The 125,018-nt window shown below is 32.7% G+C and overlaps 6 protein-coding genes across 6 annotated transcripts; 5 read left to right on the forward strand and 1 right to left on the reverse strand.

Annotated features, from left to right (window-relative positions):
• Positions 1 to 12,495: 12,495 nt before the first annotated feature.
• LOC127727212 (nicotinamide phosphoribosyltransferase-like) lies at positions 12,496 to 34,796 on the reverse strand. The gene is made up of 9 exons (XM_052234684.1): positions 34,689 to 34,796; positions 30,175 to 30,405; positions 29,536 to 29,664; positions 26,561 to 26,719; positions 24,627 to 24,757; positions 21,936 to 22,161; positions 19,639 to 19,899; positions 17,845 to 17,967; positions 12,496 to 15,877 (listed from the first exon to the last, which is right to left on the reverse strand). Exons 1-9 carry the CDS (start codon positions 34,743 to 34,745, stop codon positions 15,764 to 15,766), a joined length of 1,431 nt encoding a protein of 476 aa, XP_052090644.1. The 5' UTR covers positions 34,746 to 34,796; the 3' UTR covers positions 12,496 to 15,763.
• Positions 34,797 to 45,055: 10,259 nt separating this feature from the next.
• LOC127726999 (melatonin receptor type 1B-A-like) lies at positions 45,056 to 56,656 on the forward strand. The gene is made up of 2 exons (XM_052234370.1): positions 45,056 to 45,326; positions 55,884 to 56,656. The coding sequence occupies exons 1-2, from the start codon at positions 45,056 to 45,058 to the stop codon at positions 56,654 to 56,656; spliced, it is 1,044 nt and encodes a 347-aa protein (XP_052090330.1).
• Positions 56,657 to 64,808: 8,152 nt separating this feature from the next.
• LOC127727000 (melatonin receptor type 1B-A-like) lies at positions 64,809 to 74,292 on the forward strand. The gene is made up of 2 exons (XM_052234371.1): positions 64,809 to 65,076; positions 73,156 to 74,292. Exons 1-2 carry the CDS (start codon positions 64,809 to 64,811, stop codon positions 73,926 to 73,928), a joined length of 1,041 nt encoding a protein of 346 aa, XP_052090331.1. The 3' UTR covers positions 73,929 to 74,292.
• A 6,638-nt stretch (positions 74,293 to 80,930) lies between these two features.
• Positions 80,931 to 89,699, forward strand: LOC127727001 (melatonin receptor type 1B-like). Its single transcript, XM_052234372.1, has 3 exons — positions 80,931 to 81,050; positions 82,920 to 83,777; positions 89,646 to 89,699. Exons 1-3 carry the CDS (start codon positions 80,931 to 80,933, stop codon positions 89,697 to 89,699), a joined length of 1,032 nt encoding a protein of 343 aa, XP_052090332.1.
• Positions 89,700 to 99,846: 10,147 nt separating this feature from the next.
• On the forward strand, positions 99,847 to 109,101 carry LOC127727221 (transforming growth factor-beta-induced protein ig-h3-like). Its single transcript, XM_052234695.1, has 5 exons — positions 99,847 to 100,120; positions 104,208 to 104,431; positions 105,320 to 105,509; positions 107,942 to 108,151; positions 108,640 to 109,101. The coding sequence occupies exons 1-5, from the start codon at positions 99,973 to 99,975 to the stop codon at positions 108,753 to 108,755; spliced, it is 888 nt and encodes a 295-aa protein (XP_052090655.1). The 5' UTR covers positions 99,847 to 99,972; the 3' UTR covers positions 108,756 to 109,101.
• A 9,097-nt stretch (positions 109,102 to 118,198) lies between these two features.
• LOC127727217 (melatonin receptor type 1A-like) lies at positions 118,199 to 122,867 on the forward strand. Its single transcript, XM_052234691.1, has 2 exons — positions 118,199 to 118,572; positions 121,924 to 122,867. Exons 1-2 carry the CDS (start codon positions 118,311 to 118,313, stop codon positions 122,790 to 122,792), a joined length of 1,131 nt encoding a protein of 376 aa, XP_052090651.1. The 5' UTR covers positions 118,199 to 118,310; the 3' UTR covers positions 122,793 to 122,867.
• Positions 122,868 to 125,018: the final 2,151 nt, after the last annotated feature.

Below are 125,018 nucleotides of genomic sequence, written 5' to 3' on the forward strand. Positions count from 1 at the left end.
TTGACAGAAAATCAACTGCACTTCTTAATTCAATTTTCATACTCAATGTTTACTATTGTCATACAATTTTCTGAGTTATCCGTTTCTTGTTTACAACAGCTGTCGTTTTCTTACACCAATATTTTCTGTTACAGTATTAAAATTTCTTTGATTTGACTCAGTATTTCGATTTATTGTTCTTAAAAGATTCCAGTTTCACAATTTTCTTAACCAATTTTAAGTCACTTTTCACTACAGCTCTGCTAATAGATGTTCCACCCTTCTTTGTTCACTTTCTCAGCTGTAATGGCTACGCTTGTTGTGTAGAATCGACTCTAAAAACCCCTACGTCAACAATCAGCAGATAATTATGCATACGTTGAACCAATGGAACGAAAGAACGTCATAATCGTCGGTTCCATATTTGGCATATCTAAAAATAACTTATAATGCGTCACAACCAGTTGTAACCTATTTCATTCTATCACAACAACAAAAATAAACATGTCATTATAATTACTCTAATCGGGGTAAAATTGGGTTATTATTCTAATTGGGGTAAAATTGGGTTATTATTCTAATAGGGGTAAAACTGGGTTATTTCATATACCATTAAGTAATAAAAATAAACGAATAAAAAGAGTCCCGGAAAACGTCCTAGTGTGCAGTGAAAAAAAAACCCAAATAAAACTGATCAGTTGGCTAAAACTGAGACTACTAATTAGCACATAGTAGTCTCAGGCTAAATTAAAAATGACAGGGTGTTCAACTGGAAAAAGGCATGACAGGACATTCGTGTCTCTGAAAAGTAATAAAAACATTTCCTGGATTTTAAGATTCACTTTTTTCAGTCAGTCAATAAACAGATTAACCCAAAATTCCGAGAGAAGAACGTTTTTGCAAATTCTGCACGGAAGTAAAGATAGAAGAACATTTTTTGATATCTTGTCATAAATATAAAGATATAAGGCAAACTTTTCACATTTACATAATAATTATTTTTCAGTTACAAAACTTTCAAATCAACAAAATATTATTGAATTTAATTATTTATATTACAAATTTATTAGAGATGCATTAGAAATAAGAAACAATTCTTAAAATTATGTGTACAAATTTATTATTATATGTTACAGAAGAAGAAGAAGAAGAAGATGCTTTTATATTACATGTAAAACTTTGAAATGTTGTTTTGTATATTACTAATGTAATACTAGTTATCTTTCTGAATAAAGAATCTGAATAAAGAAAGATAACTCTATTTTGACATTTGTGTAAAATCTGTATTATTTTAAAACTTGTGAAAAAATAATGAACATATCTAGAAAAAAAAATCAGAATACACCGGCTCATGATAAAGCTCCCAGATATGTTTCCAAGAGTTTCGGTTTTTATTAACTTTACCAAACTTATCCAATTATATCTGGAGAAACAGAAGCTGTTAATGCAAAATATTGATTAAGTGATAATCATCAATTCTCGCTATATATATATATAATGTTTTTGTCACAACGTAAAATAAATTGCTTCGCTGAGCGCAGCTGGATACGGCCGCAGATGTCCAACCCTGAAAACTTGGGGCCAAAATGGACAGGTTTGAATTTGGATTGTTATTAAATATTTGACACATAATAGGTTTCTGCCACAGAATAACTGTTGTCAAAGAACTTATTTACCCCCCCCCCCCCCCCGTTTTTTTCACCTCCCCCTTTCCCTTATTCCAAAAAAAAAATCATTCCCTCAAAATGTAGTCATAATCTCAATTCAAATTTTAATAACATTTGCAACCATAATTACCCTTTTAAATACATCACGCAAGTCTTAAAATATAAAATGACATACATAGTCATGGCTAAAATTAATATTAATTAATAGTAACTTTTAAAAATAAATTGACAGCTAATCACCTCAAGACAATCATCATTTCTTAATACATAATTTACAAGCAGTGTAAGGGAGGTAATCAAACATTGTTGTTTTAAATTGCGATTGGATTACCTCCCTTAGACTGCTTTAAATTGTCTTAATTGTCCTTTAACCAGAAAAAAAACTTGTTTCCCCTCCCCTTTTTGCCTGTAATTCCTAAATGGTTTGAGCCATAACACCCCATAGTCAATCCTAACCATCCCTTTGTTGTATGGAAACTTGTGGTATAATTTCAGAGAGATTCATACACTTTAACACAAGTTATTGTCTGAAAACTACAAAAATGCTTATTTGGGCCCCTTTTTTGGCCCCTCATTCTTAAACAGTTGGGACCATAACCCCCAAATCAATCCCAACCTTCCTTTAGTGGTTATAAACCTAGTGTTAAAATTTTATTGATTTCTATTTACTTATACTAAAGTTATTATCCGGAAACCATCTGTCTTCGGACGAGGCTGACGACGACGACGACAACGTGATACCAATATACGACCAAAAAATTTTTGCGGTCGTATAAAAATAAAACTGATGGTATCATAATCAATATTTTAGAGGGTTTTCATACAATCAGGTCCTTAATGCTGATGAAAAATTAATTCAAGTCAATATGAGTTAGATCAGAGACATATAATACAATTGTATTATATGTCTCTGGTTTGATGTATTTATTTCTCATATAAATATATTATATACTATAAAACAAGTGATTTTTTTTAGTCTTCTTGTATTGTAATTGTGTATTTATAAATTCTATGTATCTATGCTAATCAATGTTCTTTTTTCTTATACATGTATTCTCTATATGCCCCTTGTGGGCCCTAAATTGGTAATAAAATATATCTTATCTTATCTTATTGTAGGTTTTCTAGACGGTCAAAATTAAGCTGTTTGGAGTCTGGCTTATTCTTTTTGCTCCGTTTGGCATATCGCTTGTTTACTTAAAAGAAGCACAGTTGACGGGATCTTTAGGGGTTTAGTTGACAAAATATTTAAAATGAATCTTTAGCGGGATTGTCACAGCTGAAGCCGGGATAAGGTTTGATGTTAAATATGTGCATATTTGCATTAAAAGAAGTACAGTGATACCTATCAATCGTGTGTGAATGATATTTAACTTTCTATGACTACAAATGAATTAGGAGAGGGGATGTGTTGAGTTAGCTTTCGTTTTCGCTTGAATATATTTATATTTCGAAGTTTAGGTGATTCCATTCTCCATAAGTTCATACAGTGAGGGATTATTGGTCATGTCCAATCTATAATTGAAGTGAAACCATTCTACATAAATAGAAAGGAAAAGGGATATTTTGGTAATTGTCTACTCTATATTGGGGTACGGTACCCTTTTACCTCTTATTACCGTAGAATGTGGTACCGTACCACATAATGATAACGGTTTGCAAACTGTTATAATTAGAAAACGTGTCAAACGACGAGCAGGGATATTAAATCACAAATTACAGTCCCAATATGTAGGAAATAGAAAATAATAAGTTTTTTATATGTTTTTTCTGTCTGATACCAATTGCCAGTGTTTTGAAATAAATAGCTTCGCTGCTATCATACATGGAAAACCTGGTTATTCCCAGAAGTCCGCGGTTAGAGTGATAGGACTTCCTGCAAGTATTATTTCGTAACTTGTACGTTAAAAATCGGACTCGGCATGTCGGTCGAGTACAAAGCAGAGGAGGGTTGGCGCCTTTAGACACATTTAAACCCGCCACATTATGTATGTGCCTATCTCAAGTCAGGGGCTTGTAGTTCAGTGGTTATTGTTGGTTCATGTCTGTCATGCCGTTTTTTCGTAAATTGTTTTGTTATAAATTGGGCCGTTAGTTTCTCAATTGAATTGTTTCATATTTTTCATATCGGAACCTTACAGAGTCGACTATACGGTATGGGTTTTTCTCATTGTTGAAGGCCGCACGGTTGTCTATAATTGCTTACATTCACTTTATTTAAATTTGGTGGATAGTTGTCTCGAGATGATAGGCAATCATACCACATTTCCTTATTTACACGCATGCATTCCATGATTGGTCCAATAAATGTCCGATTGAAAAATCGAGAGCAAGATAGTTTCTATTCAACAAATAAATTAATAAATTTTATGCAGATGAAGTCTTGTATTGACACAATTGAATATGCTTTCTATGTGTGCAAAGAATTGCCATCAATATTAAAAGATTTTCCAAAATGATTATCACGAATTATGAAGACCATGATCTTAAGGGGAATCTGGATATACCTAAAAATAAGGTTACCAGTGAAAACTCTCCACCAGAGACCAAATGACGTAGAAGTTACCAACTATGGGCCATCACAAGGCCTTCAACAATGAGACAAACCCATATCACATAGTAAGCTATAAGATAATAATGCCCCTGAGACTAAAATATAATCAGCAACACTTCAACCAGACAAAAAGGTTCCCCAAAGATCATGATCTGAACAGTGCAATAACCCTGCTGTAAGATTTTTACAGCATGAAATATAGACCTCTCCTGACCGCTAGAACTGGGACCTCCTGGTAGATAGTAAATAGATTTATCCAATACACAGAGGATTGAATTATGTACTGGTTATCACCCTTATAAGAAGGTGACTCACCTGAAGTATAGTGACGTCAACAGGTAAATAACAGGTAAATATTTTTATAAATGTATCAATACACTATTATCTTAAAGATGACCTTGAATTACGTGTTTTTAAACTATTTTGAAAACATACAATTCAAGTTATTTCCTAATTGAACTGTTAACCTACGTATACCTTCATCATTGATGTAAGAGGTAAGATAGATAATTGTGAGAAGGAGAATTTTTGCTTTTGCGTAAATGTCATATGTGTTATAGAATTGGTTATGTTTCAAATTTTATTCTTTTTTTGTCTACATGGTAAGGATAAGGGCTTGGTTTGGATTTCTTATATGTCTCCTTTCGTTTTTTTAAAGCATGTCTTATTTACTGAAATGAGTTCAAACCTGGGACCTTTAAGTTAAACAGTCATTTCAACATTACATCATTACTGTTAATAAAACTAATCGTTTGTTTTGTGATAGGAAATGTCGAGTCAAGATAATTCAAACCCTGCAACTATAACCCACGAAGAAGTCCATGTAAATATAGACAAGTCATCAAATGGATCAGCTGTGATTACAACCCAGCCAACAGTTGGCTATACCACTGGTTCATCTGATGTGATTGTTACTCAAGGAAAACCTGATGGAAAACGAAAACCAAAGGACTTTGTGGTCACCTCATGTTTTGTTATCATGCTATGCAATTTCATATTTGGATTTCTGGGATATCATTTTGGAGGTAATTCAATAAATCAAATGATTATAAGAAAGCTGTTATCATGATTGTGATTATAATAAAGCTGTTATCATGATTGTGATTATAATAAAGCTGTTATCATGATTGTGATTATAATAAAGCTGTTATGATTGTGATTATAATAAAGCTGTTATCATGATTGAAAGAGGTACAACACTTTTGTAAGCAACTGTCTTCAGTTTAAATATAATACATCCAATTCGAAAACGTGTCTTAACAGAAAATTAACCAAAAATGTCCATAAAATGTGTAAGGGTAGGTAGGGAAGCAGAAAACTGCTCGGAAAACTATATATTTTTTGGGGGTTCTCTAATGTTTTTTTCATTTGTAAAATACATGCCTAGAAGTATTGCATTATTGGTAAGTCATAAATTTGGTTAATTTCACTTATTTTTGTTCTTGTAGACATTGCATAGAATATTAATTCCAGCATTAATCTATTTCAGTCAAAGCAAACCATGCGTGGCAGCTTGGAGATGAAGTTGCATCAAAACATCATGCAAAGAAAGCCATGATTTTTGTGATAGTTGGAATACTTGCTGGGCTAGCCACCTATGCTTTGGCTTTTAGTTTATATTTTACACTGAAAGGTGATACACATGAAGTACACAACTCAGGAATGGCAGGATGAACAAAAACATCTAAGTTCATTACAGTCTTTCATCACTGATACACAATACTCAGATTCAATTCAAGAACATTCTGAGATAACACAGAATAAATCAAAATTGAAATGATCAAAACCTTTCAAAAACATCACTGATGTAGAAAGAGTAAAATGCAGCAAATTGTTCACAAATTAGCTATTATGCACACCTTAAAGAGAGTTATTATTGGTCTTATTAATATAAACTTTTTATTTCATAAATATAATTGATGTTTTTTTTTGTTTGAATTTCAATATAAAAAATTACACTTCCCTCTTGCTTTCAAGAGGATTAAAGGTCGATTATGTTTCAGTTCCATCATCTACAATTAGCCTTTTTTTTTATTCTTTTATCAAGTTGTTTGACCATGATGTTGTCTGTCTTTGACTTCTGATTTTTAATGGACCCTTTTGTCTTCTTATTTTTTTGTAATATTGGAAACATTATTTCATCAAAAAGCAGTAAAAAATTACATGCATAAAGAATAATAGAATAGAAAAACAAAGGATAGAAGTTTATTATGAATTTAGATAAAACTCTTTTTCCTTGTTAAAATAAATTTAACACTAAATCCTAAACTATATGGATAATGAATCTCATTTGTTGTTTCTGTCCCACACATATTTTACAATGTTATTGTTTTTATTATTATTTGATAAGTTTTATGTAAATTATTCCAAGTCATCTTATGTTTTATTCATTGAATGTTATTTATATATAATCAGAGACATCTATACACATATATTTCTCTGATATAATTTAATCAGATAATACACAATGACTTAGATTCACAGATAAGTTATTGGCATTACACAGGCTTATCAATTGTGACTTGCAAATAACCAGTGAATCATATACATTGTTATATCGTTTATTGAATGTCTTGTCAAATATTCCATGTGCCAAGTTGTTTTCATATATAGGTGCAATTATATGTCATTGTAAATGTTTATGAATACCATAGTATACAACAAAAAATTATTTATTTTTAAAATAAATAATAAAATTTGATGGTGATGTCAAAGTTACTTATTGTAAATAAATAAAGGAAGGAAAAAGAATTTCAGAGAATTCTTAAAATTCTTTTTTATTTTTATAACTATTTTTTTTTTAACTAATTAATGCTTCTACCAATTGTTTGATATTATTAATATAATTCATACTTTGTAAAGTTACATTTTAAATAAATAAAATAAATTTGTTTCTTTAAACAAAATATTCAACTTTCACACTTCAAAACTTAATTAAAAGGACAAAATTGCAATTACTTTTATTTTGAATACATGTATTTGCTTAAAAAAACTGACAGTAACCAACAACACAAGTTTAACATTTGAATGAAGGACATTTTCCTCCTCCTTAGTGGTCTTGTGCTTGCATGGAGTGCTGCAAGTATTAGGTTCAAACCCTGACGGGGTCAGACTTGAAAATTGGTATTTGCTGCTTCTTCTCTAAGCATGCAGCATTCAGTAGTAAGTGCAAAGACTTGTCCAGTCAGATTAATGTGTCCAGGGAGGGAACATGTCTTTCTGCAGACTTTTACCTTGTGAACTAGCATGTTAAAAATCTGCTTCAGCATGGCAGTCTAGTACAAAGCAGGATTTATATTTATATCACATTATCATGTTTTCATATTCTCATCCTGAATATGCATTTACTACCACTGGACATCAAGCATCCATCCATTCATCTTGCTAACCAAATTGATCAAATTTTAACCGTTTGACACCATGACACATGTCAGCTATAAAACCAGCAAATTTTTACAAGCCTGGTGTTGGTCTACCTTAATAACTGAAAAGGTTGATATTTGGTCTATTATCACTGTAAGTAAAGTATATATATATATTATGTGTATATGAACTTGTGTTGTCAGCCACATGCAATTGAACTCCAGGAGTAATCAGTTCTCACAATACCAAGTGGTCAATTTATATATTCCAATTGTATTGTCTATTCTACAATCTGGTTGAGAAAATATGGTACAATGTATTTGTATATGACAATTCCAATAGTTAACTTGCAGTAAATAATACTTTGTAATTGTATTCATGTAATAGAGGACAAATATAAATACATCTTCAATCTGTAACATATTTACTTTCTACACAACTATAAATAATTTATTATATAGTATAAAAAGATTGGAACAGAATGTGGAATTGTTACAAGGTATTGTCTTGTATGATAGATTTTAAGAATCTAGCTATTATATATTCAAGTTTGAGATATACTGTGCTTGACTTAGATCAATTATACTGGCTGTGCTATTTGTTTATGAAAAATACTTGATTTACTCTCTATGACCTCAGATATAAAATTTATTTGAAAACATACTCTTGTTACAAATACTTTAAATACTGCAAATCTTGACATTTTGGCCCTTTTCACAAAAAACAGTAGTGATCAAATTGCACTTTTCAAAATATTTCAATTAGTTTTAATTAAGCATAAAGTAATATCTGGTTTTACACCTGAAATAGATCAAAGTTCAATATCATCAGAAACCACACTTTTTTTTTTATATATATATAAAAAAAAAAATATCATCAGAGACCATACCATTATGATATTAATTAGAAAGAATTGATCTAAAAATGAGCAGATTTTACTTGCAATAATTAGACATTTGAACTGAGGCTAGACTAATTAAAGTATCATTTTATAAATTTAATTGGATTTACGCTTATAATCAGTTTAATCTGGTAAAAGGGCCAATTAGCTTGAAATATTTGTTGATTGACCCTACTAGGCTTATAAATAGGATAATTGTTTTTTCTCATAACATTTAGTGAAATTTGAGTTAATTTGATTGTTTGATCTTTATCATTGCTCACAATGTTTGACTCATCATTTGTAAAAATCCTGCATTGATTATTTTTTTGCTAAATGTTTTATTAGTGTTTGTTCGATTTTGGAACTTTGATCTTGGGCTCCAAATAAATCTAAATATGACTACAGCAAAAAATATCCCATTAACCTAATTAGGAAAACACTTCTGAGGTTATTACAACTTCCTGTCTTCTAGATATATACAGAGACATGTCTCTAATATATATCACTGTATGTAAAATCATTTATAAATGGCTTCTATATGTTATTAATCTTAGAATATAAACATATCTCCCACTATAATGTATGTACCCTTCTAGTAATATACTGGATATATTATATTTCTGTCAGTACCTTTCTTCTTTTTATAGATTTGGGTTTGGGAATCAATAGTACACAAACTGTATATACACATACTGAACACACAGTCTTTCTAGACACATACTGAACACACAGTCCTTCTAGACACATACTGAACACACAGTCCTTCTAGACACATACTGAACACACAGTCCTGTTAGACACATATTTTTTAGAGAAATGTATTCTAGTTCTGTAAATTAAATGAAGAATGATGTAAAGCATTACTGTCACCTTATTGGCCAGGACAAAATCTTTTATACAATAATTTGACATCATACAAGTATGATTATAGAGATTAATCAATCAATCCTATTTTGGGTCCTCATTTTCTGAGATTTTTGGGTCCTGTTATCTTACTACAGGACCATTTGGAAAGAGCTCAGACATTTGCATGAATTACTTGTTGGGGACCATTCAGACATTTTCATGAATTACTTGTTTGTGGACCATTTCAGACATTTGCATGAATTACTTGTTTGTGGACCATTTCAGTCATTTGCACGAATTACTTGTTTGTGGACCATTTCAGTAATTTGCATGAATTACTTGTTTGTGGGCCATTTCAGACATTTGCATGAACTACTTGTTTGTGGACCATTTCAGACATTTGCATGAATTACTTGTTTGTGGACCATTTCTGTCATTTGCATGAATTACTTGTTTGTGGAACATTTTATGTCTGCTTTTATTTTTCTTAATATCCAGTCTTAATTCAAGAAAAGGACTATGTGAAACAAAAATTTCTTTGTTTAACAATTTTGAACTTTTGGCTGATGTATAATGAGTTGCCATTTTGTCAACTCCTAACTTCTAAAATGGTTTAGGATCATTATTTAATAGTCCGACATAACAAGGATTTGTATAGCGTCTCACTATACAAATCCGTGGACATATATATACATATAATTTACATAATTCAGCATCAGAACCTTTATAAAATTCAATTATGATACTTATTTACCGATTAATGAATTTTTGAATGAATTCTTACTCTAATTCTGAAATTGGAGGTAACAGAAACTCATAATTAAATAAATGAAGAATGTGTCCATGGGACAGTCGATGCCCTGCTTGCATATCAGGTTATAAAGGGACATAACTCAAGAAAGGTAAAAGTGACACTACCCAAATTCCTACTTGATCTGAGTTTTGTGGTAATAAGCATTGTTTATAAGTTTCATAACATTTGGTTGAGGCAAACTTAAGTTAAAGAACGAAAAAAACTAAAAATTCAGCAATTTTTCCATTTTTAAAGGGGTATAACTTTAGAACAATAAAAGTGATGCCACCAAAATTCAAATTTGATCTGTGTATTGTGGTAATAAGCATTGTGTATAAGATTCCTAACATTTGGTTGAGGCAAACTTAAGTTAGAGAATGGAAACAAAAAAATCAGCAGTTTTTCCATTTTTAAAGGGGCATAACTCTTGTTAGGTAAAAGAGACACCACTTAAATTCAAACTTGATCTGAGTTTTGTGGGAATAAGCATTGTGTATAAGATTCATAACATTTGGAAAAGGGAAACTTAAGTTAGAGAATGGAAACGAAAAATTCAGCATATCCCCTGTTATTTCTAAGGGGCAGAACTCTTTTAAAAATAATTGATCAGCACTGATTTTCGAACTCATCTGAGAGATCACTGATATAAACCTACAATATAAGTTTCATAAAAATCTGGCAAGAACTGTACACGTGATAGAGCGCTAACAATGCAATTTTCCATATTATTAATATTTCTAAGGGCCATAACTCTTATAAAAATTATTGATCGGCACTGATTTTTGAATTTGTTTGAGTCATTGCTGAGGCCGTTCATGGTGTCCAAGTGATCACATAATCACAAATTTTTTGCCAATATAATCACATAATCATTAATTATTTTTTTAAACAAGATAATCAAATAATCAAAAATACAGTCCTAGATTATCAAATAATCAAATAATCATGAAATATTTGGTCTGGTAATCAAATAATCACTGTAAAAATGCCCAAGTAATCACATAATCAATAAAATGCTCCGCGGGGCGTAGCTTGATACGACCGCAGAGGTCGAACCCTGAACAGTTGGGGCAAGTATGGACACAACATTCAAGCTTGATACAGCACAGAATGAATGTGGTCTAAGAACTTAAATTTTTTTAATTTACCTATTCAAACCATATCATTATTATTTGCTTTTATATATAAATCAGAAATAACCAATTTAAAATGGAAAATTTTAAAGAAAAAAAAAGGAAAAAAAATCCCCCCCTAAATTTTTTGAACCCCCTTATGATTCATCACCCCCAAACTCAATGCCAGCCTTCCCTTTGTGGTATGGTACCTTGCAGTACAATTTCATAGAGATCCATACACTTGAACACAAGTTATTGTCTGGAAACTAAAAAAATGCTTGTTTTTTGGCCCCTTTTTGGCCCCATATTCCTAAACATTTTGGGCAATTACCCCCAAACTCAATTCCAGCTTTCACTTTGTGATATGGAACCTTGTAGTACAATTTCAGAAAGATCCATAGACTTACACACAAGTTATTGTCATGAAGCTAGAAAAATGCTTGTTTTTTGCCTTTTTTTAGCCCCTAATTCCTAAAATTTTGAGATAAATTACCCCCAAAATCAATCCAAGCATTCCCTTTGTGATATGGAACCTTGTGGTACAATGTCAGAGAGATCCATACACTAACACACAAGTTATGTCTGGAAGTTACAAAAATGCTTATTTTTGGCCCCTTTTTGGCCCCTAATTCCTTAACAGTTGGTACCATAACCCCCACCTTCCTTTTGTGGTATTGAACCTTATGGTAAAATTTCATAGAGATCCATTCACTTAAACTAAAGTTAGAGTGCGAAAACCAATGTGTCTTCGGACGACGACAACGCCAACGTCATACCAATATACGACCACAAAATTTTTTTGCGGTCGTATAAAAACCCCATGAGGAGGCTCATTGCTGATATAAACCTATAATATAAATTGTATAAAAATCTGGCAAGAATTTTACACATGAAAGCGCTTATGATGCAATTTTCCATATAATTAATGTTTCCAAGTGGCATAACTCTTTTAAAAATAGTTCATCTCCACTGATTTTCGAAATCGTCGGAGACATTGCTGATATAAACCTATGATAAAAGTTTTATAAGAATCAGGCAAGAATTGTACATGAAGTAGTGCTAACAAGCCTGGACGGACGGACGCCCACCTGGTATTTTTATGTACCCCTCAACGCGTGGGGACAATAAGAACGATAAATCCAGCAACTTTCAATAGCTTCTCATTAAATGAGAAAGGCTAACTACTGAGTATTAAAAACCTGATTTGCATGATGGAGTAATATGTCAGTTTAACATATACATAAAACAACAAACCAATACCATAATACAGTCAAATCTACACAGACATAACACTATTATAATACAACTTTTATTGCTATAAATTGGTTGAATGTAACAATAAATCACTTACAAAACATTGGCTTTGCATAAAAAGTGAAACTGGATTCATTAATATCCAATAGGACTTATCATTACTGTAAGAGAAAGAGATGAGACATGTTAAATGAATATTCATGACTGAATGAGTTCTTTCATTAAATGAAGATCTATAAAATGAAAATATGATATATCTAATGAATAGTAATCACTGACCTCTCATTACAAACAAATAAATATGTAATTTCTAACTTTTGCAAATTGTAAAAGATATTACATTTGAAAAATATATAGGCTGTTTCGGAAGTGTGCAGAAGGCTATATTATACAGTTAATTAAACACTTGGCAAGATTGGTTTTAAATTTTGACATGTGTATTAAAATATGATGTTTAAATAACAAATGAAAATAAACTGCTTCGCCTAGTGCAGCTGGATACGACCTCAAAGATCCAACCCTGAACAGTTGGGGCAAAAATTGACACAATAATCAAGCTTGATACAGGTCTGAATTGGATTGTAATTAAATATTTGACACATTATAGGTTTCTGACACAGAATAAATGTAGTCAAAGAACTTGAAATTGGTTATATGATTTGAATTTATATTCAATTGAAGATTTCTTGCTTTTGTGCAATACACTGTGCTGTTGCGCAATACTTTGTAAATCTGTTTTCAGACTATATACAAAGAAAAAGCAAAATAAATTGTGACCCCCAATTTTTCTTTGGAAAATTGACAATTTCTTAAATCTTGAGGAAAAAAAATTGACCCCCCATAAAATTTTTTTTGGAAAAGTAAAAACATTGGTCATCTTTTTTCATGAACAAGTTATTTTATACACTGCTGTTGTATTAAATGGGAAATTTTAGTTCACCTTAGTACAACTTGCTTTTTTAACAAAATACTTTCTGAAATTTTATAACAATATGTTAAACTATTTACACTGTAATACCAAGAAATGTATTATATTAAGGAAGGGCTAGAAAAGTAAAACTGGAATTGCTGATATATGTATAAACATGGGTGATCTGTAGGACTTACCAAGATAAGTAAAAATGGAATTGGTAATATATATATATATATACATCAGTGATCCTTAGGACTTACCAAGATAAGTGCTGAAGTGTCAACTTTTAGTTGGGACTCATCAAAGTTTCCTTACAATTCATGTCGGGACCTTTTATAGCTGACTATACGGTATGGGTTTCTCTCATTGTTGAATGCCATACGGTTGCCTATAGCTGCTTACTTCCACTTTATTTGAACTTTGGTGGATAGTTGTCTCATTGGCAATCATACCTCATCTCCTTATTTTTATGACAACGGTTTGACTAAGTAAAATTTAAAGAAATTTCCCAGGGATTCACAAAAATTAAATTCTTCAAGTATCCCTGTATAAAGATCTGTTAATGCATAACAATATTAGCACTCAATCATATAAACATATACATTTTTTCAAAAATGTTACAACTGTACATATAATCTATAAAAATTCAGTAAAAATGTTCAAAAGAAAACAAAAAAGGTGCTCAGTACAAAATTATAAACTTAAATTGTAAAATTAACAAACAATTAAATATAGTTCAATAAAAAATATCATACATATACTTTTATTGACATTAGCTAGTGGAAAGCTGTGGTCATTTTCATATAAATCTACATCAGTTAAGTGTTACACATTATAGACAAGACAGTCACATTTTTGTGAACAGGAGTGTGTTGTAGAAGAAAACAAAAATAAATCAGTTAACTCAGACTTATTTAAGATGAATTGAGGAATGCTAATTTTAAATAAATATTATGAAATGACTGAAACTGTGCAACATGTACAATGAAATGACCAACCTAAATAACAAATCTAAAAATTGGTTCTATATGCCAATTTGTTTATGTAAGGATAATTTTTTTATGGTCTTCCTTTGTAAAATAAATGCAGTTGACACCTTTTTATAATTAATTGACATTTGATGATAAGCTAAGCATGTATATTTCCCTGAGCCATTAACTTAATTCTCCAATTGTACCAAAATTGTGATTCAAATGTTGCAGGCAATAGTCAATTTGAGTTTTAAGAGTTTTGATTTAGAAATCAACAGCAGATACAAAATAATGTAGTTGGAAAAATATTAGAAATTTGTAAAACAAAAGACCTTAAATTTTGTAATAATCTAATGAAAATTTAAGCAGATGATACCCTGGTACATGCTATTAACTATAATGATATAATTTCTCATTTTTATTATCCAATTACCAGTTCATGAAAAAAATGGAGACATAACATTATTTTTGGTATTTATTTTCTAATGATTTATCAATTGAATAAACTTCATTAAAATTGTTAAACAATATTGAGGCCCCTCCCCTTTCCCCTCCGATTTTTTTTTATCTACTCATCTATTTGATATATGTAGAAGTCCAATTATTAAGGAATATATTTATAAAAAGATTTTTTTAAAGATTAGAATTTAAAATTTCTGGAGATTGTCTTTCTTTGACTAGCATAAAGTCAATCTTAATTGTTCACATTAATTGTGCTCTATATCATTAAACATATTAGCAACAATTTTACCAAAGCATTGATTCAGGAATGTTGTTTAAAGGGTGCATAAAAGCAACAAAAAAAAGTGTTGTTTTTATGTGTAAATTGAAGAAAAATTATGTTTTTCATACTGATTGAGGGAAATTTTATGTTACATACATACAAATGGTTTGTTTTTAAGTATAAATCAAAGGAAAATTCTCTGTTTTTCATATACTTTTTTTTATTTAGCCCTCTATGCCCGTTGATTAACTATTAATTACAAGACATCTCCAAATTATCAATTTAACAGCATCTGTGAAAACTAAGTCTTGCCTCTGCAACTTTCATTGCAGGTGAGACATAAAGTGTGTATACAAATTAATGGTGGACAATATACATTCACTAAAGTCAATAGTGAGATTTGTAAAAGGAGATTCAGCAGTAACTATTACTTTCAAGAGTTATGTACCCTTATACATTATAGTCACAAGAGTTATGTACCCTTATACATAACATTCAAACACACTAGACACTCAACTTTTGGACTTTGGACTTATACATGTACATATGACAAATGTTGACAAGTGAAAATGTATTTGTAAATGATAGCTTTTCATCCTATTATTAATGTGGCAGTAGAAGAAATCTCCTATGGTTGGTGAAGGAATTGCATTCTGTATAAATGGGAAAGTTATCTTGGTTAGTTAAAGACTTGGTTTCTTTTATGATGATGTTTTCCTTTCTTTCACCAATGGCAATTCAGCATTTTGTCGAACCTGATCAAATGTATAGTCCCTTAATAGTTTTCCGTTTTCAAACACTGTAATAAGTAAGTCCTGAAAAATAAAGAAAGTATGAAATTGCTTACATATGTATAAAAAGATATGCAAGGTATATCCCAAAGAGGCAGCAATCTAAATCCAAAACTAAAACTAATCTCCCCTTCATCTCTAAAAGTTACTCTAGTAAAAAACATGTACTACTACTAAAAAGGTATTGTCATGGCAAATGAAATTTTTTTTGGAGGGGAGGTAATGAAAGAAAATATTAACTGTTAAATATATGTAACAATTAACAACATGCAGGTGGTGGGGTATGGTGGGGTATGTCCCACATGGACAAAATCTATGGTTAAGTTGAAAGGTCTGATGAAGGCAGTCCAGATAGGTTAAGGGGTGGGAGTTTGACCATTTTTAGATATTTTAAGATTTATTATACAAGGGAGTGGGGCATAACCCCCAAGGGGCAAACTTTGAATTGTATTGAAAGAATGTATATGTTTAAGGGTGGATCTATAAAAATCAATTTTTTGACTTTACGTCAAAGGGTAGGTTCAGAGGTCATCTTCCAAGGTCTGTGACACATTGTTTTTAGGTGCTGCACAAGTGCCACATATGTCTATGTCTATGTTAAAGGATAAAAGATTTTTCCAGAGATGGAAATGTACAAAATTAATGAAGTATTTGAACTCAAAAGTCAAAGGTAAAGATCATATGAAAGTCATGATGATATGCAATACACATCTTATTGCTTTACATCTTCAGTCAAAAGATAAGGAAAGGAAAAGCAGTCCAATGTTGGACAGAGTGATTCATATTAACCCATACAAGAGTGCACACGCTGAAATGTCTCACCTTCTTTACTTATCATTGATATTATGTTGATAGTCCTAAATATGAAGCTTTATTACAACTGTCACATAAACTTAACATTAACCAAGTAAACTAAACATTGACTAATGAATCATGAAAATGAGGTCAAGGTCAGATGAACCATGCTAGGCAGTCATGTACAGCTAAAAATTCTTCCATACACCAAATATAGTAGACCTATTGCATACAGTATAAGAAAAACAGACCAAAACACAAAAACTTAACTATAACCACTGAACCATGAAAATGAGGTCAAGGTCAGATGACACCTGCCAGTTGGACATGTACACCTTACAGTCCTTCCATACACCGAATATACTAGACCTATTGCTTATAGTATCTGAGATATGGACTTGACCACCAAAACGTAACCTTGTTCACTGATCCATGAAATGAGGTCAAGGTCAAGTGAAAACTGTCTGACGGGCATGAGGACCTTGCAAGGTACGCACATACCAAATATAGTTATCATATTACTTATAATAAGAGAGAATTTAACATTACAAAAAATCAACTTTTTTTTCAAGTAGTCACTGAACCATGAAAATGAGGTCAAGGACATTGGACATGTAACTGATGGAAACTTCGTAACATGAGGCATCCATATACAAAGTATGAAGCACCCAGATCTTCCATCTTCTAAAATATAAAGATTTTTAAAAGAAGTTAGCTAACGCCGACACTGCCGCCGCTGCTGCCGGATCACTATCCCTATGTCGAGCTTTCTGCGACAAAAGTCGCAGGCTCGACAAAAACTGTGTTTGCTAGGGGTATAAAATACAGAAAAATAAAAAAAAAATATTTTCAAAATTTTGTTCTGGGTTTTTTATCATAAAAAAGCTTTTCTAAGTTTCATGCAATTCCATGAAGGTTTGACAAAGTTATTGATGCCTATAGAATTTTATTTAACTAGAGACTGTACTCTATGTTGACACAGTCTACAGTGTAAGATTGCTGTGTCTGGCTTCCAAGACAAAAAAACCAATTTCTGACAACAAAAAAAAAAGGCATTGAAAACATTAGAAATTGGTAAATGGAAAAATTTAATTGACCGAATTTAGGAGTTTCATTTTGGTCATTTGTATTACAAGTCATTCCTAATAGATATGGATGTTTCTGGACTTAACAGCTTGAATCATAAATGTTTTTACCTTCTTTGGATCTCCTTTTCCTTCCTCTACTGTTCTGTATTCACCATCTTCACATTCTAATGATAAACGACCTTTCTTGCTCTTTTTACCCAAATCTGTGATTGGCTGTTTGAAGACATTAACCTATAAAAGTTTAATTTTGTATTATTATCTCAATTACTGGAGATATTCTTTGCTGATAAAAATTACTGATTTGTCAGTATATGGGTCAGTTACTATATTTCTAACTGAACAAATTTGATCTTTTCATTAAAAAGAAGGACAAAATGAATTGTCTTAAAAATCAGTGCATTTCTTCTGTCTTTTTTTTCTGATAAGACAAGAGTGCACACGCTGTAATGTCTCGCCTACTTTACTGACCATTGATTTTATATTGAAATTCCTAAAAATAAAGTTTAAATACAAGTATCATATAAACTTAACATGGTCAAATGTCAGATAAACCAGGCAAGAAATACATGTACACCTGACAATCATTCCATGCACCAAATATAGTTGGCCGTTTGCTTATAGTTTACAAGAAACAGACCAAACCATGAAAACTTTATATTGACCAATGGACCATGAAAATGAGGTCAAGGTCAGATGAGAACTGCTAGACAGACATATACACCTTACAATCATTCCATACACCAAATATAGTTGACCTATTGCTTATAGTTGAAGAAAAACAGACCAAAACACAAAAAACTTAACATTGAGCAATGAACCGTAAAAATGAGGTCAAGGTCAAATACAACCTGCCAGACTGACATGTACATCGTAAAATATTTCCAAACACCAAATATAGTTGCCCTATTGCATACAGTTTCAGAAAAACAGACCTAAACACAAAACTTAACTTTATCCACTGAACCATGAAAATTAGGTCAAGGTCAGAAGACACCTGCCAGTTGGACATGTTCACCTTACAATCATTCCATACAACAAATTAAGTAGACCTATTGCTTATAGTATCTGAGATATGGACTTGACCACGAAAACGTAACCTTGTTCACTGATCCATGAAATGAGGTCGAGGTCAAGTGAAAACTGTCTGACAGGCATGAGGACCTTGCAAGGTATGCACATACCAAATATGGTTATCCTATTACTCATAATAAGAGAGAAATTAATATTACAAAAAAATCTTAACTTTTTTTTTCAAGTATTCACTGAACCATGAAAATGATGTCAAGGACAATGGACATATGACAGACGGAAACTTTATAACACAAGGCATCTATAAACAGAGTATGAAGCATCCAGGTCTTCTACCTTCTGAAATATAAAGCTTTTAAGTAGGTTGTTAACGCCGCCAGATCACAATCCCTATATCCAGAAGTCACAGGCTCGACAGAAATGGGTTAAAAACTCAATTGACTGAATAGCAATACTTATGGTATGTAATTCTTTAAGTTAGAGAATGGAAGCGAAAATTTTCCATTTGTAAAGGGCATAACTCTAGAAAATAAAAAAGTGACGCCACCAAAATTCAAACTCGATCTGTGTTTTGTGGTAATAAGCATTGTGTATAAGTTTCATAACATTTGGTTGAGGCAAACTTGTTAGAGAATGGAAACGAAAAATTCAGCAATTTTTCCATTTGTAAAGGGGAAGAACTCTACAAAAGGTAAAAGTGACGCCATCCAAATTCAAACTTGATCTGTGTTTTGTGGTAATAAGCATTGTGTATTAGTTTCATAAAATTTGGTTGAGGCAAACTAAAGTTAATGAATGGAAACCAATATCGGGACATACATACAAGGGTAAAACTTGATGCCCCGTACGCTACAGCGGGGGCATAAAAATTACCTCTTTTCCATTGATAACTGCATAACTACATTTAAAAGCACATTTCTGTGTATCTCTGTCTAATCTTTGTAACAAAGCACCACCACTTCCAAAAGCTAGATTGTCAGCACTCCATTTATGTTTCTTCATATTTTCTAAAATTGCACCTAATGTTTCATAACTTATACCGTCCCCTTGTATTACTCTAATATATGACGGTAACATTTTGTATCCTTTACTATTTGTTGAAGTTCCAAATTTATTTCCTAAAATATTCAACACCTGAAAAATATAAATAAATATGTAATCACAACAAGGAAAATATAAATAAATATGTAATCACAACAAGGAAAATATAAATAAATATGTAATCACAACAAGGAAAATATAAATAAATATGTAATCACAACAAGGAAAATGTAAATAAATATGTAATCACAACAAGGAAAATATAAATAAATATGTAATCACAACAAGGGAAATATAAATAAATATGTAATCACAACAAGGAAAATGTAAATAAATATGTAATCACAACAAGGAAAATATAAATAAATATGTAATCACAACAAGGAAAATATAAATAAATATGTAATCACAACAAGGAAAATATAAATAAATATGTAATCACAACAAGGAAAATGTAAATAAATATGTAATCACAACAAACGTACCCATTTTGATGATACTATCATGACTATCATGAATGAAATTATTAAAGTCAAATGAAAAATTCCCATATTTTTATAAGTAATACCATTCAGACCCAATTTTGTAATTATACACTAAAATTTAAATTTGCATTAGAAACCAAAACATGTAAATAAGTAAATATCTTAATACCTGCTTTCTATTGATGACTATCGATTCCTTCAATTTGTGTGTATATATTTCTAGAGAATATTTTTTTCAGGAAAAAAAAAGACCCAACTGTTTCTATTGATAATGTATTTCTTTCTATATAAATTAGATCATGTATATTGTCTATTGTTGTTTGTTTTCTGTCCAGTGGCAAATATTTCATGCATGTTCAGGACAAGAACAAACTAGACATCATTGAGATGGGAGCCATCTCTGTGGGCCCCGCTGTGAATAAGGTGTGGTAAAAAATTTGTATCTTTACCATAGGACATGGGGTTGTCATCTGAAACCAAAGTTTTTGATCTTGACCTTTGACCTAGGAAGTTGTAAATACATTATGACACACCCTCTGGTATTGGTTAATATACTTGTCAAGTATAAACTTTGAAATCATAACGGTTCTCAAGATATAGAGCGGACACAATCTTTACCATAGGACATGGGGTTGTCAACTGAAACCAAAGTTTTTGACCTTGACCTTTGACCTAGGAAGTTGTACAAACATTATAACACACTCTCTGGTGTTGGTTAATATACATGTCAAGTATGAAGTATGAAATCATAACGGTTCTCTAGATATAGAGCAGACACAATTTGTTACGGATGGACAGACAGACTGATCACAATAAGGCGACCATTCAGCTGGGCCCTAATCAACAATAAATACAATAGGTTAGGTCCAGTAATAGGGAGGTCTACACCTGGATAATGGGCAGGAAATTTAGAATGCCATTGGAAAATATACATATAAAAAATTGTACCCGTGAGAGCGCTAACGAGGCCATTTTCCATAAATTTGAATATTTTCAGGGGGCACAACTCTTTTAAAAAAAGTCGATTGTCCATCATTATAGAACTTGTTGGAGATATTGCTGATATTAACCTATAGTATAAGTTATATAAAAATCTGGCAAGAATTGTATCCGTGAGAGCGCTAGCGAGGCCATTTTCAATAAATTTAATATTTCCAAGGGGCATAACTCTTTTTAAAAAAGTCGATCTTCCACTATTATAAAACTTGTCCGAGATATTGTTGATATTTACCTATAGTATAAGTTTTATAAAAATCTGGCAAGAATTGTCGCTTGAGAGTGCTAACGAGGCCATTTTCCATAAATTTAATATTTCCAAGGGGCATAACTCTTTTTATAAAAAGTCCATCGCCCACCATTATAGAATTTGTCTGAGATATTGCTGATATTAACCTATAGTATAAGTTTTATAAAAATCTGGCAAGAATTGTACCTGTGAGAGCACTAACAAGACCAGAAGGATTGCCCGGTATTTCCATGTGCCCGCTACGCGTTGAGCGGGGTACAAAAATCATACTGGTATTTATATGTCCCCTGCAACGTGTTACACAGGGGACAAAACTCATGTCTATAGGAATTTTTTTTTTTATCCATATGAGATTATGTTTGCTTGAGATTGTATAATAAATAAAGTAATGTGGTTACCTTAACGACAATCTCTGGAGGATCACCACTGTCTGGACGAACAACAAGAGTTCCTTTATCCCCTCGTGAAACAATTAAATCCTTCAGTTCTTCACCCCAAACTTTCTCACAGGCATTCCAGAGATCATAGCTGTCACTTACACATGCAACAAGTCCAGTAGGAAAATTTGTCAACATGTTTTTAAAAGCTTCATATTCACCATTTCTTCCCCAAGTAGTAATTGTGCTGAAAATATACATATAAATTACCTTGAACGTAAAAATATTGCTAATTTAGAATTAAGAGACATACAAATATTTATTTATTATAGATTTCCAAGTTTAATATACAATCTTGGACTTCATGAATAGTGAATATCCAAAATTATTAACTCCAGGAAAGATTTTCCTCGAGGTCCAAGATTTAATATTTTTGGATATTAACTTTTCATGAAGGCCTAACTGTATTATTACACTGAACTGAATACAGATATATTATTGTTTGGCCGTTATATTTACCAGAAATATCAACAAAAGATATAACGTCAGTAGCTAGTTATTATTTTGACGTGCAAATGTGCGCCAAATTTAAAAGTTATGTTCGCTTTGTATATATTCCTGAAGAGTTATTTTGTCTACATGCATATTCCCATACAGTTATTTTGCCTATAGGCATACTCCTAAACAGTTATTTTGCCGATGCGCAATCTGCCACGGGAAAAGGGGGTTATTCTCCTTGAAGGAATAAAACACACAGTAATTCTTTTATCATTTTATTGGTGGTTACTATAGTAAAGTATAATAATAGCCAAAATTGCCTTCAAATTCAACTTTAATCAAAATTCATTGCAAAAGCTGCAACAATGGTTCTTTCAATTGTTGGTAGACCTTTGAAATGACCAACTGAAGTCATATTACAACCAAAACCATATATGTGTTAACTTATTTAATAGCAAGTGTTCAATTCTAAAGAATTCAGAAATTCAGAAATTTTTGCATGCTGTGAATGATGAAAAATCTTCAAAATGCAAAACTTTGTGATATTAAAGGTTTTTTAAATTAACCCCTTAAATAATAAACTGCAACAGCAGAAACCATTCACCATGAATAGAAAATATTGTGGTATAATCCAGGCCGGAATTTACAGCAGTTAGTTAGTATTTAGTAATAATAAAGGTTACTTTTATATTTTTTATGAATTAACTTGGCTGACTCACTTTATACCAATGTCCGGCTATTCAAGTTCTTTCAATATTTTTTTTTATATCTTATTTCATAAATGATTATCATTAATGCATTTATTCTTGATCCTATATACTGACTGCACAGCCTAAAATTATAATAAACTGTTAACACAGAGATATGTCTCGCCTATTTGTTATTTTGATAATGCAAATGTTGAAATTAAAATTACAATACTTTAACATGTAAGTTATGCAAATATTCAAAGTCAATGAACCATGACTGAATGTACAGGGCTAAACTGTCTCATTGGAAATGAGATGTGCTAATGCTAATACAACTGCAAACCAAATACCATTGACTTTTCATAAGTCGTTCCCTTGAAACAAACCTAAACACAAACATTAACTTGTAAACTATGTAAAAGTTTGAAAGTTAATGAACCATAATTAGGGGGTAGGGTTATATAATCTCCATGGAAATGAAACTTGCAAATGCCAATACATTTGCATACTGAATATCATTGACTTAACATTAGTGGTTCATCTTAAACTGACCTAATCACAAACTAATACATGTAAACTAAGCAAAAGTTTCAAAGTCAATAGACCATGACTGAGAAGTAAGGACCAAATATTCTCCATGGAAATAAGATGTGTTAATGCTTCTACAACTGCATACCAATTATCATTGACCTACCACTAACGGTTCCCCTTAAACTGACCTAATCACAAACTAATACATGTAAACTAAGCAAAAGTTTTAAAGTCAATAGACCATGACTGAGGGGGCGGGGCCAAATAATCTCCATGGAAATGAGATATGCCAATGCTTATACAACTGCATACCAAATATCATTGACCTACCACTAGTGGTTCCCCATAAACTGACCTAATCACAAACTAATACATATAAACGAAGAAAAGTTTCAAAGTCAATAGACCTTGACTGAGGAGGTGGGGCCAAATAATCTCAATTGTAATGAGATGTGCCAATGCTAATACAACTGCATACCAAATATCATTGACCTACCACTAGTGGTTCCCCATAAACTGACCTAATCACAATCACAAACTAATACATGTAAACTAAGCAAAGTTTCAAAGTCAATAGACCTTGACTGAGGGGATGGGGCCAAATAATCTCCATGGTAATGAGATGTGCCAATGCTAATACAACTGCATACCAAATATCATTGACCTACCACTAGTGGTTCACCATGAACTAGACCTAATCACAAACTAATACATTGTTGACGCCGCCTTCGCCGCCGGAAACAGCATACCTATGTCTCGCTTTTTGACTCCGTCAAGGCGAGACAAAAACAGATCTTATCTTGAACACTTTTGGCAATTGCCATAGAGTCCAAACTGGGAATTTCATTTACATTTTTATGACAAAAAATTGTAAATTAATCATTTGTCTGGTGATAAAATTTGATAACTAAAATGAATGTGAAATGTGGCGACTTTGAGAGGCTTAGTGACGTGGTTCTGATAGGTACAATCATATGATTTGAGCTTAACAAACCTATGTTCTGCTGCTGGTATGGAAAAGCCTGCTATTTTACAACCATAATATGTTCTAGCTGTCATGATCCCTGCTATTGTATCTGTTCCTTGAAAGTTCACAAGATGGGAACATCCTCCAATACCAGCTGACTATAAAAAAAAAAAAAAAACAGTTGATTATTATTAGAATCATAATTTGAATCTTGAGGGTTATCAGTCTTATACTAAATGTTTTGACTTCATTAAACTAAAGGATGGATTTCTGGAAGGTTAGACCTGTCATAGCCACAGCCCAGGTATAAGAATTTAGTATACAAATGCCTATATCATGTATATTAATGTGTGCTGATAAAGTGTCTTAAAATACCCTCTTTACACTGCATCTCATGGAGGTACTCCTAATGAAAGGAGAACAACATACATAAATTATATGAACTCTAAGGGACTGGTCAAAGTTATACATTTACTGGATTCTAGATTTTTTTCCAGTGAGCCATTAACCCTCTATTCATGACACTTTATTTTGTGTTTTTTTTTGTGCTTATGAGTGTAAATACAATTTTATATGTTTAATTTTGCATCAGTTTCACAAGTTGATGGTTGAAAAATCATAATGAAAAAATAATACTGCATTCATTATTTTGTGGATTTACAATATCATTAAAATATGAACTATTCTTAAGTTTTGTAAGAAAGTAATGTAAACAGATTTTTCCACTGAATTACATTAAAATGGATACTTTCCCTAACCTTGGCGTTGCCAATATGTTTGAAGACACAAGCGACTTCATTTGAAGGGAGATAACTTGTGTACAAATCAAGAGGCTCAAGAAGGTTATTCATCAGTGGATAATAGGGTGATTCACTGCACATTGTAAATGTTAGGGGTCATTCATCATTCCTTGGATTTAAATAAAATTTACCTTAAATAGCTCATGTCACCTGATTAGGTATTATCCAATAGATTTATTACAAGTTTTAAATCTCCAAAAGTGTGTTACAGCATAAATAATAGTCTTAATCAAAGTGTTTAAGTAAGTTAAACCATAATGACGTGGGTTAATTAGGCCAATTAATTATTCATGAGAAATCATACATTGTAAATCACAGCCATAAACAATGAATACACTATTCAGTTGAAACTCTGATAAGTGATCCAGATTACACTTTCTTTAGTGATATTAATCAGGAACTAATCCTCTTATATTAATAGCTAAAATTATCTGAACACTTTGGCAGGTGCCAAAATGGAGGACATTGAATTTTGAGAACTGAAAACAAGTACCGGTACTAGTGTACTCAGTCATTTAATATATTCTAGTTTGATTTTTAAAGTCGTTTATTATATTCTAGTTTGATTTTTAAAGTAAGAGAAGTATTATTAAGAGAGACAGAAGACTGGTCGCTTTTTTGCTCTTTGCAATGAATAAAATAAATAATTTGGTCTTTATTTTTGTGATGGGATATCCATGTTTTAAGAATGTTTTCAATATATGTTATATTATTTTATTCCTTCAAACTGATTGATTTATTGTTGCTTGTTTAATGTTCAGTTACAAATCTTTCATTCCTATTTAGCATGAACACTAAATTAACATGTTCTACTGAGTGGGTACATAGTATATCTCAGTTGACTTTGAGCCTGTAATTCAGTGGTTGTCGTTTGTTTCTGTAAATTATATTTGTTTTCCTTTTGTTGTTTTGTACATAAATTCGACAGTTAGTTTTATCATTGAATTGTTTTACATTTGTTGTTTCAGGGTCTTTTATAGATTGCTATGCGATATGGGTTTTGCTCATTGTTAAAGGCCATATTGTGACCTAGTCATTATCTTTTACATCGTTTGGTCTTTATTGGAGAGTTGTGTCATTGGCAATCATACCACATACTCTTATTTACATACATCCATAAAAAAATGACTTTTAATTCTTTATATTCTAAAAAAAACTAACCTCTACAGATGTTGATCCCCTAAATCCAAAATCATGTAACTTAAACGGCAAGCCATCTAAATTATCAGCTGTTTCATCTAAATGTCTGGCAATTATTTCCTTCTGGTATCTTGAGTTCGTGGCCACTGTCATTGGATACCATACCTGAACTAATAAGGTCTGAAATATAAAGAATGACTTGCAAAAATGTCCTGTTAGTGTAGGTATTGTAAATGAAACAAGAATTTAGGCATTGTTGGCAACAAATCTCACCACTTGTAATTCAAAGTATGGGTAAACCAGTAATATCTTAAAAGCACCCACACGTTACACTGCTGATCAAATATAAAATTATTCTGTTTAGTAGTACAGGAAAAATGTGTGGCTAAAAATAAAGTTATTTCTTAATATTGAAAATTTTAAAGTACATGTGTATTGTCAAATAGGAAGTAGGTGTCTAACAGATTACAATAAACAGCTGCGCCATGAGCGCATGATACGCCCGTCGCTTTTTCAAAGAATAAGGTTCAATAACTTCTTAATGTCATATTAGAAATTCATGAAAAACTAAAGGGAGGTTATCTTGATATATATAAACCAGTCACCAAAGTTTCATGATAGCTGCTCAAAGCATTGTACGAAAACTGGAAAATTTTTGAAAATCCCCCCCTTTTTATGAATAAAATCACATAACTCCGAAATGTAAAATCTAAAATTTATAAAAATCGAAAGGGAGCTTAAGTCAATAGATATAAACAATTCACCAAAGTTTCATGAAAACTGCTAAAAGCATTTTTGAGCTATTGTCCGAAAACTGGAAAATCCCCCTTTTTTTAATGAATAAAACCCCATAACTCGGAAACGTAAAATCTAAAATTTATAAAAATCGAAAGGAGCTCATGACAATAGATATAAACAATTCACCAAAGTTTCTTGTAAATTGGTGAAAGTCTTTTTGAGTTATTGTCTGAAAACTGAAAAATCCCCCTTTTTTAATGAAAAAAACCCAAAAACTCGGTAACAAAAAATCTCAAATTTATTAAAAACGAAAAGGAGCTCACGTCAAGAGATATAAATATTTCACCAAAATTTCATGCAAATTGTTTAAAGCGTTTTTGAGTTATTGTCCGACATGTTGACGACAGACGGACGGAGGTATAACATAATATGTCCCGTAAGAGGGCATATAAAAAGTATAACTAACAAGCTGTTGACCAAATATGTAGTCATTCTGATAATAAAGAAGTACATGAAAAAAGTGTGATGAAAATATTTGTTGAAAAGAAGATGGAGGGATGGACTTGGAGAATGAGGGTTTAATAATATAGTTTGACAGTCTGTGGTTTCTTTTGTAAGAGAAATAAATCTGACAGCCAGTGGGCTCTATTGTACATAAAATATAATATCTGGCAGTCTATGGATCCAAGTCAAACTTTAAAAGAGATTTTTGATATCATAATTAACCTATAAAATCTCAGATTTATTTCAACAGTAATTTCCGAAACGGCTAAATTTCATGCAACAGATCTATCTGTAACTTTAAAACAAAGTAATTACTAAATAAATTGCTTCGCCGAGCGCAGCTGGATACGACCGCAGAGGTCCAGCCCTGAACAGTTGGGGCAAAAATGGACACAATATTCGCGCTTGATACAGGTCCGAATTTGGATTGTAATTAAATATTTGACACATAATAGGTTTCTGACTCAGAATAACTGTAGTCAAAGAACTTAGAATTGGTTATATAATTTGAATTTATATTCAATGTTTTGCTTTTGTGCAATACACTATGCTGAATTTTAATAGTTACTTTTAAAAATAAATTGACAGCTTATCACCTCAAGACAATACAACATTTCTTTATACATAATTTAAAAGCAGTGTAAGGGAAGTAATCCAAACACAAAACATTGCACTTAAAAGTAATTATCCATTAACAAGGAAACCCTTGTTTATCCCCTTTTTTTGCCCTTAATTCCTAAACGGTTTGAGCCATTACCCCCCAAAGCCAATCCTAACCATCCCTTTGTGGTATGGAAACTTGTGGTATAATTTTAGAGAGATCCATACACCCTTCCACAAGTTATTGTCTGGAAACTAGAAAAATGCTTATTTGGGCCCCTTTTTTGCCCTTAATTCCTAAACTGTTAGGACTATAACCCCCAAAATCAATCCCAACCTTCCTTTTGTGGTTATAAACCTTGTGTTTAAATTTCATAGATTTCTATTTACTTATACTAAAGTTATTGTCCGGAAACCAAATGTCTTCAAACGACGCTGACGATGACGTGATTCGAATTTGTGGTCGTATAAAAACAAATCAGTGCTAATATGTTCAATTTCAGGTGAAACAATATATAATAATATACAGCCCCCTCCCCCTAAAAAATGCACAACTTAGTTTTAGATCTTATTCAAATAAATGGGGAATGTGTCCATGGGACACAGATGATGCCCCCGCTTGCATATAACGTTATAAAGGGACAACTCAAGAACATTATTCAGCCATTTTTCCATTTGTAAAGGGGCATAACTCAAGAACGGTAAAAGTGACACCCCCAAAATTCAAACTTGATCTCTGTTTTGTGGTAATAAGGATTGTGTCTAAGATTCATAACATTTGGTTGAGGCAAACTTAAGTTAGAGAATAGAAACGAAAAATGCAGCAATTTTTCCATTTGTAAAGGGGCACAACTCTAGAAAGTAAAAATTCAAACTTGATATGTGTTTTGTGGTAATAAGCATTGTGTATAAGTTTCATAACATTTGATTGAGTCAAACTAAAGTTAGAGAACAGAAACCAATTTCGGGACGTACAGATGTAAGGACGTACAGATGTAAGGACGTACAGACGAACAAGGGTAAAACTTAATGCCACCTCCGCTACGGCGGGGGCATAAAAAACATAATTTCTTTTTATAAAAGAAGGCAGCAGGATAAAACCATTATTTTGGCCCATTGACACACTTTTAAATTCACTGTAGTTATATACTTACTTCAAAATAATTAGTTAACCAGTAACATTTAGGATCTGTGTTTTCTACAGTAAACAGAACATTCTTATATGGTACAACTGTTCCTTCTGGTACGGCTTTGATTCTTAGTGGTATGTGTCCTTCATGTTTCTGAATAAAATAAACCAAATCTGATATTTTCAAAATACAAAATTTTTCCCAAAGACTGCTTATTTATTAGTTGAAATTGGCTTTGAACTAGCTTTCAGTAAAAGTATGCACTCTTAGACTTAGATCAGAATTTTGTATTTTTATACTAAGTATCTATTAAATTCAATATACAATTATTTTATAACATAGGTAAAAAGGTTGTCTTGCTCAAAATTAGCTTGAAAAAACCCTGAATAATTATTTTCTTCTTTTTTGATGATTTTTACTTTCCCCAACCGGTTGATAATTTGTTTTATAATTAAAGTGTGGTTTGTTTGATCTCAGTTCTTCATTAGTCGTTCTCATTTATGGAGTCCTATCTTTATGGCCTTATACTTCTTTTAATTGAAAAATGCACACTATGTCAATCACTGTGATGGTGTCCCTAGTTTTTACACCATATCATCAAAATAAACATGTGATAACTCATTTAGAAGAGATTGGTACCCAGTGACAACGTCATGTACAAACCTCTGATATATAATTCCAGCCTTCTTCATTGAAGTAATCATGACCAAAATGATCTTTATATAATTCTTTGGCCTCCTGAATTTTTTCTTTGGTTACTACTGGTCCTGTTAAAAATCTCTTCAAGATATACTGGAGACCAAAGAACACAGTTGTTGGAAATTTTCCACCTCGACTCTCAAAATATGAAGAAACTACTGTGGTATTTGGTGGGTACTGGTAATGATGTGTAACCTAAAACAAAAGTATAATCTATAACATAAATGTTACTACATGTATTTCCAGTGGCTAATCAAGAATATTCAAAAAGTGTAAGTAAAGGTCATATGTAAAATTTTATGACATATATTTCAAGAAAGGTGAAAATAAAAGAAGCACAATGAGTGCATAAGCTGAGTAACAATCTATATGGATTTATAGTAGAAGCAACAAAATTTTGACCTATTGATCCCTCAATTAAAGGGGTCTTCCTCTTCAAATTCCTATGAGTTATTATCAAGCCAAATTTTGTAAAGATATTCCTAATGACTTGAAAGATTTTGTCCAGAAACGGAAATGTTGATGTCCATGTAATATTCATCATGATAAGCCGAGTTTGACTTCATAGCAACTCAATTCAAAATTTATTAATCTGACAGCGACGTATAAACAAACCCCAAATTACACTTAAAATTATACGGGGACACTCCACTTAGCTTGTTTAAAACACGATTAAAATACTTTTGAGTTTTTTCTTTTCTATATTGAAATTCATTATACAAAGTCACTTCAGACATGGCACAAGATTACAACTTCCCACAGTGTTCATCATGTTGCTGTATGAAATCTACTTGAAAGAAATCAGCCAATAGACTGCATGATTTACATATAAGTAATTTGAGCCTACTTTCAGTAACTGTCAGACAGTTTATAGATCACAAAATGCGGAGTTCTTGAAAAGATGTGGTCCTAAGGTTTTGACCACCTAATTTTGCAAAGGGCTAACACAATTTTGGTATTTTGCAATAGAAAAAATAGTGAGGACTAGCAGACTTTCTTCAAGGACCACCAGAGAAAAAAGATTTTGAGAACTCTGCCTACATTGTCCAACAGAAGAAGAAAAAAACACATGACGATGGATTAAAGAAATACAAATGTATTGGAATGCTATTGGACAAATTATAAATATTGGGACAAGTTGCAGAAATCTATTGCCAAATAATCATGTGTATAGTTTTGTTACGCTTTTTTCTTATCAAAGTTCTACATGTAACATATATGTGATATGATTTGCAAATATAATCATCAGGGGTCCAATACAAACAAGGACCATCAAACAATCACTTCCTTGTTGGTAACAACCTCAAGCAGATTATGGCTCAACAGTGCTGTGTCATTGTTAGTCAGCAATAATAAATAGGAATGAATGGACCTGACCTTTAATTTCTAAAGCCACTCTGGCAACATGCTCAAACTTCTCGAGAAATGTGAAAAATACTATACCTTTAAATTTTAAATCAAGTGTACATAATACATGTATATGTAAAAAAGTAAGTTTGTCAGCACAATAAATTGTACTACTGAAAAAATGTGAATGAAAATATGCACATTAAGCTTTCTATTTTAATTCCAAATTGAAGTCAACATAAAGATGAACATTGCAGATAAAAAATTGATACACATTTTATTTCAATGTTCTCTAATTTAAAACTTAAAAGTTTTGTTTGTTTGAGATTCGAACCTCTTTAAACATCATGAATATAAAGTAAGAAAAAACTGAATTGAGAAACAACAAAGTTGCAAGGAAAAGCCAAAAGTCATTAAATAATAATTAATTTATCTGATATTCTAAGCCCAAATTACCACCATAGACCAAATTTATAGCAAGAAAAAATAAACAGCTGCGCCATGAGCGCATGATACGCCGGTCGTCTTGTGTGTGACTTTTTATGCAATAATCATAAATAGTTTCTGACATACAGCGCGACATGCGAAAACCCCCCTTTTTTTAAAACAAAAAAACTCAATATCTCTAAAATAAAATTTTGAATCAAAACCAAAAAGTATACAGATCTTAAGATTAATATAACCAAGAAGTGTGTAAAATTTTAAGCAACAATCATAAAACGTTTTTGAGATACGGCGCGACATGTGAAAACCCCCCTTTTAAAAAAAAAAAAATCAATATCTCTAAAATAAATTTTGAATCAAAACCAAAAAGTATACAGATCTTTAGATTAATATAACTAAGAAGTGTGTAAAATTTTAAGCAATAATCATCAATCGCTTTGGAGATAAGGTGCGACATGTGAAAAACCCCTCCCCCTTTTTTTACAAAATACTCAATAACTCAAAAATAAAATTTTGAATCATCACTAAAAAGTATACAGATCTTAAGATTAATATAACTAAGAAGTGTGTAAAGTTTTTAGCAATAATCATAAATTGTTTGTGAGATAAGGCGTGACATGTAAAAAAAAAACACACACCTGTTTAAGTTACTAAGTCCCGTAACTCAAAAAGTTTTAATCTTATTTTCACCAAAAAGTATGCAGATCGTTTGACCATCATAAGAAACAACTATGTTAAGTTCCATGAAATTTGGATAAGTCGTTCTCAAGTTATGGTGCGACATGTTTACGCCGGACAGACAGACGACATTTGTATACCATAATACGTACCGTCAAAATTTTGATGGACGTATAATTATGGCGTGTAGAACTTTACCACCCTGAAAAAGTTGATTATTAAGATTTTATTTTTAATGCTCTAATTATTTTCTACTTTAACTAAAGCAATTTTTTTAACTGTTGTTAATGTGAATACAGACAATAGGAATATTATTAAGCAAGTGCAGTCTTCATGATAAACTTTTTAATCCACAAGCTCGAAGCTCAATTTTACAAGCCTCTGGTGGTCTTTTGGTTAAGCATGAAGACTGCAAGTGTACCATGTAAGTCAGTTATTGGTGACTATAAAATGTGTATCATGCTCAACAAGTACATGTAACATGTGTAATGCATAGACAAATGTTGAATGCTATGTTAAGACTTAATTATTTTCATTTTTTTAATTAAAAATGTATCAATATAAAAAAATTAACAAAGTAAAATGAGAAATATTTGTGTTTTTTTTCCAATTTACCTATTCAACCATGTCAACTAACAAAGAATAATATATGAGTGAAACAGCAAAATATGATATGGTTTTACACAAATATTTACCACCTATATTTTCTCTCACATTTTTACTAAACTCTTTAATATTACTTAAATACTTTTGTTGCAACGAGTTTTTTTCTTTAATAAGTTGAATTTTGATTTGGCCATTCTGAAACTGTAATCCATTCTTACTTCTCTTTACATTCAATATAAAATTTGAAAGAATGTAAGAACCTTTGTGAGCACGCTCACATACCCCACATTGTTACTAGGCAAAAAAAATATCCCCAGATTACTAAGTTCAAACACTCATAACACATACAAAATGTATAATTAGTATGCAAACATGAATGTCAAATTTCTGTCAATTCATTTTTCTTATCAAGAAAATAAAATTGCAGTAAGCAAATTTGATAAAACCAGAAGAGAAAGAATTTAAATTTGAAACTTGAGTCAGTCTTAATTTAAAATGGCGAATCAAGGACACATTTATCAAATTAAGGAATGTATTTTTCTCATGCATTTTTAGCTCGGATTCCTCATCTTGATTTCGTTTTACTTTTGGTCCTTTTTGGTTATTCAGTGAATTATTAAATTGTATGAAATTGAAATAGGACGCTTATTTAGCCTCTTACTCAGACCTGAAGTACAGGTCTGTTTATGTACTTCTAAAGTTCCAGGGACAATTATTAGTATTGATTTGACATCTCATGAGATGACTATCACTTTCTTTTGAACTTAAGACATATCAAGAGAAATAAACAATGTATGCAGAATTTAATGAAAAAAAGCAAAGGAGCCATGAAATAGTCAATTTTGTCCTAAACATTGTAGCTTTATCAAATTGTATTAGCAACTGATCCTGCATAATAAATGAGAAGACATGCAAGAAACCCATCATAACAAACATTAACCTGTATACCATGTAACAATTTTACTGCTTGCCATCATAAAATGTAATTAACTATCATGTATGTATAAACCAGTTAACAGTATTTTCTACTCGACCTTTTCACACATGAATGATTATGAATGATGACTCTATCGATTTCTTCTTCTCATGATCAGTTGATTACCTTTGAGGATTCAGTTTACGCAAGGTTGATTATATATTTTCTTAATTTGGAATATGCTTTCGAACTTTCGAAAAGGGGGACGGTGTGGATTTGTTCTTAAACGTTAAATAAATTGCACAATCAAATCAAGTTTATAAACCGCTGAATTAACAACTTTTACTTTCGTTATTGAAAAAAATGAAGGAAATACAGAGAAGCTGTTCCCATACGCACACGTTTATTTTCAGAATGTGTGCACAATCTCAATAAATGACACAACTTTTGAAGATTTTAGTATCTAGTAATCTAAGCTCTTAATTACCTTGTATGAGTCTGTAATCAGACAAATATTATCTGTGCCCCCTGCTTGATACGCCATTTTGTACGCTATCAACAGGTTCCCGTGACGTCATTAGCAACCTATAAATAAATCTGCTTTTCCTCGAAGCTCAATGATAAAATAAGGGAAGTCCGAACATAGAGTTAAATGATAAAAAAATAATTCTGACAAACCCGATCAAAATTGTGTAGACAAATTAAAATTATGACAGAAATCTGAGGGTCTGGAAAGGCTTTACAGAATAGAGAATAATGGACAAAAAATGAGAGAGAAAAAAAAAGAATAGAGAAAACTAGGCAAAAAAATTAACGAAGCATAGAGAATAATGTAGTTCTAAAATATCATAGTAAAGACAAGCCGAAAATAATGTGCAAAATAAATAAAGAAAAAAGCTGACAAGACATTAAAGAAAGAAAATACATATAGAAAAAAGATGACAAGACATAAAAGAAAGAATTCTACTATTTTCAAACCCAATAAGTTTTCGAGCACACCGGCCATCATAGAAACTACAAATATGACTATATTGCGTGAATATAACAATTTAAGGTTATGTCTGTTAAGATTGAGAAAAAAAAACAGCAGCGCCTGCACACGGAGTAAATATCTCCCAATTGATACGATATTCCAGGGCTTGTATTTCCTATCATAGCATGATTTTCTTGACAGAGGTTTGCTGCTCACGAGAAAGCTATCAAACCAAGAGTTCCAAGTGGTGAAGTTGAAACCATCCGTTCGTAAATTTTACGGACGCCAGTTTCACAGATGACGACGTTTTTTTTGTAATATTTTGTTTTTTCATTGCTCTTCAATATCGTTTTTGATTTGGCCGTCTTACTGGTTTGATTTTAGCGCCACTGATGTATCTTATGCAGACAAAACGCGCGTCTGGCGCTAAGATATTATGTCTGGTATCCTTAATGAGTTTTTTAGGCACAGCCACAACATGTAGAAGGGATAACCAGTTTTACGTGCACACGAACTTGTGCCTATAGACCATATGTCATAAAGTTCATTTTTAGATATACACTCGAATTAAGTAGGCATATTGTTTTTTCTGAACTGTTGTTTATCTTTTCGTAGGTTTTCGTTTTTTTGCCATGGCATTGTCAGTTTTTTTCTACTTATAAGTTTAAATATCCCTTTGGTATCTTTGGCCTCTCTTACACCGAAGAGCGTTGAATGCGCAACATTATAACAAATGTGTACACGATACTGTTTAAACACACCAGTTAACTCGCTACTCAATATTCAGAGTTATAGGTGTCAAAATATTAACCACCTTCAGTTTACACATTGTCTATGGAATATTTGTTATCCTCTGTACAAAAACCTTTGGGAATTCACCATATTGGTCCCTAACTGTTCCCTAAACTATTATCAAAACGAAATTCACTTTTTCAAGAGGCCAAAAACACTTTCGTTATTGAAATAAGAACAAACTGGTGGCAATAACTATTGCCATTGCTATTTACAAGCTATCAAACCCGTGACAACTACTTTGAAAGATGATGAAAACATACTTTTTTTTTAAAGTAGAACACGCTAATAAAGGTTCGGATGCTATCCATATTAGTAATATCCACCCCCACCCCCCAAAGATCTGTACAGAAAACAATACCCGATTACTTCAAAGATAAAACTACACATGTCATTTTACCTATTACACGAAACCAATTGCATCTAAGATTTTCAACAACAAGAGGGTGTTAGAGACCTTTAACCTAAAGGATGTAAAATAAACCTCCCGATTTCTCTTGTTCATCCTTGCCTTAAATATATAGCCCCACTGGTAAAATTATAATCGAAGACCATGACATTTTATAATAAACAATGAATATAGAGAGTTGTTAGCCAAATACCAAGACTAGCGAATTCCCAAGCCATTTTACTGGAAGAAAACGTAAGGTTACTGGTGGAAACAGTTGAGGAATATGACAGAAAATGGGTTAAGCGCTAGCCAGATGAACATAAACCGGACTCTGGATCATGCCAATAAAAATAAGGAGATGTGGTATTTTGAGAATGAGACAGCTATCCACCAGAGTTCCAATGACGAAGATACTAGCAATTATAGGTCACCAGACGGCATATTCGCCGACAGTTCGGCCATGCATTCAGAGGCACATTAGAAAACTTCGATGTACCATGAGTACACGGCTTTTAAAAACCCATTTAAGAGGCCGAGGTTTAACTGCTTTACCTTTCTTCAAGAAAAATATGTTGTTGTTACAGCAGACAAAGCATAAAACAGCATTGTTTTATATGAACGAATCTTTATTTGGAATGTCTAACAAAAGAACTTGGAATTCGCAGAAAATCTGGGAATTTCAGATATACCCCTACATCATTCACGAAAGAGGTGATTTTTAGAAAATCCCACATCCGTCTTTTATTCCTTTGGTGATATCATAACAACGATGAAAATCTCGCGACTGTATCCTGGATACCTTAAAATTAAAAAAATCCTCTAAAACGATATATAGCGGGGTCATCTAGATGTTCGACTAATCATCTTTCTAAATCTCTAACTACAATTGTTTCTATACTTCAAATGACGAAGATAAAAGCAATTATAGGTCACCGTAAGGTATAAAAAGGATATCCTTCAGGGATATTGTGTTGAAATATATTCAACCAGTGATGTCACTCACGTGTGATTTAAAAAAAAAATCTACAGATCTACTCAAAAATTTTCAATCACAATATTTACAATTTGCAGTAATATAATAGTTTTTTTTGTTTTTCAACGCTGTACAATACTATTCTCAATGCTCAATTGAAAGATCGACTACATCGTCTAATTAAACATCGAGAAAAATCTTACTTTTTGAAGATCCACGCTGATTCCAACAACAAATACACAGAAGATGATATCATACAAATGCTGGACATTTTGATTGACCAATAATTGCTGAGTTTGTTGGGTTGATATTTCAATGGGATCTTATTGTGTACCTCTATCGTCGACTTGTTTTTGTACTCGTATGAAACAAAATTAATTCAAAACCTTCTCAAAGACAAACGAAAAAACATCTTGCAAAGTTCTTAATTTCCCTTTCAGATATACTGATGATGTCCTGTCACTAAATAACCCACATTTCATTGAGTGCTTGCATCTCATATATCCTAGTGAACGTGGGATTAAGGATATTACCGAAACTAGAAGGTCTGCTTCACATCTTGATCTGTTTATCGATGTTGACACATATTGACGACTATAAACTAGTCTAAAACGTGACGATTTTAACTTTCTAATCATCAAAGTCCAATTTCTCAGCAGGAGCATACCTGAAATGGACACAGTGACTATATAAGTTTTACGGTCTCTATCACGATTTGATTGACAGATACGAGAATATGTTTGTTTCTCAACTCTCTAGTGAAATGTTTTGATAACAGAAACGACGTCTGATTTTTAAATTTCCCGATTTTGTCCTTTTCATGATTGTGGCATTATAAAATGTGTGGATTCACATGGTGATTTATGCATGCCTAGAACGATACACTTGTCGACGTACTCAGTCTTAGAATTCTTGCAATTCCCACAGTATTATTTTTTTTACCCTGATTTTCAAAAGGATTTTTGAGAATTGAACATCGGTAAAAACTCATCAAAGATACCATGCTAATGTAAACAACTGTTAGTGTTTCTTATTTATGATAAAACTAAACTCATGTATCGTGCACGCCCTTACCATTTTTATTTCTTGGTTCTAGTTTTTTAAATGTTTGAAGATTTATTTTCACTTTTGTACACAATTGTTTCCTGCATTTTGTGTTGTGGAATATTCTTTTTCTTTTATGTTGTAGAATATTCATTTTCATTCTGTTTTATGCAAGGTTATTCATTTTCATCTCTCACCTGGCCAGAATATTCATTTTCAAAATCCTCCTGCCCCCTCCCAAATCAAATGATCGTCTTCTTATCAGAACGATAACAAACAAAAAATGAATGACACAGATTTATAAATACCTTAATACTTAGAAAAGAGAGGCGAAATATACCAAAGGGACATTCAAACTCATAAGTCGATAATAAACTGACAACGCCATGGCTAAAAAAGAAAAAGACCAACAGACAAACAATAGTACACAAAACACAACATAGAAAACTAAAGACTGAGCAACACGAACCCCACCAAAAACTGGAGGTGATCTCAGGTGCTCCGGAAGGGTAAGCAGATCCTGCTTCACATTTGGCACCAGTCGTGTTGCTCATGTTAGTACAAACCCGGTAATAAGTCTAATTCGGTAAGTCACATTCGGGGAAAAGGGGACGGGATTGTAGTTACGACATTTGGAACATATCCGCTATCATCAGTGAAACGGATATTCCATAACGGCCAACCAACTCGTGATGGCGTCCGTAAAATTTACGAAGGGATGACTTCAACTTCGTCACTTGGAACTCTTGGTTTAATAGATTCCTTGTAAGCCGCAACCCTCTATCAAGCAAATCATGATAGGAAATAAAAGCCCTGGAATATCGCATCAACTGGGAAATATATACTCCGTATGCAGGCGCTGCTGGAATGTTGCTACATAGAAATGGAAAGTTCAGCTTAAAATCATCTCTTTTGTCGTAAAGTTTTGTTTTCAACCGATCCTCATTGTCAATTTCTAGATGTAAGTCAAGATATGAGGCAGACTTAACTATATCTGTTGTATCCTTTATCTCTAGTTCGATGGGATAGATGCGTTCAACATAGTCACCAAACTTTGAATAATTTGTGAAAGAACATCATTTATATAGCGGAAAGTAAAGTTAAAGGATACTGCTAACTTCTTTTCTTTCTTCCTAAGAAGTTCCTGTATGGAGTCACCCTCATATGAATAAAGGAACAAGTCGACAAGAAGAGGGGCATAGTTGGTTCCCGGAGGAATGCCGATTGTTTGTTGAAAAACACGTTCTCCAAACGTAACAAATATGTTGTCAATCAAAAAATCAAGCATCTTGATAATGTTTCAGAGAATTTTTTGTTTGAATCAGAATGTTGTTTAACAAAGTAGGATTTATCCCTCCCTAAGACAAGATACTTGTATCTACGTTGGCCATTCTTTTTTATGAAACAAAGCAGGACCATCTCTTTCAATTTGTCTTTTAGTTTGGAATGCGGAATACTTGTGTAAAGTGTAGAAAAGTCAAATGTTTTAATCTATTGAAAGATGAACGAGTCTTAGATTGTATGTACTCTCAAAGATCTTTGGAATTTTTTAGTATCCACATCTGATTCACGCCACCTCTAGATTATGAATCAAAAAAACAGCAATCAAAACTTCAAAAATTGTGCCAATTTATTAGAATTATACATGACAAACTGGATTCTCTCTGATGTTAACCTATCGGCTGTGCTGCTCCTGAACCGTTATAATGTAACTCATATTATGTTTCTTCAACAAATGTACAACGCAATTTAATGTAAAATAATGTTTTTCTGCATACCTTTGTTCAGCTTAGGCGAAACCAGAATAAAATGATATATAATAATAGGTAGTTTCACTATAACTTTGAAGCCCGGCTTTGATTGCTGATAAAATTGATGTTAATATTTTAGAAAGAGGTTTCGTGGAGCACTTGGAAGACCCAGCAATATAACGTTGTTTGTAAGGACACTTATGCAGTTTAGGTATCCAATACAGTGATGGAAGATCCAGTTCTTCATCTTTGGTTGAAATTCCAAAGGAACATAGAACAGACCTATTATTCTCCAGGATTTTCTCTTTAAAAAGTAATAACCATACTCATCACCATAAAATTCACACGGCATTACGACATCAAAACTGTGTTTACCCTTCCGGACAACTATATTTGCCCATTGTTTTATATAAAGATTGAACTAAAAAAGGGTTTGGCTAATTAATGACTTGTTAGATGAATGTAAAAATTTCATGACTTGAAAACTGTATTAAATTTCAAAGCTAATTTCCTTGCATATCAAGGCTTAATTTCTGCAATAAAAAATATTTAAAGCACAATAATATATGTTTCAATGATCTAGAGACAGAAAACGGTCCAGTTTTTCCTTCAATTATAAAAATATTCTTTCAATCCCAAAATATTCAAAAGATATATATGTTGTGTACAAGTTATCATTTTGTACAAATTATAATTTGTATAACAAAATTGTACAAATTATAATTTGTATTTTGACTTTGTACAAATTGTAATTTGTACAAAAAGTGCCTGTACAAATTACAATGTGTACAAAATTTGACAGAAATTCGCTTATAACTTGTACAATAATTTATGATATGGACTTTGGTGAAAAAAAGCATTGGTACACACTATATAATTGCTATTAAATGACCACACAGTACACCTTAGTTACAAAATACAAAAGTAGTTCCTTATTCTTCATTTGATCAGGTGAGTGAATAACGGAATCGGGAATTGCACAACATCTTTTGACTTTTACATTTGAATTGCTGTACCAACCTTTGCATTTACACGAAAAAAACCTTGACAACTAGTTTTAAAGGCATTTTAACTGCTTCGCGTAGCGAAAGTTGAAGCCCATGAACCATTGCTGTGAATTAACATGTGTCTTTCACAGCTTCAATTTGACTTTTAGACAAATACATATCCTGTTAAAATCCATACAGCTGTTACAATTTGGTACCCGAAATCTCCTGATTCAACTATTATGTCTCAGATATTTCGATGATCAGTTGGGGCACGAACAACAATTTCTGATAAGTAAGTTCTTCGTTTTGGATCTATTGGCCACACAACGCACGCTTCCTGGCAAGAATGATCTGTGTTTCAATGTCAGTGTCATATTTCAATTTAGCTAAAAGCCCATTATGCTTGTCCTTGGTGTAAACATTATCGTTCTTTGGAATATCATTCTCTGCTAGTTTGAAAACTTCTTGGACAAAATACTACTGATCAACAATGCCGTTCACGTTTACACTATTGCCACTTTTCAACTGAATAAAAGATTAAAAGAGTATACATAAAAACTGGGATATATGGCTATGGCAACTTATTAAAGCAATTAATCGACCCAAAGTAATTAGTCATTGCAAAGTGTTCAAGAAGAGTCAAATGTGAAAGTCAAAAGATGTTGTGCAATTCCCGATGCCATAATTCACTCACCTGCTCAAAAGAATGATAAACTATTTTTGTATTTTGTTAATAAGGTGTACTGTGCGGTCATTTAATAACAATTCTGTCGTATGTATTTTTTTTTCTCACCAAAATCCATAGTATAAATTATTGTGCAAGTTATAAGTGAATTTTCGACAAATTTTGTACAAATTGTAATTTGTACAGGCACTTCTTGTACAAATTGTAATTTGTACAAAGTCAAAATACAAATTATAAGTTGTACATTTTTTTTGTACAAATTATAATTTGTACAAAATGATAACTTGTACACAACATATATACTATTTTAAATAGTAAAAAGTCAATTTAGTATTCGATGTTTGCATACTTTCGTGTATGCGCCTTCATTTTGTGTGTGTGTGGTTTATTGCTTTTGATTTATTCATTCGTGTAATTTTCCTCATAGTTTCTATTTTAATTCTTATTTAACATAGTTGAGCCACAAGACTAGTGTAACTTGTGGAACAGGAACTGCTTACCAGTTAGGAACATTTGAGATCGCCATCCAGTGTTAAACGTGTTCGTATTGCTTAATATTAACGGTTAATATTGTTTGTCTTTTTCCATATCTATATGCCAAGGTATAATGTTTTCTTTTATGAGATGTTTATTAGACTTTATTCATTTTTAAGTCTCCCAAACGAAGTTTGGGAAGACTTATTGTTTTTGCTCAGTTCTTCTTATTATTATTATTATTCTTCTTCTTCTTCTTCTTTTTCTTCTTCTTCCGCCGCTTTTAAATTTGAACTTGTCCGCACCCGTTCTCCAAAACCGCTTGTCAGATTAACTTAGGGTTTCACAATATGTTAGACTAACATGTCTAGTGGTGCAATCAGGGTTTTGTTTGTGCAATGGGGTTTATAAAGGGGTACTTTGAGGGGCAAAAAGAAAAGAGGGTTTTACTATAGAACCCTATGGGAATTTATTTTTAAAATTTTCAAATGATTATAAATTGAAAACCGTTTGTGATAGACACAATCTTTTTAATTGAAAATGTTCTAAATGATAAAGCCCATTAAATGAAATACAGGGTTAGTCCCCAGGGGTCACCCCCACCCCCAGCCATTTAAGAAAGTTCTAATACCTTGTAAGTGGTAAAGATCCCCACCCCTAAACCATATATATTCTGGTTTGTCATGCTAAGATGGTTTGAATGATATACAGGGTTAGTCCCCAGGGGTCATCCCGACCCCCTGCCATTTGAAAAAGTTCTAATATCTTGTAAATGGTCGAGATCCCCACCCCTAAACCATATATATTCTGGTTTGTCATGATAAAGCACATCAAATGAAATACAGGGTTAGTCCCCAGGGGTCACCCCCAACCCCTGCTATTTAAGAAAGTTCTGATATCTTCTAAGTGGTCAAGATCCCCACCCCTAAACCATATATATTCTGGTTTGTCATGCGAAGATGGTTTGAATGATATACAGGGTTAGTCCCCAGGGGTCATCCCGACCCCCTGCCATTTGAGAAAGTTCTAATATCTTGTAAATGGTTGAGATCCCCACCCCTAAACCATATATATTCCTGTTTGTCATGTCTCGAACATTTGAATGACGTATACGGTCAGTCCCCAGGGGTTCCCCCACCTCCAATGTTCTAATATCTTGTAAATGGTTGAGATCCCCACCCCTAAACCATATATATTCCTGTTCATCATGTAATGAACATTTGAATGACGTATAGGGCCAGTCCCCAGGGGTTCCATCCCACCCCCAATGTTCTAGTATCTTGTAAATGGTCGAGATCCCCACCCCTAAACCATATATATTCTGGTTTGTCATGCCAAGATGATTTGAATGATAAACAAGGTTAGTCCCCAGGCATCACTAATGCATATAACTTTACTGGACCAAACCAATTTTCACTGGACGTTGCCCAATGTCAGGCGACCCTGGGAATTACGAATTATGGGAGCTTCGTTTGGGAGACTTCGTAACAGCATCCTGTTACAATCATTTCTTGTTTATCATTTATTTCTGATTGCATCCTTGGCATCTTATTATTTGACGTTTTTATTCAGAAGTTGACAACAAAGAGCTGGTTTTAGCCTCTGGGTAAGCTTGTGATTTCTATCTTTGTTTTTATACTGACGCACCCTCTTGGGATATTTGTTTCAGAAAATACATAGAAAACATATTGATTTAACCAAAACAAAAATGAAAATAATCTCTTGTGCATCGAATCTATCAGTATACACAGAATTTAGTTGCTTACATCAACGCTATTTGGACTCTGGTGGATAGTTGTGTCATTGGCAATCATAAAATGTCTCCTTATTTTTTTACGTAATAAATGAAATATTTCTGTATCTTATTTGAAATCATTGAAAGAAGAAAGAGAATATTTGGATGCACTCGTATTTAATCTGCAGTTTATTTATCTACCAGAGAATTGTTTTTCACTGTTGATACCGTTTTTTTGTATATTTAGCTATGTTGAAAGACGTGCATAATTGTTTAGTGTCTAAATAAACATTTTTAAGGATTTAGCGGGAGAATAATAATACAGTAAAGGTAATAACAAAATAAAACACAGTCTAATGAAATGAAAAGTGTAAAAACATGAACAATCGAAACACTATGTATAGGAAATGTTTTACTCAAGTGAATGACAGGTTTCTTCTATATAGATGCATCAAACATTCAACTTCCATGACAGTCCAATTGCAAACAATTTAGCAGATATCAGTCAGTTCGACTTGGAACAGTAACTGCAGGACCAAAACTTACAGAAAAGAAAGAAAGATTATTACTTCAATAATATACTTGTAAGTGCAAATTTCATGTTTACTTATACAAGTAGTTACAGCTTGACAACTGCAAACATTCAAAATATCTGCATATCAGATAAATTTTAAAATCTTGTATTGAAGATCTCCTTCATTTTAACATTTTCTTGAACAATTCTGCTGGTGGATGTAAGAGAAAATAGGATCGATTGAAAGACCTTCTAAATAATGATGTATTGCTGACATTATGTATTGGTGCCACTTATTGATGTTATTATATTTCTATATATCTTAAGAAAACCGTGATTTACAAATGACTGTCAGTATTCATATAACCTATTAATAATAATAATTAGGAAGTCTTATGTCGTCAATAGGTTCTTAACTTCATTAATTATTTATAAATCTAATGGAAGCATTGAAAGTATGATACACAGCTGATTGGCACTGTACGCTCTTTCCGAGACCGACACAGATTGCTAGGACAGGAATATATTTAACAATGAATGATAGCTTCTGTACAAAGAATGCTACTAGTAAAGACTGTCTATATTTCAGACGATTTGAATTTATTCAGGAGTCTCCAGGATTTGCCATTCTTAGTATTTTATTGTTAGTAATTGCATCACTTGTTGGAACATTTGGAAATTTTCTTATTTTGATAGTTGTGTCGAAAGCAAAAGAACTCAGACAAGTGCAATCTGTTTTCATGGTTAACTTGGCAATTTCAGATTTGTATGTTACGATGATAGCGGATCCTATGAGTATTGTTGGTAAGTAGTTCCTTAATGAATAATCACCAAAAACTGATAGATATATATTTGTTGTTTGACTACGGATGATAGTGTTTACCGGATGAATTCACATGGCTTGCCTTTTCAAGGCAGAAGCCTGTAATTCAGTAGTTGTAATTTGTTGCTGTATATCATTTGTTTTTCATTAATTGTTTTGTACCTAAATTATGCCGTTAGTTTTCTCGTTTGAATTGTTTTACATTTATCGGTGCCTTTATAGCTTGCTATGTAGTAAAGGTTTTGCTTATTGTTGAAGGCCGTACGGTGATCTTAAAGTTTCTTACTTCTACATCATTTGGTCTCTTCTGGAAATAACATTAACGGTACCATTTTTTTTGCACCAGATGCCCATTCTATAATTGAATATAAAAAGTTCGTTGTATTTTGTTGTTGTAATCTTGTTTGTTTAATAGGAAAAAATGTGTTTTTTGTTTCAGCTCACAATACCTCTTGCCATATCGTATGCATATGTTAGAAAAAAAACCAGTAAATCATTGAAACTATTATGGAAACTCTACACATGCCGGAATTCTAAACATAAGAGATTATTTTCAAAAATCTTCGATTTGACCTGATACTTTCCCGAAGTAGTTAAAATTGACTTATAAAAAGGAGGACTACCCAACTGATGTTGTGTATTAAATGTGGCTACTTGAAGGGAAGTTAAATATGATTTATTTGAATGGTTTGAATCTGGGAGAATTTTATTTGGAAGTAGCGTCAAAAATTTTACTTTGCTATAATTTACATTTTAATCCTTCGTAACAAGTTCAATATTTCAGTGTTTTTTTGTATCAGGAAGATAAAACCATAATCCATCTGGACCAATACTATTTCAGATAAAAGATACTAATTTGTACTTCTAGAAAAAGAAATAAATTGCTTAATTGCATTTTTCCGCTTTTCTTTTCTTTCTAATCGAAAAGAGATAATAATAACTCAAACGAAAGTAAAACGATAAGATAAATTGATAAGAAAATAAGATATAATATGCTCACAAAAGGCTCCAACTTCAAATTATTCGACTGAAATTAATGTGATATAGTTGATATATATTCCATTAACTATAATGACACTTCGAAATTTCAGATAAGAACCAATGAAAGATATCTATTAATAATGAGATTTGAAGAAGTAATAGCAAGCATAAGAAGTCTCTTTCCAAAGTTGATTTATCAAATAGTGAATATGTTGTTATTTGATTTACATCAGCTCAAATACTCTTCAATAACCAAGCATTATATATAACATGTACACCTGTTATAAGCTTGTTTTCTATTTGAATTGTGCGTTTGTGATTGTATGGAAAACGAGACAAAATCAAACTTTTTCCTTTTTATTTCACATCCACAAAATTACCTCTGCTGGTGCTTCTTCCACTCAAAGTAAGATCACGTGACTAGACGAAAGCGTACTATATAATTGTCAGATAATACTTAGTTTACCAAGCAATATCAATACAGTGTAGGAATTATAGGACCAAAGCGTCAATTTATTTCTATGTTATCATTTTCATAATCCTTGGCTAATAATCATCAACGACGCTGATTTGTACTTGCATTAAAGAAAGATGGTCATATGAGATATGTGCTCAATGCTATATATAATTGAAACGAATGATGAATATTTAGAAAAAAGAACTTAATATAATAAAAATACTTCCTGGTTATTTATCATGTAACTCGAAATAAGTCATGTTTAAAAAGATAACTTGACTTCTTACTTATGTTAGTCGATAAATGAATGGATACTTTATTCTTATAAACAAAGTAACAGAGAACAGTGCGTATCTCATAAACAGCACGCATGTTATATCAAAGCAGCTTTTCTTTCCAAAATAGATTTTACATCAGCACATCAATGTCAGTTAGTTTATATATACTGATATAATAAACTTTTTTTCTGTCTTTAAATAATATTGAAAAATTTAAATACAGGAAAATATGAAGCAGTATCGATGCAGAAAAAAGGAATGAAACAGTACAAATTTGAAGAAAAAATAATTGCAGGAAACATTTAAATTATTAAGATATTTGAGAACGTATTAATCCTTTTCATCGAAGGATTGAGCACAATTGACATCAGAGTCTTGATATTGTATTATTGTAGTATTATTAACTGATTCGAGGTAAGTTGTATAGGGCCCGTGACTCAAAAAGTCGAGGGCCAATACAACTATACAGAATCTATAACAGTCAGGGCCAATACAGAAACAGACAGTTCATAATTTATTAAATGATTCTAATTCTTCGATTAAACTAAGAAACTTGCAGTTATAAACATTGTAAATCACATTTGAACTTGCCTTTTCCCAGTCACGACGAATTGTTTGTCAATATTGATGATATTTCGGATTTCCAGTCCAGGTACTTAATCTATGCTGAGCCTAATTCAATTCATTTGATCAATTTAGACATTATACCATTCTTATTGGTAACGTCTGCGTTCTTCTGTTTTTGAACGACGAAAACGAATCAATGATGGTAAAATGAAAATTCTACTCGGAAAGGTTGTGGAATGTTTCTGCTTAAAATCGTAACAAATAACGAATCATAATTACATGTTCTTGTTCTTTAAATGTGTCATTTCTTTTAAATACGTCCAAAATTTTGTGAAACTTGAGACCGGAAGTGGAAAATTCTCTATTGCTTTTCGGCCCTGTCCAATAAGGCTTTTCCCCTTATTGGACCATGCCGACAAGCAATAATAACTCATGATTTATATCAAAAGAGCGACGTCATCAGTATTGCTGATTTATCCGTTTTAGGGATGATTTGCTTATATCATGTAATAATAAGAATTTTAAAGATGTCATCCTTGATTGGCGATGACAGGCTCCATGAAAACCACCTCTTGTTTTTCATATTGAATGAACATTTATAATATTCGGCTCTGATCATTCCTGATGAAAGTAGTTGCAGAAAAGAGCTAAATTCAGACGCATTGAATTTATAACGTGTTGTTTTCATTTTTTATAACCAACGTCAATACAAGGTTATTAATAATGCTCCTGTCTCAAACGATAACTATCGCTTAGATTTAAAAAAGTTGGGGAACAAATTGCTATAGACTACATTAAATCTGCTACAAACACCAAATTCTTTTAAAGCATATGGTTTCCACTCGCACAACGAGTGTTTTGGAACCATCGTCTGGTACGCGCGAGACTAAAATTTTGGAAATACAAAAATATAAAACATGTGAGAGCCCAAAACAACTACATTTGTAAAAGGGAACAACTAAAGCCGTTTACAGTTAACCTTTTCTGAAGGAGTTTTAGCACAATGAAATCTACTGGGTGTATAGTACATTTTGGGAATAGTACTTCACAAGCGGTTCATACCCAATAGTACTTAAACATTTAAAGCACGAAACAAATATATAACAAAATACAACCATTGGTTGCTGACATGGATTAGGCAGTTAAAATTTAACGGGGTGAATCTAGTATTTGAGTACTCAACCTCTCTTTTTATGTCGATCTTTGGAATAAGAAATGGCACATAAAAGCGTACATTAAAAATGAGTCCATAAAAGGATAAGGGTAAGAATTTCCTGCTCAACTAGTCGCTTCCAAAGTGTTTCTCTTGACAAATAAAAATCCAGTGACAAATAGCATTCGTTAACATCATAGGAAAGGCAAATAAGGCTACTTTAAATGGGACATATATGCAAACATCTTTATCAAAATATGACATAACTTTCAACCAAAGAATTATGGCGTTCGTAAAAGTTTTGAAGATTAGACTTCAACTTTTCTCATTTAAGCCACAACAACTACATTTGTAAAAGGGAACAACTAAAGCCGTTTACAGTTAACCTTTTCTGAAGGAGTTTTAGCACAATGAAATCTACTGGGTGTATAGTACATTTTGGGAATAGTACTTCACAAGCGGTTCATACCCAATAGTACTTAAACATTTAAAGCACGAAACAAATATATAACAAAATACAACCATTGGTTGCTGACATGGATTAGGCAGTTAAAATTTAACGGGGTGAATCTAGTATTTGAGTACTCAACCTCTCTTTTTATGTCGATCTTTGGAATAAAAAATGGCACATAAAAGCGTACATTAAAAATGAGTCCATAAAAGGATAAGGGTAAGAATTTCCTGCTCAACTAGTCGCTTCCAAAGTGTTTCTCATGACAAATAAAAATCCAGTGACAAATAGCATTCGTTAACATCATAGGAAAGGCAAATAAGGCTACTTTAAATGGGACATATATGCAAACATCTTTATCAAAATATGACATAACTTTCAACCAAAGAATTATGGCGTTCGTAAAAGTTTTGAAGATTAGACTTCAACTTTTCTCATTTAAGCCTTTGGTTATATATAGCTCTATAGCTCTTCAACTGTTTCGGTTCTTATTCATCCTTGGCTTTCAAATATTCGGCTTTGAGCGTTCATAATGAAGGTTAATCCAGAAAAGCGCTTCGGACTCATGAAATTTATAACGTGTTGTTTTCGTATTTAGGTTAATAAGCATCTTTGTAAGCAGACACCGACCTGACATTGTCAATTTCTAGGCATAAGTTACGGGGCGCCGAACAGGACTCTTGTGGTTTTGTACTCAAAATTCAATTTTGTACGGACAAAAGTGAGTTTTGTTCAACAAAAATGAGTTCAGTTTAACAAAATTTGTAGCATCCTACAAATTTAAATTTTGTCATTCAAAATTATCTTTCAGTGGACAAAAGTTACTTTTGTCATGACAAAATTCATTTTTGTATCACAGACTTTACTTTTGTTATTTAATTTGAAAATTGGGCGACAAAAGTCAATTTTGTATGCAAATTAGTTTAGTTTGGATTCTGTGAACTAATTTGCATACAAAACTGAGATTTTGTCACAAAAATTCAATTTTGTGTTTATTTTTGTTTAGACAAAATTGAATTTTGTTAAACAGAAGTGAACATTTAACAAAAATCAATTTTGTGTCACAAAAGTCATTTTTGTCACAAAAGTCAATTTTGTGTCACAAAAGACGTTTTGGTCACAAAAGTCAATTTTGTGTCACAAAAGTCAATTTTGTGTCACAAAAGTCAATTTTGTGTCACAAAAGTCAATTTTGTGTTAAATTTTCACTTCTGTCTAACAAAACTCAATTTTGTCTACACAAAAAATAATTTTAATTACAAAATCACAGGATGCTAATTTAATCAACATGTACAATTTCAATTTTGTCTCACAAAATTGACTTTTGTGTTTTAATTTAAATATCAGGTAACAAAAGTCAATTTTGTATGCAAATAAGTTTATATTTGCATACCTATTTGTCAAAAACAAAAATGAATTTTGCCTACAAAAATTAATTTTGTCTACAAAAAAGAATTTTGTCAAGTTCTCAGAAAACAAGTCTGTATCACATAGTTTTGTAAGACAAAAATGGTTTTGTTATGACAGAATTGAATTTTGTGTACACAAAATTGATTTTGATTACAAAAAGTTCAAGTCCCATTCGGCGCCCCGTATAAGTCTAAATATAAAACACAATCTATCCGTTTTATCCTCTTTTGTAAGTTCGATTGGTAGATTTGATCAGTAAAGCAACTAAACTTTGAATTAATCACAGAAAGAACAGCATCTTTATAGTGGAACGTGAAGTTAAAGGGTAATGCTTCATGACTCATATGCATAAAGGAACACGTCGGCGAGATTTGGAGTATATTTGGTTCTCATAGGATTGCCTATATTGAAAACAAAACGTTCACTAAACTTAAGAAATATCTTGTCATAAAAAAATGAAGCATTTTTTACAATGATGTCAATTTCAGGTAATATTTTGTTAAAATCAAAATTATTTATGCTGATTATATTTGCTCCTTCTTAAACCGGGAACATCTTGTTACAAAACTGTGTCAAAGTTTCGTCCTGTCAAATGTTATAACAATTCTGTTAAGTAACAACGACGACACTTAAACGACACCTTTATCACAAAATGCGATTTGTAATTCTAAGAAATTTTTTAAACACCCGTCAAAAAGCCCTAAACCTTTCTGTTATTGATCTCTGTTTAAGTAATGATGCTTTGAACTTAAAAAGCAAATTACAATGCAAAAGGTTACACTATTTCAATCATTGTCAGTTAGTTTTCGACTTATGAGTTTGATTATCCTTTTGGTATCTTTTGCCTCTCTTTTACAAATATATAAACCTTTGCTATTCATGCAAGGACTAAATTAATATAACTGATCTTTGTCATCCAGGAAGTTGGTACCACTCATTAATGTTAACTTCTATACAATGATTTTAAGAGTGATTTATCCTTCTCACATGTTATCATCCAGTTAAGTGGATTTTATTTGTCTTAAATTAGTTGTTAACTTAATAAATCAATATTTCGTTTGATGGAATTAGGTCAATATGATATATAACTTAAAGACATCTCTGTCCAAGATTCACGCATGTAGCTTGTATATCTTCAGTAATGGTTATCTGTTTACAGAATAACCCGTTTAAAAACGAAACTTCATGTATTGGACACATTTTTCTTTTGAACGTTTGGAAAAGTTGTAATTTTTATAGTTTATTTTTGAAACACATAAAAAGCTATAATAATGCAGTCTATTCCATGTCAATTTCCATATGATGAACCAGGGTTAAGTCAAAGAACGTATCGTCCTTTTTCTAAAAAATTTCATCGGAAGATACCAAGAACTTGTTGATAAATATTCCGTATCAACTTCACAAATAATACATAATGGTCTTGAAGTAAAGATTCTAGGTACTGACGTTGTTTATCATCTTAATTATGTGTTATAGTGTTCTTTTATTTGTATTTGTAAATTATTAACCTTTACTGTTTAGTCCATTTTTGGTAATATTCTATTGGCGTGGCTCGGTACTTATGCATCCTGACAATGTGTTGTTGTGCTGTGGTCAGTTTTTGTATTCTTGTCTTTCATTTTTGCTTATGTGCTTTGTCTATATGCCATTTTGTTTTTCTTTGTAGCAATTTTTCTTTGTTTTTATAGTGATTAAGATTACAACACAATATTGACTGCTGCACCCCTAATTTTGACATTTTTTCCTATTATGTCTGTTTGTTTTGTTGACACATTGTTGTCAATATAATCGAATTTTATGCGACTGTCATACAAGTGAGAGGTTTAGCTAGCTATAAAACTAGGTTAAATCCACCATTTTCTACATAAGGAAATGCCTGTACTAAGCCAGGAATATGACAGTTGTTTTCCATTCGTTTGATGTGCTTGAGCTTTTGATTTTGCCATTTGATAAGGGACTTTCCGATTTGAATTTTCCTTGGAGTTTGGTATTTTTGTTATTTTACTTATTTCTAGATTCGGACATTTTATCGACCTTGGTAGATATTACTTAGCCATACTACTCTATGAATTACATGAACTGATTTAAATCATTATTTCAATTTTCAATTAGAAAGTTCATATAAGTTTCCAAAATCTCCAAATTTTTTTTTCATATTATATCTCATACGCTTGTCATTTATTATATGGTTATGATTTTCACAATAAAAGAAGTAAGAGATGATATTTACTCAGCAGTTTTAAATAGTTCAATATGTACATGTGTGTTAGAGCCTTAAAACATCTTAATCATAAACTATAATTTCATAGAAAGGATAATGATACAACTTAACTGTCATCGATTTAAGACATCATACATATAACAGCGTTCCATTAATATATCCTCCAGAACTAGAAATTAAAGAAACAACAGACACGTTTTCCTTTGTTTTTTGTTGTTGAAATAGTTATTTGTTTTATAGTGATTAAGATAAAAACACAATGTTGACTGCTATACCCCAATTTTTGACAATTTCACCTATCCTGTTTGTTTTGTTCACACATTGTTGTCAATATAATGGAATTTTATACGACTGTCAAACAAGTGAGAGGATAAGCTAGCTATAAAACCAGGTTTAATCCACCATTTTATACATAAGGAAATACCTGTACCATGTCAGGAATATAACAGTTGTTTTCCATTCGTTTGATGTGTTTGAGCTTTTGATTTTGCCATTTGATAAAGGACTTTCCGTTTTGAATATCCTTGGAGTTCGGTATTTTTGCTATTTTACTTTCTAATTTGAGTGTGTTCATGTTTTTTATATGTAAGTAGTACAACTGTCTACCGCAAATTTTTCACAATTACTGCTATCTTCTACATCAAATCTTAATTAAGATTCACAATCTGTAATAACATTCAACGGGTCATCGTCGATAATAACAGCTTTAGTAAGAATGAAAGATAAACCCAACTGTTACTCACATTCTCTTTGGTCATATATTAGTCAATAGTGCATGATTTTATATTTGAAATCAAAACAATTTGACAACAGCAACGCTTAACATGAACTGGTTAAGCATATGTTTTGTTTTATCAATCTGAATAAAAATATAATAAATTAAAGTATGAAGACTGACCCAAAAGGTTATCGACAAGTTTGATAAAAGTTTAGTAATCTTGGCGTTCTTATGACATAATTTGTTTTTGAGTTCGTATGTAAATTATCATGCAGATTTGGTTGCCCATTATAACAATGTTTTCACCAAGACGAGACATGGTTCCCAACGTCCCCGCATCCATTTTAGATTATATATCATTGATTTTTAAATCATCTACATTAACATTTTTTTTTCGCAAATGAAAGGAACTTTCCGCTGAATGATTTAAATTTAATGTTACGAGTTTGTCTAAAAAGGGCTAGCATATAATATATATTTGTTTTTATCTTGCCGGCAAAATAAATGTTGAAATGTGGTATCAGTCAAACGGAAATTGCCGTCAGATGGAATACTAACCAACCATTTGGTTTATTTTGTATGCAGATTGAAGACGCTACCAAGGAGGAATCAGCATGTTTAAATGACAAAAACATATTCAGAATACAATGGTTAAAAATAACTAAAGAACTGAATGCACAGCTAAGTTATAAAAATATGCTACTTTTAGGCTGTTTCCGAATCTTTTAAAGTTTATCGGTCTTTGCATCCATACTTGGAGACTGAGATTCTTGAAAATCTGTATTCAAAGACGTTTAATTACCGATTTGCCCATGATTGAAAACATGACTAGATTTATGGTAAATTAAATTATAGAAATATACTTCATATCTGAAGGAAATAAAGTATCAACAATTTAAAGCTCTTGACTTGAGTTTTCTCATTTTGCATATAAACTATTCCAAGCGGCTTATAACGACATTAGAACAGCATTTTGCGGAATTGTAAAAAACAATAATATCTGCTTATATTAGTATTGGTTGCTTTAAAATGAAGTCGTCATTTGATTTCGGATATGACGACCATTAATTTCATCAATCATTTATAAGTGTTACAGACACTAAGTTACAAATCTAATATTTAAAATATAGACTGCAAACTACATGAAAGTAACTGATTCTTTTACAGTGAAAAACACAAGTATCTTCAATCAACTTTTTTGTTGGCGTCTTTATTAAATTGATTCACGCTTGTTTGAAGTTTTTAGTCAGTTGTGTTGTATAGCAGTAATGTATGTTTACACACTATTGGCTGCTGGATCCCAATTATTGTCACAGTCTGTTTGGATTGCTCCCCTTAATCGCCCAGTAGCACGAAAACAAATAAAGAGAAAACTGATAAGAAAATAGAAAGAAACACACCTTCAGCACATAGAATCTATAACTCCATAAAACCATATTGTATTACTTGAGAAGTAGACACTGGACATTTATATATTAGGTCTTGAAACTTTCTAAAAAATGTTTTGAGAAAAAGGACGAGACGTTCTTTGACAAAACTCTGACTCGTTTCATCTCGGCTTCTATGTTTCCTATAGATAACAAAGTTTTGAACCACATGCAAAGCTCTGATTTCTTGTCCAACTTTTGGCGATACTTGTTTGTTCTTTTTGATTTATAAAAAGCTCTTCATTATTTTGATAAGCTTTGGATTTTCAAATATTTCGGCCTCGAGCATAATTGAAAAGACATTTATTGACGAAATGCGCATCTGGTGCAAACAAATTGGTACCTTTCATGTTATTGATGAATAATTGGATTAAAAAAATATATTCTTAATAACAAAGTCACACGTTCCGTGTTTACACAGCTCAAAACTCATTGAGAATGACATACATGAATCTGTTTTGTGATGTAAGCACACTTATTAATAATGAAGAATTGTGATTCAATCCAAATTCGACAAACAGCAGCCTTTTATAAAAAACTCGAAAATAATCTGAATACAAGCTTAAAAATTCCAAATACAAAACCTATCATAATGTCACTACATTCTTTACATGACAAATTCATATTCATGACAAAAATACCAAAAGTAATTTTCTCCTTGCCGACCCGTTCTTATTTTCATAGGAATCGGAGTTTCTAACCGACGACAATTTATCAGAAAATACCTTCTCCAAATCAAAATGAAACAGTTGGGTTTGTCTGTTTTTATAGACTCCACCTTTATAAATGTACCTTGGCGTTTGGGATTTCTTTTATTACAGTTTTGGTTCCTTTATTATCAAATGATATAATGCAGATTAATTCTTTCTTTTCAGGTAAGGTTGAAGGACGGCAATTCTTCATGCAGTATCCAGTTATGTGCGAGATAATCGGAAAAGTGTGTACAGTTTCATGTATTGCGTCTTTGGGATCCATCACATTGCTCAGCTTCAACAGATACATATTAATCTGTCACAACTCACATTACGAGAGAATATTCACTCGTCGGTCGTGTATCATTATGTGCATATCACTGTATATCGTTGGCATGATCATGGTTCTGCTAAATTCAGCTGGAATTGGCGGGCATGGCTTTGATGACAAAAGTTTGGAATGTATTTGGGACAGAATGGCAACATACAGCTACACAGTGGTATTTTCAGTTTGCCTTGTTTGGATTCCCTTGATAGTTGTAGGAATTTCTTACTTAAAATTGTTTTTGTATGTCCGACATAAACGAAAGCAGGTCACAAGTAGAGAAAACGCACCAATCATTGACAATAAATCCCTGCGCCTTGCAAAAACAATATTTATTGTGTATGCAGTATTTTCGATCTGTTGGATACCTTTTGCAATGTTGCTTGTTGCGGATGTGAAAGATACGTTTTCCCACGAAGTGCATCTTTCCATCACAGTTTTTGCACATTTGCATCCGTCAATCAACTGGTTGATTTATTTTTATACAAATAGAAACTTCAAAACAGGATGTCATAAAATATTCAAAATTGGTGGACAAGAATTTTCATCACAGCCTATCGGGCCATTGCCTAAATCTGCACCTGTCATGAGCATTCATATGAAATCAGTTTCATCTGAAGATGGAATTTAAATTTACAACAAATGAACGCATCAAAATTACTTACTTACCAAATTACCATCTTACTTGATGAGCTATTACTTCAGCTGGAATTAACTCCCTTTGTTTAATTGACGACATCCAATTAAGACATTATCATTTTATTTCTATATAAATCAACCTATTATAATTTATTATAACAAATTAATTTCGTGATCTAGTATATGAATTCGTTTCTACAAATTACAGAGCATATTACCAAATACAATCAGTCCCTCGAGTTTCCAAATCCACAATAACGAATGTTATATTAACTTTTGATTTTAGAACACAAAGTCTAAGACCTTATTCGTACTAGTTCAATATACGGATGACAATGGCAATGGCAACTTAAAATTCTAAATCATGTATTTGAGATAACAAATTTATTACGTCAATAATTTAAACAATTTAGAAATAGAAAAAGGAGTTCTAAAATAAGATGGAACCAATTTTTTTTTACACCTAATTCAAATATTTAGATAGGTAATGAATGGGCTTACGATGGACAACATATGTACCTAGTTGTTGTATAGAAAAATATTTCTTTTATAATTTTCCATTTATATGTCGCAACATTCCAGCATGCGACTGCATAAGGAGTATATATCTCCCAGTTAATACGACATTCCAGAGCTTGCATTTTCTTTCACGATTTCTTTGATAGAGGGTTGCTGCTAACAAGGGAGATATTAAACCAGGAGTTCCAACTTGCGAAGTTGAAATCATACCTTCAATAATTTTACGGACGCCATCATGAGTAGGTTGACCGTTATGGAAAATCTATTTCACAGATGACGACGGATATGTTCCAATTGTCATAACCACAATCCCGTCTTCTTTTCCTCAAATGTGTCCTTCCGAATTATACCTATCATCGAGTTTATACTTACACGTGCAACACGAGAGTTGCCACATGTGGAGTCGGATCTGCTTACCCCCCAAGAGCACTTAAAATCACCTCCCAGTTCTTATTTAGGTTCGTGTGCTAACTCTTAAGATTTTTTATGCTGTGTTTAATTTTCTGTTGTTTGTCTTTTCGTCGTATTTCGTTTTCTTGCCATGACATTGTCAGTTGGTTTTCGATTTATGACTTTGAATATCCCTTTGGTATCTTTCGCCTTTCTTTTGTTGTATTTTTTTTTCCGCCTTTTTAATGTATCAAAAAGCTTCCTTTTAATGTTTTTATTTTCATTTGTATTAAGCGAAATTCGAAAATTAGTCAATGATTTACAAACGTTTTTTTTCTAATTACTCATTACTGTTTATTGAATGTTTAAATTTTTCGAAGCACTTTGGTTTTCTACCACAGGCGTAGATAGCCTTTTCTAGATTTTGCTAATTATTTTGAAACTTTTGGTTTTCAATGCATATGAAATTCTTTATTCATTTTGAATAAAAAAATTAATAGAATAAGAGTTGTTTGAATTTTGAAATAACATTAACGGTGCCAAATTTCACTGCATGCGCCAGATGCTCATTTTGACAATTAATACCACTTAATGATGCTCGAGGTCAAAATATTTGAAAATCAAATACTTAATACAAACGTTGAAGAGCTCATAAAATAAAAAAAGAAGAGTTATTAAATCAAATTATAAATGCTATTGGAATCTGATAAACCACTTTTTTAATAGACGAAATGACTAAAACTAGCCTGAGTGTAAAAGGTGTTCAAGAATTCCCCTTTCTCCGAATAAACAATTTCCTATTTACAGATTCCAAAAAATATAGTCACCAAACTTTAAATTATTTAGTGAGAGTACATATATATGTAGATTTAGTTTTGCGTCCTTTGAATATTACAACAAAAAGCCAAAATGCATGTTATTGAAAATCGCTATAGGATTTCCATGTGACTACTACATTATCAATTATCAGTGGTACTTTTAACGGATTTATTCATTTGCCAATAATATATGATTTAAGAGCGACTATGACATTATATGACGACATGGTTTCATTTTCATTTGAGAAAATAGTCAATCATTATTATTGCATGTATGTCTATTTTGTAACATGCGTTTAGTAAACATTGTACACTTACACTAAACAGAAATTACCGGTATTTGTATAAAATTTTGTAAGCCCCGTTTTGTAAACTACAGAGGGCACTGGTTCTTGTAATTGTCATAATGAGGGTAAACCAGCGATTGTAAGAACACCATCAAACTTCCTCCAGTATAACAATCTGAGTGTAAACTATTTCAATTGCAAAACCGATAATGCGCCACTGATGAGTCGAAACGCGCGTCTGGCATACCAAATTATAAGCCTGGTTATTCTTTCTTATCGGAAACTGGTAACGTTAAAACACGTTAATGATCTCATTTCATATTCTATTGTTAATTTTATATTCGAATGTTAAAAAGGCAGCGTTTTAAAAATCTTAAATTAATGGTGAGATAATTATTGCGAAATCCGCAATAATTTACGCAAGAAATATTTTAGAGCTGTCTAAAAAGAATGTTTGTTCCATTGTGTGTTTATATCAAACAAAAATATGTAAATTTTCATGCATTACAAGAAATTCATGAATATATATCCAGAAACTTGACATTTGAAATTCCTATGTTAATTCAAATTAATAGAACATGTTAGACTTATTCTTGTATCGGAATTAGCTTGAATATATACATGTATTTTGATAAGGTCAGTTCACAAGTTTTCAATGAACTAAACTTATTATTTGCGTATGTTAGGGAAATCATGTCTTTCTTAGCTCAATCACTAAAATGCATTGAATTAAGAATTGAATAAAATACTTTTAAATGACATCTTGTAAATGTTAATCTTTAGAATATACTTTCTGAAAGATTTATAGTCCATCAAAAACGGTATTAATAGTATTATATAATCGACAGAACCAACTTTGCAGCGTTTGAAATGTGTATCTGAACTTTCATTTTTTATCTTTATTGTAAAGGAAGTACTTTTTTAGGTAATTTTTTTGTACTTGTTTAGCAGAAAAGTCATTGCACTATTTTCAAAATAAATATCCATAAAGTACAATTTGACACAACAGTAGATTGCCGATGTCACTTATAATTTGTCTTCACAACTAGTACTTGTATTTGAAACTCGTAGTAAAGCTCCAGACCTGTAATGTTTTGTGTACTGTTGTTTGTCTTTTGGTCGTTTTTCGTAAAGGTCATATTGATACCCAAACGTCTTATTGCTCTAAATTCAAAGCGAAAGAAGCATTGTACATAATAAATAAAGGCAACAGTAGTATACCACTGTTCAATAGTCATTAATCGATTAAGCGAAAACAAATACGGGTCACTAACCAAAAGCGAGGATAAACACATCAACTATAAGAGGAAAACAACGGAACAACAGAAATATTGAACTGCAACACGCCAACATACATAGAAACGGACTATTTGATATCAACTGCCATATTCCTGACTTGGTATCGGACATTTTAAGAAAAAACTTGTGGGTTGAACCTTGTTTTATGGCTAGCCAAACCTCCCGCTTATAAAAATACTGCTAAAATGATAACATTACGTGACAGGAATACAGTACAAATAAACGCAAGAACACGCAGAACAGAGAAACACAAAACGGTTTTCTTTCATAAATTTTGACTTGGATGGAGAGTTGTCTCATTGGCACTCATACCACATCTTCTTATATCTAAACACATAAATAAATAATATAATAATACTCTACAACATGTAAACCACAGAATAACAACGGATACCTCCCATGAATCCACGACAGCACAACAGGACACCACGAACGAATTATAAACTGTACGTCATACGAATGTATCAACGCCACAAAAAGTGACGTATTTTTTGTGACGTTCATATTATCAAAATTTTTAAAAATAGAATAAATTTGGTTTATTGTAGACACGTACAAGAATATATTAAGATTGAATTTGTAATGGTGTTATTTTATGTATTTTCTAACCATGACAAGAATATTAAAATGGAACTGAGTTTGCAATGGTGTTATTATTTGTATTTTCTAACCATGTCGGTTTTTCTTCAAAATCAAAACTGTGTATAAACCAAAAAATCCTTTGCATATAGTTGCTTTAAACTAAAAATCATATAAACAAAATAGCGGATTAATTATCTTAACTTTTACATATATATAGAAAATAAAAATGAAATAACTGTAATACAAGACAAGATCACGTAAGACCACACGGTAAACACACTTGAAAACAAACAACATAAAACAAAAACACTGTAGACGAACAACGAGTAACTCGACTATACTGACAAATAAGACATATGTGAAATGTACCGAAAATACAGAATTCAAACCACAAACGATAAGCCATAACACAATATCAAACCAGACTTACAAAGGAAACATCATAACTAAATACATGAATGTTGGATGTATGAATACCGAGACACGTCGTATAGCAATGCGAATTCACACCATCAAATGCATTTGTGTTAAATGCATGCCTAACAGAAATATGGAGATGTGGTTGCCATTCTGACCACTATCGATAAAGAACGCTGGACCGAAAAGTAACAGAGCACTACGTTCAACAATGATGAGCAAAAATCATACCATGAGGCCAGCTATAAAAGCCTCCCCCATTTTCAGCGAATGGAGTAACATCCCAAAAAGAGGCAACTAACGACTCTATTGAAGTAAATAACATTACAAAAGCAATTATTGTAGACAGTTACTTACGATAACCACTGGAATACAGGTTCCTAGTTTGGGAAAGAAATATAACGAATACGGACGGGGTTAAACACTCAATTCTCTATCTTTTATCTTAAATTTACAAGAATTTTAATTTCAAATATACAAAATGAAGTTTCATAACTCCCTTTGTTCTAAGAACTAACTGGAATTATTGATTGATTGTTGCTTGATTATTCTATCAAGACAAAAAGTACATTAATACCAAAGACGAGGGAACGTAAAAAACCTGGATGATGGGCTACCACTGGAAAAAATAGTATGTTGGTAGAGATTGAAATTTGCCTATCAACATATCACCAATCCCTCAAAGAGTTGTTGTAAATATTCTTTATTGGACTGATACTTCTACACTTCATACAGGTGCTTCTCAAAAAAATGAAAAAAGAAACTAGCATTATCCTTTAACTTCACGTTCCTTTATATAGATGGTGTCCTCTCACTAAATAATTCTAAGTTTTGTTACTATGTTGAAGACATCTGTCCCATCGAACATGAAATAAATGATACCACAGATACAATTCTGCCACATATCTTGACTTACCTTTAAAAATTAAGGATCGGTAAGAAACAAAACTTTACGACAAAAGAGATAATTTTAGCTTCCCGAATTGTGACCTTTCCATTTTATGTAAACATTTCTTTAGTGCCTGCATTTGAAGTATGTATCTCCCAGATGATATCATATTCCAAAGTTTGCACATCCTACCATACGTTCCTTGTCTAAATGGTTAAGTTGAAGTAGTCCCTTTGAAAGTTTTACAGACACCATCACGAATTAGTTGACACATTATATATATTTACCAGGAGGCTTTAAGGTTCCTAATGTTAAAGTTGAATTCATCATTTTGAAAATGTTACGGTCATCATCATGACTTGGTTGAGTGTCACAGAATATCTATGTCACAAAAACATTCATGGTTGGATAGTTTTCCGACAGAGGACTGGTTTCCAATTTGAACTCATTGTAAATTTCGTGGTTGTAATTCAGTCGACGATGTAAGCGTCTTCTGCTATTCATGTATCATCGGCCGCTATGCAAATTCGAACTCAATGAAAAAGTCACAATCGGTAAAATCACTGAGCAGGCGACGTATATTATGATCTAAGACTGTGAGATAATGTCACTAGGGAGTTGAGACACAAACGTATTGTATCGGTCAACTAATTCCTAATTGAGTCCGAAAAACTTATGAAGTGTTAATTTCGATGTTACCTCTCAAAAATCTGTTGGAAAAGTTTTTGTGTAAGGATCCCACCTCTGCGTATGAAACAAATGTCACCAACGGATAACGACAAAAATAAATACAGACATTGATGACGTACTAATTCTAAATGATATTAAAGATATATTTCATCTCCTTTATATCCAAAATCCTCCAAACTACCTAGAAGTTCAAGAGAAAGCCGAAACAATAGATTATGCTTTATACCTGAACCTACACATGTCAATAGATACCAAAAGGACATTTCATTAATGTGAACGCGATAACTATAGTTTCTGTCTTTTTTTTAGGGTTAACACATTTACATCAACTGCGCATGGTGTATACATATCATAGTAAATAGTAAAATAACAAAAATACCGAATTCCAAGGAAAATTTAAAACGGTAAGTCCCTTATGAAATGGCTAACTCGAAAGCTCAAACACATCAAACGAATGGAAAACAATTTCCATATTCCTTACTTGGTACAGGCATTTCCTTACGTAGAAAATGGTGCATTAAACCTGGTTTTATAGCTAGCTAAACTTCTCACTTGCATGACAGTCACATAGAATTCCTTTCTCTAGAACTACTGTCCGCAATAATGTTCTTAAAAACGCACAATCATTGTTACATACATTGTTCAATAACGTGGGGTTTGCGTTACCTAGCCTTTTGTTTTCTATGTAGTGTTTTGTGGGATTTCGTTTTTCTTTTTTGTCATGGTGTTGTCAATTTCTCTTCAAATTATGAAATGATTGTCCCTTACGTATTAAATGTTATTTTTAGGTTTAACTGGTATCCTCTAGCAAACCTTAACATGTTTGATTAATACATCCTTTTTTCACCAGTTCAATGTTTTCGCAAACAGCAATATACAATATACAAGTTAAACTTGTGTTTAAAGCACCGAATCAAACGACTATACTGCAACAGATGATACACAGTAAGAATTAAAACAAAGGACCAGATTTACGAAATTACGCTTAGATACAGGTAGATTGCACTGATGCATACATTTTGACTGTCGTACGAAGTATTGCTAAACTAATCACTGCTGATGGTAAAGTGCATAAGACCAATCAATTACACGGCTTTTTGTCAACAGGTCTTTCAATTTGTGTAGAAAGTTAAAGATGAAACAACGAATGCTTCGGAGTATTTGAAATCTTGAGCAGCAACATTGAAACTGTCTAATAAGTATGCAAGAATTTTTAAGATTTGCTAGTTTTAAGGGTGTCGCGTTACGGTGGCAATATATGAAATGCAAACTATTTGTTTATTTGGTGATGAATTGAAAAGTAAAAGAATTTTTTTATTCTATTATAGTACGGAATGTAAAATACTGTGAACACCATGGGCATACTAAAAAAATGTGTTTAATTTTTGAGAATCTGATTTATCATTAAACGAAAGTTGTCTTCATTGAATGAAATTTCTTCATAATCGGCTTATCACTTTGCACCTCTGTACAAACATAAAGATATGTGGTATGTTTGTTAATGAGACAACTATCCACCAGAGTTGAAGTGGATGTAAGCAATTATAAGCCACCGTACAGCATTCAATAATCAGAAAAACCCATACAGTATAGACGGCTATAAAAGACCCCGACATGAAAAATGGGAAACATTTCAAAAGAGAAAATTAACTGCCCAATTTATTAAAAAAAAAACAATTTAAGAAAAACAAATATGACATACACAAACAAACGACAACCACTGAAATACAGGCTCATGAAGAGTACGGTGGGTTTGAGCATGTTTGTGAGCGCTCAACACTCCCTTTACATTGACAGTGGCGTAACAACACAACGTAAGAACAAACTGTAAAACTCAGTAGCAATTTGCTAAAAATCAAAAGATCGGTACGAGGCACAAACACAACTTACATAAAAACAATAGACAGAAAGCACCGAAATAAAGTTATGTAGTAATGCTTTTTTTTAAACACACGTTATGGATAAACACATGGTGTAGCTTGTACATTTTGCGTTTGTGGGTGTAATTTCAGTTTCATTTAGTCAACCTAGCAGAAAACACAGAGACCGTTGGACAAAAAACAATGTCGTTTCCCAAAGGTAACGAATGAAATAAAACAAGAGTTATTTGATTGGTTTGAATATCCAAGAGAAGCGTGAAAATGTTGCGCAAAGATTTTTGTTGTGTAAAATTCAATTTCCACCAGCGTATCTTTAAGTCTAGTTGAACCTTGCTTAGTTGTCAATGCTAAGCTGTAGATATTGTATTTGAAAATGAATAATAGCATTACAGTTAACAGTACCAGTACCGATTATCAATATTTCAGACGATTTGAATTTATTCAGGATTCCCCAGTAGTTGCCATACTTAGTATTATATTTTTAGCAATTGCATCAACTGTTGGAACATTTGGAAATGTTCTTATTTTAATAATTGTATCGAAAACAAAAGAACTAAAACAAGTGCAATCTGTTTTCATTGTCAATTTGGCTATTTCAGACATGTATGTTACTTTGATAGCGGATCCTATGAGTATTGTTGGTAAGTAGCTATTTTATTGAATATTTACAATTATTGACATGTGCGTTATTCTATTATTACTCTATGCTTTTTCAGTGGTTGTACAATGCACATTTTTACAGCTACAGATGATAGTTTTTGCTAAATGAATAAGCCTGTATTTATGTTTGAATGTATCACCACTCTTAGTGGACGACCGTTCAATATTTTAGGGGAAAGTTAAAAAGATAAAACAGTAATAACATTACCTGTACCAATTTTACTGCAGCAGATGCGCATTTCGATAACAAATATCTCGTCAGTTCAAAATATTTCAAAATGCAAAATTTAATAAAGATTGAAGATCTAATAAAACGAAAGAAAAAAAACCCACTAAAAAGTATAACAAAAATACCAAACTCACCGGAAAATTTAGAAAGGGGAAGTCCATAAAAACTGACAAAATTAATCTATAATAACCAACGGAACGAGTGAAAAAAATTGACTAGGTACAGACATTTTCCTAATAAGATGATTGGTTAAACTTGGTTTTATAGCAAGCTTAACCTCCTTCTTGTATGACAACTGTTTATAGTTCCGCTATATTGACAAAATTGGGTGAGGAACCCAAAAAAAGACACAACAGGTAAATGTAACAGTAATTTGGATCACAGACATACAACACAACTGATTAAAAAATTCGAACAAACATACAAATAAATCTAACAAAGACACCAACAAAAAAGTTTTTGTAGTTCATAGAAAATTTGACTAAGACGCCAACAAAAAAGTAGTGTAGTTGATAGTAAATTGAAAAAGAGGCAGATAAATATTTTGTTTGTAGTTGATAGTACATACCGTATATAGTATACACTTTCTCGATAAAGTACGAATTAAGTGAAATATAAATACAAGGGTAAACAAAATGGAAACAACTCTGTAAAAATCTCTTCCGTCCGAATTGCACCTCAGGACCCACCTGCACCATAACAGAAATCCAATAGCGGGATGCATAAATACCTAGTCACGTCAAAAGTCATACGACCAAAAGAAAAATAATAGCACGAAGACAAATAACGAAAAAACTGTTTAGAAAATAAAAAGAAACACAACTTCATCGCATATAATCTATAACTCAAGATCATCTTGTATTAATTGTGAATTAGACACTGAATATTTATCTATTAGATCTTGACTTTCAGATGAACTTTTTGAGAAAAAGGACGAGACGCTCATTTACAAAACCGTGGCTGATTAACTAATTGCTTATTCACCTAATGATATCTTTGATATTTCTGTACTATTCATTAGCTCATACCCTGTGTCGGATATTCTGACATCGAAACCAAATGGATTATTGAAACACGGTGCAGAGGGTACCAATCTTGAACGGATGACATTTTACATAGTCTGAGTAGCAGCTGCAAGCTCTTTAATATCGTAAAATTTATTACAAACAGGATAGCATATCTTAATTTTTATCGATCCTTTAAATAAACTTATTCAGAAAGGTTACCAATTTAACACTGTAATCAGATCTTTGAATATTGTGTTTATAGGTATAAATATTGAAATCAAAACCCAACTAAATATTATTGCTATACATTCACAATCCTACATTATGTCAATACCTATATTTTTGGCATTGCACAAGATCATGTTTTTCTCTGACTGTTAATGCCGTCTTTAAACTAAATCCATTGGATATTAGAGGTGTATTGATTAATATTTCAGTCTTAGATAACTGATATTTTCATTATAAAAATCAGGAGATGTGGTATGACTGAGACAACTATCCACCAAAGTTCAAATGAAGTGGATGTTAGCAATTATAGGCAACAATGAGAAAAACCCATACCGCATGGTCGGGTATAAAAGGCCCCTACATGAAAAATATGTAACAATTCAATTCAGAAATCTAACGACCTAATTTATAACAAAACAGTTTAAGAAAAACAAATATGACAGACATGAACCAACGACAACCACTGAACTACAGGCTCCTGTCTTTAGACAGGCACATAAAGAATGTGGCGGGGTTAAACATGTTTGTGAGCGCTCAACCCTCCTCTAACCTGGGACAGTGGTGTAACAGTACAACATAAGAACAAACTATACAAATCAGTTGAATAAGGCGTAACTCATCAGATGGATACAGATAGAAATACATCTAACAAAAACACAAAGTGGACGTGGACGTGGACGTTGACATTCCCAAAACAAAAAGACACTAAATACAGATCTGAGAGTACTCGCAGTTGCTGAGAGCTAGTTCAAAGCCAATAACAAGTTGTTATTTTCTATTCACTAGCTTCCAGTAAGTACGAACTCAGATTTGTACTTTAGTGTTTTTGTTAGTTAATTTTGTGTTTTGTATCGAACTGATGAGTTAAGCCCTTTTTAAATGATTTTTATAGTTTTTCTGATGTTTTACTGTTAGACCACATTCCAGGTTAGGGAGAAGGTTGAGCGCCCTCTAACATGTTTAATTCACATCACACACTGTATGTGCCTGTCTCAAGTCAGCAGACTTTAATTCAGAGGTAGTCGTTTGTCGCTGTATATCATATTTGTTTTATCTATATTTTTTTTTATTTAAATCAAGCCGTCAGTTTTCTAGTTTGAATTGTTTTACAGTTGTAAATTCAGGGCCTTTTAAAGTATCCAGATGGGTTTTTGCTCACGTGATTTTGTCTCTGGTGGACAGTTGTCTATTTTATCAACCATATCAAGTCTTCTTATCTTTATTATCTATTAAATTCTATGTTAATAAATTTACAAATTAAAATGAAACGTTCAATACCAATGTCGTTGGACTACAGTAAAAAGGCAAAAATCAAAACAAAACAAAAATCAATTTATTTTACTGTATTAAAGAACGCTACAATTTACTTGATACAGGCAACGTTAAAACCTAAAATGGCCTTTTCCCAGTATATCTATACTGGTGGCAATAAAGCTCTTTTCCTCAAGATATGGTTATTTCCCATTATAAAGAGAAAGATGTCTTACGTACAAGGAGACTATTACTTTTTTATTCAAGCATTGCAAACTATGAACGTCTATGTGAAGATGAAAAGGCTATTATTTCACTTTTCTATTGTTAGTAGCTATGTACACGATTAATCAATATAGAAACATCATACCATAATTTTATACAGTAAAGTGTGCGCTTGGAATAAACATACAATTTTATAGTTGTATTGTTTAAACAAACTTACAAGCATCAAGTGCAAACACGTGTCAAAAATCAAGTAAAATGAAGAATTACAGAATAAACACATGTTATATAACAAGCATAATGTAAAACTAGAGATCGTGGGAATCTTAGATGAAGACATAGCTCAGGTAAAATAATCCATTGATGCATGTACTTTCTAGTATAGACTGTTAACAGCTTTAACTGATAAAAACCATAAATTGGTAAACACTACGAATATCACCCAATCCAATGTTAGCCATTGCAAAGGGAATCGGACCTGATTTTAGTATAAGATCCTTTACACATCCTATTTAGGCTTTGAAAAATGAAATCAACTGTATATCTGCTTGAAGTATAATATTTTAACCAATTTATGGTTTTATCAGTTAAAGCTGTTAACAGTCTATACTAGAAAGTACATGAACCAATGGATTATTTTACCTGAGCTATGACTTCATCTAAGATTCCCACGATCTCTAGTTTTACATTATGCTTGTTATATAACATGTGTTTGTTCTGTAATTCTTCATTTTACTTGATTTCAGTGCATATAAATTACATACAAAGGACATATATATTTTTTATGGATTTCACTTAACACGCGACTCTATGAAACAGAGTACTCAAAAGAAAAGTATCTTTTACTTCCCGTCCAAATGTATGAAATAATTTTCGAAAAAATTAGTTCGAAGTTACAATTATGACAAGTGTTTATAGCCAACAATCGAGCTGGCTAAAATTGTAGAACGATTTTCTTAAAATATTGGTGAACCCTCGGGGTGCTTATTTTACCAGCTGATAAAACAGTCTACAGTGTTGTTGTTGTTAGAACTATACACTCCGCTATATGGTATGCACCACTCAATTTAATTTCAATATATTTTTTTCTAAAATAAAATTTTTTATAAAAGAAATACTATTCATAAAAACTGTAAACAATAGGTACCTTTGTGATACTGGTAAAATGTCAATCAATTGCATTTTAATTGTTCAAAATCAATTTTAAAAACCTGTCTTACGTGTTTTTCGCGTTACTGATTTTGACGAAACACAATCGATTTTACCACGTGGACGACTACGGGCTCTAAGACCAATAGGGCGCCCAGAGTAAGATTACAGTAGGCTGGGATCCACCGCCGTTGGTTTTTACGCAACTAGAAAAGTAGAAAAGAATTCAATGGTCTGATAAAAGTAATTTCTTGCTGAAGCCCGTCGACGACAGAACACGGGTTTGGAACAAAAGAAACATCCCATATAGGACATATAGGGACAATAACATTCTTGGTACAACAGCTTTAGGAGGCGCCGATGTAACAGTATTGGGATGTTTTTCCAATTACTGTAAGCTTGATATGCATGTTATTGACGGTATCTGAAATAACCAAGATACCGGGATGACATACTGAGCACAATAGTATCGCACAATAATCATGCGTTATCTGATAGACCAGTCTTTCAAAATGACAATGCGAGACCTCTTCGCGCACGAATTGGCAACGCACACCTGAAGTCGGAATCAAAGACATTTTACCTGGGCCGTCCATGGCAGCAGATATGAACATGTATGGGAGTTTATCGGCCGTCAACTTTAGCAGAGACAAACAAAATGTGCATCAATACCACAATTGAGGGTTGCTTTGGTATGTGAATGGCAGAAATGTCCACAGTATAAGCTACGACGACTGGTGTAATGAATGAGGAGACGTGTATTAAATCTCTACCGGAAGAGCGGAATCTATACACGATATTGACATAAGTAACATTAATTAACAGTTAATGTATACTTGATTTTTTTCCGAAAAGTTGAAAATTGTATCATTATTTGAAATTAGAGAAAATGATGAACATAATAAAACTTTTTACTGTGATGTTAACTTGTTGTTTTTAACGTAAAAAAAATTGAAAGTTCCCTTTACAAAGCAGAAACCATATAATAACCCTATTATTTCATTTTGTTTATATTGCACAAAATTTACATTTTATTCAAATAATGTCAAAACAATTGACTCTTATTAAAAAATATTTAATTTTTTGGATTTGAAAATTTCCAATTATCAAAAATATTGGTGGTGCTTAACTTATGGCAGAGTGTAAATATCGCGATTCTAAAAACATAAATTACAATTTCTATTACGTTCATTCCTACTACTTCTATAAAATAAAAAAAAATCTAGATTATAATGTTTTCAACAAAGATTAAAATGAAAACCTACTCTGCTCTCTTGTATTAATACATTTTCAAAAATCATTGTCATCGTCATGATACAGAACCTTCATACTGTCTTAATTTCCTTTAATAGTAACCGTTGGGTAAAGAAAAACTCTGCATAAAACTTAAGTCACTACTCCTTTTGAATTAGAATAAAGCAATAATTCATGCAAATCATACATTTATTGGAAATTTTCACATGGCCTGGGCCATTATATTCGAAATTTATTCCGAGCGTTAGCGAATATAACGGCCCAGGCCATGTAAAGTTGATAACACAGCTATGTACTGCATGAATCATTTCGATTTTAATAGTACCAATATGGTTATTCAAAAAACGGAAGCGAGGATAAGAGTGCCGTGTGTGTGGCTGTTCTATTGTACCCCCTGTAAGATAAAGATTAAATTACTCTAGAAAAATGTGTTTATACCTCATAATTCTCAGCCTAACATTTTTTTTCGTTGTTTACTATTTACTGTCAAATCCACTGATGACATGTCGTAACTATAATGAGTGAGCCGCCATGTTGACTTGCTGAAATCAATAAATGTGCAAATAATGCAATAGAATATAAAAAAAAACGGCTACCTCAAAACTCAATTCTAATGCGATATTATCCGAATTTGCAGCGTATATATAACAGAATAACCTTCAGCTTGAGACTTTTCATTTGTAAGACGTCACGTTTTGACATGGCGTCTATGCGCCAGATTATTAATGGAATTTTATCTAACATATACTCCAACAACACTTAGTAAAGAGGAACTCCTGACAATCATAATTAAGTCAACAGTAGATTACCGATCAAAAGGAAACAAAAAAGGTTACCAAAGACTGTGTAAGTCGTTAGGGTATGCATCTCCTGCAATGTATGCACAACCCACCATGATCCACATTGAGTAATAAATATTCATTGCTTTGTTTAATGTTCCATTTAAATTTCATTTAGAGATAAAGACCTCTACTGGATAACCCTATATAAAAAGTCTCCATATAAACAGCAATATATCATTTGGTCTGCAAAATGCTCAGTGAAATATTGTTTAAACTACATAAAATCAATATTAACAGTTTTACGCCTGCATACATTTCGTTAAAGCATTAGTATTACACATTTGTTATCAATATCGTTAAAAGAGCACACAATTTTAGAAAGTATCCTGTTTTTGCGTATATTGCAATACGCATACCAATGCATGATACTTTTGCTGTTCAATCACCATGTCTGGCATTGTTTGGATTAACATTAATTTGCTGACTAACAGATTCGAACTAATCTAGTATGTTTTTTTCTAAAACGATCTACACCGTTTCTGTACAAATTTATAAGGCATTACGACAATATCTTTTTTTTTTATATTATTATACGGCAACATTTGACGTTGCTATTAGAAATGTATTCAGAAGTACATCTGTAGATATTTATAGTGTTGAATGATGATTTCGCATCAGCGGGCATACTTATTTGATATAGATATAAGGAAATATTGTAGAATTTCAAACGAGACAATTATCCACCAGTGACCAAAATGATGACAATGTTAAAATCAGATGGATACCATAATAGTCGTCTGATCTGTAATTTTACCAATGGCGTCCTACTTCCGATTTTGAAATATTAACTGAATGTGGATTGGAAAGGCTGGTGATGCATACATTGCAGGAGACGCTGTCCCTGTTGACGCACCTGGTCTCGCACCTTTTGGACTTCGATTGTTATAATGATTTGTATCTTCTATTTTTTCGATTTATGAGATTTGAACATCAGCAAACTACTGTAGCCTTAATCCAAGTATTTTTTTTATTTGATAAAGAATACCCTTTTTACATATTTTCGAAACACATACGTGTACACGTTTCTTATTTCTCATACATGGGAATTCATTGAAAATCACATACATAAATCTGTTTCATTATTGTTTTGCCTAATCAGCGGAAGTACAATAAATTATAGGAGTTTTGGGTCTTCAATGGTCTTCAATTTCGTACTCTATTTAATCTTTTGAACTTCTTTTGATTTCAGCGTCACCGATGAGTCTTTTGTAGACGAACCACACGTCTGGCGTACAAAATGTTAAGCCTACTATCTAGAATGAGTTTTTTTGCAACTAGATATGCAATTTAATTGTAACGAAGCGGCTGCAAGGAGAAAACAAGTTTGCTTTAAAAAATTGAAAATACAATTATTTAGAAAAACTGAAGGCAAATAGTTCATTTTGAAAACGCTGCTATAATTAAGTCTTTCCACTTTTCCGTGGAAAAAACGTTTGATATTGTTCTAAGAATAATTTTTTCCCCTCCCTTTTGTTTCTGAAACGTAGCTTTTCAACATTCCTACAACATTCAGTAGAAAAATTAGGACTGAGCAACACAAACCTAACAAATATACCAAACACGGAGGTTGAAGGGTAAGAAATAAAAATCGATTAAGCGAAAACAAATCCGGGTCACAAACCAAAACCGAGGGAAACACATCAACTATAAGAGGAAAACAACGGAACAACAGAAGCACTGAACATCAACAAAAGTTAGTGGTGTTTCTCATTACCAGTAATCATTTGGTAACGTCACAATCAAGTAAAAGTTAGAAACAAATACACAAGGGTTATCATAAACAATACAATACAAAACAATAAACATTGAACAATTATTAATGAAAGTTGCAATAATCTGAATTCAATACATTCCAGATTAATTATTTCTTTTCAGGTAAAGTGGAAGGCCGAACATTCTTTTTGCAGTACCCAATTCTGTGCGAGATCATTGGAAAAATGTGTACCATTTCATGTGTTTCGTCTTTGGGGTCCATTTCATTTCTGAGTTTAAACAGATACATATTAATTTGTCACAACTCATATTACGAGAAAATATTTACTTGGAGATCATGCATCATGATGTGTCTATCGATGTATGTCGTTGGAGTGATCATGGTTCTAATAAATTCAGCTGGCATTGGCGAACATAGCTTTGATGACAAAAGTTTGGAATGTATTTGGGACAGAATGGCAACATACAGTTACACTGTGGTATTTTCAGTTTGTCTTGTTTGGATTCCCTTGATAGTTGTAGGAATGTCTTACTTACGATTGTTCTTTTATGTCCGAAATAAACGAAAACAAGTCGTAAGTAGAGAAAACGGACCAAACATTGACAATAAATCCCTTCGTCTAGCTAAGACAATATTTATTGCATATGCAATGTTTTCAACCTGTTGGATGCCGTTTGCAATGTTGCTTGTGGCTGATGCAGATGACACGTTTCCGCACGAAGTACATCTCTTTATCACAGTTTTTGCTCATCTGCACCCATCAATCAATTGGTTAATATATTACTATACAAATGGAAACTTTAAAGCAGGATTTCATAAAATATTCAGAATTTGTAGTCGAAGATATAAAGCACAGCGTGATGGGCAAGTTTCGCAATCAGGGACTACCACGACGAGAGTTATTAATATCAAATCCGTCCCATCTGAAAATTGAATTATACATAATACCTGTGAACACTTCAAAATCATTAACAATACCAAAGTAGTGCTTTACTCAATTGTATTTCTCTGGGTTTTTTTTTATTAACTCGCCTTTTTTAATTTGACGACAGCCCATTTACACTCTACAATTTTGTCATACATAATGGCATTTTTTTAAAAAATTTTACTTTTATAACAGATGTAGTTCATGATGCTGAACTAAGACTCCTCTCTACGAATTCAAAAGATCAGGGTCACCAGTCCTTGAATTTCCAAATCCACAGTACTGAATTCTATATTTGCCTTTCTTAATTTTAAAATACAGAGTTCTGGTTTTTCTTTGTGATAAAGAATTTAAGGATACAAATTCAAATTCCGTATATACTAGTTTGAAGTACATATAAAAAAAATTCTGATCGTTATCATGAAATTAAATTTAAGATGACAAACTATAGAGAACGGGTAAGGATGAAAGTCTTAAATTTGAAAATAAAAAAAAGAAAGTTTTTATTCCTAGTTTACAGTACTAAGGTACGAATCTGGGAAAGTCTACGTAGACGCCTAATTGTATAAATGTTTTTTGTCTTAAAAAGTATATTTCCTGCTGTAACGTATCAGAAATTTTATTTTTCTAATATTTATAATTTTAATGATAGCAAGTTTCAAAAGTTACTGTCAAATCTTTTTAGAACTGATAAATTCATTGGAGAATATTTATGAATGTATATGAAACCGGGTATAAATAGGCAAACGTTGATAAGAACCAATCGACTGAATATAGGGTTTTAAGTTAAAGATCTCAGATGACAATAAACTATAAAAACGCATAAATACCCTACATTACACAATCAGCTTCAGTTGCATACCATTTGATTGAAAGTAAAAGAGGTAAATATCATATAGCTTGTTTTATACTTAAACTTAGAAGAAAAACAAAACGAAACAATGAGTGCGATATAAAAAGTTTATTTGTTGTGCCGAAATTTCTGTCTTTCAATACGATATTATTTCATCTTATTTGTTTATAATTACATTTTTTAATCAATATTGATGCACAAATCTTAAGATATTTAAACTGTGTGTTTCTTTAATATTTTAGCTTCATATATATTGCACCAATTATTTAGATATTTTCACATTTACTGATTGTCCTTGAATGAATTTTATGACTACGCCAAGATTGTTGAAAACATATTGTATAACCATTTTTAAATATTGTTAGTGGTATGTTGTAAATAAAAACGAACTACGCATTTCAATTCTTAACTATACATAAAGCACTCTGTTTTACAAACAAACTGTTTTATTAAGGATGTTCGCTACTCTGTTTTAAAATAACAAGCTTTTTAAAAGACTGTTCTAAATTTATAGTATATAAATAAAGGAACCCAAAAAGCAGAAAACAATGAAGGGTCCGTGTGCTTGTTTTTGAGATATAAGCCATTGAAAATTTGGCGGGAAATGATTCTCTCTAGATTTTTCATACTTTTAACATTGTCCGCTTTTCTCTTTTAAAAACTATGAAAAAATAACAAGGATTTTATAAGATTTTCAAATATGGCTTTTAAAACTATATGAAATAAAATTATGAAAAGAAAAGTAGGGGTTAGTGGTCAAAATTATTTAATGGCAAAACATGGATAAAACCAGAGGATTCCGAAAATCTGGCAAAATTTTAAAAACCAGAGGAGCGAACATCCTTAAAAAAAGTGTTCATTAGTTATTCGATCAACATCTAATACACTTGTCAAATAGGATAGAGAAAATTTCCATGTTTTTTGGTCCTTTGTATAGTACAGATACCATCGTTCATATATGCATGCTATCCACAAGATATTTCGTTCGGTCAAACGATAAACAAGTTACGTGATTGCTATTAAGTTTGAACACAAAGATTCCATGGAGTTAAATTATTACTTTTTAGCAGGTCACGCCGAAATTACTCATGTCACGTTCTAGCTTGTGTGTCATTTGATAATAAATCGTTACGCGTGTAACTATTGAAAAAAAACATGAAAATGTTAAGGCAAATTATTAACATATTTAGAAAAAGTAGTATTACATTTCTACGGCTTTATGTTCGCCTTTCGTGTATCCAAGGCAGTTGAAGGAAGTCAATTTTGGAGCACTGTGATTGTATGTAAGAGTATACTGTTTTTTTTATTTATTTATGAACAACTGCAGTGTGTATACTTACAATATAAATTTTGAAACACAGGAAAATTTTCTTGAGAATTCTAGGAATCCAATATCAATTTCCAAAACAGAATAATAAGTTTTTAAATATAACATAACTGTTTTGTCCACGTTTTTATTATAAAAAGTGGTAAATTAAGAAAATATTAGTATTGTCGCCTATGTAGGAAAAAATACTACATTTTTTTCTCTCAAAATACAATATATGGAGAGTTAACCAAATCTAATAGAATGCACTTGGAAAAATTTATTTTAAGATATTTTGAAGAAACATTTAATTGTCGAAATGCGAACCTGATACAGTAAAACTTGTACCGGTAATATTATGACTATCAACTGGTCGATATATCTCCCGTATGGATCCCTTCCCGAAATGAGATTAGGATATTTAAAAATTTCATTTTAACATTAAGGTTAATTCCGGATACTGATTTTAGATAGGAGAATTACAAATGTATTATCTACTAATTAAATGACATGATAACGAGTACTTATCTTATTCAAACTACAAGATGTTCAACAGTTTAACATGTATATACATATAATATTTGTACATAAATAAAAGCGAAAGCCTTGGTTTTTTCCTATTTTAGGAAATCAAATGCTAAAGGACTTTGAATACAAAATGTATATGACCTATTCGTGAAATATTGATTTAACTGTGTTTTTATTTAGTATATACAACAAATTAGTTTTAAAGAAAACAACTGCAACACATATGAACAAATATTTGAAAATTAAAAAATACAAAACAAAATCGTTTGTTAGGTAAACCTTTTATGCCATGGCGTTGTCAGTTCTCGTCGACTTATGAGTTTTGAATGTCCCCTTGGTATAATCCGCCTCTTTTTCTTAATAAATACGCAATTTCATTTACAACATCACTAGTATGTTAGCAAACATGTACAATGTTAATTTTACAGGAAGGTTATAGATTATCATATATCTGTCACATATCTTGATTCATATAATATAGGGTTTGTTAACCTTTCATCAAATATTTGTTCATCTTATCTTAATTCATCATCTATTGTTAATTAAGAATCCTAATACTGACCACAAAGTTTACGTATGATCTTGACTATTAGAGAAACGATCACAACATCGTCACGCTCCACAACAAAGAAAGCATCAACACGTTTGACTTTAATGAACCAGGGGGGAAGGTTGAGTGCCTTCTAACATGTTTAATTCACATCACACACTGTATGTGCCTGTCTCAAGTCAGCAGACTTTAATTCAGTGGTAGTCGTTTGTCGCTGTATATCATATTTGTTTTATCTATATTTTTTTTATTCAAATCAAGCCGTCAGTTTTCTAGTTTGAATTGTTTTACAGTTGTAAATTCGGGGCCTTTTAAAGTATCCAGATGGATTTTTGCTCACGTGATTTTGTCTCTGGTGGACAGTTGTCTCATTATCAACCATATCAAGTCTTCTTATCTTTATTATCTATTAAATTCTATGTTAATAAATTTACAAATTAAAATGAAACGTCCAATACCAATGTCGTTGGACTACAGTTAAAAGGCAAAAATCAAAACAAAACAAAAATCAATTTATTTTACTGTATTAAAGAATGCTACCATTTACTTGATACAGGCAACGTTAAAACCTAAAATGGCCTTTTCCCAGTATATCTATACTGGTGGCAATAAAGCTCTTTTCCTCAAGATATGGTTATTTCCCATTATAAAGAGAAAGATGTCTTACGTTCAAGGAGACTATTACTTTTTTATTCAAGCATTGCAAACTATGAACGTCTATGTGAAGATGAAAAGGCTATTATTTCACTTTTCTATTGTTAGTAGCTATGTACACGATTAATCAATATAGAAACATGATACCATAATTTTATACAGTAAAGTGTGCGCTTGGAATAAACATACAATTTTATAGTTGCATTTTTTAAACAAACTTACAAGCATCAAGTGCAAACACGTGTCAAAAATCAAGTAAAATGAAGAATTACAGAACAAACACATGTTATATAACAAGCATAATGTAAAACTAGAGATCGTGGGAATCTTAGATGACGTCATAGCTCAGGTAAAATAATCCATTGATGCATGTACTTTCTAGTATAGACTGTTAACAGCTTTAACTGATAAAAACTATAAATTGGTAAACACTACGAATATCACCCAATCCAATGTTAGTCATTGCAAAGGGAATCGGACCTGATTTTAGTATGAGATCCTTTACACATCCTATTTAGGCTTTGGATTATGAAATCAGCTGTATATCTGCTTGAAGTATAATATTCTAAACAATTTATGGTTTTTATCAGTTAAAGCTGTTAACAGTCTATACTAGAAAGTACATGCATCAATGGATTATTTTACCTGAGCTATGACGTCATCTAAGATTCCCACGATCTCTAGTTTTACATTATGCTTGTTATATAACATGTGTTTGTTCTATAATTCTTCATTTTACTTGATTTCGGTTCATATAAATTACATACAAAGGACATATATATTTTTTATGGAATTCACTTAACACGCGACTCTATGAAACAGAGTACTCAAAAGAAAAGTATGTTTTACTTCCCGTCCAAATGTATGAAATAATTTTCGAAAAAAATGAGTTCGAAGTTACAATTATGACAAGTGTTTATAGCCAACAATCGAGCTGGCTAAAATTGTAGAACGATTTTCTTAAAATATTTGTGAACCCTCGGGATGCTTATTTTACCAGCTGATAAAACAGTCTACAGTGTTGTTGTTGTTTGAACTATACACTCCGCTATATGGTATGCACCACTCAATTTAATTTCAATATATTTTTTTCTAAAATGAAATTTTTTATAAAAGAAATACTATTCATTAAAACTGTAAACAAAAGGTACCTTTGTGATACTGGTAAAATGTCAATCAATTGCATTTTAATTGTTCAAAATCAATTTTAAAAACCTGTCTTGCGTGTTTTTCGCGTTACTGATTTTGACGAAACACAATCGATTTTACCACGTGGACGACTACGGGCTCTAAGACCAATAAGGCGCCCAGAGTAAGATTACAGTAGGCTAGGAACCACCGCCGTTGGTTTTTACGCAACTAGAAAAGTAGAAAAGAATTCAATGGTCCGATGAAAGTAATTTCTTGCTGAAGCCCGTCGACGACAGAACACGGGTTCGGATCGAAAGAAACATCCCATATAGGGACAATAACATTCTTGGTACAACAGCTTTAGGTGGCGCCGGTGTAAAAGTATTGGGATGTTTTTCCAATTACTGTAAGCTTGATATGCATGTTATTGACGGTATCTGAAATAACCAAGATACCGGGATGACATACTGAACACAATAGTATCGCACAATAATCATGCGTTAGCTGATTGACCAGTCTTTCAAAATGACAATACGAGACCTCTTCGCGCACGAATTGGCAACGCACACCTGAAGTCGGAATCAAAGACATTTTACCTGGGCCGTCCATGGCAGCAGATATGAACATGTATGGGAGTTTATCGGCCGTCAAATTTACCAGAGACAAACAAAATGTGCATCAATACCACAATTGAGGGTTGCTTTGGTATGTGAATGGCAGAAATGTCCACAGTATAAGCTACGACGACTGGTGTAATGAATGAGGAGACGTGTATTAAATCTCTACCGGAAGAGCGGAATCTATACACGATATTGACATAAGTAAATTAATTAACAGTTAAAGTATACTTTTTTTTTTTCCGAAAAGTTGAAAATTGTATCATTATTTGAAATTAGAGAAAATGATGAACATAATAAAACTTTTTACTGTGATGTTAACTTGTTGTTTTTAACGTAAAAAAAATTGAAAGTTCCCTTTACAAAGCAGAAACCATATAATAACCCTATTTTTTCATTTTGTTTATATTGCACAAAATTTACATTTTATTCAACTAATGTCAAAACAATTGACTCTTATTAAAAAATATTTAATTTTTGGATTTGAAAATTTCCAATTATCAAAAATATTGGTGGTGCTTAACTTATGGCAAAGTGTAAATATCGCGATTCTAAAAACATAAATTACAATTTCTATTACGTTCATTCCTACTACTTCTATAAAATAAAAAAAAATATAGATTATAATGTTTTCAACAAAGATTAAAATGAAAACCTTATCTGCTCTCTTGTATTGATACATTTTCAAAAGTCATTGTCATCGTCATGATACAGAACCTTTATACTGTCTTAATTTCCTTTTAATAGTATTCGTTGGGTAAAGAAAAACTCTGCATAAAACTTAAGTCAGTACTCCTTTTGAATTAGAATTAAGCAATAATTCATGCAAATCATACATTTATTGGAAATTTTCACATGGCCTGGGCCATTATATTCGAAATTAATTCCGAGCGTTAGCGAATATAACGGGCCAGGCCATGTAAAGTTGATAACACAGCTATGGACTGCATGAATCATTTCGATTTTAATAGTACCAATATGGTTATTCAAAAAACGGAAGCGAGGACAAGAGTAAAGTGTGTGTGGCTGTTCTGTTGTACCCCCTGTAAGATAAAGATTAAATTACTCTAGAAAAATGTGTTTATACCTCATATTTCTCAGCCTAACATTTTTTTCGTTGTCTACTATTTACTGTCAAATCCACTGATGACATGTCGTAACTATAATGAGTGAGCCGCCATGTTGACTTGCTGAAATCAATAAATGTGCAAATAATGCAATAGAATAAAAAAAAAACGGCTATCTCAAAACTCAATTCAAATGCGATATTATCCGAATTTGCAGCGTACATATAACAGAATAACCTTCAGCTTGAGACTTTTCATTTGTAAGACGTCACGTTTTGACATGGCGTCTATGCGCCAGATTATTAATGGAATTTTATCTAACATATACTCCAACAACACTTAGTAAAGAGGAACTCCTGACAATCATAATTAAGTCAACAGTAGATTACCGATCAAAAGGAACAAAAAAGGTTACCAAAGACTGTGTAAGTCGTTAGGGTATGCATCTCCTGCAATGTATGCACAACCCACCATGATCCACATTGAGTAATAAATATTCATTGCTTTGTTTAATGTTCCATTTAAATTTCATTTAGAGATAAAGACCTCTACTGGATAACCCTATATAAAAAGTCTCCATATAAACAGCAATATATCATTTGGTCTGCAAAATGCTCAGTGAAATATTGTTTAAACTACATAAAATCAATATAAACAGTTTTACGCCTGCATACATTTCGTTAAAGCATTAGTATTACACATTTGTTATCAATATCGTTAAAAGAGCACACAATTTTAGAAAATATCCTGTTTTTGCGTATATTGCAATACGCATACCAATGCATGATACTTTTGCTGTTCAATCACCATGTCTGGCATTGTTTGGATTAACATCAATTTGCTGACTAACAGATTCGAACTAATCTAATATGTTTTTTTTTTAAAACGATCTACACCGTTTCTGTACAAATTTATAAGGCATTACGACAATATCTTTTTTTTTATATTATTATACGGCAACATTGACTACGTAGCACATTTGATGTTGCTATTAGAAATGTATTCAGAAGTACATCTGTAGATATTTATAGTGTTGAATGATGATTTCGCATCAGCGGGCATACTTATTTGATATAGATATAAGGAAATATTGTAGAATTTCAAACGAGACAATTATCCACCAGTGACCAAAATGATGACAATGTTAAAATCAGATGGATACCATAATAGTCGTCTGATCTGTAATTTTATCGATGGCGTCCTACTTCCGATTTTGAAATATTAACTGAATGTTGATTTGAAAGTCTGGTGATGCATACATTGCAGGAGACGCTGTACCTGTTGACACCACCTGGTCTCGCACCTTTTGGACTTCGATTGTTATATTGATTTGTATCTTCTATTTTGTAGATTTATGAGATTTGAACATCAGCAAACTACTGTAGCCTTAATCCAAGTATTTTTTTTATTTGATTAAGAATACCCTTTATATATATTTTCGAAACACATACGTGTACACGTTCCTTACTTCTCATACATGGGAATTCATTGAAAATCACATACATAAATCTGTTTCATTATTGTTTTGCCTAATCAACGGAAGTACAATAATTTAAAGGAGTTTTGGGTCTTCAATGCTCTTCAATTTCGTACTCTATTTAATCTTTTGAACCTTTTTTGATTTGAGCGTCACCGATGAGTCTTTTGTAGACGAACCTCACGTCTGGCGTACAAAATGTTAAGCCTACTATCTATAATGAGTTTTTTTGCAACTAGATATGCAATTTAATTGTAACGAAGCTGCTGCAATTAGTAAACAAGTTTGCTTTAAAAAATTGAAAATACAATTATTTAGAAAAACTGAAGGCAAATAGCTCATTTTGAAAACGCTGCTATAATTAAGTCTTTCCACTTTTCCGTGGAAAGAACGTTTGATATTGTTCTAAGAATAATTTTTCCCCCTACCTTTTTTTCCTGAAGCGTAGCTTTTCAACATTCCTACAACATTCAGTAGAAAAATTAGGACTGAGCAACACAAACCTAACAAATATACCAAACACGGAGGTTGAAGGGTAAGAAATAAAAATCGATTAAGCGAAAACAAATCCGGGTCACAAACCAAAACCGAGGGAAACACATCAACTATAAGAGGAAAACAACGGAACAACAGAAGCACTGAACATCAACAAAAGATAGTGGTGTTTCTTATTGCCAGTAATCATTTGGTAACCTCACAATCAAGTAAAAGTTAGGAACAAATACACAAGGGCTATCATAAACAATACAATACAAAACAATAAACATTGAACAATTATTAATGAAAGTTACAATAATCTGAATTCAATACATTCCAGATTAATTATTTCTTTTCAGGTAAAGTGGAAGGCCGAACATTCTTTCTGCAGTACCCAATTCTATGCGAGATCATTGGAAAAATGTGTATCATTTCATGTATATCGTCTTTGGGGTCCATTTCATTTCTGAGTTTAAACAGATACATATTAATTTGTCACAACTCATATTACGAGAAAATATTTACTTGGAGATCATGCATCATGATGTGTCTATCGATGTATGTCGTTGGAGTGATCATGGTTCTACTAAATTCAGCTGGCATTGGCGAACATAGCTTTGATGACAAAAGTTTGGAATGTATTTGGGACAGAATGGCAACATACAGTTACACTGTGGTATTTTCAGTTTGTCTTGTTTGGATTCCCTTGATAGTTGTAGGAATGTCTTACTTACGATTGTTCTTTTATGTCCGAAATAAACGAAAACAAGTCGTAAGTAGAGAAAACGGACCAAACATTGACAATAAATCCCTTCGTCTAGCTAAGACAATATTTATTGCATATGCAATGTTTTCAACCTGTTGGATGCCGTTTGCAATGTTGCTTGTGGCTGATGCAGATGACACGTTTCCGCACGAAGTACATCTCTTTATCACAGTTTTTGCTCATCTGCACCCATCAATCAATTGGTTGATATATTACTATACAAATGGAAACTTTAAAGCAGGATTTCATAAAATATTCAGAATTTGCAGTCGAAGATATAAAGCACAGCGTGATGGGCAAGTTTCGCAATCAGGGACTACCACGACGAGAGTTATTAATATCAAATCCGTCCCATCTGAAGATTGGATTATACATAATACCTGTGAACACTTCAAAATCATTAACAATACCAAAGTAGTGCTTTACTCAATTGTATTTCTCTGGTTTTGTTTTTATTAACTCGCCTTTTTTAATTTGACGACAGCCCATTTACACTCTACAATTTTGTCATACATAATGGCATTTTTTTTGTAAATTTTTACTTTTATAACAGATGTAGTTCATGATCCTGAACTAAGATTCCTCTCTACGAATTCAAAAGATCAGGGTCACCAGTCCTTGAATTTCCAAATCCACAGTACTGAATTCTTTATTCGCCTTTCTTAATTTTAAAATACAGAGTTCTGGTTTTTCATTGTGATAAAAAATTTGAGAATACAATCTTAGATGACAAACTATAGAGAACGGGTAAGGTTGAAAGTTTTAAATTTGAAAATAAAAAAAGAAAGTTTTTATTCCTAGTTTACATTACTAAGGTACGAATCTGGGAAAGTCTACGTAGACGCCTAATTGTATAAATGTTTTTTTTCTAAAAAAGTATATTTCCTGCTGTAATGTATCAGAAATTTTATTTTTCTAATATTTATAATTTTAGTGATAGCAAGTTTCAAAAGTTACTGTCAAATCTTTTTAGAACTGATAAATTCATTGGAGAATATTTAAGAATGTATATGAAACCGGGTATAAATAGGCAAACGTTGATAAGAACCAATCGACTGAATATAGGATTTTTAGTTAAAGATCTCAGATGACAATTAACTATAAAAACGCATAAATACCCTACATTACACAATCAGCTTCAGTTGCTTACCATTTGATTGTAAGTAAAAGAGGTAAATATCATATAGCTTGTTTTATACTTAAACTTAGAAGAAAAACAAAACGAAACAATGAGTGCGATATAAAAAGTTTATTTGTTGTGCCGAAATTTCTGTCTTTCAATACGATATTATTTCATCTTATTTGTTTATAATTACATTTTTTAATCAATATTGATGCACAAATCTTAAGATATTTAAACTGTGTGTTTCAACGCCAAGATTGTTGAAAACATATTGTATAACCATTTTTAAATATTGTTAGTGGTATGTTGTAAATAAAAATGAACTACGCATTTCAATGCTTAACCTATACATAAAGCACTCTGTTTAAACTGTTTTATTAAAACATGTGTTCATTAGTTATTCGATCAACATCTAATACACTTGTCAAATAGGATAGAGAAAATATCCATGTTTTTTGGTCCTTTGTATAGTACATATACCATCGTTCATGCTGTCCACAAGATATTTCGTTCGGTCAAACGATAAACAAGTTACGTGATTGCTATTAAGTTTGAACACTAAGATTCCATGGAGTTAAAATATTACTTTTTACCAGGTCACGCCGAAATTACTTATGTCACGTTCTAGCTTGTGTGTCATTTGATAATAAATCGTTACGCGTGTAACTATTAAAAAATAAACATGAAAATGTTAAGGCAAATTATTAACATATTTAGAAAAAGTAGTATTACATTTCTACGGCTTAATGTTCGCCTTTCGTGTATACAAGGCAGTTGAAGGAAGTCCATTTTGGAGCGCTGTGATTGGATGTAAGAGTATATTGTTTTTTTTATTTATTTATGAACAACTGCAGTGTGTATACTTACAATATAAATTTTGAAACACAGGAAAATTTTCTTGAGAATTCTAGGAATCCAATATTAATTTCCAAAACAGAATAATAAGTTTTTAAATATAACATAACTGTTTTGTCCACGTTTTTATTATAAAAAGTGGTAAATTAAGAAAATATTAGTATTGTCGCCTATTTAGGAAAAAATACTACATTTTTTTTTCTCAAAATAGAATATATGGAGAGTAAACCAAATCTAATAGAATGCACTTGGAAAAATTTATTTTAAGACATTTAGAGGGACATTTAATACTCGAAATTCGCACCTGATACAGTAAAACTTGTACCGGTAATATTATGACTATCAACTGGTCGATATATCTCCCGTATGGATCCCTTCGCGAAATGAGATTAGGATATTTAAAAATTTCATTTTAACATTAAGGTTAATTCCGGATACTGATTTTAGATAGGAGAATTACAAATGTATTATCTACTAATTAAATGACATGATAACTAGTACTTATCTTATTTAAACTACAAGATGTTCAACAGTTTAACATGTATATACATATAATATTTGTACATAAATAAAAGCGAAAGCCTTGGTTTTTTTCTATTTTAGGAAATCAAATGCTAAAATGTATATGACCTATTCGTGAAATATTGATTTAACTGTGTTTTTATTTAATATATACAACAAATTAGTTTTAAAGAAAACAACTGCAACACAAATGAACAAATATTTGAAAATTATTAAAAAATACAAAACAAAATCGTTTGTTAGGTAAACCTTTTATGCCATGGCGTTGTCAGTTCTCGTCGACTTATGAGTTTTGAATGTCCCCTTGGTATAATCCGCCTCTTTTTTTAATAATGAATACGCAATTTAATTTACAACATCACTAGTATGTTAGCAAACATGTACAATGTTAATTTTACAGGAAGGTTATAGATTATCATATATCTGTCACATATCTTGATTCATATAATATAGGGTTTGTTAACCTTTCATCAAATATTTGTTCATCTTATCTTAATTCATCATCTATTGTTAATTAAGAATCCTGATACTGATCACAAAGTTTACGTATGAGCTTGACTATTAGAGAAACGATCACAACATCTTCACGCTCCACAACAAAGAAAGCATCAACACGTTTGACTCTAATGAACCAAAGCTTAAAACAAGAATAAAAATGAATGATTGGTCCTGATAAGGGACATGCCCCTTGCAGATGATAAATGAAATAAAGAAATATTGTATTAAAATAGTATCCTATAACTTTATCTTAACATGAGCATCAATCAGAACTGGGTTATATCGAACATAAATTATACAAACCTCCAATTAGAAAATCTCAATCTTACTCGTCAAAATGAGAGCTAGTCTTATAAGTGTTATTTAAAATAAACTTCTTCAAAATACCTGTATCAGGCTTATAAACTAGCAGGCTACCCATTTCATAAACATAAAACTCAGTAAAGACACATCATTGTTACATTTGGTTGATACATTCAACAATACCTACCGTTATCTGGATGATATTTTTTCGTTAAATAATCCAGAGTTTCCTAAATATACTACCGAAATTTACCCAAAAGAACTTACTTTAACTAAATTTAACATAAACAGCAGCAGTTGTCCTTTTCTAGATTTAGACATTTCAATTTCTAAAGGGAAACTCCATACTAAAATTTACGACAAAAGAGACGATTTTTCATTCCCTATTGTTAATTTTCCTTTTTTAGACGGCGATGTGCCTTTTGCTCCATCATACGGTGTTTATATATCCCAACTCGTTCGGTATGCCCGTGTGTGTAGTGATGTAGAATTTAACGAACGTAATCAATGCATCACTGGTAAATTATTAAGTCCGGGATTTCGTTACCATAAATTACTTAAAACTTTTACTAAATTCTTTCATAGATACAAAGATTTGATTAGTAAATTTGGCTGTACCTGTAGAAAACTTATTAAAAATGGTATTTCACATCCTAAATTTTACGGTAATATTGTACTTAAAGCGCGGAAATCACTATGTGATCCGTGTAAACTCATCGAACCTTTAAACAAACTTATAAGTAAGGGTTATCGTACCAATGTTGTAATTAGATCTCTGAATATAGTTTACATTGGCACTAATATCGATTTTGTCATTAGCAAATTAAAACATAACTAAATTTGTATTTTCTTTTCAAACGGGATGTATAGTGACACACACACGTTCATTTTTATCTATAAAGAAGTCACTCCTAACTATCCTACTACCTGTCGATACATTTATTTTTTGGCATTGCACAAGTCATGTCTTCTTTGACTGTTCATGACGTTAAAATACTAAATCCCTGGGATGTGTTTTAGTTGATTTTAGTCTCTGATGCATGATTTTTTATTATTACTTGTTTTGGCTTTTAACTAGCTGTCAGTAACTGCGAGTACTCTCAAATCGTACTTTCTTGTTAATTTGACCTGTTGATACTATTTGTAATGCTTTTTTGTTATTTAATGTTAACATGGATCTTGTCTATATACCAGCTTTGATTATTTGGAATTACTTCAAATTTTCACTTCTTCGTACTATGAACATAAAAATTATTTCATTTCTCCTTAAATACTGTTCTTGCACCTGTACAGGAAGTTTTATCTAGCACTAATTGTATAGTTTTATTGTTGATATTCACCCCATATGTACCAAGTGTTAGATTAGCTTTATTGATATAAAGAAATTTCTTGGTATTCCTTAACGGAAGATTTTATACACACAGAAGAAGAAGTATACTTAACAACAAAATTATTTTCATTTACCTGTGTATAATATGACGCAGGTTTTTTTCAAAAATGATTTTCTAAAAATTGTTTAAAATTTCACAGTGGTATCATACTTTAACTTTGTTTAAACCTGTTTATTTACTTTTGACCTTAATTATTTATCCCTTATAATTTTTATTTACTATGTATTTGCATTCAGGTATCACAGATCAAATTTATTCGTTCATTGTGTGTTATTTTGTATTTTTTGATTGAGTTAAGCCTTCCAATTGATATTTTATAGTATGTCTTTCTATGTTGTGATGTTATACTATTGTTTCAGAAAAGGGAGAAGGTTTGGTACCATTAAAACGTTTAATCCCGCTGCAAATGTTTGCACCTGTCCTACCGGTCAGGAATCTGATGTACAGTAGTTGTCGTCTGTTTATGTAGTTCATACGTGTTTCTCGTTTCTCGTTTTTATATAGATTAGACCGTTGGTTTTCCCGTTTGAATGGTTTTACACTAGTAATTTTTGGGGCCCTTTATAGCTTGCTGTTCGGTGTGAGCCAAGGCTCCGTGTTGAAGGCCGTACCTTGACCTATAATGGTTTACTTTTATAAATTGTTACTTGGATGGAGAGTTGTCTCATTGGCACTCATACCACATCTTCCTATATCTATTGAAAACTAGTATATATAATTCATCCTAAACCAGGTGAAAAGAGGGTAGAGATCATACGTCTATAATTTCGTGTTGCTTAGTCTTTAGTTTTCTATGTTGTGTCATCTGTACTATTATTTGTCTTTTTATTTTTGGCCATGGCGTTGTCAGTTTGTTTTCGATCTATTAGTTTGACTGTCCCTCTTGTATCTTTAGTCCCTCTTTTTTCTACGTATACCAGAGAACGCATAAATAAATAGTACGGAACGGAGATAAAGGGGTAGGATTTTTGTATCCGTATCTCCTCTTTTGCCAGGGACGGGATAAAAAAAGGTTAGCAATCTCGTAGTCATAACCCTTGCAAAGCGGGGACTGGATTAAAAGAGATTAGGAATTATGCATCTAGAACCTGTCCTAAACAAGGGACCAGGGAAAAAAGGGGAGTGGGAATCCTATAACCAGAACTCTTCCTAGACTAAGGACCAGATGAAAAGGAGAGTAATAATCTTGTAATAATGACTCCTCCTAATCTAGGATCGGATAAAAAGGGGTAGGAATGTTGTATCCATTTATTCACCTTAACCATGGTCTGAATAAAGGAGAGTAGGCATCTTATATCCCTAAGCCATCCTAAAAAGGGAACTGGATAAAAAAGGCATAGTAACCTTGTATCAATAACCCCTCCTGAATAAAATGGAGTAGGAATCTTAAACGTTATGATGTCTGTTAACAATTAACAAAATGTGCAGATATTTAGAATTCATAATTACCGAAAACAAACAACAGCACCTGTAGATATTTAGACGTCACGGTATATGTAAGCAAAAAACAATACAGACAAATATAAGACGTCATAGTCAAATCAGATCAATGACACCTGCAAATATACAGAAGACATGATATCTATAAACAACCAACCATAACTAAAGATATTTAGACGTCATAATCTACGTAAACAATCAACAACACCTGTTGATATTTAGACGTCATGATATCCGTAGACAATCAACAAAACTCTTAGATATTTAGACGACATGATATATGTAAACACTCAAGCTTTTTCTAAACATCTGACTAAACTTACTCTTATGAAATTCAACGTTGAAAGAGATGGTTGTAAATTGAGACTTTGCAATTTATTCTCAAAGAAATCTTCAGACTTAAATTTATGGAAACAATAGGGCTTTTCTGTTTCACGAAAGTGATGCTTTGATAGCCACTGTTATGGATGGTAAACTTCTCAGCTTGTTTTATATATGCCTGAAGTGTTTTACAAAACGGATATTGTTTTATTGAATTTGAAAATTTTTGAAAAATAGTTATAGCTATGGAATTTATCTCCTTCATGCATGCCTTTAAATGAATAAATGAATGAATAAATAAATAAATAAATAAATAAATAAATAAATTATACATAAATATACTAAATAAATAAATGATTTGGAAAACACGTTGAAGGTATAAAAAGTCATGAGATTTCCGAATACAATTAGGTTCTATCCGGGCACTCTGGTTCAAAACCTTGGTTCCATCCGGGTCTTTTGGTTCTGAACCTTGGTTCTATCCGGGTTCTTTGGTTCGAAACCATTTTAACTGGTTCAACATCTGGGTTGTTTGGTTATAGCAACCCAACTTATTGGTTCTATCTGGGTTCTTTTTTAATGTTCCCGTTGAACTTTGAGAAGATATCTGCAAGTATCCGAATAAAAAGATAAAGTGGATCAAAGACGCTTATCTTGTTTTATTTCATTATACATTTCAGCATCGCCGGAAAATGAAGTTGTAAGGTAAATATCTTCTCATTTTAATTATTTTGACATTGGGAACTGGACAAAAATATAGAATCGTATATATTTACATCAACTTAAATATACAGTATATCGAACATCCTTTTCTTTTTAAATCAGCCGTCCCGTCAGTTTCATTTATTTTTCATTACTCATCTCTTAATATTTCCGTCAATATTTTTCTAGAAGTTTTAAAAACACCAAATTATGACATGTCATTCAATTGGTTAACGATATGTGCATATAAACGACTTGCATATAAATTTGATTGAACATTTTTTTTCAACTTCGACTGAATTTTATTTGATTGGCTTTGTAATAATGTGTTAAGCAGTGGAAATAATGTCAGATTTGCTAGAAATACATGTGCAGTATATGAAACAAATCGTTCTGTTCAAAACAGAATGTTAAAAGACACATGAAAAAGAAAGTGATGAACAATTTGAGTTTTTAAGTTGACCTAAAACTGACAAGCTATACAATGTTACGAAAAAATATGTGTAGAATAAATTTGTAAAATTTGACACTCCTTGTGAAGGGGATGCATATAATCATGGCTTTATTTGCCCAAAATAAAGAAATCAGAATTGTGTGTGGGTTGATGCCAGTGCTGGTGGAGGTTAAACCTTGGATATCGCCAGTAGTCAGAACTTCTGTTTTGGCGCCGTAGCGGATGGGGCATAAAGACTTATCACGGTTCGTCCGTTCCGTACGTCCAAACAAATAGTTTCCGTTCTCCTAACTTTAGTTTGCCTCAACCAAATGTTATAAAACTTATACGCAATGCTTATCACTACAAAAGGCAGATCACGTTTGATATTAGGTGGTGTCACTTTTACTGTTCATGAGTTATTAGATATATAAGAAGATGTGGTATGAGTGCCAATGAGACAACACTCAGTCCAAGTCACAGTTTGTAAAGAGAAAATGGTTAAATCTGTCGTTTCCGTTCTCTAACTTCAGTTTGCCTCAACCAAAGATATGAAACTTATACACAATGCTTATAATTACAAAACGGTCTTAACTACGTAAATCCGACATCTGTATGTGGAAGTTGACTCAGCGGCCCATAGACACATTCTACATTTATTTATTTTTTACTTCCTCTGGATTCTACTTCTATAAGAAGTAACTTGCATATTTTTTTCAGGATCTCAATGCGTTTGGTAACAGGCAGTGACAATCAAGTTACATGTGACCAGTATAACAAAGTATATCACTAGATTGAGCTCTCTGTCTAAGTATACTTTTAAGGTTCTTTGCATTGAGTTCAGTTTATTGATATGCGTATACCTTCTGTGTGGATTTTTAAGATTTAAAAACAGACCATCCATATCTACATGTACATGAAATGAACTGTAAAGTAAAATGATTGCAACATTTTGCATTATCTATCACAACTGTCAACACATGGTTTTTCTGAAGCAATAAATGATTTACATTAATTGTTCACGGAGATTAAAGGATTTAATTTTCATTTGAACCTAACATTCTTGAAAATTGAGAATGGAAATGGAGAATGTGTCAAAGAGACAACAACCCGACCAAATGGCAGAAAACAGGCGAAGGCCACCAATGGGACTTCAAAACAGCAAGAAAATCCCGCATCCGGAGGCGGGCTTTAGCTGGCCCTAAACAAAATGTGTACTAGTTCAATGAAAATGGACGTCACACAAAACTCCAAAACATATAAAAGAACTAAGAATTAAAAAAATACAAGACTAGCAAAGGCCAGAGTCTCCTGACTTGGGACAGGCGCAAAAATGCGGCAGGGTTCAACATATTTTGTGAGATCTTAACCCTCCCCATATACCTCTAGTCAATGTAGAAGAAACAAACACATAGCGAAACGCACAGTAAAATTAGGTTAAAAGAAGTCCGAGTCCGATGTCAGAATAGGTAACAAAAGAAACTAAGCAAAATGACAATGATACATAAATTAACAAGGGACTACTAGCAGTTACTGACATGCCAGCTCCAGACCTCAACTAAACTGATTGAAAGATTATGTCTTCATTATATGAAAATCAAACACAATCCCTCTCGTTAGGGATTTAGTATCACACCATTATAAAAAATATGAGAACATAACCCGTATCTGTCTGACAGACAGCCAAACAAAGGAATGCATAATTAAATACACACGAAACGCTTATTGCAATACACGTATGATGTCAGGTTTTTTTAAACCATCTGTACTGCCTACTTAAGAGTACAAAGTACAAATTGTCATTCATTTATAGATAATATTTATGCAAAAGGACGAAATTCACTAGGCCTAAATGACTTCTAGAATTGCATTGCGTTATTTAATTATTTGCTAATTCTAAATTTGCGGTAATGACAACACTGCTCTATTCTTATTCCATGATATAAAAACTACATGCTCCTATTTTCATCTGCACTTTACTTCAAGATTCATCATTTATAACTTTCTTCACAAAGAGAATATGTTTAAACATAATTGATTATGCAATAAATACTACAGTCGTGGTTAAACAATGTTGGGACCCATATTTCCTTTTTTATCTCTCGTAGAAATCTATAATCATGGAACAAGCAATTAAATTTTATCAAGTTATTAAAAGTAAAATTATATTTGAAAAAAAAACCCCATCTTTTATATAATTTCAACCAAAACATGGGAGTCTAGGCTTATGTGATAAGTTTCTAGAAACACCATAGAATTTTAGTTTATGCTCCTACAATGTATAAGTTCACCTTGCCCTAAAAATAGCTTGATTAAAATTTTGAATTTATAGCCAATCCAAATTCAACACGGACTTTAAAAACGCAACATATATTATGTTTATTTTTTTCATCAAATCATGACTTATATTGATTTCATTGCTTATCATGCTTATCGTACTCCTTTTTGAATAGAAAAATCAATACCTGAATTTCCTAAAACAATCAAACATCGCAGAATTCTGACGTCGCACGAATTTCTTGACGCGAAATTAGAAGGGCAAGCATGATTTTTTTGAGATTTTTGTCTTCATTAAACATTTCTTTGAATCCATTGCCAGTAAAATGTTGTTGATTTCATTTTTGTCGAATGAGAAATGAAAATTGAAATTAAGTCATTAGAAACTTATAGACAGAATGTAGTGCACGTTCTTTTGAGAACAATTTCGCGATTTCAAATTACTGTTAAGTCCCTGTAACTTCAGAGCAGGTAGTCATAACTCCTAAGTGACCACCTATGGACCCGGTCAACTTGTAGGTTAACGTTACGTCATTTTAATCAAATTAGGCAACGTCATTTGCAAAAGAGTATAACGGCTACAGCGTCTGTTTTTTTACCAAATCGTTGGATGTCATCGGAGGCAGATTTACATCAGCAATGTTTTTCTTATGCTTAAATGCAACATAATCAACTTTAGCATTGTTTATAAAGGTTTCAGTGTACACCACATTACTGCAAAAAACAGACTGAAGTTGGTGGAAATGGGCAAAATCAGGGGTAAAACAGTATTGGTTAACCTTTCTGTCAATCATTTAGGGATTTTTAACAACTGTCTTTGCCTTTGACGGTTGACACGACTAATAATTAAGAGAAAAATAGGATTTAAGGTGGTACCTAACACTACAGGGAGATAACTCTGTAAAACCAGCTAAATGTTTTAATTACGTTGTATTGTTAAGGAAATATTAAGCTTCTCAATGATTAAAATTAATGTTTGTCAAACTGCTATATATTCAATGAAATTTTTCAAAGTGATTGGTTCAAGTTTTTTGAAATATTTATATATTTTTCAAAGGGTCAAAGTAAATATTTTGTCAAATTTTATGAAAATTAAACGAGTCAAATTAATTTTAGTCAAGGTGTTGGGTACCACCTTAAGTGCATACTACATGCTTTAAACGTTAAACGCGACTTAATCAATTAATTTGAAATGAATCAACTTTATATTCCATTTTGTATTTCATGGGTAATATGTATTTTAAAATGAAAAAAAACTAAACAAGAGTGCACACGCTGAAATGTCTCGCCTTCTTTACTAACCATTGATATTATGTTGATAGTCCTAAATATAAAGCTTTATTAAAACTATCACATAAACTTATTGGCAATCATACCACATAAACTTAGCATGATCCAAGAAAATGAGGTCAAGGTCAAATAAACCAAACGAGAAACTCATTGGCAATCATACCACATCTTCTTTTTTATATCACATAAACTTAGCATGATCCAAGAAAATGAGGTCAAGGTCAAATAAACCAAACGAGAAATACATGTACACCTTACAATCATTCAATACACTAAATATAGTTGACCTATTGCTTATAGTTTCTTAGAAACAGACTTAACCAAAAAAACTAAACATTGACCACAGAACCATGAATATGAGGTCAAGGTCAGATGAACCATGCTAGGCAGACATGTACACCTTACAATTAATCTATGCATTAAATATAGTTGACCTATTACTTATAATCTTAAAATTGAGAAAGATAGGTATAGTAAAAAATACATAGAGAGAAGTCAGCGTCTATGTCATCACTGCCTATCACATGGATCAAATTCTATTGAAGATGAGACCCATTTCACAGTAAGTTGTCCTTTATATAACGAACAGAGAAAATTATTATGGGATAAAGTAAACAGTTTTTGTAATAATTTTAAAGAATTACCCAAGGATAAAAAATATTTCTGGCTGTTCACAAATGAGCATTTACCAACTCTTATGTGCCTAGGCAATTATATAATTAAGTGTTTAGAAATAAGATCCAGGTGGATACAAAATATATAAAATTATTATGCAATTATTGTTAATGTTATGTAAGACACATGATGTGTTAGGCTCTGATCCTGTCCAATATATGATAGTATTATATTAGGATATAGTTTTTCTTTTTTCCAATCATATTGTGCTTAATATTGTTGTAAATGATGCCCTTTATGGGTTCTTGATTAGATTAATAAAATTCTTATCTTATCTTATAGTGTCTAAGAAACAAACTTAACCCTGAAAACTTATCATTGACCAATGAACCACCAAAATGAGGTCAAGGTAAGATGATACCTGCCAGACAGACATACACAGCTTACAATCATTCCATACAACAAATACAGTTGACCTTGCTTATAGTTTAGGAAAAACAGACCAAAACACAAAAACTTAACACTAAGCAATAAACCGTGAAAATGAGGTCAAGGTCAAATAAAACCTGCAAGACTGACATGTACATCATAAAATATTTCCATATACCAAATATAGTTAACCTATTGCATATAGTATTAGAAAAAAAGACCAAAACTCAAAAACTGAACTTTGACCACTGAACCATGAAAATGCGGTCAATGTCAGATAACACCTGCCAGTTTGACATGTACACCTTACAATCCTTCCATACACCAAATATACTAGACCTATTGCTTATAGTATCATAGATATGGACTTGACCACCAAAACTTAACCTTGTTCACTGATCCATGAAATGAGGTCGAGGTCAAGTGAAAACTGTCTGACGGGCACGAGGACCTTGTAAGGTACGCACAAACCAAGTATAGTTATCCTACTACTCATAGTAAGAGAGAAATTAACATTACAAAACATCCTAACTTTTTCAAGTTGTCACTGAACCATGAAAATGAGGTCAAGGACAATGGACATTTGACAGACGGTAACTTCGTAACATAAGGCATCTATATACAAAGTATGAAGCATCCAGGTCTTCCACCTTCTAAAATACAAAGCTTTTAAGAAGTTAGTTAACGCCGTCGCCGCCGCCGGATCACTATCCCGATGTCGAGCTTTCTGCGACAATAGTCGCAGGCTCGACAAAAGCTAATCGAGTGTTCCGTTTCTGAAGTCCTTCAGTATAAGATGTCTCGCATATTTAAACACAATGTAACTGGGATGATCCTACATGATTATTTACGATTTTGAATGTCACACTGTAATAAGATATGACTACAACAGTGGGACATAATAGCTATACTAGAAACATACAGCTTCTCTAAAACTATATCGCACAATAAAATTCAAATTGTACGCCTAGGGTGTTCCTCTACTAATTGAATGTTCTGGTGTGTTCTGATGTGTATTCGAAAAGAAACATTGTCACTAGAGAGAAATAGTAGTTCACCTTGGCTGTAATGGCAAAACCTTTCCGAACTATGGGTCATCACTGCTCTTCAGCTCGGTAATTTATTTGGCATATTACCATTTTGATTTGTGTAATTTCCAGAAGAAAAGCGCGTATGACGCGCACAATTATAAGCATGGTGCCTGGTGAGGTTTTTTTTGTCTTTTACAATGCAGTCATTATTGAAATCCATACAAATACAAAAAAATTGTAACTTCTCCAAATCTTTAACATTACGATTAACAGCTGCTCAAATTTCCCTGGACGAATAAATATTTTAAGTTGAAAAAGACAGAATCTGTTCTTCATTAACTCTCTTTTTAAATAAAAGATCATTAAATTATTAATCCTAGACAATATCGACAAACTTGCAGATTTTTTAATATTTTCTTTTTTTAATATAAGCATAGCAAAATGATGGTCCATTAGAGTAAACATCTGTTTATGGCGCTTTATTGGTTAAAAATACATTCATTTTTTTACGTTACAATGTTCTTAAAATTTTATTAGGCATTGCATAAAGTCGAGCACTTCTTATGACAGGGGCGGATCCAAAATATCCATAATTGAGGGGGAGGGAGTGGTGGACACCATAAAACAAAAAATTAAGAGTTGCCCAGATATGTTTACAGGTCGGATCCAGGATTGAAGGTAAGGGGGTGTCGCAATTATATGTATTTGAAAAAATTGCGGCGAGCGAAGCAGGGTAAAAGTTTTTGAACGATTTTAAGCCAAAAAGATATTTTTGTGATTAAATGTGAACGCCTCCTTAATCCATCATTGATATATATGGCAATTGAAACACGAATAATAGACATATGTTATGAAACAAGACATGGATTTCATATTAATATTTAAATTCTAAATTTCTTGATAAAATAAAATTTGCTTCATTAAAGACCCAAATGTTGCACCTGTACCTTCATGACAAATATGTTGTTGTCCATGCCGAGAAAGCCCCAGGCATCGTTTTTGAGGGTAAATCCTGATAATCATAGGTCGGTTCTAAGTTCCTTTGAAACTTCAACCAAAGATGAAGGACTAAATCTTCCTTCATTGTGTCATTACAACCAACGTTATATTGCTGGATCGTCCAAGTGTTCCAGGAAACCTCTCTCTAAATTATTAACATCAATTTTATCAACCGAAGTCGGGCTTCAAAGTTATTGTGAAACTACCTACGCTAGGGGCGGTATGAATCAGATATGGATACTAAAAAATTCGAAAGATCTGTTAGAGTACATACAATTTAAGTTTGATACATCTGGAAATAGTATTCAAACATTCGATGTTTCTAACCTTTAACACAAGTATTTCGCATTCCAAACTAACAGACAAATTGAAAGAATTGGTCCTGCTTTGTTTCTTAAAAAAGAGTGGCCATTGTAGATACAAGTATCTAGTCTTAGGGAGGGATAAATCGTACTTTCAAACAAATTTTTTTCTGAAACTGACATTATTAAGATGCTTGATTTCTTGATTGACAACATATTTGTTACGTATGGAGGACGTGTTTTTCAACAAACAATCGGCATTCCCATGGGAGGAACAAACTGTGCTCATCTTCTTCCTTTACATGACCGATGGTTTATGAATTCGGTGATGTATTATGGTTAGATAAGAGTCAATTACCAATCCGTTGTTGTGTGATGCCTAATCACGTGATATCACTTATCAACATATTTCATAGGCTAATACGACGGGTGTCACATGTGGAGCTGGATCTGCCTAACTCTCCAGTTTTTTATGGGGCTCCTTTTACTCAATCTTTAGTTTTCTATGTTGTGATTTGTATACTGTTCTTTATCTTTTTTGCCATGGCATTGTCAGTTCATTTTCGACTTATGAGTTTGATTATAGCTTTGTTATCTTTCGCCTCTTTATCAGGAGGGGTATGAAAAAATATTTTTTTGTTCCATTAAAAATTAAGGAAAACAGGAATTGAGTATCAAAGTTTCAAAAAAAAAAAATCTTTTTCCTGAATGTTAAAACCCCTCTCCCCCTTTCGAAGACTATATGGTCAATGCCGAACTAACCTCTATTTTTTTATTCATTTTTGAAAGAACGATTTTTGTCGGTCATTTCATGGATAGAAGATTTTAACCTATCAGCATGTAATTTACATAAAATTCTTTTCAAATAGACATTACACATATAGTTATAAATATTCACATTCACACACGCATCGATATCAGGGGCGGATCCTGAATTTTTGAAAGGTGGACGTAACTCCCAAAGAACGGAACATATATAATTTTTGGACGATATTCTGCCAAAAAACCCGATATTTTTCCGATCAAAAAGGGGGTACGCTCTCTTCGCCGACCCCGAATCCGCCACTAGTTATGTTGTAGTAAATCAGATCAAGCTTTAAGTTAAGTCACCATTTCCGTCCATCTTACATATCTAGATAATCGGATTCAATTGCAATAAAATAATGTAAAAAAAAACCAATTTGGTGACCACAACTGGGGAGGGGCACATGTCCCCTGTGTCCCCGGTAAGTCTGCCACTGTATGATGTTGTTGTAATTCTATACTCTGAAATGCAGCCGTTGATTTTTAAACTATTCAAAAGTTTATGATTAAATATTGTTTTCAATGTATGCGTGTTTTGTTACCAATTAAATCAGTTCTAATGAGAAAAGTGCTTGTTTTAAATTAATTTGCGAAGTATATCATTCTATATCCTATTGGGATTCCCCTGATGGAGATTTAAAAAAATCTAAGGACTAAGTGCTAAAAATGTAATCAAACCCGGTCACATGTTTATTCTACCTGTCTCAAGTCTGCCATCTATAGTCAGTGTTTGCAGGTAGTCATATCTTTATCTATTTATCATTATTCATATTTATTGAGTTATCACATATTTACATGAGCTTAACCACAGATACCGCAAGTGAAGCCGGAACTGCTTACCCTACCGGAGCACATGAGTTCTTCATTTTTTTTAATTTTCAGAGTAACGTTTTGTGATAAGTTTTTGTTTATCTTTTCGTCGTTTTTATTATTGGCCATGCTATTGTTTGGACTTATGATGGGGGGGGGGTCTATGATGATTTTCGATTACCCCTTGGTACCTTAGTTATCTCTCCTTTCAAAGAAAAGTAATTTGTCTAATGACAGTAATCCAACCACACACTCAAATACCGGAATGACATCAAGTACCTGTATGTACACAAAATTATAAATGTTCTGTGACCGGCATTTGAACCTTCTTCATTTTAACCTTGTACACGGGTGTGAACCACGTGATAAAACAGTTTATGTAACTTTTACTATACAATCAACCGTAGCAGGCTGCGGCTATTTTTTAGAACCTTACACAACCTTGTGATTGTAACTGCTGCAGTAGTTTTGGAAGAACCAACATGAAATTCTCGTATATTTTTCTGCTGAGTGTAATCACTGGATGTTTATGTCAGGATAATCTTGTTGAATTGGCAGAAAAGCTAGGAGCAAACACGTTAGTACAGCTCGTCAAGGCCGCTGGTCTAGCGGACGTTCTTGCAACAGGGGGTATGTTCATAAAATTATCTGTTAAATAATATTGGACATTCAGTTTACCTTTGAGAAAGATAAAGCGTTACTCATATAACTATACAAGTATATAAATAACCATAGAATTGTAGGTCACTTTACCTATAAAAATACAACTTTATAAATAGCCATAGCTAACAATAATATTGATTGGAAAACACCGGTTACCTTGTATAACTTATTGTATGTAATCTGTATATCTCTCTATTGATGAATGATCAATGAAATATGATGTATCTTTCAGATTAAAGATGTGAATGAAACATATTTATTTTGTTTCGATAGAGAAGAATGTTGTGTTTTTGAAAGTTTATACGAAATGAAAGCAAGTGACCGTCACATTTGAGCAAGATTAGAAAAAAGCCGGTCCACTATGTCGATCCAATAACGAAATCAACTGTCACATATTGTGCCCCCCATTTCTTTGATTTATTTAATCAACATTTATTTTAATGTTAAACCGTACCAGCCTAGAATAAGTATTGTTAGACTCGACACATTTTTGTTAAAATAGGCTAGCGAAAATGCAGATGAATGGACTAATCAGGCGATGAAATGTATACAATTACTCCAAGAGATAGTTGTCTCATTGTCAATCATAAGATATTTTCTTATTTTCAAATATATAAATGTTGAGAGAAAAAGATGAAGAAAAAAGATAAAGAATGGGATATGTATAGGGAAAGAATGGGATATGTATAGGGAAAAAAGATAAAGAATGGGATATGTATAGGGAAAGAAGACAAAGAATGGGATATGTATAGGGAAAGAAGACAAAGAATGCGATATGTATAGGGAAAGAAGACAAAGAATGGGATATGTATAGGGAAAGAAGACAAAGAATGGGATATGTATAGGGAAAAAAGACAAAGAATGGGATATGTATAGGGAAAAAAGATAAAGAATGGGATATGTATAGGGAAAGAAGATAAAGAATGGGATATGTATAGGGAAACAAGATAAAGAATGGGATATGTATAGGGAAAGGAGACAAAGAATGGGATATGTATAGGGAAAGGAGACAAAGAATGGGATATGTATAGGGAAACAAGATAAAGAATGGGATATGTATAGGGAAAGAATGGGATATGTATAGGAAAAAAAGATAAAGAATGGGATATGTATAGGGAAAGAAGATAAAGAATGGGATATGTATAGGGAAAGAAGACAAAGAATGGGATATGTATAGGGAAAGAAGACAAAGAATAGGATATGTATAGGGAAAGAAGACAAAGAATGGGATATGTATAGGGAAAGAAGACAAAGAATGGGATATGTATAGGGAAAGAAGATAAAGGATGGGATATGTATAGGGAAAGAAGATAAAGGATGGGATATGTATAGGGAAAGAAGACAAAGAATGGAATATGTATAGGAAAAGAATGGGATATGTATAGGGAAAGAAGACAAAGAATGGGATATGTATAGGGAAAGAAGACAAAGAATGTGATATGTATAGGGAAAGGAGTTGGGTCAAAGCATGATAACTTATATTGTTAGACTCGACACATTTTTGTTAAAATAGGCTAGCGAAAATGCAGATGAATGGACTAATCAGGCGATGAAATGTATACAATTACTCCAAGAGACAGTTGTCTTATTGTCAATCATAAGATATTTTTTCATTTTCAAATATATAAATGTTGAGAGAAAAAGATGAAGAAAAAAGAAAAAGAATAGGATATGTATAGGGAAAGAATGGGATATGTATAGGGAAAAAAGATAAAGAATGGGATATGTATAGGGAAAGAAGATAAAGAATGGGATATGTATAGGGAAAGAAGACAAAGAATGGGATATGTATAGGGAAACAAGACAAAGAATGGGATATGTATAGGGAAAGAAGACAAAGAATGGGATATGTATAGGGAAAGAATGGGATATGTATAGGGAAAGAAGACAAAGAATGGGATATGTAGAGGGAAAGAAGACAAAGAATTGGATATGTATAGGGAAAGGAGACAAAGAATGGGATATGTATAGGGAAAGAATATAAAGAATGGGATATGTATAGGGAAAGAAGACAAAGAATGGGATATGTATAGGGAAAGAATGGGATATGTATAGGGAAAGAATATAAAGAATGGGATATGTATAGGGAAAGAATGGGATATGTATAGGGAAAGAAGACAAAGAATGGGATATGTATAGGGAAAGAATATAAAGAATGGGATATGTATAGGGAAAGAATGGGATATGTATAGGGAAAGAATGGGATATGTATAGGGAAAGAATGGGATATGTATAGGGAAAGGAGTTGGGTCAAAGCATGATAACTTATATTGTTAGATTCGACACATTTTTATTAAAATAGGCTAGCGAAAATGAAGATGAATGGACTAATCAGGCGATGAAATGTATACAATTACTCCAAGAGACAGATGTCTCATTGTCAATCATAAGATATTTTCTTATTTTCAAATATATAAATGTTGAGAGAAAAAGATGAAGAAAAAAGATAAAGAATGGGATATGTATAGGGAAAGACGACAAAGAATGGGATATGTATAGGGAAAGAAGATAAAAGAATGGGATATGTATATGGAAACAAGACAAAGAATGGGATATGTATAGGGAAACAAGATAAAGAATGGGATATGTATAGGGAAAGGAGACAAAGAATGGGATATGTATAGGGAAAGAATGGGATATGTATAGGGAAAGGAGACAAAGAATGGGATATGTATAGGGAAAAAAGATAAAGAATGGGATATGTATAGGGAAAGGAGACAAAGAATGGGATATGTATAGGGAAAGAAGACAAAGAATGGGATATGTATAGGGAAAAAAGACAAAGAATGGGATATGTATAGGGAAAGGAGACAAAGAATGGGATATGTATAGGGAAAGAAGATAAAGGATGGGATATGTATAGGGAAAGGAGACAAAGAATGGGATATGTATAGGGAAAGGAGACAAAGAATGGGATATGTATAGGGAAAGGAGACAAAGAATGGGATATGTATAGGGAAAGAATATAAAGAATGGGATATGTATAGGGAAAGAAGATAAAGGATGGGAAATGTATAGGGAAAGGAGACAAAGAATGGGATATGTATAGGGAAAGGAGACAAAGAATGGGATATGTATAGGGAAAGGAGACAAAGAATGGGATATGTATAGGGAAAGAATATAAAGAATGGGATGTATAGGGAAACAAGACAAAGAATGGGATATGTATAGGGAAAGAATGGGATATGTATAGGGAAAGAAGACAAAGAATGGGATATGTATAGGGAAAGAAGACCAAGAATTGGATATGTATAGGGAAAGAAGACAAAGAATGGGATATGTATAGGGAAACAAGACAACGAACGGGATATGTATAGGGAAACAAGACAAAGAATGGGATATGTATAGGGAAAGGAGATAAAGAATTTGATATGTATAGGGAAAGGAGATAAAGAATGGGATATGTATAGGGAAAGAAGACAAAGAATGGGATATGTATAGGGAAAGAAGACAAAGAATGGGATATGTATAGGGAAAGAAGACAAAGAATGGGATATGTATAGGGAAACAAGACAAAGAACGGGATATGTATAGGGAAACAAGACAAAGAATGGGATATGTATAGGGAAAGGAGATAAAGAATTTGATATGTATAGGGAAAGGAGTTAAAGAATGGGATATGTATAGGGAAAGAAGACAAAGAATGGGATATGTATAGGGAAACAAGACAAAGAATGGGATATGTATAGGGAAAGGAGACAAAGAATGGGATATGTATAGGGAAAGAAGATAAAGAATGGGATATGTATAGGGAAACAAGACAAAGAATGGGATATGTATAGGGAAAGAAGATGGCATAGGATTTTTGTGTTGAAGAGACTTCTATGGTTCCTGACAGAAACAATTATCATACAGACAAAATTATAATCCATAGGTTTAAACAAGGATAAAGGAGAAAAGGAATAGATCAAAACAGTACGGTCAATTCATACCATGTTTATCGGCTATTTGGTAGAGTGCACAGTATCATGTAAAATATATGTCAATGTTCATACGCACAGTGTGTTTATACAAAGTAAATATTTACCAAGAGACTCTTGAAATTTTTTTCTAGGTCCGTTTACAGTATTTGGTCCAACTGACGAGGCATTCGCTAGTCTTCCACCTGATGTTGTAGACAGTTTGAAAAAAGACCACAAGCTTCTAGCTCAAGTATTAGAATTTCACGTTGTCAAAGGAAACGTATTTTCCAGCCAACTTAAAGATGAGGGGATTGTTCCAACGCTTAATCCAGATGCCAGTATTAGAACTAACATATATCCCTGGTTTGAACCGAAGGTATCTTTTAAAGTAAAATATTGTATTAAAAATATTATTTTTCGGTTTCTTATCAAAGATAATTAAAAAAATGGAATTTTTAGATTGTAAAAAGAAAAAATGTCATAACAATAGAACAATGGATAGAGATACATCTAAAGAAAGTTTGGTCTACACTAATTTATCAAGAATTATAGATATAGTAGTTGAAAAATCTCCAAGTATGAGAAGGCAAAACTTTTTGGACATTTAAAAAACCAATTGATCAAAATAAAAAAAAAAAGTTCAACGAGAAATGTACTAGTATTAGGTAAAATTAGCTTAGTATGTGTCTTATTCAAACGTGATCTGTTAAGGCTTTGAAAACAAAAGTGTTCCCGTATTGTGGCGTGGTAACATAGTGACCAACAAAAGGGTGAAATCTATCCCCCTCCCTCTTAAATAATGCATAGAGACATGCAGTGAGCTAACAAAAATATGAGGCGGACCAAGACGACAGAAAAAATCCTCTCATGTGTAAAATTACAGGGAAAAGCGACAGTAAATGAGACAGCTTTTTCATCCGTACATACTGTAAAATGCGAAATATACGAGAGGGTCTATTTTCTCTAATTCTGGGATTAATGAAAAATCGAAAAAATGTCCCATATCGTAAATTTGATCTTTAAGCAATATCAGAATTTAAGACATGCATGAAAAACGTGAAAATGAAACCTTGCAAACATGTTAATTTGGCATTTGAAATTAAACTCTGTGAAAATACATCACGTTACAGTTACGCAGGGCACAAAGTCAGACAGACAGGACATTATTTCCTCCAAACTGTTTTGGGAGGTACAATAACATTCACAACTTGATTCACTGTTATATTTTATTTATAAATACTTATTATAAGACGTTTATTTATAGCTAGTGACTGCTACAGGAAGTCCAGTTGTATTAGCTGACCAAAAGGCGTCAAACGGAGTGATACATGTTATAAGTAGAGTGATGTTTCCGCTTCCAAAGGAAAACTTAGTAGCTACTGTTGCTAAAAACAAAGATCTAATGACTTTGGTCAAGGCTGTTACTAAGGCCGGACTGGCCAAGACATTGTCTGGTATGTATATTACATTAAATTTATGACAAACCTGAAAGTATAGACAAAGACGTTGGACTAGCAAGAAATGTCTTAATATGTAATATGAAGGCACGTGTTGTCAAAGTGTCAACTAAAACTATAGAAACTACTTGGTTGTGTTTGGTTATTATATTTTAAGCGTTGATAATATGGATTTTTATTTTGATAGTTTCTGTTAAAAATCAAAGTTTCTCTAGAAACATAAACGATAAAGAACTTGTCATACCGACACTAGTTCATTGACCATATGTTAACCGTGAGATGTTTTTTGTGGAATCGTTTGGTTGCTGTCTCATTGACGTATTCATCACATATTTGTATATATTTGGATTATATCGTTCTTGACGTACAAATATGAGCCGTCTCATTTCATTTTTTCAAAAAAAAATTCTCATAGTAAACAATATCCCAACTTTTTCTTTTTGTTTTATTAGCGTTAGTTCTTTGTTTACAAAGATAACTTTAGCATATTAATCGATCGAGTCTTATATACACATGCTGTTATTTAATTCAATACGTATACAGTTTCTTCTCCCCTTCCTGGCGTGTTCTCAGTTTTATAACTCATTCAAGTTATAAGAACCTTAGCCACACCATAAGCAACCGATCAGAACTAACTGGTGTTAATTATTTCAAGATGGCTTGAATATCTACTGAAACTATTAGCTTCGTACCGTGATGCAAAATAGTTAAACAGTCTGTTGGTTCTTATTGTCGAGCTTGTGACATTTATGTCGCGAAATCGAGACATAGCTATCCTAGATTCCGTCGTCGATGTCGTCGGCGTCGGCGGCGGCAACATTTAGGTTCAGTTTTTGGTTAGACATAAATAACTTTGTGAAACCTTTATGGAATTTTAGGAAATTTTGACAGAAGCTAGTTTATGACCAAAATGCAGTATCCAGATCAAAATTTTGAAAACATTATTTTCATTTTTCTGTATTTTACTGATAAATGGCCTTACGTTTTTTTAACAGTTAACAAGTAGATACAGTCTGAGGTTAAAGTTTTTCAGTCATCAATAACTTTGTCAAACCTTCATGGAATTTTAGGAAATTTGGACAGAAGCTTAGTTATGACCAAAATACAATATTCAGAGCAAAATTTTACGTATTTAACTGATTAATGTTTTTTTTTACAATTAACATTCAGATTTAGTCTGAGGTTAAAGTTTGTCAGTCATCAATAACTTTGTCAAACTTTCATGGAATTTTAGGAAATTTTGACAGAAGCTTGTTTATGACCAAAATGCAGTATCCAGAGCAAAATTTTGAAAATATTTATTTTCATTTTCCCGTATTTTACTGATAAATGGACCTATGTTTTTTTTACATATAACAAGTAGATACAGTCTGAGGTTAAAGTTTTTCAGTCATCAATAACTTTGTCAAACTTTCATGGAATTGTAGGAAATCTGGACAGAAGCTTGTTTATGACAAAAATACAGTACTCAGAGCAAAATTTTGATAATATTTATTTTCATTTACTGTTTTACTGATAAATGGACTTACGTTTATTTTTTACAGTTAACAATTGGATACAGTCTGAGGTTAAAGTTTTTCAGTCATTAATAACTTTGTCAAACCTTCGTGGAATTTTAGGAAATTTGGACAGGAGCTTAGTTATGACCAAAATACAGTATGCAGAGCAAAATTTCCGTATTTAACTGATTAATAGACTTTTTTTTACATTTAACAAGTAGATACAGTCTTGGGTTAAAGTTTGTTACACATCAATTACTGTGTCAAACTTCATAGAATTTTATGAAACTTTGGCAGATGCTTTTTTATGATTAAGCGATGATGTCTGAAGCAAACATTTGAAAATATATTTTTTTCATTTTCAGTATTTTTCTGATAGATGGACTTAGTTTTTTACAGTTAACATTTACAGACAGTCTGAAATTAAACTCTTTTGACATGCTAAATTTGTAAACCTTCATGGATTGTTATGAAACTTGGACAGAAGCTAATCTTCAAGACCATGAAATATCATATAAGAAAAAGGTTGAATTTTTTAAAAATTCTGTATTTTACTGATAAATGGAGTCGCTTTTTAAGTCAACATTACACTTTTACAATGACAGCAGCAATCGCAGGCGAGACGCAGGGTTACGCGGAACCGCTTACGAATTTTCATTAAAATTATTTCAAGTCTGTCCACTAGATGCACGAGGGGGTCTCAACATACAAATTTGGGTACAGACATTCGGCTGGGGTATAAAAAAAACACCCCCATTCCTTTATTTATTTATGCGAAAATCCCTACCCATTCCATGATTCATATAATCTCAACCAATATTGATATTTATCAGCTACCATGACACCTTATTTAAATCGTATTTGGGATCATTCCGTGACTGAAAAACATTTATGTACTCGATATCATGTTTTCCCCCTAATTATTTGTAGGTCCAGATGCATACACATTGTTTGCACCAACAAACGAAGCCTTTGAAAAGTTACCAGCTGGATTCCTTGACATGTTGTCGAAGAATATTACAGCTCTCACGGAAGTGTTAACATACCACGTGTTGCCACTGACTTATTACAGCGCAGGACTTAAAAACCTCTCAGTTCAGACTGTAGAGGGGAAAAATGTTACAATCAGAGTCAGTTCAGGTAAGTGTTGATGCACATGGTTTTTACTTAAATAATTTTATGTTACACATTTAAAGTTTAGAAATAAGTTAGTCAATTAATCTTAACATTGAATTCCACTAATCTAGTAGTAATTTTATAAGGAAAACATATATTATATGGAGCATGTATGAAAACAAAAAAAAGGAATCATTGCATAGTTTAAGCCATACACGAGAGTTACATGCAGAAATGAAAGACAGTCAAGACAGGCTATTAAAATGTTGATGATATATATAATTAGTCTCTGCTTGATAGTTGTCTCATTGAAAATCATACCACTCTTCATATTTTGATATTAAAAGGACAACCACTTTTGCAGTTAAATTATTTAGTTGGTATTAGGTATTATTCGTTATAAGTCGAAGTATTTTAAATTCGAACATGAAAATAAAACAGATAAAATTGCCTAAGATCCAAAATGTACTGGAAGTATGAGAATCTGTTTTTTTACCTTATGATTTTTGTAGATGGAGTAAAGATAAACCAAGCAAGAGTTATTGTAGCAGACCAGTCTGTATCAAACGGCGTTTTTCACGTTATTGATTCTGTCCTGTGTCCTCCTGAAGTCTGTATGACTTTATAGGTGTAAATATCAGGACTTAGCAAAGAGAATATTAATTCAAGAAATATGTTTCGTGAAACCTCTAAATGCTGCACATATCTGTTTGGTACATTCAGGGATTATTACCGTAATACATCTACATGCTGTACATAATTGTTAGGTCCATTAGATTAAACTACAGAATCTCCATGAATATACATAATAATTAAAGATCTGTGCACATATTTGTCAATTATCTTAATGTAAAAATCATGTGATTTTGTTATATCTGTCATTGTTTATATATACATTGTATTTCTTTCCGTATTATATATGTTTTGATATATTTTATGCTCCTTTCTAAGAAAATAAAGAATTTGATTTTTGATTTACTAAATCACGTTTTAACTACCAAACGACGTTACATTTAAAACTTGATGACACAGGCAGTGTTCCAGCTTGAATCTTGGGACAGAAGGGTGCTAATGACAGAGGCAGTGTTGCAACTTAAATATTGGGGCAGAATGGTGTAAGATGACACAGGCAGTGTTCAAGCTTGAATCTAGGGGCAGAAGGGTGCTATTAACAGTGACCATGTTGAAGCTTGAATCTAGAGGCAGAAAAGTGCTATTGACAGAGGAAGTGTTCAAGCTTGAATCATGGTGCAGAAAGGTATAATTTACAGAGGCAGTGTTCAAGCTTTAATCTTGGGGCAGAAAGGTGCTATTGACAGAGGAAGTGTTCAAGCTTAAATCTTTGGGCAGAAAGGTGCTATTGACAGAGGCAGTGTTGCAACTTAAATATTGGGGCAGAATGGTGTTTGTTGACACTTGCAGTGTTCAAGCTTGAATCTTGGGGCAGAAGGGTGCTAGTTGACAGAGGCAGTGTTCAAGCTTTAATCTTGGGGCATACGGGTGCTAGTTGACACATGCAGGGTTCAAGCTTGAAACCTGGGGTAGAAGGTGGCTAGTTGACAGAGGCAGTGTTGAAGCTTGAATCTAGGGGCAGAAGGGTACTTGTTGATAGAGGTAGTGTTCAAGCTTGAATCTTGGGACAGAAGGGTGCTAGTTGACACATGCAGTGTTGAAGCTTGAATCATGGGGCAGAAAGGTGCTATTGACAGATCCAATGTTCAAGCTTGAATCTGGGGGCAGAAGGGTGCTTGTTGACAGAGGCAGTGTTCAAGCTTGAATCATCGGGTAGAAGGGTGCTAGTTTACAGAGGAAATGTTCAAGCTTGAATCTTGGGGCAGAAGGGTGCTAGTTGACAGAGGCAGTGTTCAAGCTGGAATCTTGGGACAGAAGGGTGCTAGTTGACACTAGCAGTGTTCAAGCTTGAATCTTAGGGCAGAAGGGTACAAATTGACAGAGGCAGTGTTCAAGCTTGAATCTTTGGGCAGAAGGGTGCTAGTTGACAGAGGCAGTATTCAAACTGGAATTCTTGGGCAAAAGGGTGCTATTGACAAGAGTCAGTGATCAAGCTTAATTGTTTGGGTAGAAGGGTGCTAGTTGACAGAGGCAGTGTTCAATCTTGAATCTTGGGACAAAAGGGTGCTAGTTGATACAGGCCGTGTTCAAGCTGGAACTCTTTGGCAGAAGGGTGCTATTGACAAGAGTCAGTGTTCAAGCTTGAATCTTGGGGCAGAAGGGTGCTAGTTGATACAGGCAGTGTTTAAGCTGGAACTCTTTGGCAGAAGGGTGCTATTGACAAGAGTCAGTGTTCAAGCTTGAATCTTGGGACAGAAGGGTGCAAGTTGACCGAGGCAATGTTCAAGTTTGAATCTTGGGGCAGAAACGTGCTAAGTGACAGAGGCAGTATACAAGCTTGAATCTTGGGGCAGAAAGGGTGCTATTGACAAGAGTCAGTGATCACGCCCGAATATTGGGACAGAAGGGTGCAAGTTGACAAGAGTCAGTGATCAAGCTTGAATCTTGGGGCAGAAGGGTGCTATTAACAGAGACCGTGTTGAGGCTTGACTCCTTGGGCAGAAGGGTGCTATTGACAAGAGTCAGTGTTGAAGCTTGAATCTTGGGGCCGAAGGGTGCTAGTTGACACAGGCAGTGTTTAAGCTTGAATCTTGGGGCAGAAGGGTGCTATTGACACGGGCAGTGTTCAAGCCTAAATTAGGGGCAGAAGGGTGCTATTGACAGAAACAGCTTTCAAACTTGAATCTTGGGGCAGAAGGGTGCTAGTTGACACAGGCAGTGTTCAAGCTTAATCTTGGGGCAGAAGGGTGCTATTGACAGTAACCGTGTTGAAGCCAGAATCTAGGGGCAGAAGGGTGCTAGTTGACAGAGGCAGTATTCAAGTATGAATCTTGGGCAGAAGGGTGGAAATTGACACATGCAGTGTTCAAGCTTGAATCTTGGGGCAGAAGGCTGGAAGTTGACACATGCAGTGTTCAAGCTTGAATCTTGGGGCAGAAGGGTGCAAGTTGACACATGCTGTGTTCAAGCTTGAATTTTAGGGCAGAAGGGTGCTAGTTGACACAGGCAGTGTTGAAGCATGAATCATAGGGCAGAAGTGTGCTAGTTGACAGAAGCAATGTTCAAGCATGAATCTTGGGGCAGAAGGGTGCAAGTTGACACATGCAGTGTTCAAGCTTTAATATTGGGGCAGAAGGGTGCTAGTTGACACAGGCAGTGTTCAAGCTTGAATCTTGGGGCAGAAGGGTGCAAGTTGACAGAGGCACTGTTCAAGCTTGAATCTTGGGACAGAAGGGTGCTAGTTGACATAGGCAGTGTTCAAGCTTGAATCGTGGGGCAGAAGGGTGCTAGTTGACACAGGCAGTGTTTAAGCTTGAATGTTGGGGCAGAAGGGTGCTAGTGAACAAAGCAGTGTTCAATCTTGAAACTTGGGGCAGAAGGGTGCTATTGACAGAAACAGCTTTCAAACTTGAATCTTGGGGCAGAAAGATGCTAGTTGATACAGGCAGTGTTTAAGCTTCAATCATGGGGCATAAGGATGCTATTGACAGGGACAGTGTTCAAGATTAAATCTTGGTGCAGAAGGGTGCAAGTTTACAGAAACAGTTTTCAAACTTGAATCTTGGGCAGAAGGGTGTTGGGTGACACAGGCAGTGTTAAACCTTAAATCTTGGGCAGAAGGGGCAAGTTGAAACAGGCAGTGTTTGAGCTTGAATTTTGGGGCAGAAGGGTGCTTATTGATACAGGCAGTGTTCAAGCTTGAATCTTGGGGCAGAAGGGTGCAAGTTGACACAGGCAGTGTTCAAGCTTTAATCTAGAGGCAGTAGGGTGCTATTAACAGAGTCAGTGATCAGGCTTTAAAACTAGGACAGAAGGGCGCTATTTGACACAGGCAGTGTTGAAGCTTGAATCTTGGAGCAGAAAGGTGCTAGTTGACACAGGCAGTGTTTAAGCTTGGATCTTGGGGCAGAAGGGTGCTATTGGCACGGGCAGTGTTCAAGCCTAAATTAGGGGCAGAAGGGTGCTAGTTGACACAGGCAGTGTTCAAGTTTAATCTTGGGGCAGAAGGGTGCTATTGACAGTAACCGTGTTGAAGCCAGAATCTAGGGACAGAAGGGTGCTAGTTGACAGAGGCAGTGTTCAAGTATGAATCTTGGGCAGAAGGGTGGAAATTGACACATGCAGTGTTCAAGTTGAATCTTGGGGCAGAAGGCTGGAAGTTGACACATGCAGTGTTCAAGCTTGAATCTTGGGGCAGAAGGGTGCAAGTTGACACATGCTGTGTTCAAGCTTGAATTTTAGGGCAGAAGGGTGCTAGTTGACACAGGCAGTGTTGAAGCATGAATCATAGGGCAGAAGTGTGCTAGTTGACAGAAGCAGTGTTCAAGCATGAATCTTGGGGCAGAAGGGTCGACTGAAAGAGTACTTTAGCTTATTCTTCCACCTTTAGCGTGAATATTTTAATTCCTAATAATTGAAGCTTTCGTTTCGTAGCACGGTACCCAATTTTGTATGCAACTACTGACGGATCCATAGGAATATAAATATCAAGGTATGCAACTGCTTGCTGATCTCTCGGGGTATCGATAGCATGGTGCCTAATTGTTTATGCCACTACTAGCGACTCCCTTGGAATATCGATATTAAGGTAGCCAGTGGTTAATTCAATTGGTGATGAATCCTTTGGAATATCAATAGCAAGATAGCTAGTGGTATATGCCACTTGTGATGGGTCCTTTGGGGTATTAATCGCAAAGTAGCTAGTGATATATGGCACTGGTAATGGATCCTTTGGTATACTGATAGCAATGTAGCTAGTGATTTATACCACTGGTGATGAATTCTTTTGGGGGTATCGATCGCAAGGTAGCTAGTGATATATGCCACTGATGATGAATCCTTTGCAAAACTGATAGCAAGGTAGCTACTTGTGAATTATGCCACTGGTGATTCATCCTGTGGGGTATTAATCGCAAGGTTGCTAGTGGTATATGCCACTGGTTATGGAGCCTTTGGGGGTATCTATCGCAAGGTAGCTAATGATATATGTCTTTGTTGATGGTACCTTTGGGTATCAATCGCAAGGTAACTAGCGATATATGCCACTAGTGATGAATCCTTTCTGGGTGTCGATCGCAAAGTAGCTAGTGATTTATGCCTTTGGTGATGAATCCTTTGGGGTGTCAATCGCAAAGTAGCTAGTGATTTATGCCACTTGTGATGAAACCTTTAGGGTATCGATCGCAAGGTAGCTAATAAACTATGTCTCTGTTGATGAAGCTTTGGGGTAACGATCACAAGGTAGCTAGTGATCTATTCCTTTGGTGATGAATCCTTTGGGGTATCGATCGCATAGTAGCTAATGAACTATTCCTCTGTTGATGAATCCTTTAAGGTAACGATTGCAAGGTAGCTAATGATATATTCAACTGGTGATGAATCCTTTGGTGTAACGATTGCAAAGTAGCTAGTTATTTATGCCACCGGTAATGAATCCTTTTGGGTGTCGATCGCAAGGTAGCTAGTGATATATGCCACTGGTGATGCATCCTTTGGGTATCATTCGCAAGGTAGCTAGTGATATATGCCACTGGTGATGGATCCTTTGGGGTGTCGGTCGCAAAGTAGCAAATGATATATGCCACTAGTGATGAATCCTTTGGGGTAACGATCGCAAAGTAGCTAGTGATATATGCCACTGGTGATGAATCCTTTGGGGGTATCAATCGCAAGGTAGCTAGTGATATATGCCACTGGTGATGGATCCTTTGGGATCAATCGCAATGTAGCTAGTGATATATGCCACTGGTGATGGATCCTTTGGGGGTATCAATCGCAAAGTAACTAGTGATTTATGCTTCTGGTGATGAACCCTTTGGGATGTCGATCGCAAAGTAGCTAATGAATTATGCCACAAGTGATGAATCCTTTGGGGTGTCGATCGCAAAGTAGCTAATGAATTATGCCGCTAGTGATGAATCCTTTGGGGTATCAATCGCAAGGTAGCTAGTGATATATGCCACTGGTGCTCTCTCCTTTGGGGTATCAATCGCAAGGTAGCTAGTGATATATGCCACTGGTGATGGATCCTTTGTGGTATTGATCCCAAAGAAGCTTGTGATTTAAGCCACGGATGATGAATCCCGTGGGGTATCGATCGCAAGGTAGCTAGTGGTTTATGCCACTGGTAATGAAGCTCCTGGAGAGAGTATCAATTGCAATGTAGCCGGTTTCTTATGCCAATGACGATGGTTCTCTTGGAATATCGATAGCAAGGTAGCTAGCAAATTTTTCGACTGCTGGTTGATCACTCGGAGTATGGAATGCAGGTAGCATGTTGTTAATGCCACTGCTTACTGGTTACTGGGTATCAATCGCAAGGATTATGCCACTGCTTTTGGAATCCCTAGTGTATTGATAGCAAGGTGGTCAGTGGTTTATGCCACTGCTGGTTGATCTCTTGGAGTTTCGTTAGAAGGGTAGCTAGTGGTTTAAACCACTACTGATGGATCCATTGGATTATTGATAGCAAGGTGGTCAGTGGTTTATGCCAAAGCTTGTGGTTATCTTGGAGTTTCGTTAGCAGAATAGCTAGTGGTTTAAACCATTACTGAAGGATCCATTTGATTATTGATAGCAAGGTGGTCAGTGGTTTGTGACACTGCTGGTGGATCTCTTGGAGTTTTGTTAGCAGAGTAGCTAGTGGTTTAAACCACTACTGATGGATCCTTTGAATTATTGATAGCAAGGTGGTCAGTGGTTTATGCCACTGCTGGTGGATCTCTTGGAGTTTCGTTAGCAGAGTAGCTAGTGGTTTTAACCACTACTGATGGATACATTGGATTATTGATAGCAAGGTGGTCAGTGGTTTATGTCACTGCTGGTAGATCTCTTGGAGTTTTGTTAGCAGAGTAGCTAGTGGTTTAAACCACTACTGATGGGTCCATTGGATTATTGGTGGTCAGTGCTTTATTAAATTGCTTGTGAATCCTCTTAGTGGCGATTTCAAAGGGGCCAGTTATTTATGAAATAACAATAGTAAGGTAGCCAGTAGTTTATGTCACTGCTAGTGGACCCCTTAGAGTATCGACAAAAAGTAAGCCAGTAGTTTATACCATTGCTGGTAGATCCCTTGAAATTTCAATAGCAAGGTAGGTAGTGGTTTATTCAACTGCTGGTGATTCCCTTAGAGTATTTTTTGCCGCTGCTGATGGATCCCATAGAGTATCGGTAGCAAGAAAGCCGTCATTTATTCCACTGCTGGTAGATCTATTGCAGTGTCGATAGCAAAGTAACTAGTAGTTAGTTCATCTGCTTTAGGTCCCTTAGAGTATCGATAGTAAGAAAGTCAGAGTTTGATTCCACTGCTGGGCAATCCCGTTTCAAAAAATGAATATACAATTTTACTATGAAGTAAACAGACACGTAACAGAAAAAGTAATCTGATTCGTAAATTCCAAAAATCTTCTGTAAATTCTAACAAAAGATTGCTGAATAGTACGTTGTATATATATAGTTGTTTTATGAAGTATATGAAATAATTTTATGACTAACAAAGAAACAACACATATAAATTTAGAATTGACGGTACTCCATCCGTAAAAAAGGTCATTAAATTACGTTTATTTTATACTGTTTATCATAACATGACATGTGTGAAACTTAATGAAAGATACAGAATTTTGTTTTTCGACAATGAAAATTAAATATACTGTTTCTTATGTTTACATTCAATTAAACATTATAAAGATCAACATAAACAATAACTTCTTCCATCATGCAAGGGAACGATTATTTGATCACATTAGACACACGCACGATTTTCGTAAACGTGTATGTATCATGTATACTGCCTATAGGGATGGAAAGCAAAGGTCAGTTACGGAACAAAAATACGTATTTTATTTTGAAGATTCGCATTGATTAAACTTTGTAACTAACTTACAATCGAAAAGTAAAAGACACCCTGTTCTCATAGATATTTATCAGGGCACCTCGTTCGTACAAGTTGTTGCAATAAAGTAATAGTAACAGTTGTAGATTTATAAGTTTTTTTGGGGAACCATTTCATGAAAAATAAAAAAAGGCAATTTTATTCCAGAACAGGATACACAGTTGCATTATCTATGCGAGTGATATTATCGATGAAAATAACACAAGTCAAATTAAGTGGTTGTCGTTGGTTGCTGTCTGTTATATTTGTATTTGTTGTTTTTATTTCTTCTTAAATCATTCTGTTGATTTTCTTTTTCTTTTATTTTTAAATTATTTTACAATTGTGTCACGTCAGGCCGTTTTATATCTGACTCTACATTGTAGGTCTTGCTCATTATTGAAGGGAGTATTGTAACTTATACTTGATTAAAACCACGTTGTTTTGACTCTGGTTGATAGTTTACTCATTGGAAATAAAACCATATCACTTAATTTTTTTTTCTATCTTTATTTTTTTTTAAACAGTGGAAGGTAATAATTATGTCGTAACTACAATACCCTTCCCTTTTCACGAATGTGACCTACCGAATTAGACTATTTACCAGATTTGTTGACTAGTCTTTAGTTTTCTATGTTGTGTCATCTGTACTTTTAATTCTCTGTTTGTTTTTTATTTTTAGCCATGGCGTTGTCAGTTTGTTTTCGATCTATGAGTTTGACTGTCCCTCTGGTATCTTTCGTCCCTCTTTTGAAACAAAAAGGTACAAAGTATTTTGTAACACGTTGGAAAGTGTTACTATTTTTTCTCCCTTGTAAATTCTATTGTTACAAAATACAATAATTATAGCATGTACAATTTTGACTACATGTTACTTATGATTCATACATACATGGGAATAACGCAAACCCATTTTTATATCAGAGCGTGTCATTTTAAATACAAGAAGATATCTTAAAAAGGATAGCTATGTAGCTAAAAATAATGTAGGAAAAATAGAACAACCTTTCGGAAACAATAATTGTAATAATACAAAAAAGTGCACTTCCTACTTGTAAATGTATTTCTTTTCGCTCACACCCTCTCAGAGTCAAACATTACCCTACTATTTATCTTACAAATGAAATACACTATAAAAAGAGAAGTTGGGACTATTTATAACATCCCGTAAGTTTTGACAAACTCCCTCGAGAACAGACTTATTGCTTTTGCTTTTGAACTTGCCTCTGTCACAAAAATCGATTGATGATTATTTCTTGTCTGATCTTGAACGATATTTAGAGGAGCAGGAACCAACTCCCCTTCCGGAGCACCTGATTTCAACCCCGAATTTGGTGGGGTTCTTTTTGCTCAACCTCTAGTTTTTTTGTGAAATGTTAATGGACTGCTGTTCGTCTGTTGGCCATGGTGCCACCTGTTGTTCTTTTTTTATTGTCCCTTTTAAACCACAATCACGTTCTCTTTTCCCCGAATGAAACCTACCGAATCAGACTTTTCACCGGGTTTGAACTTACATTAGCAACACGAAGGGTGCCACATGTAGAGCAGGATTTGCTTACCCTCCTTATCACCTGAGATCACAACCGATTTTAAGGGGTTTGTGTTGCACACTCTTTAGTTTTCTATGTTGTGGCATTGAATTACCAACCTTATCAGCAACACAACGGGTGCCACATGTTGATCAGGACCTGCAGACCCTTCCGGAGCCGTGGTTCTTTTCTTTTTTCCCATGGCGTTGTCGGTTTATTTTCGACATATGAGTTTGAATGTAGTAAAATATGATAATTAAAAGTCGCATTTGAAAAAGGTCATCATACAATAAGGGATTGAAATAACAGGATATGAATTAGCGATTATAGAACTAAAAGGACAGAACGTCATCTCGATAAATAATACATGGCCTGCAAACAAGAAAAAGCTGTGAATTTTACTTCCGATGAAATATATACTTATTTTTATATACTAACAATTACAAATATAGTAATTTTCTTGTTACATAGCCACAATTACAGAAAGATCTGACGCATACGTTTACGTTATATTATTAAATACATGTAGGTGTCTTGAAGAACTTATAAAGGAGGGCACAAACATCTGTTATAGCTATAAAGATATATACACACGACGATTTACCTCCAGCCAAAAAAATCTACCTATTAATATTTTGTATTTTAATTTTGCCGAACGGACATCACATTCGTCAATTTTCCAGAGTTGTTATACTAACAGCATTGCATCATGAATACGACGTTCAATACATCTGGGTACGTTTTGAAATATTTTGGAAAATACGAATTTATTCAGGAATCTCCTGGGTTGGCAATTACATGTATTGTTTTACAGACTATTGCGTCTGTTGTGGGAACATTCGGAAATGCTTTAATTTTGATTATAACAGCAAGATCGAAGGGAACGATGACAATGCAGTCTATATTTATCATTAATATAGCAATATCAGACATGTACGTTACTCTGATGGCAAATCCAATGAGCATTGTTGGTAAGTAACCTTATATCACGTTAAAATAAAACAAATCATCGCTCTAAAGAAACATTGTCATGATATTCCCAATTGCATTTCTCTGCCATGGTTGGTGCTGGTGTCTACTCAAATCATCATTGATATCAAATAATATTCTCTCTAGTTCTTGTACATGAATTTGTACAGCCACTGTAATTAAGATTGAAACATATCAATACCACAATCTTATAAAACTCTGATTCGTGGTTGGTTTCAAGACAAAAAATCTTTTAATTAACTGGATACAATCAAGATAAAATTTAATTGCTAATAAAAAACTGGATAAATAATGTTGATGAATTGTTTGTTCATAAAGATGATAACAGGATTCCTTAATGATTTTTGGAATTAGTATTGGTACATTTCCTTTGAGAAATACCAAACATAAATATTCAGGACAAGGGACATTGATGACTGACAAGAATGTGTATCAGAAAAATATCATTTAAAGATTAAATGTTTTTTAATTTTTACTTTTTCGTTATATTCTAGTTTACATTACTTCTTTTATATAATATAAAAGGATTCGACTTGCAACATTGTTGTGAATTGCAACTTGTTTAAAAAAATAGAATAACTATCTTTTCAATTGATCGTGCATGTCTTCTCCCTGTACTAGTAGCTAACCTCTATTTTATATATAAAAAAACAAGAGTTCTATGTGAACTGATTTACACTTAAGTCACAGAGAACATGATTTATTTATTACATGTAGTTGTTATTTGCCTAGAACTAGCTTTCTGAAAATGCTTATACTTTTAGATGGGTAAATTTCTGTCTTTTGTATTTATTTTAGTTATTTTAGTTGTTTTTGTGTTTTCTACCAGTCTAATCAGTCAAACCATTTTGTATGAATATTTACAGTATGTTCTTATGCTGAGCCAATATCCCAGATAAGTGGAGGGTTTAGCTTTTAGAAACATATTTTACCCCACCATATTCTTTTTGTTCATGTCCCAAGTCAGGAACCTGAATTTATTTGTTTATGTTGGTTGCTATCTGTTTTAGAGTATTGTTTTGTCATAAATCAGACTAGATGACTATACGGTTGAGACTTGTCCATTGTTAAAGACAGGTCGATGACCTATAGTAGCTTACATCTAAGTCATTTAGACTGCTGTTGATAGTTGCCAGTTTGGCAATCATACAAAATGTTTTTTTTTTTTATATATAGGGTGGTGTCAGTTCATATTATAGTTAAAACGTAAAAGGAAACAAAACAAAGTTTCGAATTAATGCGTATTTGAAAAAAATTAGGGCAAGCAGTTATATTGACGTTGTAAAATTTTAAAAATCCCATTTACAATTTTTTGAATTTTTATTTTACATTTTACATCATTCAAACGATACAATCGTATCTTTTCTCATAAATTTAAGTTTAGAGTTTCTGTGTGAAATCGAAAATTATTTCGGAGCATCTGAGATTACCAGCGGTTTTTAGTGAGGTTCGTGAATTGCCTAGTCTTTAGTTTTCCTTGTTGTGTTTTTGTAGACTGTTTTTTGTCATTTGGTCGGGTTTTTTTTACATGGTATTGTCATAATATAAAAACAAAGAAAGTGGAGTATCAAATCAGGACACAAAATCAGTATATACACAGGAAAAAACACACAAAAAGCAAAGGAACAGCGCTTTTATTGTTGTTCTTCATCTCAGAGTCACAGTGAAACCTTCAACAAGAAGCAAAACAACTATCTTTCACTGCAAGTTTTAGACGGCCACCAGCACTGGTTTGAGCGGAATTTTTTGCAAAATGATTCGGATAGACTTTGTAAGATGTAACACCACTAAATCGGGCCCGGTCAAATATGTTTTCTACTTATGACTTTGAATATCCCTTTGGTTCTTTCCACCTCTCTTTTATTTTTTTTTATATTAGAATTGTTTAAAATGAGTTCCCATCGGTAAATTTCCGCAGTATAATCATAGAATGCATAACCATTTGAAGCAAACCTATCACTAGAGTAACTGAAAGTGTTATTATTTTTTTTAATGGAATTTAAACTGATCTTTACTGAGCTTTGTCATACATTGTGATTCCTCAAAACCCAAGATTTTTTAGAAACAGTAAAAAATAAGGTCAGAAAATAGCAACTGTCAAAAGAGTACACTACATGATCAATAGAGTTGATCTGTTATATACTTTTGTGTACACCAAAAGTATTTTACATCCGTGCTTTGATAGACTTTAAAGCAATATTGAATATCAACAGTATTCGTTTAATAGACAAATACTAATTTGAAATGGATGCAAGCCATTTTCCGATTGATGAAAAAGCAACACAGAAAACGCCAAAAAGAATAATAAGCTCCGCCTACTTTATTGATAAATACTATTTTTTTTACATTTTTGTGCAGTTGCGGCAAATGGTAAAGGGGTTTTACATTATAAATTGTAAATTTGACGCTAAAGCTCGTACTTCTAATGAAGAAAGGGATTATCATTCTGCTACACAAACACAATTAATACAAATATAAAACCAATAAATTATGTTCATATGAAATATACAATAAAGTTTATGATCTATCAACTGTAAAATTAACATTATCGTTAGGGCGTACATTTGATTTCACCAGGGATCATACTGCTTTCATTTATGTTAACAATGTCTGCTGAAGTTTTGTGCTTAAAGCTTTACTTTAAGATTAAAAAATGTCAATAACAGATCTTTTTTAATTATAAATTGTTTAAAAGATGTCATTCGATTCTATTATGATGACATTTTTAATCAAAGTAAGTGTTTATATCACATCACTAACTCTAACTCCTCCGTTTACTATTGAATTATCTCTAGGTATTCACCTTATATTTTTAAACCTCTGCACTTCATCAGGATCCAAAATGCAAAGCATATCCTAAACTAGTCAATAAGTAATTGAAAACGATAACAACATGTCTGGCGTATCTGGGGTACACAATTATATCCTGGTATCTTTGATGAATTTGTTTTGGTCAGTATATTCCATAATAAACTCATCATAGATACCAGGCTTAAAAGTTTGTACGTGGGAAAAGCGTTTCGTCGTCTACAAAAGACTCATCAGTCACGCTCGAATCATAAATAGGCCAAATAAAGTACCATGTTAAAGAGCATTGAGTACCCAAAAGTTCCGAAAGGTTTTGTAAAATACAGATAAGTTATTTATTCAAATGTCACATAAATTTTCATTGTAAAAAGTAAATAACAAAAATACCGAACTCCAAAGAAAATTCAAAACGGAAAGTCCCTTATCAAATGGCAAAATTACAAGCTCAAACACATCAAACGTACTGTCATGTTCCAATACTAACGTTTATAAAATATAATATCACATATTTATCTTTTTTTCAGGTAAAGTGGAAGGCCGAACATTCTTCCTGCAATATCCAATTCTGTGCGAGATTATTGGGAAAATGTGTACCATTTCATGTATTGTGTCTCTGGGGTCCATCACATTTCTCAGTTTCAACAGATATATATTAATTTGTTACAACTCTTATTACGAGAAAATATTTACTCGAACATCATGTATCATAATGTGCATATCACTGTATTTCCTTGGAATCATTATGGTTCTACTAAATTACGCTGGAATTGGCGGACATGGTTTTGATGACAAAAGTTTGGAATGTATTTGGGACAGAAAGGCAACGTACAGTTTCACAGTGTTTTTTTCTGTTTGTCTTGTGTGGATTCCTTTGATCGTTGTAGGAGTTTCTTACTTCAAACTGTTTTTGTTTGTCCGACATAAACGAAAACAAGTAACAAGTAGAAACAGCGCACCAAACATTGATAATAAATCCCTGCGCCTAGCAAAAGCAATATTTATTGTGTATGCTGTATTTTCAATCTGTTGGATACCTTTTGCCATATTGCTTGTAGCCGATACGGATGATACATTTCCCCACGAAGTGCATCTTGGCATCACAGTTTTTGCCCATTTTCATCCATCATTCAATTTTTTTATCTATTATTTTTCAAATAGAAAATTTAAAACAGAGTTTCATAAAATATTCCATATTGTCAACAAAGAAAATAGTCAAGTTTCGCTATCGTCTGTCACGAAAATCAATATGAAATCATCTCTATCTAATATGAAATCATTTTCAACGAACATGAAATCATCTTCATCTAATATGAAATTATCTTCATCTAATCTGTTCCCATCTGCATCTAATATCAAATTATCTTCATCTAATCTGTTCCCATCTTCATCTTAAGATGAAATTACACCTTATAACAAGGAACCCGTCCAGGTAACATACGATGCTAAAAAAAAAGAAACCTTTTGGTATTTTTCTAAATATGAACCTAAGGTTTTTTGTTGTTTGGTTGGTATCTCATTCGCGTATACTCACTTCTCCTTTTATACATATTTTTTTCAATATGTTTTATAAACTTTCTTGATTGCTGATTCTATGTAAAGATCATATAGCACTTCAAATTAATTACAAGTTTTATATGTTTATACTTAAATGGCAAATTATTACTTTAAAACACGTGTATCTGGACTATATGTTAAGAGAAAATACTTTATCTTCCGTATGCATTGGCAATCACACAGCGCAAGTGGGGAGGGAAACCCGTGATGAAAGAAAATGAAAAAATGTTGAAAATATAAAAAAGTAAAATCAACAATCGCTCTTTTGCATGTCTATCATTTCACTTATTTTCCTCGTGCTCAATGATTCTGTATTGATTGTTTATTAAGTTTATTAAGGCCAAGTTTGGTAAACTTCGACAATAAAACTCGAAAGTTTATTAGCAAACTTTTCACTGAATGGAATATTTTTTTGTCTGTAATACGTTATAACCATAATAATTCGTAATAAATGTAAAAAATCGTATTTAGAGGAATTAGTTTAGTATGAATGCATACACTGGTTTAATAATTTCTTTAACATTATAATTACAACAAATTTGTTTCAAATGACTGTAATGAACCAGATCAACAAAGATGGTATACTAGTAGACAAAAAGCTAATACCTTCTTACGGCAAAGACCACCAATTATCAGTCATTTCAAGGACTACTAATAATAAAATAAAAAAGAAGTAGGACATAATCTTGCAAACAGTATTTGAACAGTTTCCTTATTGAATTAATCGTTTAAGAGGTGTGAATAAAAAAATTCCAAAATTGAAAGCAATAAATATGTAGGTATTTTAATTATTGATCCACGGACCAGTATAGAATGAGGGTTGTGCGAAGCTGTTAGCCGAGGAATTTTATAATCATTAGACTAGTATTTTTTAACTGAAAGAATCTTTTACAAATTACATAATTCAAACTAAACCATGATACAACTAAACTTCATGATTTGTCAAAAAATGACAACAAAATATTTCATTACAAAGAAGCAAAATATGAAAAATACAATACATGGTTGAATCTACCAATTGAATATAATGTTTGTATACTTGTATTTACGTGACATAATAGGTGTATTTGTTTAAAATAAACTTCATACTTCACATCTAAAAAAAAATCAAAACTCAAGACCATCCTGTGTTATTTGTGAGGTAGACACTAAATATTTATCTATTATGTTTTGGTACTTTCTGAAAAAGAGACAAGACGTTCTTTAAGAAAACCCTGGCTCCCTTATTTTTGACTCAGACACCGATGACGTTTTACAAATTCTGAGCAGCAGTTACAAGCTCTTGAATATCATATGAGTTAAAAAATATATTACATAGGAGGGTGAAATAATATTGCTGCTAGGGTGAGGAAAATTTGTAATTTCAAAATAGAAATCATCTTGTGTGTAATACATTCTAGTACAGAGATGACTGCTGTAGTCAAATTCGAGATACATGTCTAAAAAGGCGGCAGAGGAAGCTCTATCTGTGGTATTTGTAATCTCTAGTTCAATAATATATTAAAGGGATTCAATTAGAAAAGTTTGGACTGGTAATGTAAAGAACATCATCAATATACCTGTATGTGAAATTAAATCATCCACCCTTATTTTTTATCTTTATGTTTTTTACAAGTGTTTGAAGGAACTTCGACTCATATGAAAATCAGAAAAGGTCGGCAAGATAGGCGCACTGTTGATTCTCAAAGGAATGCCTACAACCTGATGAAAAATGCAACTTTTAATTTCAACAAATATGTTGTCAACAAGAAACTCGAGCATACTGATCACTTGTTCTTCAGTGTAACATGTTTTATTCACGGTTTCATTTGTTACAAAATATGTCTAGTATGGTATCCTTTTTATAAAGAAAAGCATTGTGGATTATTTCTTTTTGGTGGTTTTTCAATTTTTCATGTGGTATGGTGGTATAGAGGGGAGAAAAATCGAAGGTTTAGATATAATTTATTTCAGAGAATGACCTAGATTCAAAATATTCCTGAAGTTTTTTTGAGATCTTAAGAATCCACATATGGTTAGAGCTACTACGTGAGTAATCCCTCTTTCACAGCCGACAAAATTTTGG

This window comes from Mytilus californianus, unplaced genomic scaffold, assembly GCF_021869535.1.
Source record: "Mytilus californianus isolate M0D057914Y unplaced genomic scaffold, xbMytCali1.0.p SCAF_19, whole genome shotgun sequence".
NCBI lineage: Eukaryota > Metazoa > Mollusca > Bivalvia > Mytilida > Mytilidae > Mytilus > Mytilus californianus.

Bases quoted from the DNA above. Each gene is read 5' to 3' on its own strand.
- LOC127727212 (XM_052234684.1), bottom strand. From the start codon at position 34,745: ATGGCGTATCAAGCAGGGGGCACAGATAATATTTGTCTGATTACAGAC. The intron at 26,720-29,535 runs GTAAGTATATAA...TTTATATTTCAG, and splicing joins GGTTAACTAATTATTTTGAA to ACCTTATTAGTTCAGGTATG. The intron at 17,968-19,638 runs GTAATTTTTATG...AAACTTTTATAG, and splicing joins CAGTTATCAATGGAAAAGAG to GTTAATGTCTTCAAACAGCC.
- LOC127726999 (XM_052234370.1), top strand. From the start codon at position 45,056: ATGAATGATAGCTTCTGTACAAAGAATGCTACTAGTAAAGACTGTCTA. The intron at 45,327-55,883 runs GTAAGTAGTTCC...CTTTCTTTTCAG, and splicing joins GGATCCTATGAGTATTGTTG to GTAAGGTTGAAGGACGGCAA.
- LOC127727000 (XM_052234371.1), top strand. From the start codon at position 64,809: ATGAATAATAGCATTACAGTTAACAGTACCAGTACCGATTATCAATAT. The intron at 65,077-73,155 runs GTAAGTAGCTAT...ATTTCTTTTCAG, and splicing joins GGATCCTATGAGTATTGTTG to GTAAAGTGGAAGGCCGAACA.
- LOC127727001 (XM_052234372.1), top strand. From the start codon at position 80,931: ATGGAATTTTATCTAACATATACTCCAACAACACTTAGTAAAGAGGAA. The intron at 81,051-82,919 runs GTAAGTCGTTAG...AATACATTCCAG, and splicing joins AAAAGGTTACCAAAGACTGT to ATTAATTATTTCTTTTCAGG. The intron at 83,778-89,645 runs GTATTTCTCTGG...CCATAACTAAAG, and splicing joins AAGTAGTGCTTTACTCAATT to ATATTTAGACGTCATAATCT.
- LOC127727221 (XM_052234695.1), top strand. From the start codon at position 99,973: ATGAAATTCTCGTATATTTTTCTGCTGAGTGTAATCACTGGATGTTTA. The intron at 104,432-105,319 runs GTATCTTTTAAA...GTTTATTTATAG, and splicing joins ATCCCTGGTTTGAACCGAAG to CTAGTGACTGCTACAGGAAG. The intron at 108,152-108,639 runs GTAAGTGTTGAT...TGATTTTTGTAG, and splicing joins TACAATCAGAGTCAGTTCAG to ATGGAGTAAAGATAAACCAA.
- LOC127727217 (XM_052234691.1), top strand. From the start codon at position 118,311: ATGAATACGACGTTCAATACATCTGGGTACGTTTTGAAATATTTTGGA. The intron at 118,573-121,923 runs GTAAGTAACCTT...TCTTTTTTTCAG, and splicing joins AAATCCAATGAGCATTGTTG to GTAAAGTGGAAGGCCGAACA.